Source organism: Suncus etruscus, chromosome 6 (assembly GCF_024139225.1).
Source record: "Suncus etruscus isolate mSunEtr1 chromosome 6, mSunEtr1.pri.cur, whole genome shotgun sequence".
NCBI classification, from domain to species: Eukaryota; Metazoa; Chordata; class Mammalia; order Eulipotyphla; family Soricidae; genus Suncus; species Suncus etruscus.
In genome coordinates this window covers 132,912,642-133,054,958 of record NC_064853.1, presented here as the reverse complement: position 1 = coordinate 133,054,958, position 142,317 = coordinate 132,912,642, and the positions used below count along the sequence as shown (strand labels likewise).

The 142,317-nt window shown below is 48.0% G+C and overlaps 3 protein-coding genes and 2 non-coding genes across 5 annotated transcripts; 3 read left to right on the top strand and 2 right to left on the bottom strand.

Annotated features, from left to right (window-relative positions):
- Positions 1–43: 43 nt before the first annotated feature.
- Positions 44–148, top strand: LOC126013164 (U6 spliceosomal RNA). Its single transcript, XR_007497492.1, has one exon. It is a non-coding gene; the product is annotated as a U6 spliceosomal RNA (small nuclear RNA).
- Positions 149–25,252: 25,104 nt separating this feature from the next.
- Positions 25,253–40,884, top strand: UBTD2 (ubiquitin domain containing 2). Its single transcript, XM_049775662.1, has 3 exons — positions 25,253–25,282; positions 27,127–27,418; positions 40,306–40,884. Exons 1-3 carry the CDS (start codon positions 25,253–25,255, stop codon positions 40,701–40,703), a joined length of 720 nt encoding a protein of 239 aa, XP_049631619.1. The 3' UTR covers positions 40,704–40,884.
- A 10,990-nt stretch (positions 40,885–51,874) lies between these two features.
- EFCAB9 (EF-hand calcium binding domain 9) lies at positions 51,875–57,300 on the bottom strand. Its single transcript, XM_049775660.1, has 4 exons — positions 57,165–57,300; positions 55,486–55,634; positions 54,410–54,586; positions 51,875–52,036 (listed from the first exon to the last, which is right to left on the bottom strand). Exons 1-4 carry the CDS (start codon positions 57,298–57,300, stop codon positions 51,875–51,877), a joined length of 624 nt encoding a protein of 207 aa, XP_049631617.1.
- A 9,963-nt stretch (positions 57,301–67,263) lies between these two features.
- STK10 (serine/threonine kinase 10) lies at positions 67,264–138,383 on the top strand. Its single transcript, XM_049776113.1, has 19 exons — positions 67,264–67,419; positions 92,701–92,865; positions 109,457–109,505; positions 112,368–112,517; positions 122,478–122,550; positions 123,769–123,963; positions 124,404–124,485; positions 126,528–126,671; positions 127,205–127,666; positions 129,222–129,352; positions 131,239–131,362; positions 131,796–131,975; positions 132,266–132,358; positions 133,597–133,726; positions 133,817–133,941; positions 134,646–134,831; positions 134,917–135,042; positions 137,237–137,350; positions 138,189–138,383. The coding sequence occupies exons 1-19, from the start codon at positions 67,264–67,266 to the stop codon at positions 138,321–138,323; spliced, it is 2,820 nt and encodes a 939-aa protein (XP_049632070.1). The 3' UTR covers positions 138,324–138,383.
- LOC126012276 (U6 spliceosomal RNA) lies at positions 88,165–88,271 on the bottom strand. Its single transcript, XR_007496796.1, has one exon. It is a non-coding gene; the product is annotated as a U6 spliceosomal RNA (small nuclear RNA).
- Positions 138,384–142,317: the final 3,934 nt, after the last annotated feature.

The following is a 142,317-nucleotide window of genomic DNA, read 5'->3' as shown; positions in this document are numbered from 1 at the left end:
TTGGCCCCGTAATCTGGTGAGAATGTTTAAGATTTACTCTCAGGTGCTCGCTTCGGCAGCACATATACTAAAACTGAACGATACAGAGAGATTAGCATGGCCCCTGTGCAAGGATGACACGCAAATTCATGAAGTGTTCCATATTTTAAAAAAATTTACTCTCAGAAACTTGAAAGTGTATATTACTGCGTTTTTGCTCTAGTTACCTTACTGTACATTATGTCCTCAGAGATTACTTGTCTTGTTGAAAATTTGTCCCCTTTGATCTACATCCCCTTCTATTAAAGAACATTTCTCATGGTTATTTTGTAGACTACTTATCTTGAGTGTAACTTGGGTAAGATGTGGGACAGAGACTTCAATTCTCTGGAAATTCATCAAGCTTAGTAACAATTGTGTGAAACACAGCTCTGACTTTCAGTGACATCGGAGGAGGAAAGTAATACTCCCCTAATGCAAACTATTCCCTTTTAGAGTAAGAACGTAGTTGAATAGGATCATAAACTATTGAAATCATCTCAGAGTCAGTGCCTTTGAATTCTGGCTCAAGATCTGAGTACATGGCTTTGAGTTTAACTAAGTTATTGACTTTCTGGCTGCTTTATTTATTTATTTGTGGTTTTTTTTTGTTTTGTTTTTTTTGTTTTGTTTTGTTTTGGTGGGGAGGTCGGCACCTTCAACAATATTCCAGGGTTATTACTGGCTCTGTACTCAGATCATTCCTGGCAGGATCTGGGACCATATGGACTGCTGGGGATTGAACCAGGGTCAGCAGAGAGCAAGGCAAATGTCCTCCTACCTGCTATGCTAGCTCTCCACCCTGTATTTTATTTTTCTCACTTATGAAATCATAGGTGACGTCAGTAAGGGTTTGAGAGATAGTACAGCAGATAAGGCTCTTGCCTTGCATGCAGTCAACCTGGGTTTGATGCCCATTGTGATTCCTGAGTGATAGCAGAGCCAGGTGTAATCCTTGAGCATTGCATTGTATGTTCAAAAGAAAATGAGGTCAGGGGTCGGCAAGGTGGCGCTAGAGGTAAGGTGTCTGCCTTGCAAGTGCTTGCCAAGGAAAGATCGGGACCGAGGTTAGATCCCCCGGTGTCCCATATGGTCCCCCCAAGCCAGGGGCAATTTCTGAGCGCTTAGCCAGGAGTAACCCCTGAGCATCAAATGGGTGTGGCCCGAAAAACCAAAAAGAAAATGAGGTCAATAGACAAATTTTTTTGTTAATTTGTATTTTGATTTTGTTTTGTTTTGTTTTGGTTTTGAGTCACACCCGGCAGTGCTCAGGAGTTACTCCTGTTTCTATGCTCACAAATCGCTCCTGGCAGGCTCGAGGGACCATATGGGATGCCAGGATTTGAACCACTGACCTTCTGCATGGAAGGCAGACGCCTTACCTCCATGCTATCTCTCCCTGTATTTTGATTTTTATGGGATTTTTTTGCCTGATGCATTGTGTAGCAGACTTACCATATTTTCCGGCGTATAAGACGACTTTTGAAACAAAAAAAAAAGTCAACCGAAAATCGGGGGTCGTCTTATACGCCGAGTATATCCCGAAAAATGTTTCAATATGCCGCTAATTGAAAATTGTCTGAATATTGCCACAAAACGAATTTTCCAACTCGATCATGCACCAATCACTGCCAGGCTGCTCGGAAGCCTCTCTGACTCAGCCAATCCAAGCAGGCTTTTGACGCATGCAAATTAGACACTGTTCTGCACCAATCACTGCAAGGCTGCTCAGACCCTGGACCCGAATCCACACTGTCAAAAGCCTGCTTAGATGGCCAGAGTCAAGAGAGGAAGTCTATGACAGTATAACCTTTGGACCTTTGCTTGTTGTGATTGGCTCACTGTGGGACATACAGTTGGCGGCACAGGAACGTTCTGTCTGATACAGGGAATATAGGCCTAAACCTGTGTTTTAACTGCAAAATTAGGGGGTCGTCTTAAACGCCGGAAAATATGGTAATTCAGGCTTTGTGTGTGGAAATTGTACCTGCTGGTCCTGCAAGGACCATGTGCTGCCTGGGATGGAACTTCAGCTTTTGGTAAATTTTTCTTTTTTGGGGGATATTTGGGTCACATCCACTGGCACGCAGGGGTTTCTCCTGGCTCTGTGCTCAGAAATCGCTCCTGGCAGGCTCCAAGGACCATATAGGATGCTGGGGATTGAACTCAGGTTCGTCACAGGTCAGTTTGTAAGGCAAACGCCCTACCACTGTGCTATCACTCCAGCCCCCATCTTTAGGTAAAGTTTTTCACTGGACACTGACATTATCTCTGGCATTTGGTTTCTTTCTAGTCTGACTATACAATAAACAGTCCTAGTCCACGATGTGTTCTACTACTGAGCTACATTCTTAGCCCAGGAGTATTTTTTTTTTAAAGTATTTGCTTTTGGGTTTTGGGCTACACCTTGTGCTGCACGAGGACTGGGTCACTTCTTTGTGATAGTTGGGGACCCTGCAGTGCCACGGTGAATCACAGTCTTTGCAGTCCAGCCTATTATTATGTTATCTCTTAGGACAGAACAATAGTACAGTGGGTAGGGTACTTGCTTGCCTTGCATAGTGCCAGCCAGATGTGATCCTTGACACCCCTGAACCCTGAACATGCTGGATGTTTAACAACCCCCCCCACCCCAAGTAGCTATCCCTCTGGCCCCAGGAGTTAATAAGTATATTGTTTGGTTTTGGTTTGGGGCCGCACCCAGCTATGCACAGGACCTGTTTCTGGTTCTATGCTCAGATACCACTTCTGGCGGTGCTTGTAGGACTCTGTGGGCTCCTGGGTGTTAAACCTGGGTCAGCTGCATGTAAGGCAGATACCTAAACCTCTGTGCTATTCAGCAGGAATTACTCTTTTTTTTTTTTTTTTTTTGGTTTTTGGGCCACACCCTGTGAGGCTCAGGGGTAACTCCTGGCTATGCGCTCAGAAGTTGCTCCTGGCTTCTTGGGGGACCATATGGGACGCCGGGGGATCGAACCGCGGTCCGTCCTAGGTTAGCGCAGGCAAGGCAGGCACCTTACCTGCAGCGCCACCGCCCAGCCCAGGAATTACTCTCTTAAGCTGACTCACCAATACTGTCAGCTCTGCTCAAATACTGACAGTATGTCATGTGGTACTGTGACATGTTTTCACTAAGCACTGTTCAGTGACTTATAATTTTTGTTGCTATTTTCCCCCCTTTCCTTCTTGTACTGCTCTTGTCTCTGCATCAATAAGGGTTGCCTACCTGATTATGGGGTGCTCAGACTTTAAATGTAAAGCTCAGGTTCCAAGCTCTAGCTGCAGTATTTAACTCACGTTTTGGTTGCACACATCCATCGTAGGTCTGCATACACTTAAAATTACCCACCCCATGATGGCAACAGAGATCCCAAATAGCAGAGTCACTGGGACCAAACTTTGGAATGGAGGACAGGGTCAGGGACAGAATTTACTCAGGGTTTCACCCACTTTACGCTCTTCCAAGCCCCCCACTGCCATGCTGTCCAGGGTTCCCATGCAGTGACTTATTGATGCTAAGAGAAGATCCTAAGCACAAACATATGACTGAGTTTGCTGTGAACTTTCCTAGAGTCCTATGGGTCAGTGTATTATTGTCTTAGCATGCTCATTGGTACAGTGTGCATGCACAAGATAAGTACTTGCCTACGCAGACAAATGGCCCCCTGCAGAGCAAAAGCTGGAGAAACAAATGCTACTTGAATTCAGCTGGGAAACTTCAAGACCAAGTGGGAAAGACAAACTGTTAAAACTAGTGGAGGTTAGGGCTAGAGTTATAGTGCAGCCAGTTTGGTGTTACAGCTGACCAGGTTCAATCCCCAGCACCCGATATGGTCCCCTGAGCCTGCAAGTGAGGAGTGATCCATGAGAGGCAGGGTTAATTTGAGCACCTGCTCAAAACGAAACAAAACTGGAGGCTGAGTGAAGTGAGTGGTTATCGTCTCTTGCAGGGTCTGATCATGGATATTTATTTGTCATTCCCACCCAAATTGACTTGTTTGCAGAAATTAAAAGGTTGAGAAGAGGGGCCGAGAGATAGCATGGAGGTAGGGCGTTTGCCTTGCATGCAGAAGGATGGTGGTTCGAATCCCGGTGTCCCAAATGGTTCCTCGAGCCTGCCAGGAACGATTTCTGAGCATAGAGCTGGGAATAACCCCTGAGCGCTGCCTGGCGTGATTCCCCCCCCCCCCCCCCCCCCCCAAAAAAAAAAAAAAAAGGTTGGGAAGAAGCCTTTCCATGACCTTTCTCTTCCAGATCAGCTTTTGGCCTGTGACACACAAAATTTGTTTCATTATTTAAGTTACGAATTTCACCCCACACACAGCCCATTATTAGTTGCTGGAAAGGCAGCTCAACACTTAGGACTGCTGCTTCTCCTGAGCTGACAAGACTTCACTTTCTTCTTTTTCTGGTAGCATAAATTGTTCTGGCTTTTTGCCTGCATTTGGGACAAACTTGTTTTATTTTTAACTATTAGAGGTTCTAACAGGTAGTGTTTCCAGTAGGAAAGAGGGGTTGATGGATTAAACAAGTTTTGTGTTTTGTGTTTGACTGAGTTGGAAAGGAGGTGATGTGGAGAATGGATCTCATAAGGGATAAGGCCTTGGAGAGACAGTTACAGGAAGGCTTGTGTTTGAAGAATAGAGCAGAGGGAGAGGAAATGTGAAAGGAATGTCAGAGGAAGGTAGTTAGGCCTATTGAACAATGCTTTAGCTTTTTCCTAGGATGGGACCTTTGCCTAATTCTCATGCACTTGTCATTTGCAGGGTGGTATTTTTCATAATGGCTCTTAAAAATAGCATTTCCTGATGTTTAATTTTTTTCTGGCCACACCCATTTGATGCTCAGGGGTTACTCCTGGCAAAGTGCTCAGAAATTGCCCCTGGCTTGGGGGGACTATATGGGACACCGGGGGATCGAACCGTGGTGCTTCCTTGGCTAGCGCTTGCAAGGCAGACACCTTACCTCTAGCGCCACTTCACTGGCCTCTCCTGATGTTTAATTTTTTTTTTTTTTTTTTTTTTTGTGGTTTTTGGGTCACACCCGGCAGTGCTCAGGGATTATTCCTGGCTCCAGGCTCAGAAATTGCTCCTGGCAGGCACGGGGGACCATATGGGACGCCGGGATTCGAACCGATGACCTCCTGCATGAAAGGCAAACAAACGTCTTACCTCCATGCTATCTCTCCGGCCCCTGATGTTTAATTTTTTTATTGCTTTCTAGAAGTGTTTATTTAGTTCCCAATTTTTCCCATAATACTATATATTCTGTGGAATTATCTTGTCTTGTGTGGCTTCTTTATATTTTTTTTTGTTTTCGTTTTTTTTTGGGGGGGACCACACCCCATGATGCTCAGGGGTTACTCCTGGCTATGTGCTCATAAATCGCTCCTGGCTCAGGTGACCCAGGTCTGTCCTGGGTCAGCCGCATGCAAGGCAAATGCCCTACCTCTTTGCTATCGCTTCAGCCCCTCTTCTTTCTATTCTAGGTACAGTAAGTCCTTAATAATTCTTCACTATTATGGAATAATAATTCTATACATTGTTGGAAACTGTCCCTTTCAATAAAATCATTGTTACAAGACCAATTTTAGCACTGACCAATTACTATAAATGAATTAAATTTCTATTACATGAACACCCCAAACTTCTGATAAAGAAGCCATAATTTGTTTATCTTCCAGTCTACCTATTCCAGTTCAGAATCTCCAGAGAAAGAACAAAAAAGAAAAAAAAATCTCCAGAGGCTGACAGGCACCTCTCCTAGAACTTGGGGCACAGAGAGCAGGACACCCTCAACCCCACTTTTGCTCCATTGAGGCATTTGAGATACTCCCATGATCTCTCATCTGGGGCCTGGGGAAAGAATGCAGAGTCCCTGGAGACAGTCCACATTGTCATTGGGAACACATAGCATTCCTTGCAGGAGGCAGACATGTTTTCTCATCTTCGGCATTAGTAACCAAATGCCATTACCTAAGCACTGGCCGTATCCTAGTATAGTTACTGATGCCGGCTCATTGAACAGTTACTGATTGTAGACTAAATAAGTGGAATAGTTGTGACTACTTTATCATTTAGAGAATAAAATGATGACTCTTAATGGTCTCATTTTGTTTTGGGGGAAATTATTTGATTACTAGTTTCTCAATTGGACAAAAGCACATTATCTTTAGACTTCCCTCATTACCACTAGCATAGGTATTTATCCATTTAATGAAAGGAGACCAGATTTAATTTGTTGGTTAAAGTCTCCCTATTTACTTCCTGTCATCTTCACTAAACCCAGTGGTGATTTGAATTGCTTTACGTGTGAACCAAGGTTAGTTCACTGGCCCAGTGGAATTGTTAGGTGGCTCTTAAGTTCATTCTGTACTTGTATGAAAAAAATTAAAAAATTAACATCTATAGAGTATTAGAAGGGAAAATGAGGACATTCTTTATGAATTCTAAGGATTTGTGGGACTGAGTAGCTAAGTGGGGAAGCACATTCAGAGCTTGTGTATGGCCTGGAGTTTAGTCTCTGCCACCATGTGGCCCTAACAATGCTGGGTATGCTCTGATGCTCTCTAAACACTGCCAGTTGTAGCCTCTATTATTATTATTATTATTATTATTATTATTATTATTATTATTTAGGTTTTGAACTATACTCAATAGTGCTCAAGGGCTACCCCTGATTGCACTCAGGAGTCACTCTTGGTGGGGTTGGAGACCATATGGGATACTGGGAATTGAACCCAGGTTGGCTGAGTGCAAGCAAGTGTCCTGCCCCCTGTACTACTATTTATCTGTCCCTGTAGCCTCTATATTAAAACAAAAAAACAAACTTAGAACTGAGGGTTTTGTTTTCGAGACAGACAAATTTTCTTTTTTTTTGAGGGGGGGGAGGCACATCTTTTTGATGCTCAGGGGTTACTCCTGGCTGTGCGCTCAGAAATCGCTCCTGTCTTGGGAGGACCATATAGGACTCTGGGGGATTGAACCTTGGTCCTTCCTAGGCTAGCGCTTGCAAGGTAGATGCCTTACCTCTAGCGCCACTGCTCCGGCCCCTGAGGCAGACATTTTAAGGAGTTTTGAGAAAGGCAAAGTTTTGGAGTGAGTTTCAGGATGAGATGAATCTTTGTTTGTTTTTCACCACACCCAGCTGTTTCAGAGGTTACTACTGGATCTGTGCTTAGGAATTACTGTCAGGCTTGGGGAACCATATGGGATATTGGGGATCAAACCCAGGTCAGCCAGCCGCATGCATGCCAGTCATATGCCCTCCTCACTGTGCTGTCACTCAACTCTGGAATTGATATTTTTGTTTGGCTTTGGTTTTGGTTTTTGGGTCACACCCAATAGTGCTCAGGGGTTACTCCTGGCTCTGCGCTCAGAAGTTGCTCCTGGCAGGCACGGAGAACCATATAGGATATCGGGATTCGAACCACTGTCTGTTCGAATAAGCTGTCTGCAAGGCAAATGGCTTATTGCTGGCTATCTCTCCAGCCCCTGGAATTGATCTTTTTTTTTTTTTTTTTTTTTTTTTTTGGTTTTTGGGCCACACCCGTTTGACGCTCAGGGGTTACTCCTGGCTATGCGCTCAGAAATCGCCCCTGGCTTGGGGGGACCATATGGGACGCCGGGGGATCGAACCGCGGTCCTTCCTTGGCTAGCGCTTGCAAGGCAGTCACCTTACCTCCAGCGCCACCTACCCGGCCCCGGAATTGATCTTTTAAGTCCTTCACTTAAGATGAATTTCAGGACCCGGAGAGATAGCACAGCGGCGTTTGCCTTGCAAGCAGCCGATCCAGGACCAAAGGTGGTTGGTTCGAATCCCGGTGTCCCATATGGTCCCCCGTGCTTGCCAGGAGCTATTTCTGAGCAGACAGCCAGGAGTAACCCCTGAGCACCGCCGGGTGTGACCCAAAAACCAAAAAAAAAAAAAGAAAAAAAAAGATGAATCTCAGGGGTCGAAGCAATAACACAATGGTAGGGCATTTGCCTTGCACATGGCTGACCCAGGATGGACCTGGGTTCGATGCCCAGGGTCCCATATGGTCCCTGAGCCAGGAGTGATTTCTGAGCGCATAGCCAGGAGTAGCCCCAGATTCACTGGGTGTGACCCAAAAACCAAAAAAAAAAATAAAGAAGATGAATTTCACTTTGAACTGTCCATATTGTTTATTGTTTTTCTGAGGGGTCATGCTGGAGATTTGAACCAGGGTTGCGACTGCCAGAGTATGTGCAAGGCACTACTCTCTTACCTCCTGTTCTTTGAAATGACATTCCTGACTATAAAAATCCATAAAACATTGGTTTTGTTGTTGTTGTTGTTGTTTGTTTTTTGGGCCACACCCGGCGGTGCTCAGGGGTTACTCCTGGCTGTCTGCTCAGAAATAGCTCCTGGCAGGCACGGGGGACCATATGGGACACCGGGATTCGAACCAACCACCTTAGGTCCTGGATCGGCTGCTTGCTAGGCAAACGCTGCTGTGCTCTCTCTGGGCCCAAAATATTGTTTTGAAAGAAAATTCCATATTTGTGTAAATATAACTTTGTAACTAGCACAACTTATGAGATGCTTAGTAATGTAATGTATTCCTACATTCTGCCCTATTTTTTTGCTTCTTAAGATCTCCCTACCTATACAGGCAGGAGTGGGGGAGGGGGGACATTGGTGGTGGGAATTTTGCACTGGTGAAGGGGAGTATTCTGTTTATAACTGAAACCCAACTACAAACATGTTTGTAACCATGGTGCTTAAATAAAAATTTATATTCAAAAAAAAAAAAAAGAAAGATCTCCCTACCTGACTGCTGTTTGCACAATAAACAGAAGTTGAGTAAACTTGTCATACTTGAACTCAGCATGGCCCTGTGCCTTGTAAGCATCGGGTATATATACTAAATATTTGTTGCAAGGCACTAGGGAGTAGCTCAGTGGTGTACAGGTAAGGCATGGTTTGTGCCTTCATTTGATCCCCGGTGGTGCCACTGTGTCCTGGTGCAGGCACTTTTGTGGCCCCTTAGCAAGCACTGCAAGCCAACTATGTGAGTGCAACAACAGAGAAGGGAATGGTGGGAAATACTTGGTTGAAGTGAGTAGCTGTCACTTTCAGCCTTTAAGAAAAATATGTCAAAAAAAAAAACAAAACTAAAAAAGGGGCCGGAGAGATAGCATGGAGGTAAGGCTTTTGCCTTGCATGCAGAAGGTCATCAGTTCGAATTCCGGTATCCCATATGGTCCCCCGTGCCTACCAGGAGTGATTTCTGAGCATGGAGTCAGAAGTAACCCCTAAGCACTGCTGGGTGTGACCCAAAAACCACAAAAAAAAATGTGAAGACCGTGATTGTGTTATGCTGTGTGTGCAGCTTTAGGGTTTTTTGTTGTTTTTTTGTTTGTTTGTTTGGTTAGTTGGTTTTTGGGTCACACCCAGCAGCGCTCAGGGGTTCCTCCTGGCTCTGCACTCAGAAATCACCCCTGGCAGGCACGGGGGAACATATGGGATGCCAGGATTCAAACCACCGTCCTTCTGCATGCAAGACAAATGCCTTACCTTCATGCTATCTGTTTTATAGGTGTTTATAGGAAGGTGTTTATAAGAAGCCCTTTGACTTTAAGAAAGGCTGGTGTTGGGACCCAAGAGATAGCATGGAAGTAGGGTGTTTGCCTTGTATGCAGAAGGACGGTGGTTCAAATCCCTGCATCCCATATGGTCCCCCGAGCCTGCCAGGAGCCTTTTCTGAGCGTAGAACCAGGAATAACCCAATAACCCTGAGTGCTGCTGGATGTGAACCAAAAACCAAAAAGAAAAAAAGAAAAGCTGGTGTGTCAGTAGCACCATTTATAAGAGAAAAAATTGAGGCACATAGCAGTTTCTGTTTGAATAAGGAATTAAGAGTAGCCCAGGGGCTGGGAAGGTGGTGCTAGAGGTAAGGTGTCTGCCTTGCAAGCGCTAGTGTAGGACGGACTGTGGTTCAATCCCCCGGTGTCCCATATGGTCCCCCCAAGCCAGGGGCGATTTCTGAGTGCATAGCCAGGAGTAACCCCTGAGCATCAAACGGGTGTGGCCCAAAAACCAAAAAAAAAAGAGTAGCCCAAAATAAGCTATTTTCATACGTCCTGCCCCCCCCTTCAGTACTCTTTCCCTAGATGATGAGAATTTGGTGGAGTATTAGAAAATCTGTCTTAAATCATGAAGTGGTAGTAAGTTGCTGAGATACAAGTTAGAAGATTGTACATGAAGATTATTAGATATCAGGAATGAGTACATTGTTATTTATAGTGTGTATGCGCCTTCAAAACTACCTGCTTTTGGGGCCGGAGAGATAGCAATGGAGGTAAGGCGTTTGCCTTTCATGCAGAAGGTCATCAGTTCGAATCCGACTTCCCATATGGTCCCCCGTGCCTGCCAGGAGCAATTTCTGAGCATGGAGCCAGGAGTTTCCTCTGAGCACACCCGGGTGTGATCCAAAAAGACATACACACACACAAAAGGCAAAACAAAAACTACCTGCTTTTATACTTGATAGAGCAGAGGATATGTATACATATGTGTATATTATGTACATATACACATATGTATATATGTACATGTATATCTATATGTATATATTTTTTTAAATTTGGGATTACAATTTAACAGGCAGTGCTCAGGGCTTACTCCCGGCTTTACTCAGTGGTCACCCCTGGTGATTACTTGGTGACTCCATGGAATATTGAGGATTAAACCCAGATTGATATGTGCACAGCAAGCGCCCTACCCAATGTACTATCTCTCTAGTCCACTATCTTTCTCCAAGTCTTATTCAGAAATAAGATATAGGGGCCCGAGTGGTGACGCAAGCGTTATAAGGCATCTGCCTTGTCCGTGCTAGCCTACGAAGGACTGAGGTTCGATCCCCCGGCGTCCCATATGGTCCTGCAAGCTAGGAGCGATTTCTGAGTGCATAGCCAGGAGTAACCCCTGAGTGTCACCGGGTGTGACCCAAAAACAAAAAATAAAAGGAACTTGAGAATAATAAAATAATAATACATCTTTCTGGAGTAAACATTGAAAAAGATACATAAACTGTGACACGAGCTCTGGCAATAGAGAGAACTGCTTATTAGTTACTGAATGAAATATAATTCTACTTGATGCATTGGGCTGATATTTTGCATTGGCTTGATCATTGGGTAGAAAACAAGCTGTCATGCGTGCACATGTTTTGAGAATCAGCACGCTCTGCAGTGTTCGTGACTTACTTTGGGCTCTGTGCTAAGGAATCATTCCTGAAGGTGCTTGGGGGACGATAAGGGTGCTAGGAATTGAACCCAGGTGGGCCATTTGGGTAAGATGCTCCTTTAATTTATTTGAAAATAAAGTAGTGTTATTGAGGGAGGGTATTTATTCTAAGGGGGATGTGGGATTCCCTAGAGAGAAGGAAGAAAGGTAAAAAAGATAAAGGTAATCTGGGACTGGAGAGCTATACAACAGGTAGGGTGCTTACTTTGCTTATGGCCAGCCCAGGTTCGATCTCAAACATTCCACAAGTGATCTCTGAACACAAAGCCAGGAGTAAACCCCAAGCACTACTGCATGTGACCCCACTACCTCTACCCCTCAAAAAAAAAGTTAAGGATTAACAGTTTGTGTCAGAATGTGTCAAAACATATATATATATATATATATATATATATATATATATATATATATATATATATATATATATATATTTTGCTGGAGGTCCTCCAAACACTGAGCTGGGAGTAGCTACTGAGCACTATCAAGTATGCCCCCCCAAACCAAAAAACAAGCAGTTACCATAGTGATGTGTGAGGTGCACATCCCAGGACTTAATCCAAGGAAATGCAGTGTAACTTAGCACAGGGAATCTCTTGCTATGATTGGGCAATTTTCCCAATGCTTTTATGTGGGTAGTTTGCAATAATAGAGTTATTTCTTACTGTCATTGACAGTACTTTCGTCTGAGCAGTTAAATAAGCCAGAAGTAAAGCATCAGCTTTTGTCATATGCTAGCCATAGGTACCACTTATAAAGATCAAGTGGCCTCTAAAATGCTGCTTTTTGTCAGAATCTCATCCCACAGCAGTACTGTTTAGTAGTTATTTTATGCTTCCATTGTTCAGGTCTAATGATCGCTTTTTTTTTTTTATAATGTGGTAGAGAGAACAGAGAATATATATGATATTGAACCTCCAGTTTTGCTCTATAGATTTTTTTAGGGGACAAAAATCTCCAATAAGTCAAATAGCATTATGTTCTACAGTTCTGTTGACTCTCCTCATTGATTCTCTTCTGCTTCCTTTTCCTTTGCAGTCCCCGTGGTGGGTACTCTCAGTGGTTGTGGTGCTTGCTTGCTGGATGATATTCCTAACTGATGTCCTTGCATGTCTTTTACTTTTGATGCTTGCTCGGAGTTGCACCCTTTAGTTGTCATGTATGTATGCACCCAACAGTACTCTGGAAAATGCACATGGGTGGGTGCTCTGCTAGGTAGCCTAGACAAAGGAACCACAGAGACCATGCTCAGAATGCAGGCAGCACCAGGATTAAATTCATAGTCTCCCTGTTGGTGCTTTTGCTGCTGAACCATCTGTGCTTTCCCTCATTGATTATTGCTGGTTCTTAAAAGCAAGAGGACTTTGATTGCACTTAGAAACCCATTTTGTTTTTGTCTCGTCATCAATTTTACATTCTTATATTGCACACAGTTGAAGTCATCCTGAACAATTTATTCCCAGTAACTCTTTTTTTTTTTTTTTGGTTTTTGGGCCACACCCGGTAACGCTCAGGGGTTACTCCTGGCTATGTGCTCAGAAGTTGCTCCTGGCTTGGGGGACCATATGGGACACCGGGGGATCGAACCGCAGTCTGTCCAAGGCTAGCGCAGGCAAGGCAGGCACCTTACCTTTAGCGCCACCGCCCGGGCCCTCCCAGTAACTCTTAAAGCCATTATACTGTGTAGTTTTTTAGCAGCTAAGAATATGAACCTTTGAGTATGTCATTCTTTGATTCCCAGTTGTGCCATTTAGCAATCCCAACATCTTTGGAGATTTTTAGGGTAGGAGTTTGGGTCATGGTTGGCCCAGAGGTTGCTCCTGACTCACGCTGCTCAGGGATTACTCCTAGATCTGCACTCAGGAATCACCCCTGCTGGTGGTTGGAGGACCATGTGGGATGTAGGTACTGAACCCAGGTCAGCTGTGTGCAAGGCAGGCACACTACTCTCTGTACTATCTCTCCAGCCCAGTTTTTGTTTTTTGTTTTGGGGCCATATCCCATAATACTCAGCAGTTACTTTTTTTGTTTGTTTGTTTTTGGGCCACATCCGGCAGTGCTCAGGGGTTATTCCTGGCTGTCTGCTCAGAAATAGCTCCTGGCAGGCACGGGGGACCATATGGGACTCGGGGATTCGAACCAACCACCTTAGGTCCTGGATCAGCTGCTTGCAAGGCAAACGTCATTGTGCTATCTCTCTGGCCAGCAGTTACTTACTCTTAATTCTCAGGAATTACTACTGGTGGTGCTCTGAGACCAAATGGATGTAAGGCAAATGCCCTGCCTGCTCTTCTATCACTCTGTCCCTGTCTTTGAAGAATTTTTTTTTGGGGGGGATTAGGAGTGCCATATCTGACGATAGAGGGGCTTACTCCCAGCTCTGTACTGGGGTTACTCCTGGCGAGGGTTCTCAAGTGGTAATTTTTTTATTTCATCATTTCTTTAGTATAGTTAATTGACTTATTTTGTGTGTGTGGGTTTTTTGGGCCACATCCGGTGATGCTCAGGGGTTACTCCTGGCAATGCACTCAGAAATCACTCCGGGCTTGGTGCACCATTTGGGTCGAACTGCAGTCTGTCCTAGGTTAGCGCTTACAAGGCAGACGCCTTACCGCTAGCGCCACCACTCCAACCCCTTAATTGACATTTTGATGTCATAAAGTATTCATTTCCCCCTTTAGTTTACTTACATAAATGGTATGGTTTGGCTTTCTTTTTATTCCATGAGGTATATAAGTTGTTACTAGGGTTTATTTTGATGCACAAATACCAGATTGGCCAGACAGTTCCTCAAGCTGCCTTCTATGTTCTCCTGACGTGCCCTCATTATTTATTGAACACATCTTTGTTTTCTGGCATAACAACTTGTTTTAGGCTCCATCTTATTTTGCAAATCAGAGTCTTGGGGTTAGCCAGGGATCCCTGATTCCTCTTAGTGGAAATGGTATTTAGGAGCCAAGGTATAGATTCTTGGTATAATTAAGTGCTCATGGGGTGTCACTGCACCTAGATCTACTTAGTAGAAAGAGCTAGGTGTGTGTGTGTGTGTGTGTGTGTGTGTGAAAATACACAGACATCGATGACTGAGTGATACAGAAACATGTAACATACTTATATTTTTGTATGTTAATAATGATGCATTTATACTAATATCCCAGTTCCAGTCTAGTAGGACAGGGCCCAAGCTGTCTTTGTTGTTGCTATGCTAGGGGTGTGGGGGAGTAGGGGGCTGTGAGTGAGTAGTGCTGCAAATTGAACTCAAACTCTATCACTTGAGCTACCAGTGAACTCCCAGGCCATAGGTTTCACTCTTTCTAGGTTTCCTTATTTGGACTTATCCTTTTGTTTTGTTTTGTTTTGGGGCCACACTTGGTGGTACTTAAGGATCACTCCTGGTGATTTAATGGGACCATATGGGGTGCCTTGAACCGAATCCTGGTTAACTATGGGCAAGGCAGGAGCCCTACCCACTGTATCCACTATATACCCACTATGATTATTTTTGAGGGCGTCAAAGATTTGAGCCGTAATTGGTAGTACCCCAGGGATTGAACCAGAGTAGGCCCAAGTGCCTTTATCCCTGTACTATCTCTCTAGCATATCTTTTTTCTTTTTGGATTTTGGGCCACACCCAGTGACACTCAGGGCTATGCGCTCAGATTACTCCTGGCTTGGGGGACCATATGGGATGCTGGAGGATGGAACCATGGTCCGTCCTAGGTCAGATGCATGCAAAGCAAACGCCTTACCGCTGCACCACTGCTCCAGCCCCATAATTTTTCTTTCTTGCCTTTTTTTTTTCTTCTGGTTTACACAAATGACTTTAAATATATTGCTGAAAAGTGTTCAAAGTTCACCCAGCAGCATTCAGGGATTACTCAGAAATTGCTCCTGAAAAGCACAGGTGTGTGTGGGGGGGACCATATGGGATGCTGGGATATGAACCACTGTTCCATCCTGGATGGCTGCCTTTTTTGTTGTTGTTATTTTGTTTTGTTTTGGGGCCACACCCAATGATGCTCAGGGTTTATCTTGGCTAGGGGCCCATATGGGATGCTGTCCTAGGTTCAGGCAAGTAAGGCAAATGCCCTACAGCTGTACTATCGAGGAACATTTCCTTTTTTGGTTTGGTTTGGTTTGGTTTTGGTTTGGTTTGGTTTTTGGGTCACACCCTGCAGCGCTCAGGTTACTCCTGGCTCTTTGCTTAGAAATTACTATCAGTCCTTCTGCATGCAAGACAAACGCTTTACCTCCACGCTGTCTCTCTGGCTCCCAGGAACATTCCCTTTTAATATGTTATGTTAATCACTTGAAACAGTTTAGTTTATTGTTTTTTGTTTATTTTTATTTCCCCACCTACTTTGCTGGTTTTTGCTTTTTTTTTTTTTTGTTTTTGTTTTTTTGTTTTTTGGGCCACACCCGGCAGTGCTCAGGGGTTACTCCTGGCTGTCTGCTCAGAAATAGCTCCTGGCAGGCACGGGGGACCATATGGGACACCGGGATTCGAACCAACCACCTTTGGTCCTGGATCGGCTGCTTGCAAGGCAAACGCCGCAGTGCTATCTCTCCGGGCCCTGGTTTTTGCTTTTGTTTTGTAATTTGAGTACATGTAATTTGAGAAATGTTACCAAAGTTCTGAAAGTTAGAACTTGGCAGTAAGTTCTTTTAGAGTAATGTTACCTTTACCCACTTCTTCCTATCGCCCATCCTCTCATTGTTTCCATTCTGCCCAACCTTCCTCTAAGCAGTAATATTATTGACTTTTGCTTTTTATATTACTTTTTTTGTGCAGATGAGCTGATTTATGTTTGTCATCCTGTCTCTCCATCTGTCAGTTTGTTTTCATTATTAGCTTTCTTTCTCTTCTTTTTTCTCCCAAATGAAGAACTTTTACTTAAAAGAAAAGAAGGGGGCCGAAGTGATAGCACAGTGGTAGGGTATCTGTCTTGCAAGTGTTCTATCCCAGTCAGACCCCAGTTCGATTCCCAGCATCCCATATGGTCCCCTGAGCCTGCCAGGAGCGATTTCTGAGCACAGAGCCAGGAGTAACCTTTGAGTGCCACGGGGTGTGACCCAAAAACCAAAAAAAGAAAGAAGGAGGAGAAAAAGGGGGAAAGGGCAGAAAGTTGCCCATGCTTTGCATGCAGGAGGCTCAGGTTTGATCTTGAGCATCACATCCAGAGCATACCACCAGGAATAATCCTTGAGCACCAAACTAGGAGACAGCTCTGAGCACTGCTGGTGTGGCTCAGAAACCTAAATAAACAAAAAAATTTTATTTATTGAGGCTGGGTTTTTTTTTTTTTTTTTTTTTTGGCTTTTGGGCCACACTCAGTAATGCTCAGGGGTTACTCCTGGCTATGCGCTCAGAAGTCACTCCTGGCTTGGGGGACCATATGGGAGCCCGGGGGATTGAACCACAGTCGATTAGCGCTGGCAAGGCAGACACCTTACCTCTAGCGCCCACCACGCCGGCCCTGAGGCTGGTTTTATTCTTTGATTATTTACATATGGTTTTCTTGAATTCTTTGAACGTTTTTTGTTTTGTTTTTGTTTTTTTTTTGTTTCCGGTAACACCGGACAACATTCAGGGGCCACTCCTGGCTCTATGTTCAGAAATCACTCCTGGCAGGCTTGGGGGACCATTTGGGATGCCGGGATTCAAACCACAGTCCTTCTGCATCTAAGGCAACCTTCTTACGACTGTGCTATTAAGTCATTGGTTATCATTTTATTTTTTAGTACAACCCCCTCCGGTTATCACTTTATTTCTATCCCATCTCTTGGACACCCTCATGTCAGTTCCCTATCTTGGTTTCTTTCAACCAAATAATAATATTGTCTAATTATATTGGCTGACCTTTTTGGAATGTTGATTCTCTTACTGAAGGCCTAAATTTACCTCCACGGCTCTATTTTGGGGAGGGGGAATTGGGCCACACCTGGCAGTGCTCAAGGGTTACTCCTGGCTCTGCTCAGAAATCGCTCCTGGCAGGCTCAGGAGACCATATGGGATGTCAGGGATCAAACCCAGGTCAGCCACTTGCAAGGCAAATACCCTGCCCACTGTGCTATTGCTCCTGTCCCAACATGTCTTTTTTTTTTCTTTAAGACAGTTGTAGTTTTTGTTTGTTTGTTTCGGTTTGTTTTGGGATTTTGGGCCACACCCAGCGCTACTCAGGGTTTACTCCTATCCCTGCGCTCAGAAGTCACTCCTGGCAGGCTCTCGAGACCATATAGGATGCCGGGCATCAACCTGGGTTGGCTGCATGCAAGGTAAATGCCCTACCCGCTGTGGTATCACTCCAGCCCCTGTAGTTGCTTTTACTTTACTTTTTGTTTATTTTTTGGACCACATTCATCGGTGCTCCAGGTTTATTTATTTCTGGCTTTGCTCTCAGAACTTAAACTTGGCAGGCTCGGAGGGCCATATGGGATGTCAGGGATTGAACCCAGGTTGGCTGCATGCAAGGCAAACACCCTACCTGTTGCAAGTCAGACCCTGAAGAGGTTGACTGATGGAGGAATGGAGGATGAGCTCTTTCCCCTCCAGCTCGGAGCACGAGTCTGCCACCCTGTTCAGCCGACGGTTCTGAGGTGAAACGGCGGGTAAACAGCTCGCAGATAATCCCGGTGTCCCATATGGTCCCCCATGCCTGCCAGGAGTAACCCCTGAGTGCCGCCGGTGTGGCCCAAAAAAAAAAAACAAAAACAAAAACCAAAAAAACAGCTCACAGATAGTCAAGCTTGTGGAAATATTAGCTTTATTCGGTGGACAAGACTGAAGTCCAAAGACTCAGCCTCAGTTCCAGCCAAAAGCCTCTCACCTTCCACAGACCCTTGTTTTTATCCTCCAGAATCAGGTACCACCCAATGGTGGGATCAGATACCACCCAATGGTGGAAGCAGAATCGGGTACCACCCTAGGGTGGGGGCAGAATGCCAGGTCACACCCTAGGGTAGGGCACAATCAGATCAGGGTAGGGTCAGTAACATAATAATCCCCTAACATATTTACATACACAACATCTATCGCTTCAGCCTGTAGTTGCTTTTAGATAAAGAAAATATATCCAAGGGGCCGGGAAGGTGGTGCTAGAGGTAAGGTGTCTGCCTTGCAAGCGCTAGCCAAGGAAGGACCACGTTTCGACCCCCCGTTGTCCTATATGGTCCCCCCCAAGCCAGGAGCGATTTCTGAGTGCATAGCCAGGAGTAACCCCTGAGCGTCAAACGGGTGTGGCCCAAAAACCAAAAAAGAAAAATATGCAAAACACTCTATAGGTAGGTGCATATGTGTATACATATGTAATTGTTCTAAATTGACTTAAAAATGGAATATTTTATGAATGTCCTTTCAGGCTAGTACAGTCTGTTACAGAAAAGTTCTGTAGGATCTGCTCTCAACTTTAGGAATGGCAGAAAATTTCCCCCTTTTTGGTGGGGGCATACCCAGCAGTGCTCAGGCATCATTCCTGGCTTTGCACTCAGGAATCATACATTAGTTGCTGGTATCAACCGAGGTTGGCTCTGTGCATGGCAAGAATAACAAGTACCTGCTGTACTGTCACTCCTTATTGTGTTTATTTTCATGATCTTAGACTTGAATGCTGCTTTCCTTTTTTTTCTTTTTTTTTTTTTTTTTTTTTTTTTTTGGTTTTTGGGCCACACCCTGTGACGCTCAGGGGTTACTCCTGGCTATGCGCTCAGAAGTTGCTCCTGGCTTCTTGGGGGACCATATGGGACGCCGGGGGATCGAACCTCGGTCCGTCCTAGGCTAGCGCAGGCAAGGCAGGCACCTTACCTCCAGCGCCACCCAGAATGCTGCTTTCCAAAGTCTGTCTCTGAAGCAACTTTTAGTCCTTTCATGGTGATCCCTTGGATTGTTGTGCTAGGAAAGTGATGCTTCTGGTTTGCAGCCTGTGAAAACCATTATTGCTTGAATCATCATGCTCTTCACCTCAACTCCTGCAGTGTGGCTTGCCTTTGCTTTCTTAGCAGAGTTCTTATAGTAGATCAGGGAGGGCAAAACAACTATTAACGGGGCCGGGCGGTGGCGCTAAAGGTAAGGTGCCTGCCTTGCCTGCGCTAGCCTTGGATGGTTCGATCCCCCGGTGTCCCATATGGTCCCCCAAGCCAGGAGCAACTTCTGAGCACATAGCCAGGAGTAACCCCTGAGCATTACCGGGTGTGGCCCAAAAACCAAAAAAAAAAAAAAAAAACAACTATTAACTTTTGATGAGGATTATTGTCTGTCAATAAAGTGTTGAAATTAATTGTGTCAAATACATATACATCCAATTATTGATTTATTATTATTGGTTTTGGTTTTGGGGCCACACCGGTGACGCTCAGGGGTTCTGGCTCTGCGCTCAGAAATCGCTCCTGGCTTGGGAGACCATATGGGACGCTGGGGGATCAAACTGTGGTCCGTCCTAGGCTAGCGTAGGCAAGGCAGATGCCTTATTGCTTGCGCCACCGCTCCCCTCTATTGTTGATTTAAAAGTTTTAAGATTGGGGCCGGGCGGTGGCGCTGGAGGTAAGGTGCCTGCCTTACCTGCGCTAGCCTAGGAGACGGACCGCGGTTCGATCCCCCGGCGTCCCATATGGTCCCCCAAGCCAGGAGCGACTTCTGAGCGCATGGCCAGGAGTAACCCCTGAGCGTTACCGGGTGTGGCCCAAAAACCAAAAAAAAAAAAAAAGTTTTAAGATTATATCGCTATTTCTAAATGGGATACAAAAGTTTCCTAGTTTTCTGTATGACACTGAGTGGGATAGTATTTAAAGAATGAAGAAAGATAAGGAGTAGGGGCCCGAGTGATAACACAGCAGGTAAGGCACTTTTTTGCCTTGCACGCAACCTACCCAGGTTCAATCCTCGGCATCCCATATGTACCCCTGAGTCTGGCAAGCGTGATTTCTTTTTTGTTTTTGTTTTCTGTTTGTTTGTTTTTGGGTCACACCCAGCAGTGCTCAGGGGTTACTCCTCACTCTACGCTCAGAAATTGCTCCTGGCAAGCTTGGGGGACCATACGAGATGCTGGGATTCGAACCACTGTCCTTCTGCGTGCAAGGCAAACACCCTACCTCCATGCTATCTCTCTGGCCCAGGAATGATTTCTGAGCACAGAAGCAGGAGTAATCCCTAAGTGCCACTGGGTGTGGCCCAAAAAAACCCAAAAAAATAAATAAATGAAGAAGAAAGATAAGGAGTAGATGGATGTGATTCATTTGAGAAGGTGGTGAGTTTTAGGTAAACATTTAAAGTCAATAAATATGAACTAGTAAAAGAAAACTTATTTTCTGAAAGGACACGTTGCTTTCAAAATACAATATAGGGGCCAGAGAGATAGCACAGCGGTAAGGCGTTTGCCTTAGATGCAGAAGGACAGTTGTTCGAACCCCGGCATCCCATAAGGTCCCCTGAGCCTGCTGGGGAGAGATTTCTGAACGTAGAGCCAGGATTAACCCCTGAGCGCTGTTGGGTATGACCTAAAAAACAAAAAAAGAAAAATAAATAAATAAAAATACAATCTTGGGGCCGGAGAGAGCACACAGCGGCGCTTGCCTTGCAAGCAGCTGATCCAGGACCTAAGGTGGTTGGTTCGAATCCCGGTGTCCCATATGGTCCCCCGTGCCTGCCAGGAGCTATTTCTGAGCAGACAGCCAGGAGTAACCTCTGAGCACTGCTGGGTGTGGCCCAAAAACAAAACAAAATTACAATCTAAAAATTTTAATAGATTTATTGTTTTTCTTTACATATTAAGCCATGAATCAAAATTAAATATGATTGGTTGCCAAGATCCAGACAGAAAATTTTTGTTTTGTTTTAGGATCATAGTGGCAACACTCAATGGCTCTGTGCTCAGGGATCACTCCTGACTCTAATCTCAGGGCACCATTTTTTGGGCAAGTTAAGGCTCAAGCCCTGTATTATCTTTCTGGCCTTATAAACAGATATAGGGAATCAGAAATGTTTTCTGTCTTAAAGGCATTGTTAAAGCATAGTACCTAGTTTCAGACTTTGTGAAGGAACCCTAATCCTTGGTATCAGGAGTCAGAGATGTATGTGTGAAACAGCTAAAGCAGAAAACTTTAGAGCATAAAATTTGATTTGATTAATATATTTATATCTCATTTTCCTCTTCAATTAAAAATGGTTGTCTTAATAATACTGTCTGCTACACTGATTTCTCTATTCAGGTATTTAAAAAAAAATCTTTTTTTGGTTTTTTTGGGCCACACCCGTTTGATGCTCAGGGGTTACTCCTGGCTAAGCGCTCAGAAATTGCCCCTGGCTTGGGGAACCATATAGGACGCCGGGAAATTGAACCACAGTCCTTCCTTGGCTAGTGCTTGCAAGGCAAGCACCTTACCTATAGCGCCACTTCGCCGGCCCCAATATTTTCAAAAATTTAAACTTGTATCATTTCCCAAAAGTAAAACACAAGAGATTCAGAGAGCAAATTCTTAGAAAATAGGCTGTTAATTGCATAGAAAGTTGTACAACATTCAAATTACTGTTCTTTTTACTATTAAGAAGGTACTTTGTGCTAAATTTGTAGAGCAAGAAGAGTCTGTTAAAAAGTTATAAAAAGAAAAAGACAGCTTATGTAGTTTTTCAAAAATGTTTAAAGATTTCTTTTTCAGGGCCTGGAGCGATAGCACAGCAGGTAGGGCATTTATTTGCCTTGTACTTTGCATTTGGCTGACCTGGATTCTATCCTTGGCATCCCATATAGTCCCCTAAGCCTGCCAGGAGTAATTAATTTCTGGGTGCAGAGCTAGGAGTATCCCCTGAGTGCCAATGGGTGTGGCCCAAACCCCCCCAAAAAAAGTTTTATATAGTAGTCATACATTTAGTTCTTGCCCTTTTTTAGTATTTATTGGTGGTTTACTAATACAGTACTCGAGGCCGCAGAGATATCATGGAGGTAGGGTGTTTGCCTTGCATGCAGAAGAATGGTGGTTTGAATCCCGGTATCCCATATGGTCCCCCGAGCCTACCAGGAGCGATTTCTGAGCATAGAGCCAGGAGGAATCCCTGTGCACTGCCGGGTGTGACCCAAACACCAAATAACAATAATAATAATAACAACAACAACAACAACAACAACAACAAAAGTAATTGTATTATCAGTGCTTTGCAACTGCATCATCTCCCAGCATGTTCTTGCCTTTTTTTTTTTTTTTTTTTTTTGGTTTTTAGGCCACACCTGTTTGACGCTCAGGGGTTACTCCTGGCTATGCGCTCAGAAATCGCCCCTGGCTTGGGGGGACCATATGGGATGCCAGGGGATGGAACCGCGGTCCGTCCTACGCTAGCGCTTGCAAGGCAGACACCTTACCTTGAGCGCCACCTTCCCAGTCCCATGTTCTTGCTTTTATGAGAGGTCAGACTGGGCTCTTTTCTGGTTTTGTTTAATTAATAGAGACAATAGAACATAGGAGTAATAGGACATTAAGACATAGGAGTACACCGCAGTTAGTTCAGTTAAAGTTTAATGCTCATAATCTTGGATGTGTAAAGTTAGCTAGTGATGCTTGAGAGACAACTGTGCAGTTCTGGGGATCAAGTTTGGGTCTCCAGCCAACAAAACATTTGCTTTAGCCCTTTGAGCCATATCTTTGACCGTCAGAAAAAAAAATTTTTTTTTTTGTTTTTGGTTTTTGGGCCACACCCGGCATTGCTCAGGGGTCACTCCTGGCTGTCTGCTCAGAAATAGCTCCTAGCAGGCACAGGGGACCATATGGGACACTGGGATTTGAACCAACCACCTTTGGTCCTGGATCGGCTGCTTGCAAGGCAAACACCGCTGTGCTGTCTCTCCGGGCCCTCAGAAAATATTTTTTAAAAAATGTATATTTGAGGGGCCAGAGTGATAGCACAGCAATAGAGCATGCATGCAGTTGATGGGACAGACCTGGGTTTAAACCCCAGCACTCTTTATGGTCCCCCAAGCCTGCCAGGAGCGATTTTTGAGCTCAGCCAGGAATGCCTGTGTGTGACCCAAAAACCAAAAAAAATAAAAGTATATTTAATAGGCAGACATTCTTCATGCTGTATTTGAACACTATGGTGGGGACATAGAAAAAAAGCAAACTTTACATTACATTTATTTTTGTCTTACTTGTATTAAGTATTGCTTTGGAACTTTTGACAGCTTGTGGATTTAAAATGCATTTGGAACAGTTATCCTTAGGCAGCATAATACATCAGCTGTTGTCTTTCCTTTTTTTTACGGGACTTTGTTCTTAAGCCCACTTTACTGGGTGTGGGGTGTGTGAATAAAACCCCCTCACATCTGCAAGGAAAGCACTTTCACTTCTGTCACCATCTTTTCTACCTTATCATGAAATTATTTTCCTGTTGGCTTTCTTTGAGTTCTAGTCTCTTTTTAGTTTCCTCTCAATTTCTTTGCTCTGAGTACTAAGATTGGTGGTGGCAAGGCTGGATTTGCCTTTGTCTCTGATCTACAGGTGTTAGGGCATACCAAGTTATCATTTTTGGGGGAGTGATAGAACTGGGCTACTCCTGACTGTGCCTGGGGACACCTGGCTCTGTTTTTCACTAGGGTGGGTTGCTCTTGGTGGCACTCAGGATGATGCAGTTTCTGGAGAGTGAATGAAAGGTGGCAGGAGACAAGATGAGCGAGTGCCTTAATTATCCCTTGTGTTCTTTCTCCAGCCTTTAGATGGTCCAAGTATAGATAGGGCTAGACAGTTCTTAGAACTATCACATATACCACAAACTCAGTTGATCAACTCTCTGGTAGATTTTTCCTTCCTGTGTTCTGCCTTCCCTGTTCTGTAGACCACGAACTGCTACTGACTCATGAAAGGTTAATGCAACAGAAAATAATTTTATTTTACCTTGTTCGTGGAATCAGTAGGGGATAGATTGATTGTGATTATCTCACTTACTGTTAACACCGTTTGGAGACTAATGCTCTATCTGCTTTTATCTGTTTTATATGATGGTGCTGGAGAAACATCATCAATATAGAATGTTTCTCACAGTGGAATTAAATCTGATGTGCCCATATATAGCCTTGGATGGCACTTAGATATTTGTAAACAAAATAAGGAAACTGGGTCTATTTCCAGCACTGCTACTAGTCAGCTTTCCCTACTCTGTTCTCTGCATCCTTTCTGAGCCTAACTGGTTTGCATTTTGCAAAAGCTGGAATGTTCTGACTCAGGGATACTGAGTGCTTTAAGAGAAGAGCAGCTGAGAGCACTGAGGGGTGTCATCCTAACTTCTGACAGTGAGAGGGCCAGCTCTGTTGTGTGGTGCCCACAACAATAGGCAGTCTGCAGAGTGTGTACTGAGTGTGGGCCCTGGACCGGGGAAGGCGTGGCCCCCTTCTGCAGCCTGTGTCATTGTGTGTCTATTGGTTGTGTCACTGGGAATGTGGCCTTGTGGGTGGTGGGGACAGTGCCCAGGCAGGCAGGGCCAGAGACTGTCGTTGTTTCCATCCTGGGTAACCCACATTTCACTTGGCCCTGGATCAGTGATGAAGTGGTTGATTTTAAGAATTTTGAACTCTGATGGGCCCGGAGAGATAGCACAGCGGTGTTTGCCTTGCAAGCAGCCCATCCAGGACCAAAGGTAGTTGGTTCGAATCCCGGTGTCCCATATGGTCCCCCGTGCCTGCCAGGAGCTATTTCTGAGCAGACAGCCAGGAGTAACTCCTGAGCACAGCCGGGTGTGACCCAAAAACCAAAAACCAAAAAAAAAAAAAAAAAAGAATTTTGAACTCTGTTAAGAGTAATTTTTTCAAGTTAGTATTCTTTCTGCAATTAAATATAGAACATGGAATTTTGACGTACCCCCTCTTCTTCCCACCCACTCTCATTTATTTCTCTCCCACTTGCTCAACACTCCATCAGCTTTCTTTCTGCCTGCTCTTCCATCTGTCAGACAGTATCTAACCTGTGACACTGTATAAGGTAAGAGGAGTGTTGCATGTCAGTGAGCTCGGCAGTCAGGTGTCAGGTAAGTGTCTGGGTGCAAAGATGACACCAGACATGTTCTTGACCTACTCTAACATCCATCCGTGCTGCTGCTCCTTGGGGCAAGAAAGAGGTGGGTTCTTGCCTTCATCTCCCGGGTTGAAATTAGAGCGGGGATATTTGTGCCTCGTGGTTGTTATTCCCTGGCTAGTGTCAAGAACCCTTTGTCCAATCCTGATTCCCTAGAGAAGCACTGATCCCAACTCTTTATAGACCTGTCCACGTTTCTAGAAGGAAAGCCAGAGTTCCCTTAAGGCAGGCCAGAGAAGGTTCTTGAGGAGAAAGCATTTTATCCACTTCTCCCGTGGTCTGGCTGGTAGCCTCTGGGCACTGTGCCTGCTACTAGCTTCTATGTCCAATGGTTGCTATCGGAGTTACCTTAGTTTCTCATCTCTTATGACCTCCTTTTATTTTATTTTATTATATTTATTGGGGGGGTTGGGGTCACACCTGGCAGCGCTCAGTAGTTACTCCTGGCTCTTTGCTCAGAAATTGCCCCTGGCAGGCTCAGAGGACCATATGGGATGCCGGGATTCGAACCACCGACCTTCTGCATGCAAGGCAAATGCCTTACCTCCATGCTATCTCTCCAGCCCCTAATTTAATTTTATTTATTTATTTTTTGGCGGTGCTCAGGGATTACTCTTGGCTCTGTGCTCAGAAACCACTTCTGACAGGCATGGGGGACCATATGGGATGCCAGGATTCGAACCACCATTTGTCCTGGATTGGCTGCATGCAAGACAAAGCCTTACCTCTGTTCTATCTCTCTTATTTTTATTTATTTATTTATTTATTTATTTATTTATTTTGGTTTTTGGGCCACACCTGACGGTGCTCAGGGGTTACTCCTGGCTGTCTGCTCAGAAATAGCTCCTGGCAGGCACGGGGGACCATATGAAACACCGGGATTCGAATCCACCACCTTAGGTCCTGGATCAGCTGCTTGCAAGGCAAACACCGCTGTGCTATCTCTCCGGGCCCCTAATTTTATTTTTTAAAGATACTGCTATTAGGGCCGGGCGGTGGCGCTGGAGGTAAGGTGCCTGCCTTGCCTGCGCTAGCCTAGGACGGACCGCGGTTCGATCCCCCGGCGTCCCATATGGTCCCCCAAGCCAGGAGCAACTTCTGAGCACATAGCCAGGAGTAACCCGGAGTGTCACCGGGTGTGGCCCAAAAACCAAAAAAAAAAAAAAAAAAAAAGATACTGCTATTAAAGTTATTGGTGGGACACTTAGTATTCTTTTAGATTACACCTTAGTTTTTTCACATTTCCTGGCTTTCCTGCTGCTGCTGTGATGCCTGGCCAGATACAGAGGGCACATAGGATCCCAATGTTCCACACTAGTCTCTACTGAAGTTCAGCTAGGGGCCAGAGAGAGAGCACAGCAGCAGGGCGTTTGCCTTGCATGCAGCCGATTCAGGAAGGACAGTGGTTTGAATCCCGGCATCCCATATGGTTCCCCAAGCCTGCGAGGGGTGATTTCTGAGCACAGAGCCAGGAGTAGCCCCTGAGCATCGCTGGGTGTGACCCAAAAACCAAAAAAAGAAAAAAAAAGGTGGCAAGTGGCATTATTTCTGAGTGAGCGTCATTCTTGGCAGGAGGTCAAACCTATGTCCTCATGCTGTAATGTCTGGGTGATTTTCTTTTATTTTTATTCTTTCGAGGAAGTAAAAATGGTAAAGAGCAATAATGTATCAGAGGAAATTTTGTATGGAGCCATTGAGAGTTCTCCATTTGCTCTTCTAGTTCTAAGGGTGGGCGGAGGGATTTCAGAATGGTATGCTACTTCCTATTCTTAACTGCAAGAGCCAATGACCAGATAGCTTTTAATCTTTTCTAAGTGTAGGTTTGATGCCAGTCTTTTATTTTTCTTCTCAGTTGCTTTAGGTCGTAACCAGCCTTTGAAAAAGGAGAAACCAAAATGGAAAAGTGATTATCCGATGACAGATGGCCAGCTGCGCAGCAAGAGGGACGAATTCTGGGATACGGCTCCGGCCTTTGAAGGTCGCAAGGAGATTTGGGATGCATTGAAGGCGGCAGCACACGCTTTTGAGAGCAACGATCATGAACTGGCCCAAGCAATCATTGACGGTGCGAACATCACATTACCACACGGTAGGTCTGTGCAGCCAGAGGAGAGCGGAGGGCACAGTTTATTGGAACCACCGTGAGCCAAGGAATAGCATTCTACATTCTTCTTTCAGTTGAAGAGAGACTTGGTGCATTGAGTTTAAAAAAAATTTTGGGGGGGTCAGAGAGATAGCATGGAGGTAAGGCATTTGCCTCACATACAGAAAGACGGTGGTTCGAACCCCGGCATCCCATATGGTCCCCCAAGCCTGCCAGGAGCGATTTCTGAGCGTAGAGCCAGGAGGAACCCCTGAGTTCTGCCAGGTGTGACCCAAAAACCCAAAAAAATAAAATAAAATTTTAAATCTTATAAACCTTGATAACCTCCATTTCCTGGTTTCCATATACTGAATTCTTTGGTAAAATATCCCAGTCTTTCCTACTTCACTGGTTAAACAGCATATTACAGTGTTTCAGCTTCAGAAAATACAGACTCAGATACATCTTTAGTCATTATACTTTCTCATCAAGCTATTTTTGGTAGAAGGGGCAACCTTAGACTTAGAAGTGTTCCTGAGGGGCCAGAACAATAGCACAATGGAAAGGGTGTTTGTCTTGCATGCAGCCAACCCAGGACCAATTCGGGTTTGATCCCCAGCATCCCATAAGGTCCCCTGAGCCTGCCAGGTGCAATTTCTGAGCGCAGAGTCAGGAGTAACCCCTGAGCACCACCGTGTGTGGCCCAAAAACCAAAAAGAAAAAAAAAAGTGTTTTTAAGGACACGTCTATGGGACCAAAGCAATAGTATAGTGGGGAACTAGCTTGTCTTGCATGCAATCAACCTAACCTGGGTTCTATTCCTAGCACTCCATAAGGTTCCCTGAGCCTTGTCTGGCGTGATCCCTGACACAGATCCAGGAGTAAGTTCTGAGCGCAGCTACCTACCCCCCAACAAACAATACAAACAGAAAGGAACAGTTTTGTTTTGGGGTTATAGCCAATGGTACTCAGGGGCTACTTACCCAGAGATCACTCCTGGCAGTGATCAGAGATAATTTCTGACAGTATTTGGGGTCCATGCATTGCCAAGCAACTAAACACGCACATTTCACATGCAAAATTTGCACTCTGGCCCTTTGAAACATTTGGAAAGTCTTGTGTGATAGTCTTAAGAACCATAAGAAGGGCCCAGAGAGATAGCACAGCGGTGTTTGCCTTGCAAGCAGCCGATCCAGGACCGAAGGTGGTTGGTTCGAATCCCGGTGTCCCATATGGTCCCCTGTGCCTGCCAGGAGCTATTTCTGAGCAGACAGCCAGGAGTAACACCTGAGCACCGCCAGGTGTGACGAACCATAAGAAACTTCTTTGCTTAGGAGTGTGAGTCTGAGGACCTCTGTGAGCTTTGTTATATGCTTAGCACTTGCACCTATACTGTCAGGATATTTTGAGCTTTAGGGTGTTGATATTATTATATTCTTTATTCTTTGAGTTAGTTATGTTGCTACTGATTTATTGGCAGTGTCAGAGCTTGAACCCAGGTTTATGCACACACTTCTTTTATTTGTTTGTTTGTTTGTTTGGTTTGTTTTTTTTGGCCACACCTGATGATGCTCAGATCGCCCTGGCTTGGGGAACCACATGGGATGCTGGGGTCTATCCTAGGTTAGCCGTGTGCAAGGCAAACACCCTACAGCTGTGCCACTGCTCTGGCCCTTATGCACACATTTTATTTTTTATGCACACACTTCTATAGAGCCACATCCCATTGACTATTGTAAGCTATATTTCATTCAAGATTTTCAAGGTATTATTTTTCTATGTTGCTTCTTTGAACCCATATGTATCATCTGGAGTCCTCTGCATGGATTTTGTTTTAGTCTCTTATGTTTTCATGTCTTCATTGCTTTGTTTTTTTTCCCTCAATATCTTCTTTTTCTAATTTTTAGAGTACTGTGCTTTTGCTATGTGCTTTATGTTTTTGGTTCTTTTTCAATTATATGATACTTAATTTAGGGCTGGAGAGATAGTACAGCAGGTAGGGCACTTACCTTGCATGTAGCTTACAGGGGTTTGATTCCCAGCACCATATGTGGTTCCCCCTTATACTGCCAAAATAATCCCTGAGCACAGTCAGGAGTAAATACTGAGTACAGTTTTAGGTGTGGCCCAAAACTCTATCCCCAGTTTTTCTGGGGGGGGGGGCGCAGTTGGGCCATACTCAGAAGCACTCAAGAATTACTCCTCCCTCTGTGCTCAGAAATCGCTCCTGGCAGACTCGGGGGACCATATGGGATGCTGGGGATTGAACCTGGGTCCATCCTGGGTTGGCCACATGCAAAGAAACACCCTACTGCTGTGCTATCTCTCTGGCCCCATCTATCGCCAGTTTTTAAAAGATTTAGTATTTATTTCAGTTTTCCAAATTACTGTGATTTTTAAAAAAAAAAAATTCTGGACGGGAACAATAGCACAGTGGGTAAGGTGTTTGCCTTAAAATCTAGAGTCTTAGAACTTTGACTTTCTTTTTGTACTTTAGTAGCTAGCTACCTATGGGAAGTATTTCATTGTTTTCTGATTGTGTGGGCTCTTTTACTAGGTCCTGAATGTAAAGTAATTCTGTTTCATGTAAAACAGACCCATGCATGTCCCAGTTGATATGAGCTCAGATCATGACTCTAGTTCCTCATTTTTTGTTTTTTGTTTTGGTTTTGGTTTGTTTGGTTTGGTTTTTGAATCACACCCGGCAACCTCAGGGGTTCCTCCTGGCTCTACACTCAGAAATCACTCCTGGCAGGCTCGGGGGACCATATGGGATGCCGGGATTCAAACCACCATCCTTCTGCAGGCGAGGCAAATACCTTACCTCCATGCTATGTCTCCGGTCCCTAATTCCTCATTTCTGTTCATCTGTCTGAACTGCCAAGTAAAATTAAGTTACTAGCAGCCTCACCAACAGATAGGGAGAATTTAGTCTTGGAAGAATAAGAATATTGGATGAGTCTTCTTTTCTTTTCTACATTCAAGGAATGTTTCTGCTCAGTTATGAAAGACTCAAACTGATGCCTGAGCTTATTTCTCTCAAAGTTCTGTAACAGGACCTGGAGAAATGTAAAGAGATGTTCTTTGGAAGTTGGGTTGAGGTTTCGTTATCCCAAAGTTCCCAAAAGAGAGTCCAGGGAGTCCAGGAGAAGATGGTATGTTGATAATTCTCAGCAATAAGCATTCCACACAGATAACTGAGGAAATAGCAGGCAAGAAAATTTACACTGCAAGCTGTTCACCCACAAGCCAGTGGCTCCAACAAATGGACCACAAGCCCAGCTCAGCTCTTCTGCCTTCAATTTATTGAAATCCAAATTCAAGCCCCTCCCCCAGGGGAGGGGAAAATATCAACAGAAACTGATTGAGATACAAAAACAAATGAGAAACAAATGGGGATTATTTCAAAAGGCCTCAGTTTACTTAATAGAGAGATAGCATAACAGCCTTGCTTGTAGCTAGCCAGAGTTCTCTTCCCAGAACCACATTTGACCTCATCATCAGAGTCACTGTCTCTGCTGAGGATAGAGCCAGACATAGTCCCCTGAGCACCGCCAGTGTCACCAAGAACAAAGCAAAGCAAACCAAAAATTCTGTAATAACTTTCTGGATACTAACAGTATTGCCACTCTCACTCTTGATTAAATTTCCTAGTTCCTATCTGAGACTTATTTTTGGATATAGTTTTCAGTTACATTCTGTTGTTGTTGGAACATTTAATTTATTTCTTTTTTTTGTTTGTTTAGTGAAGCAAAGTAGTTTTTATTGAAATAAATTTAGATAAATGTGAGGATAGAGTTCAATCCACATTCAAGAGAAAACAAATGCTTCTACAGAGTGGAGACCAGCCCATACCCTTCATTTATTTATTTATTTATTTATTTATTTATTTATTTATTGGTTTTTGGGTCACACCCAGCAACACTCAGGGGTTACTCCTGGCTCTATGCTCAGAAATCACTCATGGCAGGCTCGGGGGACCATATGGGTTGCTGGGATTTGAACCATCATCCTTCTGCATGCAAGGCAAACATCCTACCTCTGGCCCCATACCCTTAATTTATTCATTAACTAGTTACAGACATATTACTAAACTTTTTCCAGCATTACTGAATTTTTTCCACCATTCTGATGTAAGTCCATATTTGAAACTTTACTATAAACACATTTTGTTATTTCCCAAACTTCCCAAAATGCTTCATATTTTCAGCTTAAATTATTTTATAAGAATTTCTGGGCCGGAGAGAGAGCACAATGGATAGGGTGTTTGCTTTGCATGTGACCAACCCAGGTTCAGTCTCTTATATCCCATATGGTCTCCTGAGCCTGTCAGGAGTGATTTCTGAGCACAGAGCCAGAGTAATTCCTGAGTGCCCCTGGGTGTGGCTCAAAAACAAACAAACAAACAAAATAATTGGCTACTTTTTAAAAATATTTAGCTATTATTGTACTCATGGTTTTATATCAATTTTGCCTTACTTTCTCTTACTCTGCCTCTACTAATTTTTGTGTTTTTTTCTAATTATCACTAAATAACTTTGGGAAAATCTCATCTGTAAGCATTGATAAATCTGTAGTACATTATTTTCCAAAGGCTATAGGAAGAGTTAAAAGGGATGCTGGTGTTTAACTGTTTTCTATAAAGTGCATAAGTATAATCAGTGTGAGTTCCATGTCTAATAGTTTAGGATCCTTCACACTGCAAAATCCTTTAAAATACTATATTTCTCGGGGCCGGTGAGGTGGCGCTAGAGGTAAGGTGTCTGCCTTGCAAGCGCTAGCCAAGGAAGGACCGCGGTTCGATCCCCCAGCGTCCCATATGGTCCCCCCAAGCCAGGGGCAGTTTCTGAGCGCTTAGCCAGGAGTAACCCCTGAGCATCAAACGGATGTGGCCGAACCCCCCCCCCCCCAAATACTATATTTTCTCAAGTCAGGAAGATGTCTCAGTGTGCCGGCAGGAGCACCAGGTTTGGTCCCTTCCACCACATTGTCCTCATAGCACAGCACAGATTTGCTGCCCATTCTAGTCTTCATCCCCAGCAGTACTGGGTATGGCCACAAAATTCAAAAAATAAATCTCTGCACACATGTTTCTATTGTTACTAACAGGTTCTCTAAGACACCATCAAACAGGAAATAGACTTGGATTGCCTTGTTCTTATTTCTCTTTTTTTGGGGGTGGTTACACCTGGTGGTGCTCAGGGATTACTTCTGGCTCTGCGCTGCACTTCAGTTGCTCTACACCTGGCAGGTTTGGGAAACCATGCAGTGGTCCTCAAACTATGGCCTGCGGGCAATATATTGTATTTGTATCTGTTTTGTTTCTTCATAGCAAAATAAGATATATGCAGTGTGCATAAGAATTCGTTCATAAGTTTTGTTTTTACTATAGTCAGACCCTCCAGTGGTTCTGAGGGACAGTGAACTGGCCCCCTGTTTAAAAAGTTTGAGGACCCCTGCATGGGATGCCAGGAATCAAACCCAAGTCAGCCATGTGCAGGCAAAACACCCTAGCCATTGTGCTGTCGCCCAGCCCCCTTGTTCTATTTCTCTTAAGTGTGTTTGACGCTCGGTAAGAAGCAGATCATGAATTCCAGTTCCATTAGACTTGCCTCATAGAATCTGTCAGGAGATCAGAAAAATAGAAGATCAAGGTTCATGCTTTACATATGACTGATTTGATTTGATTTGATTTGATTCCTGGCACCATATGATTCCAGGTAAACTTCAGCACTTTTAGGACCTGAATAATGCTGTTCAATAAAGAGATACAGTATACAATAAAGATACAATAAAGAGATACGGTATCTATGAGTGATAGATAGTTATGAGAGATAAAAATTTCACCTGACTATTAAATATAGGAACAAAACAGGATCTTAATGTAGGATCTGATGACTAATCATAAACTAAATGTTAGGTATTTCTTTCTGCTCTTGATTCTCAAGGAAAAAGGTTATTTAGAGTTATGGAATGTAAATTTATCCACTCCTCTGCTGCTGTCACCTTTTTACTCAGAGAAATAAGGCCTAGAAATAGCTGAGGTGGGAAGTTATTCCTGAGTCAGTATACTTTTCTGAATATCTCTTTTCTTTGCCATTCTGGGAGAAAGGACTAGAAGGACAGTGGTTTCTGGAATAGCCTCATGAATAAAACTGGGTCCACTTTCAGTATCCAAAGACCTCTGTCTCTCTCTCTCTCTCTCTCTCTCTCACTCTTTTTTTTTTTTTTTTTTTTTTTTTTTTGCTTTCTGGGCACTGTGATGCTCAGGGGTTACTCCTGGCTATGCACTCAGAAATCACTCCTGGCTCTGGGGACCATATGGGACACCAGGGGATCGAACCAAGGCCCATTCTGGATCGGCTGCTTGCAAGGCAAATGTCCTATCGCTGTGCTATTGCTCCAGCCCCATCTCCTCTGTCCCTTTTAAAGAGCTGGAAAGATGGGGTCAGAGAGATAGTATGGCAGATAATGTGCTTGCCTTACATGCAGGCAACCTGATTTTGGTCCTTGGCACTGCATAGGGTTCCCTGAGGACCACCAGAAAAGTGATCCCCGAGAGAAGCCTGACTAGGCCTCAGCATGTTCAGGTGTGGCCTAAACCTCTCAGTTAAAATAAAGAGCTGGAGTGAAAAATCAGTGTCTAGAGCAGGAATTCAGTCTAATTCTTATAGTAGCTTTGTGAGGTAACTACTATGATCCATGAAGACTAATTGTTTTTTTTTTTTTTTTTTTTTTGGTTTTTGGGCCACACCCGGTAACGCTCAGGGGTTACTCCTGGCTATGTGCTCAGAAGTTGCTCCTGGCTTGGGGGACCATATGGGACACCGGGGGATCCAACCGCGGTCCGTCCAAGGTTAGCGCAGGCAAGGCAGGCACCTTACCTTTAGCGCCACCGCCCGGCCCAAGACTAATTGTACCCAAAGTGTAGGATCTAAAATCAAATTCAGGGGCCCGGAGAGATAGCACAGTGGCGTTTGCCTTGCAAGCAGCCGATCCAGGACCAAAGGTGGTTGGTTCGAATCCCGGTGTTTCATATGGTCCCCCGTGCCCTCAGGAGCTATTTCTGAGTAGACAGCCAGGAGTAACCCCTGAGCGCCGCCGGGTGTGGCCCAAAAACCTAAATAAATAAATAAATAAATAAATAAATAAATAAATAAAATTCAGGTGTTGCTGACTCCAGAGCCCCAGCTCAGCTATGTTCACGTCTTCTGCTACCTCATTAATCTCAGTTCTGAGCCACTGTGTATTGCTTTACTCTCTTCCAAGTTTTCGCTCATTTTCACTGTGACCATTTTGCTTAGGTGTTTAGGCCTTCCTTTGTCATAGGAAATCCTATTTGTGGTGAAATAGATATCAGCCTCTGGATCAGTTAGGAAAGAACAAAGACATCTTTTTACAATTTGGAAGAGACCCTCATGTGGTATGGGTCTGCCCGTTTTGTATCATTACTCATTCACTTAGTTTTTTTTTTTGTTTTTTTTTTTTGGTTTTTGGGCCACACCCGGTAACGCTCAGGGGTTACTCCTGGCTATGTGCTCAGAAGTTGCTCCTGGCTTGGGGGACCATATGGGACACCGGGGGATCGAACCGCGGTCCGTCCAAGGCTAGCGCAGGCAAGGCAGGCACCTTACCTTTAGCGCCACCGCCCGGCCCCTTTTTTTTTTTTTTTTTTTTTTTTGGGCCACACCCGGCGGTGCTCAGGGGTTACTCCTGGCTGTCTGCTCAGAAATAGCTCCTGGCAGGCACGGGGGACCATGTGGGACACCGGGATTCAAACCGACCACCTTTGGTCCTGGATCGGCTGCTTGCAAGGCAAACGCCGCTGTGCTATCTCTCCGGGCCTCATTCACTTAGTTTTGAGAGGGCAACTTTCCTGTTATAGTTAGTGTGTGTGAAGTATTAAATTATGGGGAGACAGTCTAGGGATTAGGACAAATTTGGTGGTGGGGGGGACTTGCACCACATTCTGCAGCACTCAGGGTTACTCCTGGTTCTACACTCAGAAATTACTCTTGGGATGGGGCCAGAGTGATAGTACAGTGGTAAAGCGTTTGCCTTGCACACGGCCAACACAGGACAGACCCTGGTTCAATTCCCGGCATCCCATTCCTGAGCCTACCAGGAGCGATTTCTGAGTGCAGAGCCCCTAAGTACCACCAGGTGTGACCCCCCCCCCCCAAACAAAACAACAAAATTACTCTTAGGAGGCTCAGGGGACCATATGGGATGCTGGGGATTGAACTCAGATCAGTTGTGTGCAAGGTAATTTACTTTGGAACAACACTGTGCTGTTGTTCCAGCCCAATAGGATGCATGTTTGGCCCCCAGCTCGAGATAGTGCCTGAGCATCTCCAGGTACAAGCTCGGAGGCCACTAAGCAATTCTGAGGAGACTTGTGTAATCCTGGCATGCAGGACTCAAGTAGCACTGCTCCCGCAGATCAATGCTTTGAAGGTTGTATTAAAGTATTCTGCTTTTCGTTTGTTTGTTTTTGTCATACCTGGCAGTGCTCAGGGATTGAATCTGGTGATACTTGAACCCAGGGATTGAACCAGGTTGGACATGCTAGACACAGGGCAAGTACCCTACTTGCTGTACCATCTCTTCTGCCCTGGGGTATTTGAAATAGCACTCGTTTTATTTTATTTTGGGATTACATCCAGCAGTGTTCATGGACCGCTCTTGCTTTACACTCAGGATTCTCTCCCAGTAGTAACTGGGGAAAAACATGGTGCCAGGGATCCAATCTGGGCTTTCTGTACGCAACCTGTTGAGCTCTTTCTCTAGTCTTTAAATAGCACTGATAAGTATACAACTGAATCATCATTTTGGCATGTGTATCTCCGAAGGGCTCCCCACTCTCAGGATCCTATTTTTACTTTTCCAGAACTTGTCCTTGTATGCATTGATTTCTTTTTATTGTATTTATATTCTGTATTGTCATACCGATTGTGTTCAGGACTTATTCTGGCTATACACTCAAGAATCACTCCTGGTGGGGTTCAGGGGATAATGTGAGGTTCTGGGGATTGGACTCACGTCATCTATGTTCAAGGCAGCACCTTAGACACTGTATCTTTGCTCTGATTGTTTTTTAACTTTTTTTTTTGTTTGTTTGTTTTTGGGGGGGGTCACACCCGGTGGTGCTCAGGGGTTACTCCTGGCTGTCTGCTCAGAAATAGCTCCTGGCAGGCACAGGGGACCATATGGGACACCGGGATTCGAACCAACCACCTTTGGTCCTGGATCGGCTGCTTGCAAGGCAAACGCCGCTGTGCTATCTCTCCGGGCCCTGATTTTTAACTTTTACAAATGTATTTATGTAGCCATGTAAGCGTCAATGGTAAAAATACTTCAAAATGGAGCTGTAGTTCTATGGGCAGAAGCCAAGAGGTAGAACACCAAGAGGCTTTGGTATACCTGCAAGACATCTCTCTTGCATCTGGAAGGCTTTTCGTTCGTTCGTTTGTGTGTTTTGTTTTTGGGTCACACCCAGCAGTGCTCAGGAGTTACTCCTGGCTCTGTGCTCAGAAATCACTCCTGGCAGGCTCAGGGGACCATATGGGACGCCGGGATTCGAACCACCGACCTTCAGCATGCAAGGCAAACATCTCTCTGGCCCCTATAAAGCTATTTTTTTTACCCCGCCCCTGTAAAGCTATTTTTATTATGAGTTGTATCTTTATGGGTTTTTTTTTATCTTTATGGTTTTCTTGTAAGCTGTTTTGAAGCCTAAACTTAAGACTGATAGTCTCATTCATTCCATTGCAGTAGTCAATTTATCAGGCTGTGTGTTGCCAGTTGATTGTTCCCTTTCATATGTGATAAAATCATCTTTGGGGCCAGAGATAGAGAGAGCTCAATGGGCTGATCCCCAGATTCAGTACCTACCAGAGCCAGGAATAGCCCCCAAAGAGTTCTGGGTCTTGGCCAGCAGAACCCCCAGCACCTGGAACAGTACTTAGTGGATTTATTTTTGTTGTTGTTGTTTTATCTTATGAGTGGGGGGGTGATAATCCACAGCATGAAGTCCTCAGAGCCCATTCCTGGTTCTGTGCTTATAAGGGATCCCTGGCAGTGCTCAGGGGATCATATGTTGTACTAGGGATCAAATTGGGATGCCAGGGTCGGAGAGATAGCATGGAGGTAAGGCATTTGCCTTTCATGCAGAAGGTCATTGGTTCAAATCCCGGAGTCCCATGTGGTCCCCCGTGCCTGCCAGGGGCTATTTCTGAGCAGATAGCCAGGAGTAACCCCTGAGCACCACCAGGTGTGGCCCAAAAACCAAAAAAAAAAAAAAAAAAAAAAAAGGCAAATTGGGATGTCACCTGTATGTGAGAGAAGTTCCTTATCTTCTGTTCCCCCTGGATCTTTTGACCCTCTCCTGGAGTTTTGTTTGATCATTTTTGTACCAAAGCTGGCAGTGCTCACGTCCTCTTGGCTCTGTGTTCAGGATCACTCCAGACAGTGCAAGTGTTTAGGAGACCATATGCAGTGCCAGGCATCAAACCTCCGAGGCTGCTGTACAAGGCAAGTGTATTACCTCTATTCTATCGCTCTGGCCCTGCATTGAATAGATTTAGTTTAAGGTATACAATATGATGACATGTTTAGATATTATACTGTGATTTTTCTGGTAGAGGTCTTAAGCTACATTATAATCATATAATAGTTATTCTTCAATTGTATGATATTGTTGTCTATATTCATAGTACTATGCATTAGACTTAGTCCCTGCAGTTTTATATTCTTGCTATTTTGCACGGAATGGTGGTTTGGCCTGCATAGCTTAGTGACTGCTTTGATCTCATTTGGCATACTTTGTATTTTTCACTTGTTGATAATGGTCACGAACTCAGTTATTGACAACCATTTCTGAGGGTCCCATTCTTCCTGCTCATTATTCGCCTGTGTAGTATGAGTGTTTGGGATATGAAAGAAGTTTATTGTCTAAATTCAAATTGAGAATCTGCTAACATTACTCTTTTATTTAGAAGCCAAGGACACAAATGAATCTCCATGCAATAAAACATTTATTAAGTAGACTTTCAAGCTCCCCAAGGGAAGTCCTTATAGTGCTGTGTATGCTTTATAAAGAACTTGGCCACTGCCTCTTTTCTAAACCATCCTGCTCTTCTCTCTCTCCTGAGCTACGTGGTAATAAACATTGCATTCCTCCTTTTTAATCTGTAACAGCTCCTTTTCTCTGTAATAGATCAATGAGGGTTAACTTAAACATCTCAGTCATTTATTTCTGTAATCTTCAGATTAATGAGATTCATATTTGAGCCATGAGCCAGAAGTTGTTGTAAGATTGTCATCTCTAGTTTGGACTCTCAAGTCTCAAGACTTAAGTTTAGAAAGCCTATAGTTAAGAAAACAGCTCTAGGGGCCCAGAGAGATAGCACAGCACGTTTGGCGTTTGCCTTGCAACCAAAGAAAAAAACAGCTCTAGGGGCCGTAAAGGCATGGTGGTTCAAATCCCAGCATCCCATTCGGTCCCCCAAGCTTACCAGGGGTGATTTCTGAGCATAGAGCCAGAAGTAACCCCTGAGCGCTGTCAGGTGTGACCCAAAAACCAAAGGGGGGGGGGGGAGAGAGAACAGCTCTAGAACACTTCAGGTGAATTGGGCACGTGTGGGGGTTTTTTTGTTTTGTTTTTTTTTGGGTCACACTGGCAGCGTTCAGGGGTTACTCCTGCTCAGAAATCCCTCCTGTCAGGCTCAGGGAACAATATGGGCGATCTCTCCGGAGCCTTGTTTTATCTTTTGTTTTAAGATACTGATTTATGGGGCCGGAGAGATAGCATGGAGGTAAGGCATTTGCCTTTCATGCAGGAGGTCATTGGTTCAATCCTGTTGTCTCATATGGTCCCCCGTGCCTTCCAGGAGCAATTTCTGAGCCTGGAGCCAGGAATAACCCCTGAGCACTGCCGGTTGTGACCCAAAAACCACACACACACACACACACACACAAAAAGATACTGATTTATTTCTTGAGAAGGATTCAATGCAGTTTAATCTTCCCTTTAATTTGCAGTCAGCATTAATTTAGTACTGGTGAATATCAGTGTTGTGTGCTTTATTTCCCCCTTGTCCTTTTGTTTTTGGGGACATACCCAGCAGTGCTCAGGGGTTACTTGTGCTCTGCACTCAGGAAATACTGCTGGGGATAGGCAGACTAGCAGGGAAACTGGAGATTGAACACAGATTGGCTACATGCAAGGTGTACTGCTGTACTATCACTCCCTTTTGTCTTTTTGTTGTTGTTTCTTGACCACATCCAGCGGTGCTCAGGAGTTACTTCTGACTCTGCTCTCAGATATCATTCCTAGCAGGATCGAGGAACCTTATGAGATGCTAGGATCAAACCTGGTTTGGCCGCGTGCAAGGGAAATACCCTACCTGCTATGCTATTGCTCTGGCTCCTTTCTTTTGTTTTTTTTAATGAAAGTGTGCTAGAATGACATAAAAGAGGTAAGGAAAATTTAAAAAAAAAAAAAAAAAAAGAGCTAAGGAAAATGGGGCTGGAGAGGTAGAGCAGATGGAGATGGTGGTTTGAATCCCGGCATCCCATATGGTCCCCCGTTCCTGCCAGGAGTGACTTCTGAGCACAGAGCCAGGAGTAACCTCTGAGTGCCACCGGGTGTGGACTCCCCCCCCAAAAAAAAAGAAGAGGTAAGGAAAAAGAAGTAGAATCCAAGATAATGCAAAGTTAGATTACCATTTTTGGTGTTGGGACTTGATCAGCTCACAGTTGTTGGCTTTGTTTTATATTTTCTTTCTGCAGCAGCAGCAAGCTAGTAGGAGGAGCTTGAGCATTTTGCATGTGTCACCAAACATGCACCCAATTCAACGAACTGACGCCCTTCTCCCCTTCTCTTGGTGCAGGTGCATTGACAGAGTGCTACGATGAGCTAGGAAACAGGTACCAGCTTCCAGTATATTGCTTGGCCCCACCAATCAACATGATAGAAGAAAAGAGCGACCTAGAGACTCTGGACATCCCGGAGCCACCCCCCAATTCCGGATATGAATGTCAGCTCCGTTTGCGCCTGTCCACAGGCAAAGACCTCAAACTCGTGGTGCGCAGCACAGACACCGTCTACCACATGAAGCGGCGGCTACATGTTGCAGAAGGAGTGGAGCCGAGCAGCCAGCGCTGGTTCTTTTCTGGCAGGCCTCTGACTGACAAAATGAAGTTGGAGGAGCTCAAGATCCCAAAAGACTATGTGGTACAGGTTATAATCAGCCAGCCTTTGCAAAACCCAACACCAGTGGAGAACTGAACTGGCCTGTTGGCTGGTCCCTGGGTCCCTCCCCTTCCTTTTGATTGTTGTCATTGTTTCCTACTCTATGGCGTGAAATTTACTTTCACTGCTCTGAATTCCCTATGAATGGATTTAGTTCTGAGGAATTACCAGTGAAAAATTCCATCTGTGATGGAGACCAACAAAAATAACCAATAAAACACAAAGAGCCTGCCTTTGAGACTCATGTAGTTACAATTTCTAATTTGAAAGGCAGTTTAAAAATAGACAACCATTTATTTTAGAACACCCAACAACTATAAAATGGCTGTGTTTAAATGATTTGGACTGTAAATAGAATGTTGCCTTTTATGAAGAACAGCACCAAGCACCTTTTTTTTTTTTTTTTTTGTGGTTTTTGGGTCACACCCAGCAGTGCTCAGGGGTTTTTCCTGGGTCCGTGCTCAGAAATTGCTCCTTGCAGGCACGGGGGACCATATGGGACTCGGGGATTTGAACCGATGACCTGCATCTCTCCGGCCCACCAAGCATCTTTTGAAACAGAATTGAAAAATCAGATTTTCAGAAATTATCAGTAACAATGATAAAACTCAACCCTTTAAATAGAAAATAAAGGGGCCAGAGGTACAGCGCAGGGTGCATACACTACTTGCCTTGCATACGGCCAACTTGGTTTGATCCCTGACATTGTATACCCTGAGTGCTGCCAGGGGTCACTCTTGGGCAGAGACAGAAAGAAATAGCCCCTGAGCATCACTGGGATTGGCTCCAGATCCCCCACTTCCCAAATTGGAAAAGAGCAGTAATAGAGATTCATTTCTCTCCTGGTTTTAATTCTTTGCTCAGTGAATATTTAGCCATGAACGAGTAGAGACTGACAAATCGTGCTTCAGTATTGCTTCCGTCCCCATATGTCGAGCTCTTTATGTACATTCAAACAGTTTTGGTGCCTTCCAGTGATTGGTGTTGGGCACACATCCAGAACACTAGGCAATAATTTCGTCAGTGTAGCCAGATGTGATTTTCAGCTGATTCTTAGTTGAGAAGTCTTGTCCTCTTGCTGCATAGGTTCTTTGAAATGTCTATATAACCAAGCTGTCTTAAGGTCAAGACTTAGAAGAGTCCCTGCTGTAGAAGACCTTCATTGATCTACCTACTCTGCTTGGAACTTTTCATAGCAATCTGGGCCAGAGAATGACAGGAACCAAGGATAAGTGTTCCTGCTCAAAAGTGATGATCCCTGACCCCACAATTTGAGGGGAGGGTATAAGAAAGCCTATTCTGTCTGTGCCTGGAAGAATTGTGCCTATTTTTGGTTCTTTTAGAAAAAAATTGCAGCTCATAATCTACTAGTGTGAAAAGTTTACGGAGTTCACTTAAACATCAGCAGTGAAACCAAATGATACAACATTGCTTTATATTTTAGTATTCTCTAGTTCACTGTTACCTCTAATCTCGGTGGCTGATAATTTTCCTTTTCTCCTTCCCAGCAAAAAGGCAAATTGAAATGTATCGGAAGGGCCAGATAGAGGGCAAGACACTTGCTCATATGCAGCTGACCCAGGTTTGATCTCCGAGGTTTGGTTCTCCCCCCCCCCCCAGGAGTGGTTCCTGAGAGCAGAGCCAGGAATAATCTCTGAGCACTGCCCGTGTGACCCAAACACTAAAATAACAAAATTATCCGTAAGTTAGAAAACTGAAAAAATCCATTGCAATAACCGAAGTCTTTTGTAGAAAGACTGGACCAGATCTACTGAGGTTATATTCAAGTTGGAACTTTTAGAAAGTTGGTTCCATGGTTGGAGGAGGGTGGGCACAGTGGCTTGGTGGTACTAGAGCTTGTGCCTCCAATGCTTGAGCGCAGAGTTCATTCCCTGGCACACCACACACACGGTTCTATAAGGACAGCCACATGATACGGAAGAGGAGAGGCAAGAAGACTCATCAGCTGTTCTCAGTTGGGAAATAAACCTCCATACCTATTTGGACACGAAATGCCATTATTTTCACAGCAAAATGGAAGTGCTAACTAGCCAATGTAATGTTTAAAATTATATTACATTTCCTATAGCCTGATTAGATAGATCTATAATTGTAACTTATCAATGTTTCTTCTGAGAGCTTTAACTACTCCCTTTTTTTAATGCAATCGTTTTTTAAAGATTGTGGCTACGTTTAATTTTGGTTTGCTGGTAACAGCTGCATTCAATGGAAAGGCATAATTTTGCATTTCAAGGTGGATATATGTTTGTATTTCATTAGAAGAGCCCTCCCATCAGGAAGTTTCTTTGTTCATTTGTATGCTGCAATTCAATTGCAGCATCTCTCAGATTGTCAGCCAAGGAGACAGTGTTCAAACCTATTTTTTTTAATCTATGTTTCAAAAGAGATCTTTTTTGTTGAGGATCTGAGCTCTCTTAAGAGATTATTTTATTTTAAAGGAACATGTACTTTGAATAATAATTTTCTAGGCATGTTTAACTAACCTAGGTTGTGAGAAAAACCATGGTGCTGTTAATTGTAAATATATTGATATAAGATTGGACCAATACTTGATGTATACAATTTTAGTATGTAGGGGTTTTGTGCTTTTTTTAAAAAAAAAAGTTTGATTTTTCTCTTTGTCTTTTCCTTTATTCTGGGTTTTTAATTGTTATTTGACACAAGGGTGGTCTCCCTTCTAATAAAACCTCTAAAAAGGTTTTCCTCCTTTTTAGAACATTAGTCAATGAATAACAAGTTTATTAGCACTGCTCTTGGTCTCCAAACCATACACAGCCATCGACAGATATATGTTTTATTTGGTGGTGCTTTTAAGAATCCTGCCATAGGGCCCAGAGAGATAGCATGGAGGTAAGGCATTTGCCTTGCATGCAGAAGGTTGGTGGTTTGAATCCTGGCATCCCATATGGTCCCCTGAGCCTGCCAGGAGTGATTTCTGAGCATGGAACCAGGAGTAACCCCTGAGCATGGCCAGGTGTGACCCAAAAACAAAACAAAACAAAACACCAATCCTGCCATAAGGTTAGGGCCATAGTAAGGAGGGCACTTGCCTTACATGTTGTCAACAGGTTTGATCCCTAGCATATATGGTCCTTTAAACACTGCCAGGAGTGATCCTAAGGTAGAGCCATGAGCAAGCCCTGAGCACAGCAGGTATAGCCCAAAATTAAACAAAACAAGAATCCTACTATAAGCCAAACTTTTTCAGAAGTACTGAGCTGATTTCGTACCTATTTTGGATCAAAGTAGCTGGGTTTTTTTTTGTTCGTTTTGTTTGTTTGTTTGTTTTTGGGTCACACCCAGTAGCACTCAGGGGTTACTCCTGGCTCTACGCTCAGAAATCGCTCCTGGCAGGCACGGGGGACCATATGGGACACCGGGATTCGAACCAACCACCTTTGGTCCTGGATTGGCTGCTTGCAAGGCAAATGCCGCTGTGCTATCTCTCCAGGCCCTGTTCAAATTTTTTTTAAAAAAAAAGATGAGGGGGGCCGGGCGGTGGCGCTAAAGGTAAGGTGCCTGCCTTGCCTGCGCTAGCCTTGGACGTACCACGGTTCGATCCCCCGGTGTCCCATATGGTCCCCCAAGACAGGAGCAACTTCTGAGCACATAGCCAGGAGTAACCCCTGAGCGTTACCGGGTGTGGCCCAAAAAAAAAAGATGAGGGAGGGCCCGGAGAGATAGCACAGCGGCGTTTGCCTTGCAAGCAGCCGATCCAGGACCAAAGGTGGTTGGTTCGAATCCCAGTGTCCCATATGGTCCCCCGTGCCTGCCAGGAGCTATTTCTGAGCAGACAGCCAGGAGTAACCCCTGAGCACCGCCAGGTGTGACCCAAAAACCAAAACCAAAAAAAAAAAAAAAGATGAGGGAGGGAGCCAGAGTGGTGGCACAAGCAGTAAGGCGCCTGCCTTGCCCTTGCTAGCCTAGAACAGACCTTGGTTCGATTCCTCAGCATCCATATCATATGGTTCCCCTAGCCAGGGGTGATTTCTTTTTTTTTTTTTTTTGGTTTTTGGGCCACACCCGGTAACGCTCAGGGGTTACTCCTGGCTATGTGCTCAGAAGTCGCTCCTGGCTTGGGGGACCATATGGGACACCGGGGGATCGAACCGCGGTCCGTCCAAGGCTAGCGCAGGCAAGGCAGGCACCTTACCTTTAGCGCCACCGCCCGGCCCCACCAGGGGTGATTTCTAAGCACATAGCCAGGAGTGACCCCAAAATCAAAACAAACAAAAGATGAGGGAGGGGCTGGAGCCATAGCACAGTTGGTAGGGTGTTTGCCTTGCACTTGGCCAACCCGGGTTCAATATCAGCCATCCCATATGGTCCTCTGAGACTGCCAGGAGTAATTTCTGAGTGCAGAGCTAGGAGTAACCCCTTAGCGCCACCGGATGTAGCAAAAAAAAAAAAAATTAAAGTGTTTGTCTTGCATATACTAACCTGGGTTTTCATCCCCAGCATCCCCTCAAACTCTGCTGGGAATGATTCCTGAGAGCAGATTCCAGGGTAATTCCTGAGCACTGCTGGGTATGCACAGCCCCCAAAATAGGTCTAGTTGTTTCATGATAGCTTTTTGAGCAGTATTGATGATGTCTGAGGATGAGAGCAAAACAATAGTACCTAGGGCCAGAGAGTCAAGGCATTTTTCTTGCACACAGCTCACCCCAGCTCAATCCCTGTATCACATTGTTCTTCTGAGTACTGCGAGGTGCCACTTGAGTAGAGACAGAAATAACCCAGGAACACCAAAACCCAAAACCCAAAACAGCAACAAAACACTATAGTACCTGGCCATTCTTCAGCATCAGTCATTGAATTTGATTCTTTGATTCGTGAATCAATCTAAGTAAAATATTTGAATAATCTTTATTAAAAGTTTTAAATTTTGTTTATTGATTAAATGATTGGTTGTTGGGCCACACCCAGTGGCTTTCAGGGGTCACTCCTGGCTCTGCTCTCAGAAATAGCCCCTGTCAGGCTGGGGGACCACATGGGATGCCGAGAATCAAACAGGGTCTTTCCCAGGTTGGCCACATGCAAGACAAATGCCCTACCGCTGTGCTATCTCTCCGGCCCAATTTTTTTTGTTTTGTTTTTTTTTGTTTGTTTGTTTTTGGGCCACACCCGACGGTGCTCAGGGGTTACTCCTGGCTGTTTGCTCAGAAATAGCTCCTGGCAGGCACGGGGGACCATATGGGACACTGGGATTCTAACCAACCAACTTACGCCCTGGATCGGCAATGCAAGGCAAACACCGCTGTGCTATCTCTCCGGGCCCCCAATGTTTTGATTTTAAAATTTAAATCTGGGCCCGGAGAGATAGCACAGCAGCGTTTGCCTTGCAAGCAGCCGATCCAGACCAAAGGTGGTTGGTTCGAATCCCGGTGTCCCATATGGTCCCCCGTGCCTGCCAGGAGCTATATCTGAGCAGACAGCCAGGAGTAACCCCTGAGCACCGCCGGGTGTGGCCCAAAAACCAAAAAAAAAAAAAAAATTAAATCTGATTTTAAAATATCGCCAAAATTTGGGGCTGAAGCGATAGCACAGTGGGTAGAGCATTTGTCTTGCACATAGCCAACCTGGGTTCGATCCCCAGCATCATATAATGGTCTCGAGCCTGCCAGTAGTGCCGCTGGGTGTAGCCCAAAACCAAAAATGTAGCAAAAAAAAAAAAAAAAAAGACAAAAATACCTATTGTATCTATTTTTTAAAATTTTATACGGGGCCGGGCGGTGGCGCTGGAGGTAAGGTGCCTGCCTTACCTGCGCTAGCCTAGGAGACGGACCGCGGTTCGATCCCCCGGCGTCCCATATGGTCCCCCAAGCCAGGAGCGACTTCTGAGCGCATAGCCAGGAGTAACCCCTGAGCGTTACCGGGTGTGGCCCAAAAACCAAAAAAAAAAAAAAAAGATATGCTTTAGGGCCCGGAGAGATAGCACAGCGGCGTTTGCCTTGCAAGCAGCCGATCCAGGACCAAAGGTGGTTGGTTCGAATCCCGGTGTCCCATATGGTCCCCCGTGCCTGCCAGGAGCTATTTCTGAGCAGAGAGCCTGGAGTAACCCCTGAGCACCGCCGGGTGTGGCCCAAAAACCAAAAAAAAAAAAAAAAAAAAAAAAAAAAAAAAAATTTTATGATGACCGAAGTGAATTATGAATCTTCCACTGTAATATATAAGGTATGTGGTACCTATTTTTTATTTAACCATTGTGGCTTAAAAAGTTACTCATGGGGCGGAGAGATAGCATGGAGGTAGGGCGTTTGCCTTTCATGCAGAAGGTCATTAATTCGAATCCCGGCATCCCAGCCAGGAGCAATTTCTGAGCGTGGAGCCAGGAGTAAACCCTGAGCGCTGCCAGGTGTGATCCAAAAAACAAACAAAAAAATAAAAAGTTACTCATGATTGGGTTTTAGTCATATAGTCATATAGTGTTTTAGGACCAATTCTACCACCAGTGTCAACCTCCCTCCACTAACATTCTTAGAGTTCATCCCATGTTGCCACCACCCAGCCCAGGCTGCCATCGTAACGGGCACCTTTTTAATTTTTAAGTGTGGCTGTTAAAAGTTTGGGTTTCTGGGGCCGGAGAGATAGCACAGCAGTGTTTGCCTTGCAAGCAGCCAATCCAGGACCAAAGGTGGTTGGTTCGAATCCTGGTGTCCCATATGGTCCCACCCACCCCCACCCCACCCCCCCACCCCCCTGTGCCTGCCAGGAGCTATTTCTGAGCAGACAGCCAGGAGTAACCCCTGAGCACTGTCGGGTGTGGCCCAAAAACCCCCCCCAAAAAAAAAGTTAGTGCTAGGGCATTTGCCTTGCACACAGCCGACCCAGGACAGACCTGGATTTGATCCCTGGCATCCCATATGGTTCCCTGAGCCTGCCAAGAGCGATTTCTGAGCATAGAGCCAGGGTGCTTTCTGAGCATAGAACCCTGGGTGCTTCCAGGTGTGACCCAAAAAACAAAAAACAAACAAACAAAAGTTTGGGTCTCATGGTTTCATTGTTATTTACTCTGGCTTGGATATTTAATTCTGACCTTTCCTAACATCACCAATGCACCTAAGACCCCTCAGCCCTTGACCTCCATCATTTCATATGTGTCTTTTTCCTCTTCCACTCAATTCCTTTCCTTCTCACTATATTTTGGGGCTGTGCCTATTTACTTTGAGTGCCAGGAAGCAAGCACAGGCCCTTATTTACTATAGCAAATGCTTTGAGACCTTTGCTGTCCCTCTAGGCTACCACCCCATTACTATATATATTTGTACTTCTTTACTGTCAGGGAAGGAAAAGCCCTTTATTGTAGAGATTTCCCCCTCAGAACTGAGAGAAGCCTTTCTAAGATTCCATTATACTAGTTTCTCCTCTGAGAACCAGGCTTCAGCCCTAAGACTGGCAACAAAGGCTACCTCAAAGCAGGCTTAGTGGTGAGCCTCATTTTTCTTCTAGAAAGTTCTAGGCTCTCAGCACAGACCCATTACAGTAGTGCCCTTGTGTGCCAGGGGTAGTTCTGTTTGGGAAATGACTGCAAACTTGACCAAATCAGGGACCAGACTAACTTAGTGGGAGGCTGTGAATCTTTCTGGTCATCATGGTTCCCTGGTCTCATATTGTTGGAGATCAGAGGTCATGTATCTTGGCTTCCTTTTAAAATAATTTTATTTGTGGTGGTCCTAGTATGTGTAGGAAGTGCGTTACGGTTGCTAAAGAGATTGTGCATGCTCAAAGTTATAAAAATCCTGTTTCGGAGCCGGCAAGGTGGCACTAGAGGTAAGGTGTCTGCCTTGCAAGCACTAGCCAAGGAAGGACCACAGCAGTTCGATCCCCCGGCATCCCATATGATCCCCCCAAGCCAGGGGCAATTATTTCTGAGTGCTTAACCAGGAGTAACCCCTGAGCATCAAACGGGTGTGGCTCGAAAAACCAAAAAAAAAAAATCCTGTTTCATCAAGTATGTATCGTGATTTATAGGATTTCTCTATGACCAGTTTGACTTGAGAGTGACAGTCTCAGACTGGAGAGCTAGATGAGTTCTCTCTAGCATGCTTTGTTTGCAGTTAGACTAGGCTCAGTCCTCGCCACTGCAGTCACCTGAGCACAACCTGGTTACCAAGTTAGGACTAGTTCCTGAGCAGCAGCAGCAGCAATATGAACAGTAACAATGATAAGGGCAACTACTATTGTTCAGACTATCTTAGGTAAGCAGCATTCTTTTTGGTTGCACATTCACAATGTAGTTTTGATCATTATTAAGTAATGTGGAATTAATTGGGTCTATTGCACCAAGTGTCCTTAAGATCCTTTGTTGGGGCCGGAGAGATAGCATGGAGGTAAGGCGTTTGCCTTTCATGCAGAAGGACGGTGGTTCGAATCCTGGCATTCCATATGGTCCCCCGTGCCTGCCAGGGGCAATTTCTGAGCGTAGAGCCAGGAGTAATCCTAGCGCTGCCGGATGTGACCCCCCCCCCAAAAAAAAAAAAAAAGAAAGAAAAGAAAAGAAGAAATCCTTTGTTAGTGGAAATATAACACAGCATTTGTCTTGGGATCCAATTCGTTTCCTGGCATGCCATATGGTCACCCAGCCTGCCAGGGACAATTTCTGAGTGCAGAGACCGGAGTGGCCCCTGCGCATTGCCAGGTGTGGCCCAAAGACCAATCAATCAATCGATAAAGTTTAGGGGCCAGAGCAATGGTGCAGCTATAGGGCATTAGCCTTGCACACTTCTGCCCTAGGACGGACCGCGGTTTAATCCCTCCCCCTCGTCTCATATGGTCCTCCAAGCCAGGAGCAATTTCTGAGCTCAGAGCCAGGAGTAACTCCTGAGCGTCACCAGCTGTGGCCCAAAATCCAAAAAAAGAAAAGTTGAAAAGAAAAAAACCTTGGATAGAGTATATATAAGGTATATTTCTCTCATGATCAAGCCTGTCATTAGAAACTTGTGGTGAGGCACACATGTGCTGCCTGAGTACGTGGTGTCCAAGCACAGAACGCTTCCATCTCCCCCATTGAGTTGTGAACTTTCCTACTTCCATGCTGGGTTGTGTACCTGGGCCCTCTCTCCCTTTGGAGAAGCCTGTGCGCTCACTTGAGCATGCTACTCATTAGTATCTCTCTTATCCTTCCCCACTTCCTCAGTACCTCCAAATAAAATGCTATTAGTTCAGAGAAACAAAAACAAAACCCAACAATGATAACAAAAGAAATTTGTGGTGAGGGGCCGAAGCGATAGCACAGCAGGTAGGGCATTGCCTTGCACGCAGCCAACCCAGGTCTAGTCCCTGTACCCCTGAGCCTGCCAGGAGTAATTTTTGTTTGCTTTTGTTTTTGTTTGTTTCTGTTTGGGTCACACCTGGCAGCACTCAGGGGTTCCTCCTGGCTCTGAGCTCAGAAATCGCTCCTGGCAGGCTCAGGGGACCATATGGGATGCCGGGATTCGAACCACCGTCCTTCTGCATGAAAGGCAAACCCCCTACCTCCATGCTATCTCTCCGGCCCCGCCAGGAGTAATTTCTGAGTGTAGGACTAACTTCTGAGTGCTGCCAGGTGTGGGACACCCCAACATCAAACCCCCCCAAACAAAATTTGGTGAAAGATCTGATTAAGCAGAAAGGGGTTTCCAAGTCTGAAATGCTCACTGAAAACTTCAAATCTGATACAAGTGAAGATAAGTTGTATCTCTTGCTTGAATATGCAAAGGTCAATATGTTTAAATGACCTTGCATTTGAATTCTAGTCCTCATACTGTGTATCATTGTGTACGAACTGTAAGTATGTCTTGGATACAGTTTTTCATCTCCCCAGCTTTTCATTTTTCTGTAAATTAGGAAACCCCAATTCACAAGGTTATAATAAAATCATGGCTATAAATTGCCTGACTAATCCATAGGAAGTACTTAATAAGTGGCAGATGTCATCAGATCATGGGGCTGGAGAAGTAGCACAGGGGATAGGGTGCTTGACTTGTCTGTGGCTTACTGCCAGGGGTCATTCCTGAGCACAGAGCCAGGCGTAAGCTCCTGAGTGCTGCTGGGCATGGCCCATGACAAAATTGTATTCTATAGTCAGAGTTCACAGTTCCTAATGATGAAAATATTCTTATGTTATATTAGGCATTACTTATAGCCCAAATGAAAATAATGTTATAGCATGTATTACTTATTTTGCCTTAGTTGATTGGTATGTTTAAGCATCTAACTCATCTGAGAACAATCAAACTTCCAGGGAATATAGAGCCTCAATATTTCTAAATGTCTGTCTCCCTTATAGCTGTCTTGCTACAATGTGGTTTTATCCTGTTGATAGGGAGAATAGAAAGGGACCTGAGGGGCAATAGCCATAGCACAGCGGGAGGGCATTTGCCTTGCATGCATCTTACCTAGGTTCGATCCTTGGCATCCCATATGATCCCTCAAGCTTCCCAGGTGTGAATTCTGAGCAAGGAGCCAGGAATAACCTAACCTCTGAGCACCGCCAGGTGTGGCCCAAAAACCAGAAGAAAATAAAGGATGAGGGGCTGGAGCCCATTACAAGGGTAAAGTGCTATTTGAACCAGAGGACTGCACATGGAGCACCACCAGGAGTGAGCTCTGACACCACCCCTGCGGTCCAAATCCCCATCACTTCCTCTCCCCACCAATAAAACAGGAATAAAGTAGTATCACATTTTACAGTATTGGGAGTCCCGTGATAGGCTAGAGTTTTTAAATTGATAGAGAAGGGACCAGAGAGATAGTACAATGGTAAGGTATTTATTTGCCTTGCATGTGGCTTACTCAGGACAGACCTAGGTTTGATTCCTGGCATCCCATATGGTCCCCTGAGCCTGTCGGCGATTTCTGAGCACAGAGCCAGGAGTAACCCCTGAGCATCACCGGGTGTGGCCCAAAAACCAAAATAAAATAAAGTGATGAAAAAGATCTATGGGGCCCGGAGAGATAGCACAGCGGCATTTGCCTTGCAAGTAGCCGATAAAGGACCAAAGGTGGTTGGTTTGAATCCCGGTGTCCCATATGGTCCCCCATGCCTGCCAGGAGCTATTTCTGGCAGACAGCCAGTAGTAACCCCTGAGCACCGCCGGGTGTGGCCCAAAAACCAAAAAAAAAAAAAAAAAAAAAAAAAAAGATCTGTGGAAAGTGCTTCACTGAGACACTTTGATTTTATTTTTACATGGTAACAGTTGAAATGATTATGTTGTAGTTGGTGAATGTAATTCAAGAAGATTTGTGTTAGTATGTGATCGGTCCCTTTTGAGCTTTATATTTTTCTTTTTCTTCTCCCCTTTCTGCTTCTTCTGGTATTTATCCATGAAGAATATAGTAAACAACTTAAATTCCTTGTAATTAAGACGCTTTCATTGGTGGAATGGAGAGAGGGAGAGAAAAAAAGGATTTTTTTACTTTGTCTTATTACTATAAGAATAGAGATACATTTTCTTTTTAAAAGTTTGAAAAATGGGGCCAGAGAGATAGCATGGAGGTGAGGCATCTGCTTTGCATGCAGAAGGATGGTGGTTCGAATCTCAGCATCCCATATGGTCCCCTGAGCCTGCCAGGAGCGATTTCTGAGCTCAGAGCCAAGAGGAATCCCTAAGCACTGCCGGGTATGACCCCCCCCCCAAAAAAAAAGTTTGAAAAATTGGGGACCGGAGAGGTGGCACAAAGGGTAGGGCATTTGCCGTGCACGCAGCTAACCTAGGATGGACTTTGGTTCGATCCCCCGATGTCCCATATGGTCCCCCACGTCAGGAGCGATTTCTGAGCGCATAGCCAAGAGTAACCCCTCAGTGTCACTGGGTGTGGCCCCCCAAAACAAAACAAAATGTTTGAAAAATGGAAGAGAGATAGGAAAGTGTCATGGCCACTTTATGATGGATGGTGGTGGTTCAATTCCCGGAATCCTATATGTTCCCTGAACCTGCCAGAGGCATTTATTTTCTGAGCGAAGAATGAGGAGTAACCACTGAGTTTGAAAAGTGGCATCCAGGAGATATCATAGGGGTCAGTGTGGATGGGCCCCTGGTTCACTCCCCAGTACTACATGCCATCATATGGCCTATTGAGCAACACCAAGTATGGTCCTGGTGATACCTAGCATCACATCGCTGGGCTTTAGCCTTGAATTATCCAGCCTGTTTGTTTTGTTTTGTTTTGTTTTGTTTTGTTTTGTTTTGTTTTGTTTTTGGTAGGCTCAGGGGACCATATGGGATGCTAGGAATTGAACCCATGTCTGTCCTGGGTGGCTGTGCTATCTCTTTGGCCCCTGGCTTGGTATTTTTGGACTTGGCTGCCCAGCCAGTCTTCTGCTTCAGACATAAAATTGTAAAAGATGAAGAAGGCTTAATTTTTTATTTATTTTTTGTTTGTTTTGTTTTTTGGGCCACACCTGGCGGTGCTCAGGGGTTACTCCTGGCTATCTGCTCAGAAATAGCTCCTGGCAGGCACGGGGACCATATGGGATGCCGGGATTCCAACCAAACACCTTAGGTCCTGGATCGTATTCTTGCAAGGCAAACACCGCTGTGCTATCTCTCCAGCCCCAATGTTTGGTTTCTTAATGCGCTCTGAAGTTTTATCACTCAGAGGCTCCTTTTAAAATATCTTTTGTGTGTGTGTGTGGTTTTTGGGTCACACCTGGCAGTGCTCAGGGGTTATTCTTGGCTCCAGGCTCAGAAATTGCTCCTGGCAGGCACGGGGGATCATATGGGACTCCGGGATTCCAACCGATGACCTCCTGCATGAAAGGCAAACGCCTTATCTCCATGCTATCTCTCTGGCCCCCAATTAAAATATCTTTAAGTGGAGAAAAATTCACGTTCTTCACTCTTGTGGCTTTCTCTCAAAAATTTGCTTGTAGTTCCTGTGAGAGAATTTATTTTTATTTATTTATTTATTTAAGAATTTATTTCTTTTGGGCTGGAGTGATAGCACAACGGTAAGGGCCTTGTACGCAGCCGACCCAGGACAAACGGTGGTTACAATCCTGGCATCCCATATGGCCCCCTGAGCCTACCAGGAGCAATTTTTGATCACAGAGCCAGGGAGTAACCCCTGAGCACCACTGGGTGTGACCCAAAAACCCAAAAAAGGGGGGGGGGGCGGAGAGATAGCATGGAGGTAGGGCATTTGCCTTGCATGCAGAAGGACAGTGGTTCGAATCCTGGTATCCCATATGGTCCTCTGAGCCTGCCAGGAGCGATTTCTGAGCGTAGAGCCAGGAGTAACCCCTGAGCGCTGCCGGGTGTGACCCAAAAACAAAAAAAAAAAAATTTTTTTTTTCTTTGTCTTGAATGTATGGATCCAAATCTATAAACCCTTACCCAAGACCAATACCTACCATACTGGTTTTTTTTTTTTTTTCAAGTCTAAACTGCTGTCATTTTGTGTCCCAGTCCTAAAAGTTTGCACTTCTTTTTGTTTGAGGTGGGGTTGGGGTCACACCCAGTGCCGCTCAGGGCTTACTCCTGGCTCTATGCTAAGAAATCACTCTGGCAGGCTCAGGGGACCATCTGGGATGCTGGGATTCGAACCACAGTCCGTCCTGGATCAGCTGCATGCAAGGCAAATGCCCTACCGCTGTGCTAACTCTTCGGCCCCATATTGGCACATTTTTATTCAGTCCTCTCTCATTTCAGAGATCATATAAATCTATTCCTTCTTACCTGGTACCAGCTGCACCGTGAGTGTGAGCAAGGGCCCCCCTCTTCCTCGCTTGTTTTACTTACACGATCACCTGTGATGTCAAAATCGTGGTAAATCTCGCCGAATTCCTGCTTCTCAATATTGAAGAGAAAGTTGTATGCTTGGAAAATACTAGCACCAATTCTCAGCTCGCCATCCAGGTCCAGTAGATCGAACACAGGTCGGGAATGGCGGAAGATAAATTGCTCTTCCAAATTGTTCTGTTTTGAAATGAACACATTAGACAAGGACCTGTGTAGGCTCCACTTTTTAAATCAAAGCAGGCCAGGGGTGAGGGCTGGAGCTATGCGCTTTGCAGACTCAACTCCAGAAGCTAGAATGCAACATGGCGCTCATGGTAAATGATAAGACATAAGGAATAAAAAAAAAAATAGAAAAAAATAGAAGCAGCTCTGGGCCGGAGAGATAGCACAGCAGCCAGCAGCGTTTGCCTTGCAAGCAGCCGACCCAGGACCTAAGGTGGTTGGTTCGAATCCCAGCATCCCATATGGTCCCCCGTGCCTACCAGGAGCTATTTCTGAGCAGATAGCCAGGAGTAACCCTGAGCACTGCAGGGTGTGGCCCAAAAACCACACACACACACAAAAAATAGAAGCAGCTCCAATGGAAGGCAGGTTTGGAACCCCATGAAAAGCTTTCTCTGCTATTCATCCCTTCCAGGAAGTCCCTTAGGGAAAGGATGGTTGATGGAGTAAGGCCTAAGAAACAGGGAAGAAGGGGCTGGAGTGATAGCACAGCGGTAGTGCGTTTGCCTTGCACATGGCCGACCTGGGACAGACCCGGGTTCAATTCCCGGCATTTTATATGGTTCCCCCAAGCCTGCCAGGAATGATTCTGAGTGCGGAGCCCTGAGCACTGTCGGGTGTGCCCCCAACACACACACACACACACACACACACACACACACACAACAGGAAAGTAAGGACATGCCGGGTATGAAATGGACTGTTGGAGGAGAGCGACTGGGACTGGGCAGGAGTCACACATTTCCCTGTGATAAGCAAATCACTTCCACTGTGGTCCTTCCTGTTTGGAGTGAAAGTTAGAAAACCTCAAATGCAACAGGCACATTTGCCTCCACCCCAGGGGCTCGACTCACATGCTGGGCGAGCAGGATGCAAACTAGTATGTAGAACTGGTCAAAGCCAATCTCGCCATCAGCATTCCAGTCCAGCAAGTCAAAAACACGCATGATCTGGCTCCCTTTCAGGTTAGTCACATGTTTGAGGAAGTGATAGAAGAGCACATCTGTTGAGGTGAGGAACATGTTGATGAAGTATGTCAAGGGGGCACAGAATGCTCCATCCCAGGAGTCAGGTTGATGTTTGGGAGCCTGGAAACTGGTTGACCTGGGAATAGTGGTGACTTGTTTTGGAGTTCCAGCAGAAGTTTGCAGCAGATATTGGACCCATCACCGGAATCAATGTTAGAATCAGAGGGTGCTGGTTCTTCTTCCCTACTGTGCCCCTCCCCATCCATCCTCAGCTCTGTGGGTGGTGTTATCCCTTAAAGAATGGTCTGCTATGGAATCTAGATGCTATTTAGTAAATTTGCCACAAGCCCACTGGCATCTCCACAGCCAGAAGCCCCCGCCACTCAAGGCATAAGGCTCTGCTTTAAACTCAGGTCACGCTCTCTGGTCCCTAGGTGGCTGCAAAACTAAAGCACAACTTGACCCCGGGGGTATTGCATCATCAAGGAGGGATTCAGTTACCAGGGAGATGAGCCTCCTCTCAGCACATTCCGGGGAGACTAGAATGTGGACTTTGAAATTAGACAGCTCTGGGCTTAGGCCCAATTTCCTATCTAGCTAAACTGAGCTGTTTCAACCTCTGATGATGGAGTGTGTGTAAATCTAGACTGAATGGGAAGAGCTGAGCATGGAATCAGGAAAAAATGAAGGGTGGGCCTTCCAAGATGGAAGGAATGCTAATAAATCTTGGTTTTTTGTTTGAGGTAACATCCTGTGGTAGATATTCAGAGGCAAGTATTTACCTGAGTTTTGCTCAGGAATGGCCCTGGTGGTGCCAGGGTTTCGAACCTGGGATGATGACATGCAAGGCAAGCGCCGTACCCCCAGCCCCGTACTCTTTCTCTCTAGACCACTCAAGTCACAAGGAATAGATGGCTAGATTACTAAAGAACCAGTCCTTAAAGAAACAAAGAATGAGCAGGAGTACAGCTCTGTGCTTAGGGATCACACTCCTATGGGGTGTCAGGGATCAAACACAGTTGTTGTGTACAAAGCAAGTGTGTTACATGCTATGCTATCTTTCCAGCTTCCATAATGAACATTTATGTCCTTATGATGTATCCTGACCTCAGGCTGAGCATTTTTCAGATATTAATTATCCTTACCCCTAGTTATGAGAGGAGCCCCTTATTTCTAATAAGGAGGAGCCCCATTTATTGATAAGGAAAATGAGATCTAAAGAACATAATGTCAGCAGCTTCTCCAGGGACAAGGAGTTGACCAGGTTTAAGCTCAGAGATATGGGCCTACGGTAAAAAATGGTTTCAGGGGACAGAGACATAGTGACATGTGTTAAGGCAGTTGTCTTGCATAGAGCTGGACTCTATTCAAACCGTCACACCACAGATGATCCCTTGAGCCCTGCCAGGAGTGCCTCTAGAGAGCAGAGCAGGAGTAAGGTCTGAGCATCACCAGGTGGGACTCACCACCCACTAATCCCATCAAAACGAAAGGTTTTTGGCTTTTCAGGTGTTCCCGCACATTTCGAACACACCCTTTTGGAGACCCTGCCCACTACAGCTGACCATTTAGGGTGTTCTTCTGATGCACATCAAGAATGTGGAAATACTCCATCAAAGCCTTCACATTTTTCAGGGATAATAAACAGTAGAGTTTGTCCAGATAGAGGAACCACAGAAATGATCCTTCTCGCAGCTTCATGGTGGTTCTCTCCACACCCGGGTGGACGTGGACCACAATTAGCAGAGTCCAGAATGTAGCCTCGGAACTAGAATACTGGACAGAGAGGAACCCAAGGGCTGGTGGTTAGGGAACAGAAGCATCCTTGGAAACAGTTCTGCAAAGGACATGGCCACCTCCTATTTCTCCAACCTTGTTTTCTGTTTTGTTTTGTTTTGGGGCCACACCCGGTGGTGCTCAGGGGTTACTCCTGGGTATCTGCTCAGAAATAACTCCTGGTAGGCACGGGGGACCATATGGGATGCAGGGATTCGAACCAACCACCTTAGGTCCTGGATAAGCTGCTTGCAAGGCAAACACCGCTGTGCTATCTCTCCGGCCCCTGTTTTCTTTTTTCTTTCTTTTTTTTTTTTTTTTTTTTTTGATCATAGTGGCTTACATATTGTTGACAATGATATTTTAGGTACATATTTACATAAAATCAGGGGGGATTCCCATCACCAAATTGTCCTCCCTACACCTCCGTTTTTGTCCTACCACCCATATCCTCTTCCCTCACCCCCAGGGTAGCTAGGATATGTGGTCTCCTCTGTATCTAGCCTACTGCATAGTAGTCTTGCACCTGTTTGGTCCTGGTGTCTCCCTTGTTTCCCCCTCTAATTGGGGGGGCAGGACTAGCTAGTTCAAGTTACGTGGTTTTGTTTGAAGGAGAGAAAAGTAATAAACTGGGGTAAAAGTCTAATACGCTGAAAATAGGCGGAATTCTTCCAGAGGCTCTCAACATCGGTTTGAGAAATGAAGGAGAGAAAAAAGGTGAAACATTCCACCAGTACAAAAAGAAGTGTCAAATATCCCGTGAGGACTCCAACAATAAACACAAGCACCAAAAAAAAAAAAAAAAAAAAGAAAAAAGAAAAAAAACCCACAAAAACAAACACAAAACAAAACAAAAGAAGCAAACAAACAAACAAAAAAATGCCATGGTCTTGATATAGGAAACATGGCATAGCATACAAAGGAAGAACAGAAAGGAAGAGAAAGAATAAGTATAACTGGGGACAACTTCAATTATCACACCCAAACAGAGAAATTGACCAAAAATAGATAGGTAAATAAAAATAATAATAATAAATGAAAATAAAATAATATATATATATAAAAAATAATGTTTTGTGCTTTTTGTTTTTTTCCCTCCTGCCCAGGCACAGTAAATATTGGGGTCATTCGAAAAGGAATTCACTTGGCCTAAGAGATATGGGGTTTCTCCGCCCTTGGAGTGTATTGTCATGGGATCAACTATAGACTCTGTTCAGGATCATTTACTCTCCCGGTGGTGCTTTTGTGGTGTTTGTAAGACCTCTGCTCTGTCCTGGGTGATACTATCAGGCCTCTGTGTCTAGGCCCCTGTTTTCTATATTGTTTGAAATCTCTTGTTAGCTGGACAATGCCTCTTTCATGAAGCCAATGTGAGTTGGAATCACAGATGGCTTAGACATGACCACGAGGATGGACAATTTAGGAGCCCTTGACAATCAGAGGGTTCTCCAGAGGATTTGACAGCCCCCCACTTAGTCTTTGGAATGAGAACTATGCACAAGAAGGTATGAAAAAGAACTGTGAGAAACAGTCCAAAAAAAAAAGAAAAAAACAAATGAAGGAAGTGGAAAGGAATTTGGGAAGGCCCACACATGAGTCATGGCCAAGAAAACAAAGGAGTGAACTGAATGAGGAGCCAAGATCTTTTTTATTCTTTTATAGTGTAAATTTTCTTTTCTGGGGGACACACCCAATGGCGTTCAGGGTTACTACTGGCTTTGTGTTCAGGTTCACTCCTGGTATACTCCGGAGACCATAATGGATGCCAGTGATTGAACCCAGGTTGGCCACGTTCAAGGCAAATGCCCTACCCACTGTGCTATAGCTCCAGTCCCTTTATAGTGAAAATTTTCTAACCCACCCCAGCATGGAGAGATTAGTCTCATAAAGAGAGGTATAATTTCCACCTTGCATCAGGTAGTACTCTCCAGAGAGAAAATGAACTTCCTCATTCCCTTAAACCGAAACCCCATCCAGAGCGGAGCCCAGTTCTCCCAGGTCTGGGAGAGTTCAGAAAACAAGCCAACTCAGAAAGACAGTGAACCCAGCAACATCAACAGCAATAAAGGACTCTAAGACACGAGAAATCCAGAGTAGGATTTGATTTTATATGGGTATTGAAGCACACCTAGTGATTCTTGGGGGCTACTCCTGCTGCGGAGTTTGTAGGTTGTGCTCCAGCAGAGCTTGGAACCTATTGGTGCTGGGGATCAGACTTGGCTTCAAAGTATGCATGTGGTCCTCTGTGCCATCACCCTCACCCAGCAATAAAGTATTCTATGTTTATTGCGGTGGGGGAGAGCTTGGCCACACATGACAAGTGCTAAGGGTCATTCCTAATTGTGTTTAGGAAATATTTGTGGTGCTTAGGTTAGAAGAGGGATCAACACACATAAGGCAATTTCCTTAAGCTCCATACTATCCCTCCAGTTCCTGCAATAAAGCCTTTTATTTTGTTTTGTTTTGTTTGATTTTGAGCATAGCTGACTGTGCTTAGGGCTTACTCCTGTTTCTATGCTCAGGAAATCACTCTTAGGAGGTGGTCCCATGGATCAATCTGGGATAGGATGCATAAAAGGCAAGCGCCTTAACACCTGTACTCCCCAGTTCCAATAAAATACTTAAAATTAAAATACATACATTGAGGGCTTCTTTTCTTATTTGTTTGTTTGTTTTGGTTTTTGGGTCACACCCAGTGGCGCTTAGGAGTTAGTTACTCCTGGCTCTGTGCTTAGAAGTCGCTCCTGGCAGGCTCAAGGGACCATAGGTGATGCCAGGATTCGAACTAAAGAACCATCCTGTGTTGGCCGCATGCATGCAAGGCAAACGCCTTATCGCTGTGCTTTCGCTCCAGCCCCCATACATTGAGGTTTTTATATTTTTAGACGTATGGTGAATTTTCACTCACCAATAATCACTGGATTATTTTGAAGTCCAATGCAGATTTAACTTCTCTTCTGAAAATATTGGATTTTGTATTTCAGAAAGTGATTTCTATTGGGGGGTGTTGAGAGGGATTTGAGTCACATGTGACTGTGCTTAGGGATCTCTTCTGGTGGTGCTCGAGGACCATATACTGTGCCAGGAATCTAACAATTTAGAAATTGAACCTGGGTTGGCTGACAAACACTTTAACTCTTTATATCTCTGACCGTCAGAAAGTGACTTTTTAGGGGCTGAACTGATATGATAGCACAGTCATAGGGTATTTGCCTAGCATAGAGCCAGATTCAATTCCAGATATCCCATATCCCCTGAGTCTGCCAGGACCAAATTCTGAGCACAAAGCCAGAAGTAACTGCTGAGCACCACCGAGTGGGGCCCAAAAAACCCCCCACAAAAGTGACTAAAGAACTGCCTGGGCTCTGAGAGAGATGACTCAATGGGCCACATCACATGCTTTACATGTGATAGCTCCAGTTCTGTTCCTGGCACCACATGTCCCTCGAGCATGACTGAGTGTGGCCCCAAAACTCATAAATGAACCATACAGCCGGGTTGGGGCTATAACAGCAATAGAGCATATGACGTGCCTATGGGATTCCAGGGATTGAATCTCAGTTGGCTGCAATGCAAGGCAGGCACCAACCACTGCTATATCTCCATTTTCAGACTGATAAATGAAAGTTGGTTTCACCTTAATATTTTCTTTTTTTGTTTGTTTTGTTTGTTTTTTGGTCACAACCGGCAGCGCTCAGGGGTCACTCCTGGCTCTATGCTCAGAAATCGCCTCTGGTAGGCACGGGGGACCATATGGGATGCCGGGATTCGAACCACTGTCCTACTTGAAAGGCTACCTCCATGCTATCTCTCCAGTCCCTCACCTTAACATTTTCAATTGTGTTTGCCTCTCCCTTTTTTTTGGGGGGGGGGCACACACGATGAAACTCGGGGATTACTCCTGGCTATGATCTCAGAAATCACTCCTGGCTCGGGGGACCATGTGGGATGCCGCGGATCAAACCCAGGTTCATTCTGGGTCAGCCGCATGCAAGCAAACACCCTACCGCTGTTCTATCACTCCGGCCCCTGCGTTTGCCTCTCTCTTGAAGATCCACCTGTCCTATGAAACTTCGAGGTCAGGCATTGACCTCGCTAGATCTGAAGGACCTTGATAGCCTCATCTTCCAAAGAGTCTGGGGGGGGCCCCCCAAAGAGATAGCATGGAGGTAAGGCGTTTGCCTTGCATGCAGAAGATTGATGGGTCAAACCCTGGCATCCCATATGGTCCCCCGAGTCTGCCAGGAGCAATTTCTGAGCATAGAGCCAGGAGTGACCCCTGATCACTGCCTGGTATGACCCAAAAACCAAAAACCAAAAAAAAAAAAAAAAAAAAAAAAAAAGGTCTAACCTCACAACATGCTTGCAGAGTGTATAGATTCTTGTTTTGTTGTTGTTGTTGTTGTTAGGGTTACTCTTGGCTCCATACTCAGAAATCGCGCCTAGCTGGCTCTGAGGACCATATGGGATGCCGGGATTCGAACCACCATCCTTCTGCATGAAAGACAAACGCCCTACCTCCATGCTATCTCTCTGGCCCCGAGGGTAGACCATTTCTTATTTTATTTTATTTTATTTTATTTTTTAGCTTTTGGGTCACATCCAGCAGTGCTCATGAGTTACTCCTTGGCTCTATGCTCATAAATAGCCCCTGGCAGGCACAGGGGACCATATGGGATGTCAGAATTCGAACCACCATCCTTCTGCATGAAAGGCAAACGCCTTACCTCCATGCTATCTCTCCAGCCCCCGAGGGTAGACCATTTCATGGATGATCTCAGCAGGAGCTTTGAGAGACCTTGGGACAGTTTATCAACACTGACTGCTTCACTTGCACTTGATGTTTATTTTCCTCAAACCTCCTGAGTTTAAACAACTGCTGGCTTCTGGCTTTGGTTCTGCAGCTCCTAGGGCTACAGAAGCATCAAGAGAGCTGGGACCTTTCTCTGGAAAGTGCTTTGTCTTCTGGGGGAATGCCTTAGCTGTTTGACCACTCAGACTCCCTCTCTATAATAACAAGGTAGGTTCATCTCTTTGGTTTTTTGTTTATTTTTTTTGTCACACCCAGTGGCGCTCAGGGATTACTCCTGGCTCTGTACTCAGAAATCACTCCTGGCAGGCTCAGGCAACCATATAGAATCCGGGATTCGATCCACTGTCTGTCCTGCATCTACTGCATGCAAGTCAAACGCCCTACCACTGTGCTATCTCTCAGGTCCAATGGTTCACCTCTTTGTATGTTTACAGAAGCAGTTTAGTTTCCTTTGTGATCTTTTACGCAAGAGGCCTAACTTTCAGTCTTTCTCAGCTCATTTGTAACTTTTGGTTTAAAGCAGCGCTTCTTTTTTTTTCTAAATGTAAGACATTTCTTTTTTTTTAAATTATCTTTATTTAGGGGCCCGGGGAGATAGCACAGCGGCGTTTGCCTTGCAAGCAGCCGATCCAGGACCAAAGGTGGTTGGTTCGAATCCCGGTGTCCCATATGGTCCCCCGTGCCTACCAGGAGCTATTTCTGAGCAGCCAGCCAGGAGTAACCCCTGAGCACCACAGAGTGTGGCCCAAAAACCCAAAATAAAAAAATTATCTTTATTTAAACACTGTGATTACAAACATGATTATAGTTGTATGATTACAGTCATGTAAAGAACACCCCCCTTCACCAGTGCAACATTCCTACCACCAATTTCCCAGCTCTCCCTCCTCCCCACCCCCCCACACCTGTACTCGATACAGGCTTTCTACTTCCCTCATTCATTCACATTGTTATGATAATTTTCAGTGTAGTCATCTCTCCAACTGCACTCATCACTCTATGTGATGAGCTTCATGTCATGAGCTGCACCTACCAGCCCTCATCTCTCTTGTCTCTGGAGATACTGTTAAAAATGTCTTTCATTTTTCTTAAAGCCCATAGATGAGTGAAACTATTCTGCGTCTTTCTTTCTCCCTCTGACTTACTTCACTCAGCATAATATATTCCATGTACATCCATGTATAGGAAAATTTCATGACTTCATCTCTCCTGACGGCTGCATAGTATTCCATTGTGTATAAGTACCACAGTTTCTTCAGCCACGCATCTGTTGAAGGGCATCTTGGTTGTTTCCAGAGTCTGGCTATTGTAAATAGTGCTGCAATGAATATAGGTGTGAGGAAGGGATTTTTGAATTGTATTTTTGTGTTCCTAGGGTATATCCCTAGGAGTGGTATAGCTGGATCATATGGAAGCTCAATTTCCAGTTTGTGAAGGAATCTCCATATTGCTTTCCATAAAGGTTGTACTAGATGGCATTCCCACAAGCAGTGAAAAAGAGTTCCTTTCTCTCCACATCCCCGCCAGCACAAAGCAGTGCTTCTTAATTATTTTCTGTCATGCCCCCCTAGGAAGAAGAAAACATTTTTCGTGCCCCCCCCCCGCGCTGCTATAAATGGTATTTTTATTTAAAAAAACTTTAGGGCCGGAGAGATAGCACAGTGGTAAAGCGATTGCCTTAGATGCAGAAGGATGATGGTTCGAATCCCGGCATTCCATATGGTCCCCTGTGCCTTCTAGGAGCGATTTCTGAGCATGGAGCCAGGAGTAACCCCTGAGTGCTGCTGGGTGTGACCCAAAAACCAAAACCAAACCAAATCAAACCAAACCAAAAAAAAAAACCCCAAAAATAAAACAGAAAAAAAACTTTAACCTGCAAAACAAAAATACATAAAATAATTTGAGCTGATTTTTTTTGTTTGTTTTTGTTTTTGGGCCACACCCGGCGGTGCTCAGGGGTTACTCCTGGCTGTCTGCTCAGAAATAGCTCCTGGCAGGCTCGGGGGACCATATGAGACACCGGGATTCGAACCAACCACCTTTGGTCCTGGATCGGCTGCTTGCAAGGCAAACGCCACTGTGCTATCTCTCCAGGCCCTGATTTTTTTAATCAGAGGTGATGTTTGGATTAATGGCTACAATGAGCACGTTTTGCAATGCATAGCTTTTCGAAGCAGGATTTGAAGCAGGATACAGTAACACTCAGCTCCAGAGACATACAGAGACATAAACAGTGGGCTTAGCTTGTTATGACAGTGTTTGCCGAGGTCAAACACGCTCCCATTTTTAAAGTGAGAGGCAGGGGTCCAGAGTGTGGCAAGCAATAAGGCATGCACTAGCTAGCCTAGGACAGACCATGGTTCGATTCCCCCCTCCCCCCCACCCCCCGGCATCCCATATGGTCCCCCAAGCCAGGAGCAATTTCTGAGGTCATGGCCAGGAGGAACCCCTGCGCTTCACTAGGTGTGGCCCAAAAACAAACAAAAGTGAGAGGCAGGACTCTTCTTTACTAGTGAATGTTCAGACTCCATTGTGGGTCGACTGGCTTGACTTCACAATTGTGCCTCCAGGAAGAGAGAGGCTGGAGGGTGGGGAACCCCAGCAATGTTTTTGAAGCATTCAAACAACACACATTTAATCAATTTCCTGCACTTCTCTTGGGTGCAGGGGCAGCCCAAAGTAATTAGAGCAGGTCCCCAGGTTAAGGTTAAGGTGCTTAGCATGCAGCTGTGACTGCAGCTCTGGTCAAACCTTGGTATCACATTGGTTTCTTAAGAACCTCCTCAAAAAAAAAAAAAAAAAAAAAAAAAAAGGTAAAAGGGGCTGGAGAGATAGCATGGAGGCAGAGCGTTTGCCTTGCATGTAGAAGGTTGGTGGTTCGAATCCCATAGGGTCCCCTGAGCCTGCCAGGAGCCATTTCTGAGCAGAGAGCCGGGAGTAACCCCTGAGCGCTGCCGGGTGTGACCTCCCCCCAAAAAAACCCTCCTATGACCCTTGAGCATAGACGGAGCCATCTGAGCTCCGTTAGGGTGTGGCTTCATTCAAAAAGTAATACAACAAAACAAAATCAAAAACAGGCTGGAGCAGTAGCACAGCAGTTAAGGTGTTTGCCTTGCAAGCGGCAGTCCCATGTTCAATCCCCGGCATCCCACATGGTCCCCCAAGCCAGCCAGGAGTAATTTCTGAGTGCAGAGCCAGGAATAACCACTGAGCACTGCTGGTATGGTGAAAAACAACAATAACAAATAAAAAAAGTAAATCATTCAGTGAGTGACTGAATACATGATTGTTTAGTGCCAGAAGCATTTAGGTTGGAGATTAGAGCGTTTTGGTAGCGTTTTGTGCCATGCAAAAGTGTCTTAAATGTTCATGTGTGCAAAACCCTCTGTCTTGACCATACCAGATGTGCTTCATCCCTTTCAACAACATGCAATGTTGACGTATAAACTGGAGCTCTGCTCTCTGACAACTCCTTTCCTTTCTTGCATTCTCTGGCAGCTACCAGTTTACTCTCCATGTCTATGAGGTAGGCTTGCTTAGATTGCATGTGTGATTTCATACTGTGGGGTGTGTGTGTGTGTGTGTGTGTGTGTGTGTGTGTGTGTGTGTAAGAGAGCGTGTGTGGTGTTGGGAAAGAAACAATCCCTCTAAAATACAAACTGCCAGAGGCCAGACAGTGCAGAGATGAAAGCACCTTAAGGGCCTTGCTTGCATCCTGCCAACCCCAGGACAAATAAATCCCTATGGCCACGTAGGCTCAGTCCCCTGAGCACCGCTTGGCAGCAAGCAGGGCCCTCCCCAGCCCAGTGCACTTGGAACTCTCCTGAGATAATAAAGTGGCCCGGTCTGCATCACGCCTGCAGGAAACCGGGAAGCGAGAGGGAGAGTCACACCAGGGACGACCATAGGGATCAGAGTTCAGTTTCAGTTGTGTCGAGCCCATGAAGCCGGACGTTTCGAATAAAGGTCTTTATTTAATAAGCACCGACCCCTGAGGATCTATCTGTCTGCCCAGAAGAAAGGCCAGGGCGGCAGCAGAAGCCCTCGCAAGGCCGAGGCTGCAGTGACAGGGCCCTGCCACCGGGGCGCGGCATTGGGCGCGGATCCACCGATGGGACGGGACGGGCTGCACTTCTCGGTTGGCAGAAGGGCCCTGGGAGCCTCCAGGCACTCGTCAAAACCCACTTTTTGTTCTGTTCTGTTCTGTTTTTGGGCCACACCGGCAGCGCTCAGGGTCCCTCCTGGCTCTGCATTCAGAAATCGCTCCTGGCAGGCCTGGGGAAAGCACATGGATTCCGGGGTTCGAAGCACGGACCTTCTGCATGCCAGGCGAACGCCTTCCCCCCATGCTACCTCTCCGGCCCCACAGCATCATTTTTAAGCCCTGGAGCGTCTGTAGGCTTGGTCCCAAAGCTGAGGCCTTCCTCTCAATCCTAGAAGAAAGGTGAAAGCCTGGCTCTGCGCTCAGACATCGCCCCTGGCAGGGAGCTCCTCGGGGAGCCTCTGGGACGCCAGGTGGGATTCGAACCACCGTCCTTCTGCGTGCGAGGCGAACGCCCACCCTCCGTGCCGTCTCTCCGGCCGCTCCGAACCCCACTCCGCGCTGTTCCGCGCGCCCAGCCCGATCCGGGAGTGTCCGGGAAGGAGCAGGGGCCGCGGATGGCGCGAGAGCCCCAGGCGGACTCACCTGTTCGGAGCGCCCCGCGGCGGACTGCAAGTCCCAGAATGCCACGCGGCGAGGGCGGGGCCGCTCCAGCCTCAGCCAATGGGAGGGCTCGCGGGCTGGCGGGGCGGGGCCGGCCTCAGCCAATGGAAGGGCGCCCGGGATGGCGGGGCGGGGCCGGACCGCCTCAGCCAGTGGGAGGGCGCCCGGGCTGGCGGGGCGGGGCCGGGGGGCGGCCTCAGCCAATGGGAGTGCGCCCGGGCGGGCGGGGCGGGGCCGGGGGCCGGGCGCGGCCGGCGCGGTTCCGGGTGCTCCCGCCGCGGCAGCCCGGGGCGCACTCGAGCGACCGGGCTCCGACGAGCTCGGCTGGCGGGAGCGGCGGGCGGCGGCGGCCGGGCGGGCGCCCCTCGGCATGGCGTTCGCCAACTTCCGCCGCATGCTGCGGCTGTCGCACTTCGAGAAGCGCAAGTCCCGCGACTACGAGCACGTCCGCCGCGACGTGGACCCCGACGCGGTGTGGGCGATCGTGGGCGAGCTGGGCGACGGCGCCTTCGGCAAGGTGTACAAGGTGAGGCGGGCTGCGCCGCGATCGGGCGCCACCGACCCTCGGGCGCCCCGGGCTGCCGCTGCCCGGCCGGGGCGCTGTGTCCGCGGGGACGCCCGACCCCTGGGCCGGGAGCTGCGCGAAGCGAGCCGGAGCCCGCCTGGAGGACGCGGCCAGAGCCCAGTGCTGAGTGCTGAGTGCTGAGTGCTGGGTGCTGGGTGCTGGGCGAGGCGGGAGCCCCGAGAAAGGGCCCAAGCTGGAAGGCATCGCGAACCCCGAGCCAGCCAGCCACCCGGAGCCCTCTCGCTCCCGGCTGCTGCCTCCTGAACAGGCGGCTCCAGCAAAGCTCTCTCGAGACGATCCCGACCTAGGAGCACTCGAGGGGCGTCTCCCCAAACTGACTCCCCGTCCCCAGGTCCGGGGGGCCCTTGAGGCGCTTGGGCTGCTTCTCCCGCCGGGAGCCTCCGGACGGGAACTTGATCTTTGAGCACCCAGCTACCCAAGCGTGGTTCCTGGAGTTCCTCCCCTCCCCTCCGCTCCCCTCCCCTCCAGTGACATCTTTTGTGGGCTCAGAATTTCATGCCCTGCCCCGACCGACCCACCGAGGGGAGGGAGGCATTTCTTTCGTTTCGGGTCCACACCATTCAACAGCCTGGCTGTTATCAGGGGCCACTTCTGGCCACATTCAGAAGACAGGGGGTGTGGGGGATTGAACCCGAGTCCTCTGCGCGATGCCCAAGGCATACTCACTCACTTACTGCACTATCTGATCAGAAACTGCATTTTTAAAACATTTTCAGAAACTGCACTTGAACAAAATTTTATTTTTTTGAATTTTTAGGCCACACCCGGTGACGCTCAGGGGTTACTCCTGGCTAGGCGCTCAGAAATCACTCCTGGCTTGGGGGAACATATGGGACATATGGAACGCCAGAGGACAGAACCGTTGTCTGTCCTAGGCTAGCACGCACAAGGCAGATGCCTTATACCCTGTGCCTCTTACACCTCTCCGGCTCCTCCTTAATCTTTGTTTAATGGATTGAAGTTTTATGATGTGCAATATTGTTGATGACAGTTACCCGTGTATATAATTCTAACACCACACCCATCACCAATGTCACCCTCCCTACCTCCAGTGCTCCCAATACCTCCTCCCTACACCCACTCAAATGCCTTAGCTCAGTTGCCCAGTTGACAGACCACATTTTAAAATGATCTGAGTCCTTGCTAAACCTACCAGGAATGGAGAAACTTCTCTGGAGCAACTGGCTTTTTGTGTGCTTGTTTAGGAGCCACACTTGGTGGTGTCTGGACTTACTCCTAGATCAGTGCTCATGGGCCGCTCCTAGTGGTGCTTCGGGGGGACCAGAGTGATAGCGCAGCGCAAGTGCTTTTGCCTTGCTTGTGGCTGATCCAGGACGGAGCTCGGTTCGATCCCTGGCATCCCAGGAGTGGTTTCTGAGTGCATAGCCAGGAGTAACCTCTGAGCATCACCGGGTGTGGCCCAAAATCCCCTCTCCCCCCAGAAAAGAAAAAATGGTGCCCCCAGCTAACATCATGTACGAAGGTAAAATCCAAATGGATTAAAGACCTCGATATCCGGGCTGGAGAGATAGCATGGAGGTAAGGCGTTTGCCTTTCATGCAAGAGGTCATCGGTTCGAATCCCAGCGTCCCATATGGTCCCCCGTGCCTGCCAGGAGCAATTTCTGAGCATGGAGCCAGGAGTAACCCCTGAGCACTGCCGGGAGTGACCCAAAAAAAAAAAAAAAAAAAACCACAAAAAAAAAAAAAAAAGACCTCGATATCCGACCCCAAACCATAAGATATATAGAACAACACATAGGCAAAACTCTCCAGGACATTGAGACTTCAGGCATCTTCAAGGAGGAAACTGCACTCTCCAAGCAAGTGAAAACAGAGATTAACAGATAGGAATATATTAAGTTGAGAAGCTTCTGCACCTCAAAGGAAATAGTGCCCAGGATACAAGAGCCACCCACTGAGTGGGAGAATCTATTCACCCAATACCCATCAGACAAAGGGCTAATCTCCAAAATATACAAGGCACTGACAGAAATTTACAAGAAAAAAACATCTAATCCCATCAAAAAATGGGGAGAAGAAATGAACAGACACTTTGACAAAGAAGAAATACAAATGGCCAAAAGACACATGAAGAAATGCTCCACATCACTAATCATCAGAGAGATGCAAATCAAAACAACAATGAGATACCACCTCACACCACAGAGAATGGCACACATCACAAAGAATGAGAACCAACAGTGCTGGCAGGGATGTGGAGAGAAAGGAACCCTTATCCACTGCTGGTGGGAATGCCGTCTAGTTCAACCTTTATGGAAAGCAATATGGAGATTCCTCCAAAAACTGGAAATCGAGCTCCCATACGATCCAGCTATACCACTCCTAGGAATATACCCTAAGAACACAAAAATACAATACAAAAATCCCTTCCTTACACCTATATTCATTGCAGCACTATTTACCATAGCAAGACTCTGGAAACAACCAAGATGCCCTTCAACAGACGAATGGCTAAAGAAACTGTGGTACATATACACAATGGAATATTATGCAGCTGTCAGGAGGGATGAAGTCATGAAATTTTCCTATACATGGATGTACACAGAATCTATTATGCTGAGTGAAATAAGTCAGAGAGAGAGAGAAAAACGCAGAATGGTCTCACTCATCTATGGGTTTTAAGAAAAATGAAAGACATTCTTGCAATAATAAATTTCAGACACAAAAGAGAAAAGAGCTGGAAGTTCCAGCTCACCTCAGGAAGCTCACCACAAAGAGTGATGAGTTTAGGTAGAGAAATAACTACATTTTGAACTGTCCTAATATTGAGAATGTATGAGGGAAATGTAGAGCCTGTTTAGGGTACAGGCGGGGGTTGGGTGGGGAGGAGGGAGATTTGGGACTTGGGTGATGGGAATGTTGCACTGGTGATGGGTGGTGTTCCTTTTATGACTGAAACCCAAACACAATCATGTATGTAATCAAGGTGTTTAAATAAAAAAAAAAAAAAGAAAAAAAAGAAAAAATGGTGCCAGGAATCACAGCAGGGCCCTCAGCATGCAAAGCACAAGCTTAGCTTGCTGATCCCTCTCCCTTTCTAGAGGCAGTTTGGAGGCTGCTGGCCCAGGCCCTATCCTCTGACCCAACATTTGGGCAAGGGCCCTGTGGTTGGAGTTATGGGCCTGGTCACAGCTCACAGCTGGCTCTGGGCCCCCCTGGGATATTTCTTTTTCTGTTAAAGGTTCTGCATGCAGAAGATGCTGCAACATCTTGCTTGGCATCTTTGCACTTCTGGCAAGCTCTTTTTTTTTTTTTTTTTTTGGTTTTGGGGCCACATTCGGTGGTACTTGGTACAAGGTACAGGTATGCCTGACTGAGTTCAGGGATCACTCTTGGTGAGCTTAGGGGACCATAGGGGGCATCAGGGATTGAACCTTGATGATCTGTGTGCAAGCCAAGCACCTTACTGGCTGTATTCTCTCTCCATGGCAAGAGTCTGCCTTGTGGCACTTAAGAGGTTTCTTAGCCTTCATGTGACCCCTCCCTGGACACGCTGCTTGTATCCTCCAATTTGTCCATGGTGTGTGCTCGTAGCTCTGGGGTAGTTTTCTGTTAGAGACTGGTTCCCTCTCCTGCCAAACTTTACCCTGTGCATCCTGGCTTCTTAGAACTCATTTTCTTTCCAACTTACATGCAGAGCTTTGTCATCTGGAGAGTTCCCCTTGTTAGTTTCAGTTGTCATTGTTGCTGTGAGGAGGCCCAACTTCCTTTGCTACCCTGGTTTCACACCAAGTTGCTCATTGGATTATAAATCGCAACAGGGAAACACATTTCTTAATTTTTTCTAAGGGTTGGAGATAGTATAGCCGGTTGCACTTGGCTGTGGGTTTGACGCCCAGCATTTCATATAGTCCCCTGAGCCTGCTGGAAATGATTCCTTGAGTACAGAGCCAGGTATATCCCCCAAACAAATAAACAAACAAAAGACCCCCCCCCAAGATCAGAATGATCAGAAAGGTGGTATGAATATTGAGGAGCATTTGGCCTCTGTAGATTTTTTTTTTGAAATTTTCTGCCATATGCATCACTGTTTGTGAGCTATTCCTGGCTGTGTGTGCATTAGACTACGCAGCACCAGGGATAGATCCCAGACGTACAGCATGGAAAGCATTGAGCCAGCTCTTTGGTGCTACTTCTTAGTTGGGCATGGCCCACCTGAGGTTTTCCCTGTCACACTCAGCCTGAGAGATCCCCATTTGTGGGTGTAGCGGAGAGAACTCTGCCCACAGTTTTCCTACTGGGTCTTCCCATTCTCCCCCAAAGCTAGCAGTCTGTGGGGTGTGGTCAACCCTGGATTGATCCCCAGTACCTCCTATGGGCCTCTGAGCTCAGCAGGAATAACCCCTGAGTGCAGAGCTGAATACCACTGGGTATTCAAAACCAAAAACCAAAAAACAAAAAACCTAGCAGTCTACCTGGAGGAGTGCTGGGTGAATTGTGTGTCAAGCTTGTGCTTGGCTCCTCTCACTGCAGGGACCTGCAATGGGGCGGCACAAGACAATGGTCTTGGCACCAAGTGAGCTTGCAGGCTTATGGTTTCAGTCCTCATCTTAAAAAAGTGTCTACTCTTGATTCTGAAGACAGAGGTGGCAGGGGAGGAAGTGTGTGGGTTTGCCATGTTGAGTGGGGCTCTCACGCAGTGGGTTGAAGAGGCAGTCACGTGCTCTCTTGGCCTGGAAAGATGCGGAAATGAAGAGGTGGGGTGGCAGGCCCCGGCGCCCTTTTTCTGTTTCTCAAAAATGGCTTCACTTTTAACCCTTCTTATGACAGTTTATGATTTTATTTTAAAAATATTTTGTGTTGCCCGGAGAGATAGCACAGCGGTGTTTGCCTTGCAAGCAGCCGATCCAGGACCAAAGGTGGTTGGTTCGAATCCCGGTGTCCCATAGGGTCCCCCGTGCCTGCCAGGAGCTATTTCTGAGCAGACAGCCAGGAGTAGCCCCTGAGCACCGCCGGGTGTGGCCCAAAAACCAAAAAAAAAAAAAAAAAAGAAATCTCTCTAGCCCCAGTTTTTGATTTTATAATTTTGGAAATATAGAAAAGTTTGAAGTGGAGAGGCTGCTCCATGGATTGAGCCACAGGCTTCAAATGTGGGAGGCCTGGGTAGCATTTGTATTTATTATTTATTTATTTATTTATTTTTTAGCTGTAGGCCACTACTAGGTGTGGTTCAAAACACAGGAGGATAAAAGTGAACACTCCATGAGAGAATATCAGCTGGGAGGAGGCATTTGCCTTGCACATGGCTGACCTGGGTTCAATTCCTGGCATCCCATATGGTCCCCTAAGACTTAGGGACCAGGACAGGGATTTAAGACCTTGCCTCAACAAAAGTTGACTCTATTTCAATCCACAGCACCATGGATTCCCGCCAAGCACCTTTGAGTGATCCCTGAGTACTGCTGTGTTTTTCTGAATGGCTCAAAGGGCTGGAGCACAAGCAAGGGATGCACTAGGCCCCCAAGGTTGATTCCAGCACCACATGGTCCCCCATACACACCCTCACCACAAGTATAGCCTTGGTATATACTCTAGTATTGCTAGGTCACTTCACTGATCAAGCCCTCTTAGTTAAGGTCTCTCAAGGTGTGCAGGAAGTTGGCCTGAGCATGGTTGAGGAGGCCCCTCTCCATACAAAGGGAATACTGGGCCATACCAAAAGTTATCTATGAGTATTAGAATTGTGTAGATATAGGTTCCCCAACATCTGGAATTGTCATAAATAATTTTTCAGCTGACTGTCTTCCTTGCAAGAACAAGGCCGAGGGGCCGGAGCCGTGGCGCAAGCGGTAAGGTGTCTGCCTTGCCAGTGCTAGCCTAGGACTGACCGTGGTTCAATCCCCTGGTATCCCATATGGCCCCCAAGCCAGGAGCGATTTCTGAGTGCATGGCCAGTAGTAACCCCTGAGTGTCACTGGGTGTGGCTGAAAAATATCCAAAAAAAAAAAAGAACAAGGTAGAGAGTTAGATTCCTCAGTCTACCCCACATGTCAGTGTGACCCTCAGGCTCTGTTGCCTGGGAGACCTGAGGCCTTTACAAAGTTTTCCATCCAGTAGAGGTACAGCCAAGTGGAGTCAGCCCATCAAGGCATCGCCATAGCAATACAAAACAGGGGCCAGAGTGATAGTACAGTAGGCAGGGCATTTGCCTTGCACATGGCTGACCCAGGTTCTATTCCCAGCATCCCATTTGGTCCCCTGAGTTGCTAGGAGTGATTCCTGAGTGAGAGCCAGAAAGAAGCCCTGAGCACCTTTGGTCTCCCGAGTGTCACTGAGTGTGGTCCAAAAACAAACAAACAAACAAACAAACAAACAAACAACCAAAAAGAGGAAAAACAAAACCCCAGTTGGCCGCATGCAAGGCAGATGTCTTCTCTGTACTATCTCTTGCCCCTTTGGCTTGTTTTGTTGTTTTCGTTTTTTTTTTGTTTTGTTTTTTTTTTGTTTTTTGTTTTTTGGTTCACACTCGTTTGATGTTCAGGGGTTACTCCTGGCTAAGAGCTCAGAAATTGCCTTTGGCTTGGGGGAACCATATGGGACGTCAGGGGATCGAACTGCGGTCCTTCCTTGGCTAGCGCTTGCAAGGCAGACACCTTACCTCTAGCGCCATCTCACCGGCCCCTGTTTTGTTGTTTTCAATGAACAAGTTTAAATTGGTTAGCTGCTTCTGTGTCTTAGGCACCTCTTCTGCATTTTTTTATTTTTGTTTTTGGGCCACATCCAGGGGTACTCAGGCTAACTCTTAGCTCTGAGTTTAGGGATTACTCCTGGCCTGCTAGTGGGGTTTGGAGGACCTTATGGGTACCAGGAAGTAGACCCAGGTCAACCTTGTGCCCGCAAGTATTTCATGCTGTGGTATGGCTCCAGCCCCTAGGGCACATGCTCTGTGTGCATAGGGACCTGTATTAGAGCACTGCAACCTGGTGCTTTCTTCCCAGTCTGCCTGCTGAGGCCCTGGAGGTCCCCTACATCCTATGAATGTGGCTTTGGGTGTTCCATATCTGCAGCGCTGCATCCTAAGGCCTGTGCAAGAAAACTCCTGGGCTGGTTTGCTGGGCATTGTCAGGAGTGGTTCTAGGCCCCCTGAGCACTACCTGAGAGGTCCCTTCTCAAACACAAAAATAGAGTTTATGAGAAAAATGGGACTAAGGCCCAACCCTCAAACACCACTTGGAGTTTATAATTGGTTGTGTGTGCATTTTTTGTGTGTGTATGTGTGTGTGTCTGTCTGTCTGTCTCTCTGTCTGTCTGTCTTTCTCACTAAGATAAGAACCTGTGAAGCCAGTAGCTGGTTTGGCACAAGCTTCCTGGATGAGAAATAGGAAGTTGTTACTAGGGAGAAGGTTAGAGGTCTGGAGCGTAGGTCTCCTGAGCACCTCTGGGTGTGGTTCCAAAACCAACCAAACAGCCAACAGAAACCCAAAACCAGCACCAGAACAGCAACTGAAGACACCTCAGCACTCCACTCTGGGCTGGATGGGGTCCATGTGAGGGATGAGACTGTTGAACAATAGATGAGAGGGGGAACACCTCTTCAGGTGGACTCACAGCTGAGCTCAGAGGTCACTGGGAGTCCCTGTGGGTCCTGTAGTTGTAGCTTTCCCCTCTTCAGCTTACTTGTGGCTCTGTGCTCAGAGTTCATTTCTGATGGTGTTCAAAGTGCAGGAGATCAAACTTGGATTGGCTACGTGCAAGGCAAGTACTTTAGCCCCTAGACTATGTCTGGGCCCTAAAGTTTCTGGGGACGACTGCACTGGAACCAACATGAGGAAGCCATTTTGTTTACATTGTTCCCTGATGTATCAGTGGCATTCCAAAAATGAATAGTTTCTTGTTTTAGACCACAAATTTTAGGTCACACCTGGTGTTGCTTAGGGCCTGGTGCTACTGACTCCTCAGAAGACATGCAAGGCAAGCACCTCAGCCCCTGTACTTTTTCTCTGATCCCATTTAGTTTATAAGGGTATTACCTTTTTGTTTTTGTTTTTGTTTTGGGGCCTCATGCATTGGTGCTCTGGACTTACTCCTGATTGTACAGCCAGGAATATTCCTGATGGGTTCATGGGACCATATGGGATACAGAAGATTGAACCTAGATTGACTGCATGGAAGGCAAATGCCATTTGTTTCCTTTTTTGTGGAGGTGGGTGTGTGCTCAGGGGGTTACTCCTAAGCTCTGCACTCAGGATTCACTGCTGCACTATATGGGATACCAGGGATTGAATCCAGATTGACCGAGTGCAAGGCCAATGCTTTCTCCACTCTGCTGTCTCTCTGGCCCCTGGAGGGCAGGGGTTTGTAGCTGGGATCATTCCTTCTGTTTTGGTGCTTGGCTCAGTAATATGGGGCTTTTAGTTTTTGGAGCACCCTGATGCACTCAGGCAGCACTCCTGACAGTTCTTGGGGGATCCTTATGTGGTATCTGTGATTGAATCTGCTCGGGCCCATTATGCTGATTTTTGCTTTTGTTTTTAAGTTACAGCCAGCTGTGCTTAGGGGCTACTCCTGGCTCTGCACTCAGGAATCACTCATGGTGGGCTTTCAGGGTTATATAGGATGCCAGGGATTGAACCCAGATGGGGCATGCAAGGCAAATGCCCTACCAGGTGTACTATCGATCCAGCCCCTGTGCTGATTTTTATTCTAGTGTTTCTTTTTTGTTTTGGGGCCACACCTTGTAGCACTCAGGGGTTACTTCTGGCTCTACAATAAGAAATCAGTCCTGTCAGACTCGGATGACCATATAGGATGTGGGATCGAACTCATGTCAGCTGCGTGCAGGGCAAATGCCCTGCTGTGCTATTGCTCTGGTCCCAGCTCTGCTAAACTTTATTTATTTATTTATTTTTGGTTTTTGGGTCATACCCGGCCGTGCTCAGGGGTTACTCCTGGCTCTGTGCTCAGAAGTTGCCTGTGGCAGGCTCGGGGACCATATGGGATGTTGGGATTCAAACCACCGTGCTTCTGCACGTGAGGCAAATGCCCTACCTCCATGCTATCTCTCCAGCCCCTAAACTTTATTTTTTTATTAATTAATTTATTGGCTTTTAGACTACACCCAGCAGTGCTCAGGAGTCACTCCTGGCTCTGTGCTTAGAAATCACCCTTGGCAGGCTTGGAACCATAAGGGGTGCCAGGAATCAAACCCAGGTCAGCTGCATGCAAGGCAAAGGCCCGATGGCTGTGCTATTGCTCCGACCCCTGTGCTGAACTGCCTGAGGCAGTCAGGAAACTCTAAAGGTGGATGCCCTTTATTTGTAGAGTGGCCCCCGGGATGCAGCACCTCACCACTGAGTGTTCTTGCCTGTCCCTGGCCATCTAGTTGGCTTAGAGCGTCCTTGTGGTGGCCATCAGCTACTTCTGCGGCTGATAGCATTCACCCTGCCCACCAGTCAGTCATTCTGCCAAGCTCTGGATGTTCACACTGTGTCACACCCCCCCCTACTCACAGCATCTGTCTGTTAGAGTTTTCTGAGAAGATGGGAGAGGGGCTGTGGGAGTGAGGCTCAAGGAGAAGCCTGTGGGTTCCCCCAGGAGCGGCCACTTGCTTTCCTCAGGGACCAGCTCCCTGAGCAGCAGCAGATGTAGTCTCCATTAAAACCAGACTGGTCGCTGTGCTTCTTGCTTTCCAAGAGGGCCAGTCCTGAGTTTTCTGTTCCTGCCCACTCATCCCATGGAAGGCCACCTAACCTGCACCTTGGGGTGCCGCCTCCTGGCCTTCTCCCCTCTGCTTTTCTCCTGCCAGAGAATGTGAAAGCCTACATTTCCTCTTCCTCTGGGGGCTGCCTAGGCCTCCCTCAGCCTCCTTCCTCCCCCTCTCCCCCCACCCCTCCGGAAGGAGAGCTGCCCCAGGGAGTGACCTTGTTTCCGCTCAGCCAGTATTTTTAAACTGAGCCTGCTGGACTGTGAGCCAGTTCCTGGTGTGGCCAGAGTCTGCTGTAGGAGTTGTGTGGAGTTGTGGTGGAATGCTCAGTGGTGGCTTAGCACTCATCACCCTGAGACTTCTGATGACCTCCAAAGCATACCAGGGGGTTTCCTGGTGCATGCTCAGAGCATCCCAGCTCCTTCTTCCTTTCTTGTCCTGCTGTCTGGGTTTTCCCAGGAGGTAATACTAGCTGTAGAGGGATTCCCCAGGGCTGTTCCTATGCGATGTCCTAAATAGCCTTGAATGCTACTCCAGGAGGGTGGTAGGGCAGGCTTCATGGCCTCAAGAAGGAAGGAATTGAGAGTGCAGTAGAATCTGAATTTCAATCCCAAACAAAGCATCTCCAGGTTCCCACTCTGGGCTCTTGTCTGTGTGAGGGTTAGGCCTGTAGTTAGGGGAGGTGATGCATGGCCCCAGCTCAGCTCAGGAAGAAAGGCAGATTCAGGGAGGGAGGATGTTCTCTGTTTTAATGCCCATAGTCCTGGCCAACTCCCGTGTTTGTGTGGGGACCAAGCAGACACGCCAGAACATGGGCCTACATGCCTTGATGTGGGTGACATCTGGTGTGGGTCATTTTTGGCTGTGGTGGGACTATTCACATGTTGCATTTTGTAAGCTGAACCCTCCTGAGACAGCCAAAAATATCTTGAGTATTGGCACCTGGCTCCTAAAAGCCATTTGCCCATGTCGTGGTGGTCCATGGACATTCACCTTTGTGTGTCTGGGAAATCTCTCGACCACTTGGAACAGAAACAGGGTTAGAATCCCAGAAGGGGACCAGCTAGCACTGGCAGATGTGGGAGTGCTGGTGTGTCTGTGAGCTCACTGGAGCTCACTGGATGGCAGGGCAGAGGCAGGGTGCTGATTGTAAAGGGACAGAGGGAGCCTGGGCTAGCTTAGAGACTGAGAGTGAACCAGCTTGACTGCAGATACTGCAGAAGCAGGAGTGTAGAACCAGGAGAATCCACATGGCCTTCTGGACATGTGCCTTTTCCCTACATCAGAACAAAATCAGATTGGATTCACCCTGGGCCTCTTGGCTATCTCTCCTGAGAATCATGCAGCCAACCTGGGTTCAATAGGTTTTCAAGCCCTGCCAGGAATGATCCTTGAGTACAGAGCCAGTAGTTAGCCCTGAGGACTGTCAGGTGTGTGCCTCAATACAAACACACACAAACTCAAAAAAGGCAAAGGGCTGGAGCTCAGGCTTTATATCCAGGAGCAAACCCTGGCTTCCCTGGCATTCCCTGTTGGGAATGACCCCAGTGAGCTTAGTTAGGCTCACTCCTAGTCCTGCACTCAGGAGCCACTCCCCGAGGTCTTGAGGGACCATGGATTGCATGGATTGAACCCAGGTCAGCCGCATGCAAGACAAGTGCCCTACACACGGTGCATCACTTGGCCCAAGAAAAGAATTTTTATAGTATGTATTACTTAACAGGGTGGATCCAAAACTGTGTTAGCTTAGCAAGTAATGGGCATAGAATGGAAGAGATGTTAATAATGTCAGCCAGCTAAGCTCTTGACTCCAGTGTGTATTTTGCATTCACTGATCTCTCTGGGTCTGAACACACAAGGCCCGAGGCTGTTGTCTCAGGCGCAGTGGGTCTAAAAGAAGTTTCTTTCTGTTAAACTTTGGACCAATATTTGGGAGTTGCCCTGTAGCCTGGGGACTATCCCAGTACTCCTGCATGCAAAAAGCCTCGGACTCTCTCTGGACTGAGCTCGTGGCTCATGCAGAGGTGGGTGGTGGTGAGAAGATACTGGGCCTATTGGGAGGAGTGCCTAGGGTCAGTGGAGTGCACCCCTGGGTGGCCCCTGGCCCCTAGGGTGGCCTCGCACAGAGAGGAAGTGGCAGAGGAAAGGGCGGGCCCAGCAGGAGGAGACTGGATCCTCTTCCCTCTTGTGCCCACACCCCGCTCACTTTCTTCCCTTTTCTCTTTGCTTTCCCTTTTGCCACCATTCTGTCTTTGCCCACCCTCTCCAGAGACCAACTTCTAAGCTCAGTAATGGGCTGCTCCGGAACCTGTGTCCAAACTCTGAGACTAGAGGACTTGTCATCTGCTGAAGGGCAAAAGGATTCCCTTCCTGCCACCTTCCAATCTTTTTTTTAGGGGAGCCCTGCACCCCTCTCCTCCTCCAGAGGGACTGTAGGCAGCATAGATCTCCCTGCCTCCAAGACCTCTGCACTTGCTGGTTAGCCTCCTCCTCCCACTCTCCTTAGAGTCCTACTGGTTCCTGTTTCCCACTTCCTCTTGTACCTTCATTTTTTATTTTCCTTCAGATTTTTTTTTCCCCTTGGGTCACACTCGGTGGTGCTTAGATTACTACTCCTGGCTATGTGCTCCTGGCTTGGGGAACCATATGGGATACCGGGGATAGAACCCAGGTCTGTCCTTGGTCAGGCGCGTGCAAGGCAAACACCCTACCCCAGCACTATTGCACTGGCCCCTTTCCTTCAGAATTTTGGGCAACAACTGACTGTGCTTGGAGTTTACTCTTGGCTCTGCTCAGGGATTACTCCTAGCAGGGCTCAGGGGACCTTAACAGTACCAAAGGCAAACACCTTGAGTACTGTCCTATCTCTCCAGCCCGTGGTGTCCCCTCCTTAGAGTGCTGCCCAGTATCCTGCTTTATTCCTATTTATTCCCTGCAGAGCTTCTGGCAGGAGTGGGGGCCTCTGTGTGTGCCCAGGGATGAAATAGGTGACCCACCGGCCCATCTGGTGGAGTGTGAGCATGAATGGAGGAATGAGGTGGTGTGAAGCAGTGAGCTTCTCCTGGCCTCCCCTCCCTCTTCAGTCACTTGAGCTCTCCAAGATGGGGGTGCTCTTTTGATAGAGACATTTAAGGAGCCCTGGCCTTCTTGGAGGGCTTGATGTGCCTAGTTGTCATTTTGGGAATGGAGATAACAGATAACCCTTTCTACTTCCTGTATGAGACTGCTGGAGGCATGTGGATAGATTCTTGAATATCAGCCTAAAGCCGCCTGCCCTCTGTCCTGTTAGGAAAATGACATTTCAGCCAGGAGCAGAGGAATGAATAGGTGCGGCTGTTTGTGTCTGTGAGTGTAAGGTTCAAGCCCTGGTGCTGACACGTGCATGACTGAGACCTAGCTGCATGTTTCTGTAGGCGTAAGGTCATAGGTTTGAGTTCCAGTGCTGACACATGCATACTGGGGCATTGCTGTGTGTGCTTGTAGGTATAATCACAGGTTTGAGCCCCAGTGCTGATAGATGAGCCTGGTTGCTCTGCTGTGTGGGTTACCGCCAACATTGCAGGCTGTGGGGTGTGTGTGTGTGTGTGTCCATCTTAAAGGCATGCTACCACCAGCCAGTACTGCTGAGGAATAGATGTGTGCCCTGCCCCTAGTGAAAATGTTGACCAGGTGTGTAACCCATGGAGATCAACACAGCTAGGTGTGCTTGCAGCCCCCAGTCACTGTGAAAGGCAGGGAAATGGAGGAATGGTGTGATTCAAACTGGAGAGAACCTCAGGGGTTGAACCAGTGTTCATATGCCTGATGGCCCCATTCAGTGGCTCGTACCACATGGGCCCTGAGTCCAGAGTGAGGTGTGAGACCCCTTCTCTGTCCCTCAGCCTGGCCCAAAAGAAAGATAATGCGACTTAGTGAAAATGAAGATGACCAAGGGCCAGGCCCTGAAACCAGTCAGTCCCAGGAAGCAGCCAGAGGGAGAGGAGAGCCCAGCTTCCTGGCTCTCTTTCCTGGAAAGCTTGGTGTTACCTTCAGAGTGTCCCCCCAGGGCAATGCCGCTGTTAGCACTGGAATGCCTCCTCCTTGAGACTTGAGATTCTAAGTTCCTTCCTTCCTTCCTTCCTTCCTTCCTTCCTTCCTTCCTTCCTTCCTTCCTTCCTTCCTTCCTTCCTTCCTTCCTTCCTTCCTTCCTTCCTTCCTCCCTCCCTCCCTCCCTCCCTCCCTCCCTCCCTCCCTCCCTCCCTCCCTCCCTCCCTTCCTCCCTTCCTTCTTTCCTTCTCCTTTTGTTTTTTTGGGTCACACCCGGCAGCTCTACGTTCAGAAATCTCTCCTGGCAGGCTCGGGGAACCATATGGGTTGCTGGGATTTGAACCACTGTCCTGCTGCATGCAACGCTAACACCCTACCTCCATGCTATCTCTCTGGCCCCCAGGAACAATTACTGAGCGCAGAGCCAGGAGTAACCACTGAGCACCACTGGGTGTGACACCCCCAAAACAAACAAACAAACAAACTCTACCTGCTGTTGTATTTAACTAGCTTCCCTTGCATCTTTCTAAATAATTTTTTTGTTTTTGGGCCACACCAAGTGACGCTTAGGGGTTACTCCTGGCTATACACTCAGAAATTGCACCTGGCTTGGGGGAGCATATGGGACACTGGGAATCGAACCGCAGTCCATCCTAGGCTAGTGTGTGCAAGGCAGACACATTATGGCCGGCGCCACTGCTCCGGCCTCCTTTCTAAATAAATTTTATTCAATAAAAATCTACCTTGCTGGGGCCGGAGAGATAGCGTTTGCTTTTCATGCAGAAGGTCATTGGTTCGAATTCCGGCATCCTATATAGTCCCCCGAGCCTGCCAGGAGCAATTTCTGAGCATAGAGCCAGGAGTAACCCCTGAGCGCAGCCGGGTATGACCCAAAAACAAACAAAAAACAAACAAACAAAAATCTACCTTGCTGGGAGAAGAAAAAAATAAAATCTACCTTGCTAGGGCCAGAGCCATAGCACAGTAGGTAGGTCATTTGCCTTGTATGCAGCCCACCTGGGTTTGATCTCTGGCATCCGATATGGTCCTCCAAGCCTGTCTGGGGTTAATTTCTGAGTGCTGAGTTGGAAGTAACCCTTGAGTTTGTGGCTCCCAAACGAACAAACAAACAAACAATCTAAACAAATTAAGAAACCATCTTACTTTACTAAAAATTTTTTTTGATTATATTTTTAATATTTGGCTACACCCTCTGGTGCTCTGGGCTGACTCCTGGCTCTGCACCTGAATTCTCAGGCTGGATTTGGGGGACCATAAGTGGTATCAAGGATTGAACCCATGTTAGTTCCAACCTCAAGGAACAACTGATTTTGTTAGCTGTAAGCCATCACTGGTAGTGCTTTGGGACCAGCGTTATCCCTGGCACTGCTTGCAGGGACAGTGTGCAGATTTTTCTGTTCTGTGCTTGGGTACCAACACTTGGGCCACATCTAGGCAATCCTGGTATCTATCTGTTGCCTGATTGAAGAGACCCCAGATCTTAATTTGTTTTATTTTATATTTGGGGTTGTGACCACACTTAAAGATGATCTCGATGGGACTGGAGAGAGCATGGAAGTAAGGATTTTCCTTGCATGCAGAAGGATGGTGGTTCAAATCCCGGCATCCCATATGGTCCCCCTGAGCCTGCCAGGAGCGATTTCTGAGCATAGAGCCAGGAGGAACCCCTGAGTGCTGCCAGGTGTGACCCAAAAAAAAAAAAAAAAAGAGATGATCTGATGGCTGCTTCTTGCTTTGCTTGGGGTTGCTCCTGGTGATGTTTGGAGGACCATGCAAGCACTGGGATTGGAGCTTGGGGCTCCTATGTGCATAAAATGCTCTCAGCCCCTTCCCGACCTCTGAACTGGTTGTTCAGATTCCTCTTTACTGAGCGGGGCCACAAGAGACTTCTTTGCCCTGTCTTCTTGTGAGCCAGCATCCCCTGGGAGCTGCCCTGAGCTCAGCTTCTTCCATCTAACTCTGGTAAGAACTCGGAATGTGGCTTCTGTATGTGAGGCCTTTATAGGGCTGAGGGAGACCTGGTTTCCATCCCAGGCACTGCAGCGTCCTCTGAACACCACTAGGAGTGAGTCCCAAACACTCTCCCTGTAATAGATGTAAACCTTTATGGAACATACATAGTCCTCCCCATAGTGCCTGACATGGACTTGCCCTGGTCTGAGCACCTTTCACATGAGAGCTCATGGACATACACTCAGGGTCCCAGGCAGGCGTTTTCATGCGTTGGCTGGTGGAAAGTGAGGGGCAGAGAGTGCCAGAGCTGAGGTGGCCAGCAAATCTGGATCCATGAGCTTGCGTCCTGCACAGGAGAAAACTCCTGGTGCTAAGGGCATGCTGGTGGGGTTTTATCTTTGCACTGTGCAAGTTTGCAGACTTTCTTTTGCTGTTGTTGTTGAGAGGGATGGGCCACGCCTGCCAGTGCTAGGGCTTCTTCTGGCTCTGTGCCTGGGAATTCCCATGGGGCCACGGATGGGAGCCAGAGACACATGCCTATGAGGCCCAATGCTTTAGGACGACTAAGTTAGCACAGAGAGCAGGGAAGGTGAAACACATGGGACCCCCTCACTTCCTGGACTTCCTGGCCTGGCACAGCAGGGTGGATGAGGACACTTCCCCAGGATGGGAACGGGCACAACGATCAGGCATGTGAGCCTGAGCATGAATTCGGAAGCCTCTTCTCTCCTGCCCTGAGGCACAGGAGAGTCCAGTCCCTGAAGGGGGCGGTGGGACCCACATCATCTTCACTCCTCTCAGGGACGTATGGTTGGATTCCCCTGGACCCACATGACCTCCTCCTCTCAGGCATCTGCGTGTCAGGTTCCCTGGCTTCTGTGGAGCTGAAATCCGAAGGCTCCCACATCCTCAGCCAAGTTGGACAGGTTGCCCTGGTTTTCGGCCAAGGTCCTGACATGGTGTCTTTGGGGCCAGATCTCTTGGCCTTAGTGTTTTATTGGCTGGCTTAGGAGGATTTGGGGCTCAGCATTCACCCCTGGGCAGGGCAGGACGGCTAGCCAGGTTCTCCCTCCCCCTCAGCATTTGTGCTCTGGAATCTCTGCATCCCCATGTCACTGGCTTGGCAGCTTGGCTGACTTGTTTATTTGCAGAGCTGGGCCTTGTCCTCATGATTATCGATCAGGAAGTGGTTTCTCTGTACTCGCCAGGCCTTGTTAACTGTGTCCTGACTGACTGTAGGTCAGCTAGATACTCACACTGTTTCAGCCATGGGGCACCTCTGATTCCACCTGTGTGGAAGAGTTCATGGGTTCCTCTTATTTTGATTTTTTTTAAATTATTATTTTATTTAAACACCACTGGAGCCAGAGCAATAGCACAGCAGGAAGGGCATTTACCTTGCACGCGGCTGACCAGGGTTCTATCCCCAGCATCCATATGATCTCCTGAGCACCACCAGAAATGATCCCTGAGTGCCACAAGGTGTGACCTCCCACCAAAAAATGATCATGGTTTACAAAGTTGCTAATAATAATTGTTTCTGGCATCTGACTGTCTAACACCCATTCTACCTCCAGCATGCCATTACTTCTGTCACCATTGTCAGTTTTCCCAACTCTCCTCCAAGCCTGCCCCATTGACAGGTTATGAGCCTTAATTTTTCTTGTTTCAATGAAATGGTAATGAAATTATTTATTTTTATTTTTATTTTTATTTTTTGGTTTTTGGGCTACACCTGGCAGTGCTCATGGGTGACTCCTGGCTGTCTGCTCAGAAATAGCTCCTGGCAGGCACGGGGGACCATGTGGGACATCGGGATTCGAACCAACCACCTTTGGTCCTGGATCGGCTGCTTGCAAGGCAAACGCCGCTGTGCTATCTCTCAGGGCCCGGTAATGAAATTATTAAAAAAAACTTCACTAAAGAAACTTTGTGAAAGTTGTCATATCTTCTTTTTTTGTTTGTTTCTTAGTTTTTTTGTTTTTGGGCCACACCTGGCGGTGCTCAGGGGTGACTCCTGGCTGTCTGCTCAGAAATAGCTCCTGGCAGGCACGGGGGACCATATGGGACACCGGGATTTGAACCAACCACCTTTGGTCCTGGATCAGCTGCTTGCAAGGCAAATGCCGCTGTGCTATCTCTCTGGGCCTGCAAGTTGTCATATCTTCTAGTGGGGTTATTAAGTCATTGTCTGAAAGTTTACTGAGTTATTTGCTGCTAGTTGAGCATTCAGTTTTACTGGTTTTGTTTGTTGAGCTTCGGTGGTTTCTATGATAATTTTACATCTAATTTGGTGCATTCCTACTTGGATGTAAGTATTGAAAAATCTGGAGATATTGTATATGTAGCTGCATTCTCCAGAAGTTCCAAGATCTGTGGCGTTGATCTGATGAGCTTACATGACTGTTACTTTGGTTTGTGGATGTGGCTGCCAGGGCTTCCAGAAGTACAGAGAAGCAGGGTGTGGTGGGATGAGGTGGCTGCCCTTGACTCAGATGTCCCCAGAGATCTCAGCCCCCAAATCAGCATACTTAGAGTTTTTGATGGTTAGCTGTTTCTGCATAGAGGTCAGTAGTAAGTGGTGAAGCCGGGCTATTGGCATGGTAGCAATTGTGAGTGGGTGTTCAGATGCTGAGGCTTTAGTAGGTAGGGGGACTTGCCTGTTCTTTTTTGAGGCATCCTAGAGCTATCAGCTATCAGATCTGGGTATCCATGAGTTCTCAGGGCTTGTATTGTCTTTCTTTTGAAAATGAGTCTGTGGGACTGGCCAATGAACTGACGTGGTCCATCCATCCATCAACCTGCCCACCCATTTATCCATTGATCCATCCATTCACTTATCTCATCCATCAACCCACCCATCCACCCATTATTTCTTCCATCTTTCCACCTATCTATCCATCTATCTACTCATCTATCATCCATCCACCTACCCATTCATTCATTCTTTATCTATTCACCTATCTATCCATCCATCCACCCATCTATCCACCCACCCATCCATCCATTCATCCACTCACTCATCTATTCACCCATCCACTACTCACTCACCCATTTATCCATTCATTCATCCATCCATTCATCCACCCATCTATTTATCCACTCACCCATCCATCTATCTACCCATCCACTACCCACTCACTCATTTATCCATTCATTCATCCATCCAACCATCTATCCATTCACCGGTCCATCATGCATCCATTCAACCTTCCATTCATCCAAGTGTCCATCCATTTGTCTGCTTTACTACTGATTTACTCACCCATCTATGGTATATTTATTCCATGGACCTGCCTATTCCTCTACCCATCCACATATTCACTTCCCTATTTTTCTCTCCTTCTCCCCTATACAATCCTCCTATATACTCATCTTTCCATATAGCATCCCTTCCATACATCCGCTCACTTCCCACTTAGCTTCCTACATGTTTATGCTCCCACTTCTCTATTTATCTATCTACACATTAATACCTATCCATTTACCACTTCTCTGCTCACCTAAACATTCATTTAGTCATCCATTTGCTCATCCACTATACATCCACTGTCCTACCCAACAATCCCCACCTTCCTGTCCATACACCCACACATTCATTTACTCATTCATATATCCTCTATCCTCCTGCCCATCATACACTCACACATCCATTCAAACCACACACCTACACAGTCACCTGTCTATGTACCACTCCATCTTCTCATTCAGCCCCACTCCTTTACTCCCGTCCTTTTACTCACCTTACACCATAACCTCTACACCCGTAACCATTGCTCATCATGGCACATGTTGTTCCATGCCTTGTCATTACTCTGGAAAGTTGTTCTGGTTGTCGTCAAAACAAAACTTTTGTCCTGGACTTAAATTCTCAGTCCTAGGATGATAAGCCTCAGAGGTATTTTACACAGCCCTTACACCTGTATGAGCTGCTGTCTTTGCAAGATGGTATCTGCTTGCTTCTCTTTTTTTGCTTTGTTTTTGTTTTTGTTTTTGTGTCATACCCAGTAGTGCTCAGGACTTACTCCTGTCTCTGTGCTCAGATCTCTCCTGGTGGGCTTCAGGAATTGAACCTGGGTCTCCTGCATGTAAGGCAAGTGCCCTATTGGATGTTCTATCTCTCTAGTCCCCAGTGTCGGTTTATTCCTCCTTAGCAATGGCACAGCCCCTTTTAGCATCAGTACCGTGCAGTTTTCTTATTTTTGTTCACTTAAACAGTGTAAAATTGGGGCCTGGAGAGAGATTTCAGGGCGATTAAGCACTCGCCAACCTATTCACATTCTAACCATTACCCAAACCAGAAAAGAACCAAACTGTCTTGGAAGTTTTTTATTGGTTGGTTTTGGAGCCATTACTAGCCCCACCTTCCCGGCCCCAAGGTGTGACTTTTTTTGGATACAAAGTGACAGAGTTCAAAAGGGAATTTAGAATTTCTCAGGGGCCAGAGAGATAGCACAGTGGTAGGGCATTTGCCTTGCATGCAGCCAATCCAAGATGGACGGTGGTTCGAATCCTGGTATTCCATATGGTTCCCAAGCCTGCCAGGAGTGATTTCTGAGTACAGAGCCAGGAGTAACCCCTAAGCGCCACTGGGTGTAACCCAACCCCTCCCCAACAAAGTATTTCTCTCTCTCTCTCTCTTTTTTCTTTTGTTTTTTTTTTGGGCCATACCCGGCAGTGTTCAGGGGTTACTCCTGAGCTCAGAAATTGCTCCTAGCAGGCAGGCTCAGGGGACCATATGGGAAGAACCCAAGTTGGCTGTGTGCAAAGCAAATGTCCTACTTGCTATGCTATCACTCTGGCCTCCTGTCACTGGATTTTTTTTTTTTTTTTTTTTTTTTTTGGTTTTGGGGTCACACCCAGCAGTACTCAGGTGTTACTCTTGGCTCCATGCTCAGAAATCGCTCCTGGCAGGCTCAGGGGACCATATGGGATGCCAGGATTCGAACCACCATCCTTTTGCATGCAAGGCAAATGCCTTACTGCTGTGCTATTTCTCTGCTCCCCCCTTTTATTTCTTAAAATATGGAACGCTTCACAAATTTGCATGTCATCCTTGCGCAGGGGCCATGCTAATCTTCCCTGTATTGCTCCAATTTTTGGTATATATGTTGCCTAAGGAGCACTGTCACTGGAATTTTTTTTTTTTTTTTTTTTTTGGTTTTTGGGTCACACCCGGCACTGCTCAGGGGTTACTCCTGGCTCTGTGCTCAGAAATCGCTCCTGGCAGGCTCGGGGGACCATATGGGATGCCGGGATTCCAACCGATGACCTTCTGCATGAAAGGCAAACTCCTTACCCTCCATGCTATCTCTCCGGCCCCCGTCACTGGAATTTTTAAAGGAAAATCGGCTTTCAGGAATGGCTGGCTGTAGGTGCCCACAGCCCCTTAGCTAGCTACCATCATCCTTCATGGGTGGGTCTTGGCCATCCTTAGGGATCCCTCTAGGGAGCTCTGAAGGCTTTACAAGGCCGTCTGGTTTTTCAGTCTGGTTACAGCATATGATTGGAGCCAAGAGCCCATATAGACAGGCCTAGGACTGGGCCTGGGAGGTGCTCTCTGTTTAGGCCCCTGCTCTAGAGAGGGAGGCGGTGAAGGAAGCCACAGTGGTGAGCCTCAGGGCCCTGGCAGTTGGTCCCCAGCCTAGTTGCCTCTCTTTAGGGTTCACCATGGTCCTGGAGGGAGTTGTGTGGCAGGGAATTGGGGACAGGCTGGTTTGCACTCCCGGGGTCTGGATCTGGCACCAGCCATGCCACTGCCCTGGAATTCAACCCCCATCAAGTTGCTGAGGTCTGGCCTGGCAGGTTTGGAATCCTAGGGTGCTGGGGGCTGGTGAAGTCTTTGGTGGAGCCTCTGCCTTTCCCTGGAGGAGGGGAGCAGGAGACTAGGGGAGAGTTTGCTGCCAGGTAGCATGAGCAGAGCTGGGGATGTGGCTTCCAGGAACGCCCCCTGCCCTGGGGAGGCTGGTGCCCCCCACTTCTTCTTCCCAGCTAGACCTTGCCTCAAGCAGCACAAGGGGACAGATTGTTTCCTCTGAGCTTCTGAGCACCAGAGCACAAGTGGCCACTGTGTGTTTGCTCCTGAGGGTGTGGGCCGAGGCGTTGGTCCCCACAAGCCAGCCAGGAGGACAGTCCGGGGGCGGGGTGGGGGGGGCACAGGCCTGTCCCAGCTGTCTGGGAAGACATACGTCAGCAGTCATAGACAGCCTCTATTCTCGCTCCTGTTCCCAGGCCAGTCTAATCCGGGCCCACCCATAGCTCCCCAGGACCTGCTATGTCCGCACCTACTGGAGACCCCACTCAGAACTTACCTGTGACTTTCTACTCACCTCCTGTGCAGGCGGGGAACTTCTGCACCTCTCAAGGCTGAAACATCACCCCTGGGCCCAGAGTCATGTAACTGGAATTCCCCTTCCCGCTCTATTAGTTCCTGTGTGACTCCCTCTCTATAAGGGGACTTCTACCTTTGCTTTCTCATACACCAGGGAGCTGCTTTTAAAATTATTTTGGTGTCTTGGGGCCAGAGTGGTGGCACAAGTGGTAAGGCGTCTGTCTTTCCCGTCCTACCCTAGGATGGACTGCAGTTTGATTCCCCCGGTGTCCCATATGGTTCCCCAAGCCAGGAGCGATTTCTGAACGCAGAGCCAGAAGTAACCTCTGAGCACCACCAGGTGTGACCCAAAAACAAAAAAAAATTTTTTTTTGGTGTCAGAGTGATAGCACAGCAGGTAGGTTGTTTGCCTTGCATGCTGTCAACCCAGGTTTGATCTCTAGCATTCCATATGGTCCTCCAGGCCTGCCAGGAGTGATTTTATTTTTTGGCGGGGCCACACCTGCAACACTCAGGAGTTACTCCTGGCCCTGCACTCAACATCTCTCCTGGCAGGCTCAGGGACCTTATGGGATGCTGGGGATTGAACTCAGGTCAGTCTGGGGTCAGCAGCATGTAAGGCAAACATCCTACCACTGTGCTATATCACTCTAGCCTGAGGAGTGATTTCTGAGCTAGAGCCAGAAGTAACCCCTGAGTGCTGCTAGGTGTGGCCCAGAACCAAAACAAATTTTTTTTTTTTTGTAAAGCCAGAAGTGATAGTACAGTACATAGAGCTCATGCCTTGCACACGGCCATCTGGGGTTTGATACCTGGCACCCTATATGATCCCCTCAGCCAATCAGGAGCAGTTCCTGAGCACAGAGCAAGGAGCAAGCCTTGAACACCACCAGGTGTGGATCCATAGCAAAACCCAAAAAAATTTTTTTTGGTTTTTAGACAACACTCAGTAGTGCTCAGGGGACTGAATGTGGGCGCCTGCATATAAAACAAACACCCTATCTGGTCCTAGGCATCCATTTTTTTGAGGGAGAGTGTTATTTGGATCACTCCAGTGTTCAGGGCACATTCCCAGTGGGCTTAGAGGAGCCTGAGGATTGAACCTTGTGGGGATTAAATCTGGGCTAGTCATATGCAAAGCATATGTATTATCACTCTGGGCCCTGTATTTTTCATTTTTTTGTTTGTTTTTGTTTTTGTTTTTGTTTTTGTGTCACACCCAGCAGCTCTCAGGAGTTACTCCTGGCTCTGCTCTCAGAAATCACTCCTGGCAAGCTTGAGGGACCATATGGGATGCTGGGATTCGAACCACTGTCCTTCTGCATGCTAGGCAAACACGCTACCTCCATGCTATCTCTCTGGTCCCACATTTTTTTTTTTTTAGTTTTTGGGTCACACCCGGCGTTGCTCAGGGGTTACTCCTGGCTGTCTGCTCAGAAATAGCTCCTGGCAGGCACGGAGGACCATATGTGACAAAGGGATTCGAACCAACCACCTTTGGTCCTGGATTGGCTGCTTACAAGGCAAACACCTCTGTGCTATCTCTCCGGGCCCACATTTTTTGTTTTTGATTTTTGTTTTTTGAGCCACACCTGGCAGTGCTCAGGGATTACTTCTGGCTCTGCTCTCAGGAGTCATTCCTGGTGTTGCTCAGCCATATTAGATGCTAGGGCTTGAACCCAGGTCGGTACATGCAAGGAAGATGCCCAACCCTTTGTGCTAGCATTCTGGTCCTGAAGGCTCCTGGTTTTTTTTTTTTAATCCCTTGGATCTACTAGGCTGTTATAGGGAACCTGGGGGCCACTCTTAGCTGTACCCAGTGATGCTGGGGGATGGGCTCCATATTTGCAGGGACTGAACTTGGGGCCTTGATCTAGCCACTTTGAGCCTTCTTGCCTTGACACCTCTAAGTGATGCTCTTTTGTGTGTGTGTGTGTGTGTGTGTGTGTGTGTGTGTTTTGGGTCACACCCGGCAGTGCTCAGGGGTTATTCCTGGCTCCAGGCTCAGAAATTGCTCCTGGCAGGCACGGGGGACCATATGGGATGCGGGGATTCGAACCAATGACCTCCTGCATGAAAGGCAAATGCCTTACCTCCATGCTATCTCTCCGCTCAGATGCTCTTAATGGCAGTTTCATGGGAGGGTTTCCTTGGGGGCATGGTGGGTGAGCTGAATGAACTGGGTTTGTCAGTGAAGGTGGATGGAGCCCACCAGCCTCCTCCACCTGTGGATGTTTCTTTTTTTTCTTTTTTTGATTTTTGTTTGTTGGGTCACACCCGGCAGCGCTTGGGGGGGGGGGGTTACTCCTGGCTCCACGCTCAGAAATCACTCTTGGCAGGCTCAGGGGACCATATGGGATGCCGGGATTTGAATCATCGTCATTCTGCATATAAGGCAAACGCCTTACCGCTGTGCTATCTCTCCGGCCCCTGGATGTTTCTTTAAGTTCATCCTGAAGAATGTATTCCAGAGAAATATACTCCCCTCCCCCAGACCTCAGTCCCTTGAAGGTGGGAATCAGCTTCTTTGCAGTTTCGGGATTGGAGGGGCAGTGGGTGGCTGGACTCTGCAGGATAAAGTCAGGAAAGGGGAATTCTGTGGCAGGTGGGCTATGATTCCACACCCCCATCCCACTCTCAGCACATGCGCTTGGCGATGCTCAGCTTGTTCTGGTTCTGCAACTCAGGGATCACGCCTGGTGATGCTCTGGGGACCCTATTGGGCGCTGGGTATCAAACCTGGATCAGCCTCTGTAGAGACAAATTTCCTGCCCATTGTACTCTCTCTCCAGCCTTGCGCATGTTCCCACACCAGCATTTGTTGAGCCAAGCCACGTCATTCTTGTCTTTCTCTCCCTGGCCTGGAACTATCATCAGGAAGTTTCTGCTAGTTCCCAGGGAATGCTGCTTCTGGGTCTGTTGCTTCCTCCCCTGCTGGAAGGAGCCGACTGCTCAGGGCCAGGGTCATGGGTGAGGTCTCGACTCTTGTCCCTTCATCCCCCAATTATGCAAACCGGATTTCCTCCTCACACCAGCTTCCAAGGCTCAGCTTCCTGTCCCACATACCTGCACAACGTCTAGATTATTTTTACTTTGGGGTCACAGCCCTTTGTGCACAGGGCTCGTGCCTGGCAGTGCTCAGGCACTTTCTGTGGTGCCGAGGGGCCTTAATCTGCCCTGCACTGTCTCTAGTCTTTATCTACATCTTGACCTTTGTCTTCCAGGCCAAAAACAAGGAGACAGGTGCCCTGGCTGCCGCCAAGGTCATTGAGACCAAGAGTGAGGAGGAGCTGGAGGACTACATGGTGGAGATTGATATCCTGGCTACCTGCGAGCACCCCTACATCGTCAAGCTGCTGGGGGCCTACTACTACGACAGCAAGCTATGGGTAAGGTGTCCGTGTGGCCACGCTTTTCTTCAGGGTCTGCTTTGAGACCCCAGGCCCATCTCCATTCTGCAGCATGTTTCCCTCTGGTGAAGGGTGCAGGGAGAGGGATCTCTGGTTCTCCTACTTGGCCTTGGAATCTCATGTGGCTGCTTCTGGGTTAGAGACACCTAGATAAGATTTTAACTGCCCTGTGCCTCAGTTTCTCCTTCTGTAAGATGGGATCAGGTCTGGCCCATAGAGTTTGGCCCACATGTCTAATGGGGTAGATGCCTATTAACTGCTTTCTGGTTTGTGGGGGCGATGCAGTGAATGGATCCTTCAAAGGCTCTGCTAAAGAGGTCTCCCCTCCTTTTTCTGTCCACAACTTTGCATTTTGGCTCTTTTTTTTTTTTTTTTTTTTTTTGGTTTTTGGGTCACACCCAGCAGTGCTCAGGGGTTTTTCCTGGATCTGTGCTCAGAAATTGCTCCTGGCAGGCTCGGGGACCATATGGGGTGCCGGGATTCGAACCGATGACCTTCTTCATGAAAGGTAAGCACCTTACCTCCATGCTATCTCTCCGGCCCCGCATTTTGGCTCTTAATATTTGTTTTGAAGCCACACCTGCTGTACTCAGGTCATAGTGAGTTTCAGGATTACTCCTGGCAGGGTTTGGGAGATCTGTGGGGTCTTGCCCACTGTATTATCTCTCTAGCCCCACAACTTACGTTTTGAAGCTCTCTCTGCAGCTTTGGAAGCCCCACTCCAGCCTAGCATCAACCCTCAAGTTTTCAGGGGGTACCCTTCACCCAATTTTTCTGGGATGATCCTGCTTGCAGCAGGGTCTCTCCTGCCGCTGTCCTTAGTCACCAAGTCCCAGTGGAGGGAACGAACAACTGACAGAATGTGTATTTTTATACCCCTCCTACCCCTTACACTGTCTTGTTAAAGAACCCTCACGACCTCAAACTCAGCACAACTTTCAGGACAGAGCATTGCAGCAAGAGCCTCCCCTCTCGGCTGTTTGTTTTAATTAGGTGGTCTGGTTGGGGTTTTGAGGCTGGGCAGGGCTGGGATTCCAGGTTTACTATAGCCAAGGATCCCCCCTGCACTCATATCCTGCTGCGGGGAGAAGGGGAGTCTATGTGCTTTAGAGCCGCTCTGGAGAGTTTCCTGTGCATGGCATGTTCTTAACAAATCAGGACATTGGTGGGAGTGCGGAGTCGGCACATAGCAGGGCATAGGTTTTCTCTCCCTTGGCGGCAGTTGTGGCTGAAGTGGTGGAGTAGTTGTTCCTGGGGTGCTTGGATTTGGATCCCTAGCACTGCAGAACCGCCAGAAGTGACCCCAAGCCCTGAGCTGGGAGTATTCCCTGAGTAGTACTGGATCTGGCCTGTCACCTTTCCCTAAACAAACTGTAATGACATAAAAATGGAAACGTTTTCACTGATAATTATGGCAAATAGATGCTAGTTGGCTCTCTGTAGATTGACAGGCCTGATTGGGGTGGAGGATAAGAGGAGTTCAGTTACACCCAGCAGTATTCAGGGCTGATTCCTGGCTCTGTGCTCATGGATCACTCTTGGCAGTTCTTTGTGGCGACCTCTGCGTGGGTCAGCTACATGTAAGGCAAGTACCTTCCTTGGTTTTTGTTTGTTTATTTATTTTGCATTTAGGAATCACTCCTGGTGGCACTCAGGGAGACTATGGGATGCTGGGGATTGAACTCAGACTGACCATGTGCAAGGCAAGTTCCCACTCTACTGTACTATTGCGCTGGCCCTGTCTAGTTTTTTTATTTTTATTTTAATACACATATGCTACAGCATACCTGAAGGTTTAAAGGAGAAACCAGAACTTGCACCATGTGGCCTCTTGCTACTTTGTCTTTTCCTTTGCAATCCATGATGAACATCTCTGCAAGCCTGTGGGAAACACCTGCAACATTATTTTTTATTCATGTATCAGATTCCTTCTTTGGGCTCTGCAATTAGCTATTGTTGAGTCTGGCTGCTTCCTTTTTTTTTCTCCTCCCCTGTCATAAACAGCTTTGTGATAGCCATTTTTAAAATTGTGAAATGGCTTACCAATGCAGTCTGAAAACCCCTTGAGTTGAATTTTTAGGATTTCTGAATGTTGGCTGCCAAGCTGGCTTCACAGAGGCGCCTTTGATTCAGACAAAGGATGGGGGAGTCATCTTTGAATCAGGCCTGGCCCTACTCCCACCCATCCATCCAAGGATCTGCTGGTGCACCCTCCTACCTTCCAAGCTCTGGAGGAAACATACCCCTGAAGTCATTCAAGTTCCTTTCTTTCCCAGGCACCATGTTTCACTAAAGGGTTGTTAGCACTGCATCATTGTCACATCCTGTTTTTAAGTGATATGGTACACTTAAAAAAAATTCTTTACATGATGGTCACCACCCCAGTAAAGAAATAATTGCTCTTTATATTTCAGAATTCTCTGAGAGTGACTGGAGAGATAGTATAGCAGGGCTATCCAAGACAAGGGCAGGGCTCTTGTCTTGCGCACAGTTAACCTGGGTTTAAGTTCTGGCATCCCAGATGGTCCCCTGAGCACCACCAGGAGTAAATCCCTGAGCAGAATCAGGAGTGAGTTCTAAGCATCACATATGTAGCCCCAAAACAAACCAACAAAAACCAAATAAATAAACCAAAAAAAATAAACCCACAAAACCCCCCAAAATACATAAATACAAAAAAAAACAACAACAAACAAACCCAAAAATCATACCTAAACAATTTGGTGCAGAGCTTTTGGACAAGTGACATATCCTTTGTGAGCTCCAGACTCACAAACTCTGCCTGGGGGGCTCTCTGGTGTCTGTCCTGGAGACTGACTGTTCTAGGCAGGAGATGGGTAGGCTCAATAATGGGTCCAGGACTCTACCCTCTACCCTCTCTCTTAAGTGTTCCTGGTCTTCCTGCATTTTGCTCACTGGTTCTGCTGTCTTTGGGGGTCTGCCTCTGGCCTCAGAAAGGTGAGCATTGCCTGCTATTTCGAGGCCCATCCACCTCCATTTTGTTAATGAATTGTGAGAACTGCAAATTGACCACTTAATATCTTAGATTGGGGCAGTGAGAGCCCCGCCCCCGCAAGTGGGTGTGTGTGACCCCTCAGGTCAGGAGTGGACAAAGGCCCTCAGGCCCAGCCTATTGGACACTTTTTGTTGGGTGTGTGACATTTGTGGAAATTTGCTGGGGCGTTTTGTCAAAGGAAGGCAAGTGAAATTCCAGCTTTCCAGTTTTCTAGAATGTTCTAGAGATGTGATGGCATAGGCTACTTTGGGGGGGTGGGGCAAGAGTATACTCCATTTAGGCTCAGATCTCACCACTCCCTAACGCCTCTGCATATGGGCATGTCCCACTGCATCCAGCAGAAGTGAGGGGCCATGGTTCTCACTCACATCTCTGTCAATGGTGAGAAAAGGTGAGATGACTGAGGTGCGTTTTCCAGGATGCAGCTGCCTTTGTTCCCATGGTACCTGTTGAACCTGGTGGGCCCCAGAGCTAGTCTTCTGGCCTTAGGTATCCAAGGGAGAGGCTGCTGAGAGCATGTGACCTCTCAGAACATGGCACTAAGACATGTGTGTGGCCTGGTGTGGAGTGTGTGTGTATATGTATATGTTTGCGAGAGGGACACAGAGATTGTGAGAGTGTGAGCATGTGTGAATGCAAGAGTATGTATATGTGAATGTGAGTGTGAGTATTTGTGTCAAAGAGTGAGAATATGGGGCTGGAATTTGCTTAAGAGTGTGAGGATATGGGGTCATAGCGGTTAAGGTACTTGTTTTGCACAAGATTTGCTTTGACTCAGTTTCGAGCCCTGGCATTTTATATGGTCCCCTGAGCCTGCCTGTAGTTATCTTTGAACACAGAGCCAGGAGTGTGGCTCAAAAACAAAAAACAACCCCCTCAAATCCCCCCCCCCAAACAACAAAACAAATAGACTGAGAATGTGTGCAAGAAAGAGGAGAGAGAGAGAGAGAGAGAGAGAGAGAGAGAGAGAGAGAGAGAGAGAGAGAGAGATTAAGTGATTACATAAGGGTGCAGTCAGGACAGTGACAGCCACGGTGCCTCAGCTTAGACCCCAACATCACTCAGGCAGATTGTATGTCTGCAGGAGCCATAGTACAGTGGAAGGGCACTTGCCTTGATTGTGGCTGATACAGATTTGTTTTGTTTTGGTTTTAGGCCACACACCTGTTCAGGGTTTACTCCTGGCTCTGCACTCAGGAATTAGTCCTGGAGGTGCTTGGAGGATCCTATGGAATGTTAAGAATCAAATCCAGGTCTGTAAACACTGTTCTATCTCTCTAGCTATCTGACCCAGATTTGATCTCTGGCACTGTGTAGGGCCACCTAGATCCTGTCAAGAGTGATCCTTAAGCATAGAGACAGGAGTAACCCTTGAGCACCACCAGATGTGGTCCAAAAACAAATGAAATGAATAAAAGGCAGAGTGGATACCTGAGAGATAGTATAGCAGGTAGGGCATTTGTCTTGCATGTGGCTGACCTAGATTTGATCCCTGACACTGCAGAGAGTCCCCTGGACCCTGCCAGGAAGTATTGATGAGCACAGAGCCAGGAGTAAGCCTGAGCACTGCTAAGCATAGCCTCAAAACATTCCTTGATCAAAAAACAAAACGAAACTAAGCCAGAATCAGTCTGGGAATCTGCTCCACTGAGGGCAAGGATGTAGACTTTCAGAGATAAACATTAGGACTACTTAAAATGAAAAGCTTCTGCACTTCAAAGGAAACAGTGACTAGGATACAAAAGCCACCCACAGAATGGTAGAAACTATTCACCCAATACTCATCTGATAAGTGGCTAATATCTGATATACAAGGTACTGACAACTTAAGAAAAACATCCAACCCCGGGGCCGGGCGGTGGCGCTAGAGGTAAGTAGCCTGCCTTGCCTGCGCTAGCCTAGGACGGACCGCGGTTCGATCCCCCGGCGTCCCATATGGTCCCCCAAGCCAGGAGCGACTTCCGAGCACATAGCCAGGAGTAACCCCTGAGCGTCACCGGGTGTGGCCCAAAAACCAAAAAAAAAAAAAAAAAAAAAAATCCAACCCCATCAAAAAGGGGAAGAAGAAATAAGCAGACATTTTCTTTTTTTTAAATTTTTAAAATTATCTTTATTTATAAACACCGTGATTACAAATATGATTGTAGTTGTATGATAACAGTCATGTAAAGAAAACCCCCCTTCACCAGTGCAAGATTCCCACCACCAATTTCCCAGATCTCCCTCCTCCCCACTCCACCCATACCAGTATTCAAGACAGGCTTTCTATTTCCCTCACTCATTCACATTGTTATGATAGTTTTCAGTGTAGTTATTTCTCTAATTGCACTCATCACTCTATGTGGTGAGCTTCATGTCATGAGCTGCACCTACATGGGAAGATGGGGGGGGGGAAATAAGGATTGGGACTGAGGCAGTTAAAGATTAGAAATGAGCTTTGTAAGGGCAGTATCAAGGTCACAATACAAGATGGATATTATGCATATATAAACTATATGCATACAATACTATCAATAGGAGACCAAGGAGAAAAAAATTTCCAGTGACTGTCCCAACATAAATCAGTGCTAGAACGATCCACCCTCCTCCCAAAGCACATTCTCATTACTGTAGGGAGAGGTAGGGGGAAAGTCTGATGACCCCTATAGAGCCCACCTATAGGAAGGTGGACTCCAGGAAAGGCCTGGAGTCCAGGGGAAAAAGAGAGGGATGGATGGGGGCCTGCCAAGCATCCCAGCACTCCCCAGGCTAGGAAGAAGGCCTCCGGCATGGGGACTCCCAAACCCCATACCTGGCAAGAGCTGGCCTTCAAAATCAAAGGGGAAACCGGAAGCCAGATATCTGCCCGCCCTCCTCCCCATGAACCTGCCCCCTGGAGTACGGAAGGAGGAGGGAAGCCTGAGGACCCCTAAGAGTCCACCTGAACCCACTTCTGGCCATCTGAGCTGGCACCTAGGGAAGGCCTGGAGTCAGGGGAAAAAGACAAGGACGGCTGGGGGCCTGCCAAGCCTCCCAGCACTCCCCAGGCTAGGGAGAGGGCCTCTGGCATGGGGCCTCCCCAAACCCCATACCTGGCAAGAGCTGGTCTCCAGCATCCAAGAGGAAACCGGAAGCCAGATATCAAGCAGGCATTTTCTAAAAGAAGAAATACAAATGGCCAAAAGGCACATGAAAAAATGCTCCACATCACTAATCATTAGGGAGATGTAAATCAAAACAACTATGAGGTATCATCTCATACCACAGAGACTGGCACACATCACAAAGAACAAGAACAATCAGTGCTGGCAGGGAGTGGGGAGAAAGGAACTCTTATTCACTGCTGGTAGGAATACCATCTAGTCCAGCCTTTATGGAAAACAATACGGATATTTCTAAAAAAAAACTGGAAATTGAGCCCCCTTCTGATCCAGCAATACCACTCCTAGGGATTATATCCGCAGAACACAAAAACACAATAGAAAAATGCCCTCTGTATCCCTATATTTATTTATTTATTTATTTATTTATTTATTTATTTATTTATTTATTTATTTATTTATTTATTTATTTATTTATTTAGGTTTTTGGGCCACCCCTGGCAGTGCTCAGGGGTTACTCCTGGCTGTCTGCTCAGAAATAGCTCCTGGCAGGCACGGGGGACCATATGGGACACCGGGATTCGAACCAACCATCTTGTTCCTGGATTGGCTGCTTGCAAGGCAAACACCGCTGTGCTATCTCTCCGGGCCCTGTACCCCTACATTTATTGCAGCCTATTTACAATAGCTAGAATATGGAAACAACTCAGGTGCCCAACAATAGATGAGTGGCTAAAGAAACTATGGACATCTACACAATGGAATACTATGCAGCTGTTAGCTAAAATGAAGTCATGAAATGTGCCATGCATGGATGGACATGAAGACTATTATGCTGAGTGAAATGAACCAGAGGGAGAGGGATAGACTGAATAGTCTCACTCATCTGTGGAATATAAGAAAAATAAAAGACAGTAGGGTAATAGTATCAGGAGACAATAGAGATGAAGGCCTGAAGGGCCAGCCCATGATGTGAAGCTTGTCACAAAGAGTGAGTGCTGTTAGGGCACTAATTGCAATGACTACCATGAGAATGATAGAGAGGCATAATGCCTGACTTAGACACAGGCAGAGTTTTGGAGTGGGGAAAAATGGGGGACATTGGTGGTGGGAAAATTGCACTGGTGAAGGGTTGTGTACATTTTATGACTGAAACCCAATTATGAACATTTCTGTAACCATGGTGCTTAAATAAAGAAACCATTTTTAAAAAAGCATTCAAGCTTTTATACATTGGGACCTGAGTTTGAGGTCTCTCCTACCTAGCCTCACCAGCTGTAGCCAGTTTATCCTTGGTACATCAACCCTCATATTGAACTACCTGGCCTAGTGGCCAGTATTGCCAGAAGGGGCCCCTGGGTGGGAAGCCCTACCTTAAGAAAGGCAGAAGGAGGGGCCGGAGAGATAGCATGGAGGTAAGACGTTTGCCTCTCATGCAGAAGGACAGTGGTTCGAATCCCGGCATCCCATGTGGTCCCCTGTGCCTGCCAGGGGCGATTTCTGAGCATAGACCCAGGAGTAACGCCTGAGTGCTGCCGGGTGTGACCCAAAAACCAAAAAAAAAAAAAAAAAAAAAAAAGAGAGATCCTTCTGGGAATCTAGGACTGGCAGTGTTGACATGGACTCTGAGTTGGTGCCAGGCTTGGGACAGCTTGTCCTGGCAGCTGGCTGACTGGCCAGCCAACCAGAGCCACGTGTGTGGAGGTCAAGGTCTATCTAGGCAGATAAGCCAAGCAGTCTGTGGTACCCAAGGCCGGCTTGATCCTTTAAAATTGGCTTCAGCCTGTAAATAACCAGACATGAGGCTGGCCAGGGAGGCTTAGACCCCAACAGAACCACAGTGCCTCCCCACTGCCAGTTCGTGATCAGTCCTGACTCCAATTAACTTTGTGACTTCTGGAGAGGGGCAGTGGGGAAGTGGAAATGGGGTCTGTGCCCCTTGGCCTGCTGCCCCTTACTTTATTTTTGTTTTGGGGTGGTGCTCAGGGCTTCCTCCTAGAGCTGTACTTAGTAATTACTTCTGGCAGTGCTTGAAGGACCGTACGGGATGCCAGGAATTGAACCTGGGTCCGTTACATACTACTATACTATTGGTCCAGCCCCCTGCAGCTCCCTTCCTGGCTCTCTCTGAGTTTCAGGAGTCCCCAGGACCATGTTGTTACTGAGGGACCCATTAGGTAGCACCCAGGTTCCCTGAACACATACATCCCCCTCCCCACCTCACCCCTAGCCCCCTCTAGTGGTGTGCCATGCACAGTGCATTTGATTGGACCTTTGACTCCTGGGAGCAGGCAGGGTGGCCATTCACTCGCTGATTCATTTATTCATCTCTGCACATGTTGGCAGCACAGTGGCTACGTGCCAGCTGTATGTTCGGGGAAAGTGGACAGGCAGAAGAAGCAGGCAATAGAATAACACTTGTGTGCGTGCGTGCGCATGTGCTTGCTTCCTCTGGGGGTTCAGGGGACATGATGGCTCAGTAGTCCAGGGCACAGGCTTGGCATATGCTGTGGCCTGAGTTTGAACTCCTGGACCCTTTGACATTCAACTCCACTGTCACCATCTGTGGCCCTGGGGTCTTCCCAGCACCACTCAACCTAAGCAGTTCATCCTCCCTCCACTCCAACACAGGACTGCTGACCCTAATGGCCGAGTATCTTTAGGACTGACCCCTGGAGCACCGCTGGGAGCCCCCATAATATTCGGTTGTGCAGCATATACCACATCCATAAGGTTGTGACTGCTTGTTTTTGCTGTAAGGCACGGGTGCAGCCCACAAGCATGTGTTTCCCCATGTGTGATGCCACACCTGTGGCATTTCCACACCTGTGATGCCAATGGTCCAAGGCTGTGCCCAGCTTCTAAGGGGGCAAGGCCTTTGTGTTCTCAAGGTAGAGGAGTAGGTGTCTGGTGGCAGTCTGCACCTTGGCTCTCGGGACTTTCTTCGAGAGCTGGAGTCCTCTGGGAAGAGGGCAGAGAGGCAAGGACACCAGGGGCTGATCCTGCCCATCTCTCCTCTATGAGGGTCAGGCCCAACATGTTGTTTGAGAACTATTTCAGCAGACACACATTGTGAAGGGTTTTAGTTGCAGTATCTGGGATGGGTAAACAGTAGGAAACCTCTCTTGCAAGTATGAGGTCAGGAAGACTATGGATTCAGTACCTTGCATCACCCCACATGCCTGAGTGCAATACAGGTAGGTAGGTACCTATAATCAAGTGTGGCATGCTGTTCCCCCACTGTAGAACATATTCTCTCTCTCTCTCTCTCTCTCTCTCTCTCTCTCTCTCTCTCTCTCTCTCTCTCTCTCTGTGTCTCTCTTCTACTTTCCTCCCCTTTTAGGGACCACTCCTTCCAAAGTTTAGGGAACCCTGTGGGGTGCCTAGGATCAAACCCCGGACACCTACAGGCAAAGCAAGTGCCTTGACCACTTGAATACTTCAAACTGTACAATCCTGGGGGTTGTGACTCTCAGAAAGGAGCATAATTTATTGTGTTTGCAACCCTGTTCCCTTCCCCAAGAGCAATAATTTTGATCACCTACCTGAGCACTTTGGGGTATTGAACTGGTGGCTCTGAGACCACTAGGCCTCAGCTCTGGGTATTCATTTCTGTCTGTACCCCATTCTTTAGGGAGCTGTCCCCAGGTGCCTGATTATGGCTTTTGGCAGGATGAGAGAAGGGAAGATCAGTGAATGGAGACATAGAAGCCAGGAGGAAAACAACCAGCTTGGAAGTTGAAGGTGTGGATGCGGATGTGTGCCTGAACTCCCAAGGCTGCTGGCTGCCCCTCCTGGGCCTGAATGTCTGTTTCCTGACCTCAGCTTCCGGTCACTTTCCGAAGCCAGTGTGTCAGTGACGGGAGGCCCGGGGAAGGGACATATAGTTGGCCTCTACCCCAGAGCTGGTCTTGTCCCCGGGAGATGTGATCACCTTGGTTCTCACTGCCTGGGGGGGGGGGGGTGTCTTGTGTGGTTTGTGCCAGTTTGGCAGGGGCTGGCAGGGGGGAGGATGGGGAACCGCAGGCTCACACGGGGACCTGAAGCTGCCACTATGGCTTGGCCAGCTGGCCCCTGATGAAGCCGGGCATCCTTCAGCTTTCCCATTGATTTTTGTTTAGTTTGGGGGCCACACCTAGCAGGCCCCTGGACTTACTCCTGACTCTGTGTCCAGAAATCCCTGGTGGCATGCTTGGGGGATTTGGATCCTGGTCTACAGAGTGCCTGGCGTACACCTTAATCCTCGATCTGTCACTTCATGTCCAGGGTTTTTCTATTTTACTGCTGTTTAGACACAGTTGATGTTTAGTATAAACTGCTTTTGTGAGTTGAGATGTGTTGTTATTCTCTCAGAACAGTAAGTTTCTGAAGCGATTCAGCAAAGTCAGGTAGCAGTTTTGCCCAAAAGGAGACTTCTAGCTGAGATTCTGCTTCTTCTTCTTCTTCCTATTTTTTTTTTTTTTGGCCACACCTGGTGGTGCTCAAGGCTTACTCCTAGCTCTGCACTCAGGGATCTCTCTTGAGATCTGTTGGGACCCTGTGGGGCACCAGAGATCAAACCTGGGTCAGCCATGTGCAAGAGGGAGAGATCCTGCTGGCTGCATGGCATTTGCAGATGTTTTTCAGGACTCTGCATACCATTCTTCATAGTAGCTGCCCCGTTTACCTTGGCACCACTTGATTTCGCACTGCCCCACGCCCCACCACATCCTGAATCAGAGGGAGAGTTGGTTCCATCCCTCACCAAGGGAGTCCCCGCCCTGAGGATTGTGGCCAAGGGGCCATCGGGAAGGAAAGGGGAGGAGAGGCCCCTTTCAGAACATGCTCTTTTCAGAACAGCCTTTGAGTCTCCCCGGTTTTGTCTGGGTAGATCGTGACCTCCCAAAGTTTGTGTTCCCTAAGGTCACCCCTAGGTTTTAGATGCCTTTTCCTTGCATGTGACTTTAGTTCACACATGCCAGGGTTGTGGTGAATTCTTTGCTCTGGTTCTCTGCAAAGGCAGTGGGGGTGGGCTGCAGGGTGCAGGAACAGGCCCGATTCAATGGCCACATTGTCAACCCAAGGTCAGGGACTCCGCCTACGGGTTGGGCTGCCCAGACTCTGGAGACCGTTTCTTGTGTTTATTTAGTGGCTGCTGTCATGTCTCTGTTCCTGTGCCACCAGGCCTGTGATGTTCTTTGTGTAAGGAGAGAGGGGTCCTCTCAACAGTTGGGGGGTCTTTTCTCTCCATATCCCAAGGGGAGATGAGCCTGGGTTGCACAGTGTTGTAGGTTCTTTCACTTTCAAGGCTTTGGGCAAGACCTTTACCCACTGAGCTTCTATTTTACAAATACGAAACAGAAGTAGTTGCTCACAGTATAGAATAAAGCAATGTTGGGGTCGGCGAGGTGGCGCTAGAGGTAAAGTGTCTGCCTTGCAAGCGCTAGCCAAGGAAGGACCACGGTTCGATCCCCCAGTGTCCCATATGGTTACCCCAAGCCAGGGGCAATTTCTGAGCGCTTAGCCAAGAGTAACCCCTGAGCATCAAATGGGTGTGGCCCAAAAACAAATAAACAAAAAAAAAGAATAAAGCAATGTTGGGACTGGAGGGAGATCTTGGGGGTCAGGGACACAAATTGTCTATGTGTGAGGACCCAAGTTCTGTGCTCTGCACCACCTGGTCTCTGGCCTCAGTAAGCCTCACATCCTTGGGGCAAGCACTGAACTGTTAAACACATTTGGTTTGGGGTTTCTTTTTGTTTTGGGGCTATACCCATTGGTGCTCAGGACTTACTCTTGGCTTTGTGTTTGGGACTATATGTGGTGCTGGCACTCCAACCTGGACCTGCATGCAAAGCTTGTGTCAGAGCTTCACTAAGCTTGCTGTCTCTTTATCTCTGTCTCTCTCTGGCCCCATATTCTTTGTTTATCTTTGATTTTGGGTTTTGGGCCACACACAACGGTGCTCAGGGGTTACTCCTGGCTCTGCACTCAGAAATTACTCCTGCCAGGCTTGGGGGAATCAAACCCAGGTATGCAAGGCAAACAACCCACCTACTGTGCTATTATCACTCTGACTTATATTCTTTTGCTTTTTGGGTCACACCTGGTGATGCTCAAGGGTTATTCCTGGCTCTGGTTCAGAAATTGCTCCTGGCTCAAGGGACCATATGGGACACTGGGGATTGAACCGAAGTCTGTCCTGGGTCAGCCACGTGCAAGGCAAATGCCCTACTGCTGTGCTATCCCTCTGGCCCTCTTTTTTTTTTTTTTTGAGCCATATCTGCTCGGGACCAGGTAGTTCTGGGGCCTCCTGTGTGGAAAACCCATGCTCAGCCTTCTGAGCCATCTCTTTCCCCCTGCTTGATCTCTCCTCAGTCTTATTAATTTCTCATGTTTTCTACTTTTTTTTTTTGGTTTTTCCGGCCACACCTGTTTGATGCTCAGGGGTTACTCCTGGCTATGCGCTCAGAAATTGCCCCTGGCTTGGGGGGACCATATGGGACGCTGGGGGATCAAACCCCGGTCCTTCCTTGGCTAGTGCTTACAAGGCAGACACCTTACCTCTAGCGCCACCTCGCCGACCCCAAAACGTTTTCTACTTTTTGTTGCTGTTGTTGAGATGTAGGGTCCTTAGAGGTGCATGAATCGGGATCCTATACCTGGTCAGAGGATGAATGGATAAATGAGTGACTGGATGAATGAATTAGGTGTGTGAATCAGTATCATGTACCTGACTAGTATGTGGGAGAATGAATAAATGATAGACTGAATGAATGAAAGATCCTCAGAAGTGAGTTGGGATCATGTACCTGGTTAGTCTATGTATGGATGAATGAGTGAGTGGATGATTAAAGGTCCTCAGAGGTGTGTGTATATCTCAGGATTGTGTACTTGGTCAATCTGTGGATCAATGCAGCAGTGAGTGAATGAATGCATTAGTGAGAGTTGTCAGAGGTGTGTGTTATAGACTTGTATACCTGATCAGTCTGTTTGTGAATGAATGAATGAGTGAGGGTTGTCAGAGGTATATGTTCAGGATTATGGACACTTGGTCAATCAGTGAGCGAATGAATGAATAAGTGAATGGTCATATGCGTGTGCATCAAGATCAAGTCCTTGTCAATCTGAATGGATGAATGAATAAGTGAATGAATGAAGGGCTATCAGGTGTAGATATCAGGAACTAGGACCTAGTGAAACTGTATGGATGGATGAATGAGTGACTGAATGAAGGTCATCAGTTGTGGGTATCAGGATCAAGTACCCAGCCCCACCCTTAGGCCAGGAGCTGACAGCTGCTTCACCTAAACCCAGGGGAAAAGAGGTAAACAGAAGCTTTCAGTTTCCTCTGGCACCCAGCCAGAGAGGCATCGACTGCAGGCTGTCCCGACTCCAGGCTGTTCAGAGCACCTCCCTGTGTTTGCAGGTCTCCAAGGAAACCAGGAGCTCCTCAGATCTCCACAAAAGGAGGCCAGGGGTGTGGACATTCTGGGACAAACCAGAACTTCTCTTAAAGTATATGACACATTGTGCCAGCCCTTTTGAGCAGGCTTGTCCCTTACAATATGTGACACCTCGATCCAGCTGCTGCCATCAGCGGTGGGCCGGAGACAAGGGCCCAGCTCTGCCTACTGCCCCGGACATGGTCAGGAGTGGCGGTTCCTCCCCCAGCAGTGAGGCAGCCTGGGCTTCATACTCTCCTGCATCTTGTACAGGGCGGAGGCCCCGGAAGGAGCCTGAATCTCTGCTTTGGGCTTCTCATCTGTAATGGCGGTGCTCACCTACCTCTCCACCCACCTCCTGGCCTATAGGTCACCGCAGAGCTATGCTTGTGGGTTCCGGGCTTGTCTGGCTGCAGCATGATCCAGGGAGTCCTTGTAGGTGGCTACAAACATTTGTACTCTGGTTCCTTTTGTTCCTAAGTTCTGGAGTCACATCTATGCCAGTGCTATGGGGTCAAACCCAGCTTGGTGTGGTGCTGGGGATGAAAAGCAGCTGTCTGCGTGCAGCGCCCTTACATTCTCTCTCTGCTAGAGGCAGAAGCTGGAGTGCCTGAGTCTGGGGTAGGGGCTATTTCCACGCTGTTCTTGGAACAGATGTGCAGGTTTATGGAGACCATGCTCTGGTAGGCCTCGGCACATGGCATCAGGTTTCCAGCACCTGGTTCCTGCTGACAGAGTCCCTCATTTTACTATTCTTGGGGGTCACCCAGCTTCCCCAGCTGCTATCCCATCTCATCACCCCTGGCCTCTGGCAACACTGTTTTCTAGTTTTCTCCATAGATTTACCTTTTCTGGTATTTCATGTATGGAACATGGAATGTACTTGTTTTTGGGAGACAGGGAACTCCTTGCAGTGCTCAAGCAACCCCCACACACGGGGGTCTCAAGGTGAGGGTCCAGTGATGTGATGTGCTGCTTTGTTGGGGATCCTCAAGCCACTCTCTGGTAGTGTTTGAGGCCTCCAGGGCCACCTTTGGCAGTGCTTACGGAAACACGGGGTTCCAGGAATGGAACTCAAGTTGGACCTGCACCCCTAATTGTACTGTCTGTACTGACTCCCACTCCTCATTCCCCTTTTTTGTTGTTGCTACTGCAAGTACTACAGGGTGTCACACACACTTGGCCATGGTACTAGTGACCCCAAACAGGGGAGCCTCCGGTTTGTTAGTTTGTTTGTTTTGGATCTTACCTGATTGGGAACTTGTGATTTTGGGAATAAAATCTAGCCTCTTGGTTTGAAGAGTACAAAAGGTAAGACCTTTTATCTTGCATGTGGATGATCTAGGTTCAATTCCCAGCACTCCATAGAATCCCCCAGACCACCAGAAATGATCTCTGAGCACAGAGCCAGGAGTAAGCTCTGAGCATTGCTGGGTGTAGGCATAAAATAAAAAACAGAAGAGATGGGGCCGAGAAATAGCATGGAGGTAAGGTATTTGCCTTTCATGCAGAAGGTCATTGGTTCCAATCCCACATCCCATATGGTCCCCCGTGCCTTCCAGGAGCAATTTCTGAGCGTAGAGCCAGGAGTAACCCCTGAGCACTGTTGGGTGTGACCCAAAAACAAACAAACAAAAAAACCCCAAAAACAAAACAGAAAAGGGACCGGAGTGATAGTGCAGTGGTTGGGCTTTTGCCTTGCACACAACTGCCCAGGATGGACCTGGATTCAATGCGTCCCATATGGTCCCCCAAGCCAGGAATGATGTCTGAGCATATAGCCAGGAGCAACCCCTGAGTGTCACCGGGTGTGGCCCAAAAACAAAACAAAAAAAGAAGAAGAAGGAGGAGGAGGAGAAAAAAAAGACACAGCTGCTGCTCAGGCCTCTGAGCTCTCTCTGGGCCCCCTAAATGAGAGCACTTATCGGATGTGACCAGGATGTGTGTGGCACTGCCAGAGCCCAAACCAGTGGTACCTGTGCGTATGCCTGGCACCTCTCATATGTAGACCTACCCAGGCTCATAGCCCTGCAACAGCTATCAGACTGATTTATCCTGTCCCCACAGAATTGGACCCAGTGAGGTGCAGGCCCAGCTTGCCACCCATGCAGGCCTCCTTGGGGGTATTCTCAAATCTCTGCCACTGCTGAGTCTCTGATGCAAACTGTGGTGTAGATTTAAGGGATTTATTGCAGTAAAGGGATGTAATAAGTAGCCAGAGAAAAAGAACAGTGGGTAGAGCACTGACTGCATACAGTTGACCCAGCAATACATTTGGTTCTGTCAGCCCCCAGGAGTGATCCCTGAGTCCTGCCAGGTATTATGGCCCTCCCCCAAAAAGATGAGATTAGAAGGACACATAATAAGAAATTGACTCTATTTGACTTTTTTTCCCCCACGGGGATCAGTGGGAGAAATTTGGGTCATATCTGACTTTGTACTCTGTCAGTGCTTGGGGACCAGGGGCATTGGGTATCAAACCAAGGCCTCCCAAATGCATTGTTTGTTGTAAGCCATATCTGTTTGCATTACACTGTTTGCTGTAAGCCATATCCCTTGTTACTGCTCTTTTTAATTTTGTTTTGTTTTGTTTTGGGGTCACACCCAGCAGTGCTCAGGGTTTACTCCTGGCTCTATGCTTAGAAATTGTTCCTGGCAGGCTCGGGGGACCATATGGGATGCTGAGATTTGAACCGCTATCCTTCTGCATGCAAGGCAAATGCCTTACCTCTATGCTATCTCTCCGGCCCCTTCTTTTAATTTTTATTTGGGGGCTGCATCTGGCGGTGCTCAGGTGCTATTCCTGGCATAGTTGGAAGCTCACTCCTGGATGGAGCCCAGTCTCTCGCTATAGCCCCTTGAGCCAACCCCTGTCCCTTTTGGAGCCATTTTCAAGTGTCCAGCTCATCACAGCTCTTCTTGGCACAGCTGGGCGGACACATTCCTCTTCCCCACCTAAGCTTCCCCTTGTAAATGTTCATGTTTTCGGGAACAGGGCTTGAGGCATTGTATCCCCTGCTCATGGGGGTCTTTATTTTGTGTCTTTGCAGATCATGATCGAGTTCTGTGCTGGGGGAGCTGTGGATGCTATCATGCTGGGTGAGTCTCCCTTGGACACTGGTTGGTGCTGGGAGGGCCTTGGAAGCTCCTCCTGGCACCTCCCTAGTAATGCTCCTCCAGGTGTGTGGCAAGGCCCCGGGTGGCATGGCACAGCCCTCACCAACTATTTCCAAAAAGACATGTTTCTCTGAACTAGCCACTAACCATTTGGAACCTTCTTAGCCCTCTGGTAGCTGGGAGATCTTTGTCTGGCCCAGCGGATCTTTTAGCAGGTGGAAGAGTAAGAGTCCAAAAGGAAGGTCCTTTGAACAGTAGGGGTCCCCATCCATGTTGTAAGAATCCCCTGGGTCTGTGGTCAGGTCTTGCTGTCCTGAGTCAGCTTGAGCAGTAGCAACAAAAAAACAGAAATGCCAGTGGTTGTCCTCCTCTCACCGTGGGGACCCCTCCTGATAGTGCTGGTGGTCATGCGTTTTTGTGCGAAGGCGGGCCTTGAACACGGAAGCCAGATGATCCACCACTTGTGCCACATCCCTGGTCCCTTGGCTTTTAGGAGAAGCAGAAAAATCCTACAGTGTGCATAAAACTGTCAGAGACCCTTGAGAATTGATGCATTTGTGAAGGAAAATCACCAAGTCAGAGCTGTCTCCTGCTCCCCACCCCCATATACACACCTGTTTTGGAGCCACAGCCAGCAGTGCTCAGAGACTATTCCTGGTTCTGTTTTCAGGAGTGACTCCTGGCAGTGCTTGGGAAACCATATGTGGTATTGGGGATTCAAACTTTAATTTCTGTACTATCTCTCCAGCCCAAGCTGAAATATATTCAAATAGATCACAGAGTGCAGCAGCAAAGCAAACATAAAACAACAAAAAACTAACCACTGGATTGATATATAAAAAGGTCATCAGAATATTGCAATCCAAACCACCCTTGTTTCTCTGCCCGAAGTTTGAGGGGCGTGGGGGTGGCCACTGTGGGAAACTGGATGGAGAGTTCTGGAAAAATTAGAAGCAGATCTGCCGGATGGGCAGAAATCTACTCCTGGCCGTTGCTCAGAAGAAAACAGAACACTTTTTTTTTTGTCATGAAGAATATCTGCAGCCTGATTAGGAGGAGGAGGAAGAAAAGGAGGACAGCTTAAGAGAGAATAAGCAGAAAGCCCTTGAGAGAGAACAAACAGAAAGTTCTTGAGAGAAAGAACAAGCATAGTAAGAAAAGTGCTTGCCTTGCATGCAGCCAGAGTGACCCGAGCACTGCTGGGCATGGCTGTAATACTTCCCATCCCCTTCCTAAATGTGGAGCTGAGGCACTATGCTGGGTCAGGAATAAAGTAGTTCTTGTGCCCTGTGTCCTGGGCTGTTGCCTTCCCAGGCAGATGTGAATGATCACATCACACCGAGATGTGGAATTTGGAGCCACTGGGGGGGGGGGGGAGTGCAGGCAGAAATGAGTGGGGTGGGTTTGCCTAGATTAATTAAAGATACAGACTTCTTTTTTTTTTTTTTTTTTTTTTTTTTGGTTTTTGGGCCACACCCTGTGACGCTCAGGGGTTACTCCTGGCTATGCGCTCAGAAGTTGCTCCTGGCTTCTTGGGGGACCATATGGGACGCCGGGGGATCGAACCGCGGTCCGTCCTAGGCTAGCGCAGGCAAGGCAGGCACCTTACCTCCAGCGCCACCGCCCGGCCTCAAAGATACAGACTTCTAATTAACAGCTTAGTTTTGGGTCGGGTGGGGGGTGGGAAGAGGAACCAGGAGGCACACTGTGCAAGAGTACCAACCCCTGAGCACCAATAGGCGTTTATGAAAATTAAGAGAGGCCGGAGAGATAGCACAGCGGTAAGGCGTTTGCCTCGCATGCAGAAGGACGGTGGTTCGAATCCCGGCATCCCATATGGTCCCCCGAGCCTGCCAGGGGCAATTTCTGAGTGTAGAGCCAGAAGTAGCCCCTGAGCGCTGCTGGATGTGACACACACCAAAAAAAAAAAACAAAAAAACAAAAACAAAATTAAGAGAGAAGTCCTGGGGCATGACTAAATCTGTTTTGTATGTTTGAAGGTTGCCAAGAAAGTAGATTTGCAAAGTTCTTATCTCCAGGGGGAAAATATTGCAACTATGCATGCTGGTAGAGGTAACTCAGAGCTACGTGGGTTTGTTTACAGTAGGAACAGATAGCACCTCTATGTCTTAGCCCCCCACAAGCCCGTGGGATGTTCGATTCAGGTATAATTGCAAAAAGGAAAAGAAATAAGCAGAAAGGACTTTAAAATGGCTCAGCATCATCTCAGGATCCTCAGCCCTGGCTTCCACACCTCACTGCAGAGAAGTTCCTGATTATCCTGAGCCCTGCCCACAGCAATTACCATTCTTCCATGAGCACCCTGAAACCTTGGCAGGGAACGAGGGGTATGTGGTGGAGGAGCCTGAGGGACAGCAGTGCCCAGGGTAGAGCCAGGAGGCCTGGGCTAGGAGCCTGCCAGGGTGAGCCTGAATCACAACACACTCACCAGTGGCCCTGGGGACTGAGGGTCTTGGGAGCACCTGGAGAGAAGACAGGATCCCCATCCCCATTGGCAGTGAGGACTTCGCTATTCCTCGCCTTTGTGCTGGCCTTGGCTCCCACCTCCAAAGGCTCCTGCCTGCCCCCGTCTCAGCTCTTGCTCTCATTGCTCCACTCTCCCGGGGAGACTCTGGTCCTCTCTGTCCTCTGACCACTCACTGGCCACTCCCTTATGACCCTCACCACTCACTCCCCAAGCCCCACTGATCTCCCACTCCCTGACTCCTCTGTGAATTGGGGTCTCCTGGGTTCACAATGAGCCAGAGGGAGGCTGGAGTGAGGGATAAAGCACAGGGTGTAGGGCCATGGGGGCTGACCCCTCTGTTGTCTGTCTGTCTGTAGAGCTGGACCGTGGCCTGACGGAGCCCCAAATCCAGGTGATGTGCCGTCAGATGTTGGAGGCTCTCGCCTTCCTGCACAGCAAGAAGGTCATCCACCGTGACCTCAAGGCCGGCAATGTGCTCATGACCCTGGAGGGAGACATCAGGCTGGGTAAGGGTTGCGGGGCCTATGGGGCTTTGAAGGGAGGGCTATAGGGGCCCAAGGGTGCAGAGGGTGGCCGCTTGTGAGCTCGCAGGGCCCAGACATCTGGCTGAGTTGAGCCTCTGGCCACGTTTGTGGGTGCCTCTCTCTGATTGGCACCAGTGGACAAAGCCTTTGGTATACAGATTATCCCTCCATGCCTAGAGTGACCCTCACCATAGGCCAGCTGTGCTGTGGGGTCTGTTCACAGGGACTGTCAGGACATCAGGCCCCAGTGTCTGGACAGTAGATAGACTGGATGGATTTTTGGGGTCATCACCAGTGCTTGGTTCTTGGAAGATCAGTGCCATTTCCAGGGGTGTATTTGTTGGGGGGGCTTCTGCAGTGTGGGTGATGGGTTGAGTCCAGGATTCTTTGTGGAATAGTATTTTATTTGTTTTGGGGCCACACCCATCAGTGTACAGGGATTACTTCTGGCTCTATACTAAGGAATTACTCCTAGGGAGACTGAAGGGATCATGAGGATTGAATGTAGGACAGCACATCAAGGCAAGTCCCTTACTGGATCTTCACTCCTCTGGCTCCAAGATTTTTTGTTTTCAACTCATGTATGATATGTCTTGGTCTTTGTCTACCTCCTGTCTATCCCATTGCACTCACCCCTGGCCCTGACCCCCAGATTCTTCTACACCTTTTGCACTAAGTACTGAATCTAGAACCCATTTCTCTCAGTCACACTCTTGACTGGCTCGAGTAATAGATGCTGTGCTGGTCAAATTCCCACATGACAGTAGGTTAGAAGGAGATAAAGAAACAGAGCTGGGAGCTGGAGCAAACAACTCCTTGCTGTACTCTGAAAGGGTCCCTGCTTCAGCCCTTTTTTTTTTTTTTTTTTTTTTTTTTGGTTTTTGGGCCACACCCTGTGCCGCTCAGGGGTTACTCCTGGCTATGTGCTCAGAAGTTGCTCCTGGCTTCTTGGGGGACCATATGGGACACCGGGGGATCGAACCGCGGTCCGTCCTAGGCTAGCGCAGGCAAGGCAGGCACCTTACCTCCAGCGCCACCGCCCGGCCCATGCTTCAGCCCTTTTAACCTTATTTTTATGTGATGTGTGCCAGAGGTTGGACCCAGCCCCTCACATGTACACATGTGCCCTACTGCTGCTTCCCCTGCCTCACATTATTTCAGTGACACCCCAGAGAAGGGAGAGTCCCCTCCCCAGGAGAAGGGTCTGAGGTGTAACCCAGTTGCTGGGAGGCACTGAGATTTCCGAGTTGGAGGCTGGAAGTCTTGGATTCTCTTGTCTTATTCTACTCCTGTCCCCCATTTCAGAATCCCTCTGAGCCCCCTCAGCCTGACTGGGCTGCTCCCCAGACTCCCTCTTGACTCTCAACACTTTCGTTGTCTGTTTTGGAGACACATCTAGCTTTGTTCAGGACTTACTCCTGGCTCTGCACTCAGGGATTGAACCCAGGTTGTCCATGTGTAAGGTAAAAGTCTTACCTGTTGTACTATCACTGTGGCTCAGCTTAGTGATATTTTCAGCTTACAATGGGTTTATGATGATAAGATTTGTACCTGATATCTTCTCGATTCACTGTTTCTACATGCATGTCTAATACCTTTCACATGGCTATTTTCTGCTTATAAATTATTATTGTTGTTATACTAAGTTTTGGGGTCACACCCAGCAGTGCTCAGGGCTTATTCCTGGCTCGCTCTGTGCTCAGGATTCATTCATGCTGTGATGCCTGGAGATGCTATGGGGTGCCAGGATGATTAGCTGTGCCTTACCTGTATTATCTTGACAGTCCTTGCTTATGAATTCTCTGTCCCTGGATGCTTCAGGGATGACCAGGAGGCTTGTGCCAGGAGAGGAATTAGTGAGTCATAGCTCTGTCATAGTGCAGAGCCTTCTTCAGCTGCTGAGGATTAAGTGGTGGAGATGTGCAAGTACTTGTGAAAATGTCTGGTACATACTGTGAAGGGGTGGGGGAAGCAAATTGCAAAATAGTATGTTTCCTCCAATGCATAAAGACGATATGATTTTAGTTTACATAGTTAATTATTTTTTCACTTAAGTAAATACATCTGGAGCTCTCAGCAGGAAACTCCTAAGTGTTTATCTTTGCCAGGAGGTCTGGAGATGTAAATCTGTAATGCTGGGATCCATAACAAGCAGCGTTGACATGGCAGTCAGAAAAAAAAAGTCCATGAGATATAGTTACAGCCCTGGAGATAGCAGGGAGGGAACTTGCCTTACATGCGGCCAACCTGGATTTAATCCCTTGCAACACATATGGTCCCCCTGAGCACTGCCAGGAGTGATTTCTGAGGGCAGAGCCAGGAGTAAGCCCTGAGCACTGTTGAGCATGTCTCTCCCCAAAAAACCCAAAGGCACAGCTTGGACTAATTTGCTGTCTTTGTTCTGCAGAGAAAGATCAGTGGATAGTGAGAACAAGTGGGGAGGTGGATGATGGGGAGGAGGTTTGCAAGAATAAGACCTGGGTTTTATCCTTGGCACCGGAAAAAAGCACTGGTTCCTGATGTCATTCTCCTTAGAGAGGGGACCGTCAGCCAGTTATTTTCTAAACCATGGTTTCCCCAACCAGAAGCTGATCTGATGAGACCCGAAGTGAGGCGTGTGGGAGGGGCTTGGTCTGTGCGAGGCATCCATGTATGGATATCTCAGAAAACTTTTACATTAAATAAACACTTTTATTTGGTGGTGGTTTTTGGGCCACATCATGAGATGCTCAGGGCTCACTCCTTGCTCTGCACTCAGCTTATCCTTGGGAGGGCTCAAGGGACCTTATTCAGTATTGGGGATTGAATTAGGTTTGCTGAGTGCATGGCAAGTGCCCTACCCATGCTATTCTATCTCAGCCCCTTTTTACAAACAACAACAACAACAATAATATCATTATTATTATTGATTTTTTTGTTTGTTTGTTTTTGGCTTTTGGGCCACACCCAGTGACGCTCAGGGGTTACTACTGGCTATGTGCTCAGAAATCGCTCCTGACTTGGGGGACCAGGGGATCAAACCCATGGTCCATCCTAGGTTAGCACGTGCAAGGCAAATACCCTACCACTTATGCCACTGTTCTGGCCCAATTATTATTATTATTATTATTATTATTATTATTATTATTATTATTATTGTTATTTCATTGGTTTTGTTTTGTCTTTGTTTTTTTGGTCACACCAGTTGACGCTCAAGGGTTATTACTCCCAGCTATACGCTCAGAAATCGCTCCTGGCTTGGGGGACCGTATGAGTTGCCAGGGATCAAACTGAGGTCTGTCCTGGCTTAGCCACGTGCAAGGCAAACACCTTACTGCTGTGCTCTTGTGCCGGTGCCTTCATTGGTTTTTTTTTGGGTAGGGAAGTAAACCAGAAAGTGCTTGGGAATCACTCCTGAGGACCAGACGGGATGGGGGGGGAGGTCAAACTGTGTGCAAAGTAAGCACCCTGCCCACTGTACTATCCTCTGACTCTGAAATAAACCTTTTTTTGTTGTTGTTCACACCCGGCAGTGCTCAGGGGTTACTCCTGACTCCACACCCAGAAATTGCTCCTGGCCAGAAATTGCTCCTGGCAGGCTTGGGAGACCATATGGGATGCCGGGATTCGAACCACCATTCTTCTGCATACAAGGCAAACGCCTTACCTCCTTTATTCAGGGGTGAGCATGGGTTGTACTTGCTGATCATGCGGGAGGCCTGAGTTCAAGGCTTTTCAAGCACCCCTGGATGTGGCCCAGTCTCTCCTCCCAAAATACAAGCAAAACCAAAACACTCATTTTGTTTTTAAGTTGTATAGACTATATAAACTATATGGACTCTGTAGTCTTTGCAGTTTTTGTATTTGGAGGAGGGGCCAGGAAACACCTGGTGGTGCTTAGTTTCCAGCCTGCTCTTTTTTTTTTTACTAGTAATATCAATATATCTCCCCATTTCCTTAAATACTCCAGCATTTGGTTTCTCTTGCCTGCACCCACATCCACGCTTTAGCCCATGAAAGCCCCAATGTTGGAGGTTGGGGCAGTGAGGTGTGTGCGGGGGAGGGGAGTGTGTTCGACTGTCCCCCAGTGGTGTGAGGTGTGGGACTGGGACAGTTCAGGGTTCTGATAATGGTTCTGGCACTGCTTGTCATTCAGGCTGCCCTGATTTGCCCCCTCCCCCACAATGAGAGGTTCTTTCACCACATCCTGGGCTTCCTTCCCCGCCCTGGCTTTTACATAAACAGAAACCCACAAACCCAGAAAACTTGGCCTTGTGCATTTTTGCAAAACCCTAAGTTTGATAAAAGTGGGTGCACTTTTTATTAAGAACATTTGGGGGGCAGGGGCCTGAGAAATAGTACAGTGGGTAGTACTTGACTTGTATGTGGCTACCCGGGTTCCAGTCTTAGTACCCTATATGGTTCCCCCAACAACTGCTAAAAGTGATTCCTGAGCATTGCTAACCTTGGGCCCCAAACCAAAAAACAAAATGCTGGGCCAGAGAGATATCACAGCGGTAGGGCGTTTGCCTTGCACACAGGTGACCCAGGACGGATTTGGGTTTGATTCCCTGCATTCCATAAGGTCCCCTGAGCCTGCTAGGAGCTATTTCCAAAGCCAGGATTAACCTTTGAGCGCTGCTGGAAGTGGCCCCAAAACAAAATAAAACAGCAATCATTAAAAAAAAAATACAAGGGGCCAGAAAGATTGCCTTGCATGAAGAAGGATGGTGGTTCGAATCCCGGCATTCCATATGGTCCCCCGAGTCTGCCAGGAGCGATTTCTGAGCGTGGAGCCAGGAGTAACCTGTGAGCGAAAAAAACAAAACAAAACATCTTTTTGGGGTCACACCTGGTGGCACTTGGGGTTACTCCTAGCTCTATGCTCAGAAATCGTTCCTGGTAGGCTTGGGGGACCATGTGGGATGCCGGGATTCGAACCACTGTCCATCCTGGGTCACTGAGTGCAAGGCAAATGCCCCACTGCTGTTCTATTGCTCTGGCCTCCCAAACAAGCCTTTTTAATTAAAAATTTTTAATTGACTCACCACGAGATACGGAGTTAAAAAGTCATTGATGGGGGCTGGAGAGATGGCGCTAGAGTAAGGCGTCTGCCTTGCAAGCGCTAGCCAAGGAAGGACTGTGGTTCAATCCCCCGGCATCCCATATGGTCCCCCCAAGCCAGAGGCAATTTCTGAGCGCTTAGCCAGGAGTAACTCCTGAGCATCAAACGGGTGTGACCCAAAAAACCAAAAAAATAAAAAATAAAAAATAATAATAATAATAATAAAAAAGTCATTGATGGTTGGTTGAGTTTCAGTTATAAAATATTCTCAACACCCATCCTTTCACTAGTGCACATTTACCATCACTAATTTTCCAGTTTCCCTCTCTCCCCCCTGCCTGCCTCTATGCAGATCTCTGTCTCTGTCTCTGTTTCTCTCTGTCTCTCTCTCCTACCCTCTCTCTCCCACTTCCACCTTTCCCTCTCTCTTCCTCCCTCTCCCTCATCTCCCCCCTCAGTTTCTTCTCTTCCCCTGGCTCTACTTTCTCCCTCTTCCTTTCCCTCCCTCCCCACTTTACCACCTTTCATCACCCAGTTCTTGTGCAGAGCGATCATTTCTGACTATTGTTGAGGAAAGACATTTGGGAGCCTCTCAAGCAGTCAAAGACCTGGAGGTTACTTCCAGAAGTGCTCAGCTCAGCTGTCCCAGTGTTTAGGGGCAAAGCAGGCTTTGGTACAGGGCCAGGGACTGGGCATCAGCCCTTTGCTTACCTTCCTGTTCATTGCTTGATGTTGTTTTTATTTATTTTTGTCTTGGGGGCACACTCAACAGTATTTCTGGCTCTGTGCTCAGGTTCCTCTCCAGGTGAGGCTCTGGGAGCCTTATGGAGTACCTGGAATTAAACCTGGGTTGGCATGTACAACCAACTGCTTTACCCTCTATGCTTCTCTCTCTGGCTCTCATTGGTTTATTCTTTATGAATTAGGTTGAGGACCACACCCACCAGTGTTCAGGGGCTACTCTTATCCTGCTGGAAGGACTCTGAGGAGCTGGGGACTAAGCCCAGGTCTCCTGAGTTACACAGCGAGCTGTGTATACGCTTGCTCTATCACTCTGTTGAGCTATCTCTCTGGTGCTTTTTTTGGGGGGTAGAGTGGGCCATACCCGGTGGTGCTCAGGACTTATTCCTGACTTCGTTTTCAGGGATCACTTCGGTGGTCTTGGGGGATCAATCCTGGGTCATCTGTGTGTAAAGCAGAATCCCTGCCCACTGTGCTATATCCCTCCAGCCTTGACCCATATTTCTTTTTTGGAATTCCCATTCCTGATGATTCTCAAGGACTTCTTTCATCTCAGTTTTTGGGGGTCACTCCTAGCAATGCTGGGGGGAGGCTGTGCTGCTCATGATGGAACTGAGGCCTCTGGCCAGTAAAACATGCCTGCTGAGCCACCTTCTCAGACACAGGCCTAGATCCTGTAAGCTGGGGGTGCCATGTGGACAGGGCAAGGCGGGGCTTTCTTGAGCAATTGCTCATTGCTCTCCACCCACCCCTGTCCTACTCCTCTCTGATTCTGATTGTGCAGGGTGCTTTTTTCAGCAGCAGGCATCCCACAATGGGGGCTCCCTGTAAATAACACTATCCAGGGTGCAGATAGGCCTGGGGATCCCTTGCTCATAGCCTGATTTGGAAAGCTAGATGTCTAGGGTGCAAGGAGGGCCCCAGTGGGAAGGGGAGATGGCCGCTTCCCCACTCCCGCAGATGGCTGAGGCTCCCTGGCTTCAGGGAAGCTCTGGGAACTCCAGGCAACACTGTTTCTGTGAAAGGCAGTGGTTTGCGCCCTCTGTCCCTTTTCTTGAAGGCTACTACTGTTCCCCAGACTTTATCCTGTAGTGACATCCCTGATACTCACAGATGCCCCTGCACTGTTCCACAGGAAGGAGTCCAGCAAAAACTCCCCCCCCCCCTTTCTTTTTGTTTATTGGGTCACTCTCGGCAGAGCTCAGGGGTTACTTCTGGCTCTGCATTCAAGGATCACTCCTGGTGGGACTTTGGGAACTCTTTGGAGTGCCAGGAATGGAAGCTTGGTCAGCTATGTGCAAAGCAAGTGCTTACCTGCTGATCTAGCTCTCCACACCCCACTTTTTTACTGGGCCTCTCAAGCAGTCGGCAGGAAGTATGAGTGCCCCACCAGTGATTCTCAGCCAATTAGGCTGGAGTTTACTACAGGAACCCCAGGATTTGTTGCTAATTGGGACCAGCCAGAGACCCCAAGTGGTGTTTGGGAAAGACCCAACCAGTATCTGTTAGTCCTGTGTACAGAGCTCTGTGACTCTGGAGAGTTATCTTCATACAATTAATTACATAATTTTTCACTTTGATACTGAATAGTTGGGGCTGGAGAGATAGCACAGCAGTAGAGCGTTTGTCTTGCAGTAGCCGACCCAGGACCAACGGTGGTTCGATTCCTGGCATCCCATCCCTGAGCCTGCCAAGGGCAAGTTTTGAGCGCAGAGCCAGGAGTAATCTCTGAGTGTCTCTGGGTGTGACCCCAAAACAAACAATACTGAATAGTTTATATAAGATTTGTAAGCAAGGGGCTGGAGAGGTGGCGCTAGAGGTAAGGCGTCTGCTTCGCAAGCGCTAGCCTAGAACAGACTGTGGTTCGATTTTCCAGCGTCCCATATGGTCCCCCCAAGCCAGGGGCAATTTCTGAGCACAGAGCCAGGAGTAACTCCTGAGTGTCAAATGGGTGCCCCCCTCCCCCCAAAAAAGATTTATAAGCAAGGGACCAGAGCGACAGCACAGTGGTAAGGCATTTGCCTTGCATGCAGCCAACACAGGACAGACAGTGGTTCAAATCCCACCATCCCACATGGTCCCTCGTGCCTGCCAGGAGTGATTTCTGAGCACAGAGCCAGAAGTAACCCCTGAGCGCTGCCGGGTGTGACCCAAAAACCAAAAACCAAAAAAAAAAAAAAAAAAAAAAAAAGATTTATAAACAAAGTAAAATTGCAACAGAATAATTTATTGTTTTTGTTTTTTGGGCCATACCCACTGATGCTCAGGGATTATCCCTGGCTATGTGCTCAGAAATTGCCCCTGGCTTGGGGGGACCATATGAGACGCCGGGGATCGAACCGAGGACCCTCCTAGGCTAGCGCTTGCAAGGCGCCTTACCTCTAGCGCCACTGCTCCGGCCCCAGAATAATTTAATTTAGAAGTTTGAAATAATAAAGTCATTTCATTGTCTTGGCTGGTGCAAATAATACTGTAATGAACAGAGGGATAAGATAATACCCTTTGCGGGCCCGGAGAGATAGCACAGCGGCATTTGCCTTGCAAGCAGCCGATCCAGGACCAAAAGTGGTCGGTTCGAATCCCGGTGTCCCATATGGTCCCCCGTGCCTGCCAGGAGCTATTTCTGAGCAGACAGCCAGGAGCACCGCCGGGTGTGGCCCAAAAACCAAAAAAAAAAAAAAAAAAAGTTATTTCCTTTATTGCTGTCTCCTGGCTCCAGAACTAATGTTCTGCTCACAGAATATCCCACCATGGGTTGCAGAGGTTTTTCATTAATATCCTCCACTGGTGCTCATGCTTCTTTTCACCTGTCAACTTTTTATTTTGTTGTTCTAATTGGTCTTAGAGAGTGCTCAGGGTAAGTTATTTCTGGTTCTGTTTAGGAATTACTCCTGGTGAGCTCAGGGATTGAACCTGAGTTGGCTGTGTGCAAGCAAGTGCCCTATCCGCTATACTGTCTCCCTGACTCCTTTACCTTTTCTTTTCTTTTCTTTTTTTCCCCTTTGGTTTTTGGGTCACACCCAGCAGCGCTCAGGGATTACTCCTGGCTCTACACTCAGAAATCGCTCCTGGCAGGCTCGGGGGACCATATGGGATGTCGGGATTCGAACCACCGGCCTTCTGCATGCAAGGCAAACGCCCTACCTCCATGCTATCTCTCTGACTCTACCTTTTCTTTTTTCTTCCCCCCCCTAAATACCCTAGATTTATTTTTTGGGTGGTAGGGGTTAGGCCACACTCAGTGGCACTCAGGGGTTACTCCTGGCTCTCAGAAATCACTCCTAGTAGGCTCAGGGGGCCAGATCAGCCATGTGCAAAGCAAACGCACTGCCGCTGGTGCTATCGCTCTGGCCCATGAATTCCCTAGGTTGACCTTAAATATGTGTATAAGTGCATCCACGTGTTCGTTTTGGGGCCTCACCTGATGGTGCTCAGGGACTCTTTCTGTGATCAGGATTGACCTCGGTGGGGCTTGGGGGACCATATGTGGTGCTGAGGATTTGAACCTGGGTCAGCCTCATGCCAGACTAGTGTGTCAACCCCTATACTACCTTTTTGGCTCCTCCAGTCCTTTTTGGAAAAGCTTGGGTATATGCTGTATGTGAGAATTCTGCATGCATGTGTGTGTTTGTGTGTGAGTGCGGTGATGGTGGTGTCAAGGTTCAGACCCAGAACTTTCACATGCAAAGTATTGTTTTCTACCTCTGAGCCCCTTGTATAGATGACTGCCCCGCTTTTGTGGGGGTGTGTGGCATCCCTGGCAGTACTGTGGGTTGTAAGCATCACCATTCACCTTTTATTCTGCACAGTTGTGGTAGTTCGGTAGCTCTGGAATCATTGGATCCAAAGAATAGCATACCTGGGGCTGCGAGGAAGGTGACTGGGCTGACTGCCACCAGCAAAGGGACCCAGGTCCCAGCAAAGCATCATCTGGTCCCATGCACACCTTGGGCTGTCTCCCTTGGTTAAAAGATGTGCATGCAGAAGGAAGCTCAGCTTGCTTCTCCTTGAGAGACCCTTGGATTGCTGTTGCTCCTGGGCAGATAGGGTGGGTCTCCTGCCTTCACTGGCTTTCTCGAAAGCAGCTTGATTGGAAGCCCTTATCCCTGTGGGCAGGGTTGGGCCAGGAAGCAGCTTCTGAGACTTTTTTCTTGCAGCTGACTTCGGTGTGTCTGCCAAGAATCTGAAAACGCTGCAGAAGCGAGATTCCTTCATTGGGACACCCTACTGGTGAGCTGGGTGGGTGGGGTAGCTGGAGCTTCTATGTTGGGGTGATTTTCCTGGCCAGGAGGAAGAGGAGGAGGAGGAGGAGGAGGAGGAAGGGATCCACCTTGTGAGCTGCTTTCCTGATGCCCTGATGATGACTAAGTAGCGAGGCCTCATTGTGCCTCAGCAATTGCTGTGAGGATCCAGTGGGGCCTGCACAAAGTAGGAGAGGCCCCCTGCCAAGAAAAAATCCTCAAGGCATCAGTGTTTTAGATCCACACCCAGTGATGCTTAAGGCATCAGTCCCGGCAGTGGCAGTGCTTGTAGATCATGTGCTGGGGGCCAGACCCAGGTCTGTGTTCCAGATCGCCAAGTCATCTCCCCTGGCCCAAAGATTCCATTATTCTCTTTTACTTTTGACTTTGGGACCACACCCATATTGATGGGAGTCTGCCCCTCTTTTTTTTTTTTTTTTTTTGGTTTTTGGGCCACACCCAGTAACGCTCAGGGGTTACTCCTGGCTATGTGCTCAGAAGTTGCTCCTGGCTTGGGGAACCATATGGGACACCAGGGGATCGAACCGCGGTCCGTCCAAGGTTAGCGCAGGCAAGGCAGGCACCTTACCTTTAGCGCCACCGCCCGGCCCCGAGTCTGCCCCTCTTGACAAGGCTCTTGGGAGTGAGGTGACGGGCTACCCTGTAGGACTGGGAAGCTTGGACTGATCTCTGCTCTACTGTGGAGTTCCGTGGACTTTTTTGCTTGGCTATGGCTCTTTTTTCTAGAACTATTGCTTCTTTGTTTCGACCCTTATCACTTTTCTCCACTTACTGTGCATCTAGCCTTCCCCTCTCCCTGGGCCCCTTTTTGGCTTTGTACTCACACTTGCTCTCTCTGTCCTTTCATTCCTTGCTCTCCTTCTCGGCTTCCCTTTCTCCTTTCTCTCTCTTTAATATTCTTATCTGCAAACTGCCCCAGCCCCATTCCTTCCCCTGCGGCCCCCTCCCTCCCCACCCATGCCCCTCGCCAGGACGCTGGGTGTTGGAGTGCTGCTGCTCTCTGGCGCCGGCTTTGGGAACTGCAGCGGGAGCCGGCGGTGGAGCCCCTCTGAAGGCGCCTGAGCGAGGAGCCAGCCGGTCAGTGGCAATGACCAGTGGCAGAGGTGCCAGGCTCCTGCAGTGGCTGCACGCGCGCGCCTGGACAGAGGCCAGGCTCTCAGCTCCCTGCTGTCCCCCATCGGCTCAGGATGGCACCGGAGGTGGTGATGTGCGAGACCATGAAGGACACACCGTACGACTACAAGGCGGACATTTGGTCCCTGGGCATCACGCTCATCGAGATGGCCCAGATTGAGCCCCCGCACCACGAACTCAACCCCATGCGGGTGCTGCTCAAGATCGCTAAGTCGGACCCCCCCACACTGCTGACGCCGTCCAAGTGGTAGGTGAAGAGTCACCGTCTCTTCACCCTTAGATAGGTTGAGGCTTGATCCCCAAAAAGCTCCCAGAATGGGGTAGGTAGGGGAGCTGGCGGGTGGCCAGCAAGGGACAGAGTGGGGGACGGTATAGTATCAACCACAGCATTGGGGAGAGAGAGGTCAGGGTCCTGGATCTCCAGGCCTTTTTGGGCTTATGGGGCCCGCACCGTTGGCACTCAGCTCGAGAAGCTGATCTGCTGGAGTCCATGTTCAGGAGACTCCCCCAAGCCTTGCTGTGTTTACCTGAGTGGCCCTGGCAAGTTATCCTGGCTCCTCAGAATTCCCAAGTCTCTCACACCAGTGGTTGTTCCTCTGCCCCTTGCAGCACCCCTAACCTCCATGGGGACTATACAGCTGCAGGGACCAAGGACACATGAGATTATGCATATTTCTCCTCTGCCAGGTCCCCAGAGTTCCGGGACTTCCTGAAGTTGGCGCTGGACAAGAACCCCGAGAGGCGGCCAAGTGCTACACAGCTGCTGGAGGTGAGGATGCCCCACCCCACTTCTGGCTTTGGGGGCAGGGTCACACCTCATCTCGTCTAGATATCCTGAAAGGGACCCCGAGACAGAGTTCTAAGATGTGTGCAGAGGTCTATGATAAGAATCATTAACACAGTTTAGGGACCAGGGAGGGGCCGGGGCTGTAGCCGGAGTCCTCAGTGTTCATGGTCTGCTTCAGGAGTCCCTTGCCCTATGACTGGCCCCAAGAAAAGGAGGGTCAGACTTGGGGCATTTGCCTCACATGGAGCAGCCCTGGGTTCGCCCCCCAAAAAAACATACAAGGGCTCAGAGGATAGTTGGGGTATTGGGGACCATGGGCATGAATGAGTTTGGAGCCTTTATAGATGCCCTCCTGGGCTCCGGTGGGGATACCTCCATTCTAGAGTCCAGACTAGCCATGGGTGAGGGGTACCCCTGAGAGTTTGTAAGGGGGAGACAGACACTCACCTGACATAGTTCACCGTGCTCCCTCTGGCTGTGGGGAATGAGGGTCCAGGCCAATATTCCAGTCGATCCAAGCCAATGAAGGGATCATGGATGATGATTTTCTTGGGGGATCTTTGAGATAGTGGAGGTGTCTGTGAGTTCCTTCCACTAGGCCACTGTCCTAAAAGCTGTTTGCCCCACCCCTGTCTACCACCCTGCTGCTTGCTTCCTGGCCAGCTGGGCCCAAGTGAGTGACAGTTGTCACCAAGACACCAGTGCAGTTGAGATGGAGGGCTGAGGGGACCTGTCAGCTCTGTCCATCACCTCTCCCTACCTCTCTCTACCTCTGCTTCCTGACCTTTCTCTACCTCTGTCCCCTGACCCCTCTCCACCTCTTACTTTTCTCACCTATGCCCCTGATCTCTCTCCACTTGCCCCCCTGAGCTCTCTCTACCTTTGCCCCCTGACCTCTCCACCTCTGACCACTTCACCTCTCTCCACCCTGCCCCTCCACTCATCTCACTAAAAACACTGTGCGCACCAATGCTGGATTATACTCTGAAAGGAATGAGTCATGTGTGCTTAACCAGTCTGGAAAGGGGGTTTGTGCTGGGGTTGGGGGTTCCATTGGTTGGGAACTTAGAGGCACACTGGAGAACCAACTCCGCTGGTAGAGTGGAGGAGTGGTGGGGGTGGGGTGTATCACCCCTTGCTGTCACCCAGGCCCTGGGGGCCCGTTGCTTCCTGCCCTGGATGGCCATCGGTTTTCAGGCCATTCCATCGGGAGGACAGCTGTTCCCATCGTGCTGCAGACCTGTGCCTTAGAGGGATTCAGGAATTTCCGGGGTTGTGAAATCCTGGCCCCTGTCCCGCCACCCCCATCTTAGCTGAATGGGCAGTGCTGCTAAGACTGATTGGGGTGAGAACAAGGGAAGAGCTGCTGGCCCTGCTTGGTGGGGGTCTGTAGTTACTGTTGGGGAGATGATGGTGCTGGTCATGGGGGGAGGGTGATGAAGGCATAGGTGATAGTGGGGGTGATGATGATGATGAAGATGGTATAGACGATGGGTAGGGTGGTGATAGTAGTGATCACAGTGAACATGGTGAGAAGATCCCGGGATGGTGGTGCGGTGACAGCAGACACGAAATAGGTCTCCTGCTTTGGGCTGACATTGGGGTGTCTTGTCTTTTTTTTTTTTTTTTTTTGGGCCACACCCGGTGACGCTCAGGGGTTACTCCTGGCTATGCGCTCAGACGTCGCTCCTGGCTTGGGGGACCATATGGGACGCCGGGGGATCGAATCTCGGTCCGTCCTAGGCTAGTGCAGGCAAGGCAGGCACCTTACCTCTAGCGCCACCGCCCGGCCCCTGGGTGTCTTGTCTTTTCAATCCCCTCAACACTCTCAGGGTCTAGTGTCTCTGCTGGAGAGAGGATATGATCAGTAGGCTCCGGTTTGGCCCCCATGCCCCCCCCTCCCCGCACCGGACACTGTGCTGCCTCTGCTTGCCCTACACCACGTTCTAGTTATCGCTGGGCTCAGGTGGGCTGTGGTATTCTCTGCCTGGGCTGCACCTGCTGACCACCATCCTCCGCCACAGCACCCCTTTGTCAGCAGTGTGACTGGCAACAAGGCGCTGCGAGAGCTGGTGGCAGAGGCCAAGGCCGAAGTGATGGAGGAGGTCGAAAACGGCCAGGAGGAGGTGGAGGAGGAGGAAGCTGTGGACGCCAGCGATGCTGCCCCTGTGAGTCTGTGAGGGGGAGCACTGGGCTTGTGGGTCTCCCCTTGAAGCACAGAGTGGCACAAGCAGTCGGGCGTTTGCCTTGCAGACGCTAACCTAGGACGCATCCCATATGGTCCTCCAAGCGGGAGCGATTTCTGACTGCATAGCCAGGAGGAACCCTTGAGCATCAGTAGGTGTGGCCCAAAAACAAAAAAGGAAATGCGCTTAACCTTTCTCCACTTTTTTCTTTCTGTGGTGCTGACTATGAACCAAGAGCCTCACACAGGCAAGTCAAGTGCTTGACTTGGCGTAACCATATCCAAGAACCTAAATGTTTCTGCTTTGTTTGCCTTTGTTTGGGCCTCACCTGGCAGTGCTCCTGGGGCTCTTGTTGGGTGGGCTTTAGGCAATGGTGAGGACTGCAGTTTGCAGGAGGAGGTAAACTCGATTTTCCAACCACCCCCCTTGTGCATCCCTGACTTTGCCAGGACCATAGCCCTAGGGAACCTGAGGGATGAATTTTAATCACCTCTCCTCCCAAACCCTCCTTGCAGCCTCCAGGGACTCACACTCGCACTCCTTCGGATACTAGTCAGCTGAGCCTCAAAGATTCGTCTCTAACAGTGGCCCCTGACCACCCTCAGGACGGTGTGAATGGGCTCAGCTCACCCCCAGCGGACAGTGTACTACCAGCCCCCTGCCTGCCAGATGCAGCCCCCAAAGTCGAGAATGGCCCTGTGGTGCCCGCACCCTTGCGGAAGGCCCGGCCTGTGTCAGTGGGGGCCCAGATCCAGAACTCAGAGGAGCAGAAAACCAGTCACAGCCGCCCCAACAGCAGTGCCCTGGAGGGTCTGGCCAGCAGCGGCCTGCAGCTCCCCACCCAGCTCACTCCAGAAGCTTCCAAGAGGGACTCTGTGTGCAGTGGCATCTCTACCTCTGAGAGCATCGAATGCAGAGGCTCCTCTCTTTCTGCCGACCTAGCCCTCAACAGGGAGACAGGGTCCCTGTCCATCAAGGTAACAGCAGGGGGGGGGGTAGTGAAGGGGTGTGTGGAAGGATGGTTTCTCTGGAAGGCATGATGATATGGGGGGGTCAGTTTGCAGTTGTACAGGCTTCAGTCCCATCAAAGCTCTTCCTTGCAGTCCCCTTTCAATGTAAGGTGCTGGGTAAATGGCTCAAAGAAGTAGATTTCAGGGGGCCGGAGAGATAGCATGGAGGTAAGGCATTTGCCTTTCATGCAGGAGGTCATCGGTTCAAATTCCGGCACCCCATATGGTCCCCCGTGCCTGCCAGGAGCAATTTCTGAGCCTGGAGCCAGAAATAACCCCTGAGCACTGCCGGGTGTGACCCAAAAACCACACACACACAAAAAAAAAGAAGTAGATTTCAGGCTTGGTTTGTTAGGCTCCATGTTGGATTTCTGACCCTGGCACACACACTTTCCCTTAAACTGCTGGAGTATCTCCTTCAAGATATGCCCAAGGGTGGTGCTTTTATCACCCTGGTGTGTAAAGGAGCTAGTGGAGGCTGAGCTGGTGGCATAGACCTGAGAGTTTGAGCTGAACCCTAAGAACTGCTCCAGGGGCCGGGCGGTGGCGCTGGAGGTAAGGTGCCTGCCTTGCCTGCGCTAGCCTAGGACGGACCGCGGTTCGATCCCCCGGCGTCCCATATGGTCCCCCAAGTAGCCAGGAGCAACTTCTGAGCGCATAGCTAGGAGTAACCCCTGAGCGTCACAGGGTGTGGCCCAAAAACCAAAAAAAAAAAAAAAAAAAAGAACTGCTCCAGTCACTGCTGGGGAAGGCTGGGCTACCTTTTCATTAGGAGAGGCACTTTCCTTGCCCCTTCCCCAGCCCCCCCCCCCAAGAGGTCCCCAGAGCACCACAGAAGTAATCCCTGGTGTGGTGTAGCCCCTCTCTACCCCCAGCAAAGAGAAAGTTGATAGAACATTCTAAGGTGTCCATGGGGCCTGTAGAGAAAGGACAGTGCTTGTCAAGCATGAGCAGCCCAGGGATAGGCAGAGAGCACCGAGATGCCCGAGTCTGTGTGGCTGAGGCGGGTGAACCGTGGGACTGTTCTGATAAGAGATATCCTCATATACTGGTGGTAGAATTAGGGTCCAGGAGTGGGCAGGGGCCCCTTGGAGCAGAGTTCTGGGACTGTGAGTACATGAGAGTTGGGGTGACTACAGCACCTAGGGTGTCTATGACTCATGGGCTGGGGTCCATGCATGATGCATGGAAAAGCGCATTGTGCAGAGGGGCTCTGTGCAACAAGTGGGAATGGGGGTATTGGAGTGGCCCAGGGGTTGCATTCCTGTCTCTAGGGAGCAGAAGCCCCAAGTGTGGGCAGGGGAAGTTAAGCACAGACCCCCTCAAAAGTACTCCTGTGTGAAAAGGGTACTCAGCTCTCCACAGAGGACACAGATACTGTTTTACCCATTAGATGCAGATACCAGTGACCTTCTGATCTGCCAGGAGCCCTGGGATCTTAGGTTGTGGGTATGGGGGAGAGGAGGGTGTGTGGCAGCAGGCCAGAGGCCGTGGCCCAAGCTCTGCCCACTGTCCCACACAGGACTCCAGGCTGTACAAGAAGACCCTGAAGCGGACACGCAGGTTTGTGGTAGACGGCGTGGAGGTGAGCATCACCACGTCCAAGATCATCAGCGAGGATGAGAAGAAGGACGAGGAGATGCGCTTTCTCAGGCAGGTGCAGGGTGGAGTGTACTTGGGGCTCTTGGTGAAAGAGGTTCTTTCCTAGAAGGGTCTTTCCCTGGGCGGGGGGGGGGGGGCCTGGAAGGAGCCCAGGAGATGGTAGAGTCTTACACATGTGAGGCCTCTGCTCTCCTGCAGGAAATGAGGGGCCAAGCTTCCAGAGGGAAGCTGAATGGGCTGGAGAGGAAGCGTGGGGGTGAAGGTGCTTGCTCTATGTGCGGCTGACCCTGGTTACCCTGAGCACTGCCGGGTGTGGCCACCAAATACAAGGGGAAAACGAAAGGGAAAGTGTTTTGCTTGAGGTCTCTCATAACCCCAATTCATTGCTCTAAACATCCACCCACTCACCCACTCATGATTACCCGTCTTCCCCTTCACCCCACCCACCCACCCACCCATCTACCCATCTGCACTAAGTGGGCATACAGCCCCATTCCTGCCCATTACCCATTTACCCACATGTTCAACTAATAAATCTACCTAGATTGGGGAATGCATGCCCACCCATCCATCTACCTACCCACCCGTCTATCCAAACACCCACCCACCCACCTATACATTCCTCCATCCATCTACCCATCCACCCACCCATCCATGCATCCATCCATCAGTCCATCTACTCACATCAAACTACCAGTCATTCATCCACCCACCCAATCTTCAGCTCATCTACCCACCTACCTACCCACCCTTTCACTCATCCACCCACCCACTCCCATCCATCCACCTAACAGCCTATTTGTTCCATTCGCTTGTCCATTCCTCTGCCTAGCAGGGGTCCTCAAACTTTTTAAACAGGGACCAGTTCACTGTCCCTCAGACCATATGAGCATATGAACGAATTCTTATGCACACTGCATATATCTTATTTTGCAATGAAGAAACAAAACAGATACAAATACAATATGTGGCCCGCGGGCCATAGTTTGAGGACCACTGGTAGAGTATGGAATACTCACCCTCTCATCATACCCTATCTATCCACCTATTTCCCCACCCATCCACTTATTCACCCACCCACTCAGCCATCTTCTCCTAGTGTCTCTCATTTGACTGGGGGTGACTACTAAGCAGGGCCCCAGGACCTCAGGGACCACACCCATTGATACTTGGCCCCAAAGGTTAAATGCTTGTGCCCAGAAATGTTCTCTGGCTAGAACACCTGTTTTCTGTTCTTTTGGTGAGGCCTTGTAGGCCTTATGAAGCCTATCCTTGATCCCTGATTCCCAATTCCAGCCCTATTTCCACAGGATGTAACCCTCACAATAATAAAACTTTTGCCACCACCACCATCCACCACCACAACCACCCACTCCACCCACCCACCACCAACCACCACCCAAAGCAAAAAAAATAAATAATAGGGGAGGGGGGCAGAGAGATGGCTCAGTGGGCTGGAGTGCATGCATGCATAATGGAGGGTTTGAATCCTCATGCTGCCCCCTCCCCAAGCACTGGCGCTCTTGTGTGTGGCCTAACATTGGAAAAACGTGATGGTTTTTCTTTTTTTTTTTTTTTTTTTGGTTTTTGGGCCACACCCGGTAACGCTCAGGGGTTACTCCTGGCTATGCGCTCAGAAGTTGCTCCTGGCTTGGGGGACCATATGGGACACCGGGGGATCGAACCGCGGTCCGTCCAAGGCTAGCGAAGGCAAGGCAGGCACCTTACCTTTAGCGCCACCGCCCGGCCCCAACGTGATGGTTTTTCTGTGTTGGGGTTCCTGTGTGTCCTTGTTCCATCATCTCTTCCCTGAGGACCATTTACCTCTCTGCCTCTTTCTGAGGGATCCTGCATGGAATTGTGTGTTGTTTCCTCCCCACCCCCCGCCGCTGAGCTCAGGGCACCCACAGACTTCCTCTTACCCTCTTACCCCACAGGCGCCAGGAACTTCGAGAACTGCGGCTGCTGCAGAAGGAAGAGCATCGCAATCAGACACAGCTGAGCAACAAACACGAGCTGCAGCTCGAGCAGATGCAGAAGCGCTTTGAGCAAGAGATCAACGTGAGTGCGGGGTGGCAAGGAGCTTACAGGGCGGCTGACGTTCTCGATCCCCTTACAAGAGGAAGGAACCACTGTTGAGTCCCAGGCCACCACCCTGCAAGGTTACAAGGTCCAGGGGCTCCTGTCTGCCCCGAAGAAACCAGCTTAGTGAGGTTAAGTGACTCATGACCGAGGGCTGGAGCCATAGTCCGGGAGGGGCATTTATTTTGCACGTGGCCGACTCAGGTCCCATCCCTGGCACCCTGTAGGGCCCTCCCACTGCACCACCAGGAATAATTCCTGAGTGCAGAGCCAGGAGTAACCCCTGAGCATCATCGGGTGTGGCCTCCACAAAACAACAACAACAACAACAACACCCAAAACCAAGCCAAAGCATGTTGATGCTGGATAATGGTCCAGGCAGAGCGGGACTCTGACCCATTTCTTCTTGCAGGCCAAGAAGAAATTCTTCGATACGGAGCTGGAGAACCTGGAGCGGCAGCAGAAGCAGCAAGTAGAGCGCATGGAGCAGGAGCACGCGGTGCGCAGGCGGGAAGAGGCCAAGCGCATCCGCCTGAAGCAGGAGAGTGACTACACCAGGTTCCAGGAGCAGTTGAAGCTGCGCAAGAAGGAGGTGGGCACCTTTGCCGGGCAGGGCCAGGCACTTTAATGTTTGGCCTGGATCCTGGGTTCCAGATGTTCTCAGGCCTCGGGGAACATGAGAAAGTCAGGGGATATTTGATTTGGGGGTTGGGGGGAAGTTAGAGCCACTTTTGGGAAGTGGAAAATTCTGAGGTTGGGATCAACCCCGTTCAGTCTGAGCTGGCATGTATGCACTGGATGATGGGCTACAAGGCTGTGACTTGGGTGTTCCTGGGGTCCAGCACAGTCCCCTGATGATCCTCTAACCTGCTGCCTCTTCAGGTGAAGAACGAGGTGGAGAAGCTGCCCAGGCAGCAGCGGAAAGAGAAGCTCAAGCAGAAGATAGAGGAACACGAACAGAATAAGCGGCAGCTTGTGAGTCCTAAAGGAGCTAGGGACAGACAGGCCCTGTCTCTGTCTGTCTCAGTCTGTGCTTTGTCAACTCTCCTATGCAGCCCTTCCTGACTGGGCATTGGGCTCAGAACATAATCCAGCTTCTAGGTTTGTTTGCAGAGTGCTCGTCAAATCTTTTTTGTTTGTTGGTGTGTTTTGGATCACACCCAGCAGTGCTCCAGGGTTACTCCTGGCTTTACACTGAGGAATTACTTGAGCTGACTAGAGGACCATATGGGATGTCAGAGATCATCCAGGTCAGCCCCATGCAAAGCAAGCACCCTCCCCATTTGTACTATCCCTCAGGCCTCCCCTGGACACACCCCTTGACCAGATTCATGTAACTTCCAGGAGGTGGGCTTGTCCACATGTCAGGTGGGGAACCTGGTCATCATTGACATGGTCTTTTTAGTTTTTGTTTTGGGGCCACACCAAAACCACACTGAAGCAGCGTTTAGGGGTTACTCTTGGCTCTGCGCTCAGAAATCACTCCTTGCAGGCTCGTGGGACCATATGGAATGCTGGGGATTGAACCAGGGTCCATCCCAGGTCAGCCTTGCCCTCCCGCTGTGTTATCACACCAGGCCATAGACACCTTTTTTTCCTCCCATTCTCATCACTTGACTCTCAACTCTCAGAGCCCATTGCTTCCCTGTAGTGATCCCTCCTCCCCCAGGATCTGTGTGGTGATTGGTTGCCTGGCCTTACTGGGTAGTTGAGGAAACTGAGACTCAGAGGGATATAATGCCTCCACCTGTAGATGACAGCCTCAGCCCTTGGCCTCCGGAGTGTAAACCTGAGGGCTGGTCTCCATGGGGTTTGCATACCTGCTCTCCCATATTTCTTGTGGCACTGGAAAAGTCTCTGCTGCCATTTATCAAAGCATGGTGAGATGGGAGCACAGCTCTGAGTCAGTCGGTGGGAATCCCTGACCCCCACTCTGTGGGGACAATACCCTTGGTGTTGGCTATGTTCTATGCTTTGTGTCCCCAGCATCCTCTCCTGGTTCTTCTCCACCTGTTTGTGGCAGACACTCTCACAGACAGATAGATAAGCAAATGGTGGGCACTTAGTATCTTTATTTTATGTTTCTTCTTTGGCACAGAGAGGCCAAAGAAGAAACCTCTTCTCCTCCTGCCCCGGAGTGTCTAGCCATGGTCACTCCATCTGCAGGGAGAAGTGGGGTTGATATGCTGAGCTCAGGTCTCTGCTCTCCCCAGGACCAGGACTTCCTGGCTAAGCAGAAGGAGGACCTGGAACAGGCGATGAGGAGGGTCACGGCTGACAACAGGCGTGAGATCTGTGACAAGGAGCGCGAGTGCCTCGGCAAGAAGCAGGGACTCCTGCGAGGTGGGTGTCAGCCCACCTCAGGGTGAGACCTGGGTGGGGGCCTTGCTGGCTGCAGATCCCAGCCCCGGGTGCTCTGCCCTCTCTCCTTAGACCGAGAGGCAGCTCTGTGGGAGATGGAGGAGCTGCAGCTTCAGGAGCGGCACCAGCTGTTGAAGCAACAGCTCAAGGACCAGTACTTCTTGCAGAGGCACGAGCTGCTGCGGAAGCACGAGAAGGTAAGGGGCGAGCCTGAGGAGTTGGACCGAGTAGGAATTGACTTCTTAGACTTGGAGGCAAGGGCACAGGTGAATGTGAATGCAGGAAAGGGAGGTCTCTCTGGGGAGTTTTTTTTTTGTTTGTTTATTTTTTTTTGTTTTTTACTTTTTAGGCCACACCAGGGCTTACTCCTGACTTTATGGTCCCCCCACTCCGGTGGTGCTATGGGGACCATATGGGATGCCAGGGATTGAACCCAGTTAGCTGTGTGGAAGGCAAATGCCCTACCTGTTGTATTATCTTTTCAGTTCCCCTGCTGAGTTTTCTTATTTATTTGTTTATTTATTTATTTATTTGGCTTTCGGGTCATACCCAGTGGTGTTAGGGGTTACTCCTGGCTCTGCGCTCAGAAGTCACTCCTGGTAGGCTCGGGGGACCATATGGGATGCTGGACCATATTGGAATCAAACTGGAGGATGTCCGGGGTTGGCCGTATGCAAAGCAAATGCCCTACCGCTGTGGTATCGCTCTGGCTCGCCTGCTGAGTATTCTAATACCAACAAAGCCTTGGGTGAATGAAAAAAACAGTGCTCAGGGATCACTGCTGATGCCAAAATTGAAGCTGAGTTTGCCACTTGCAAGCACCCTACCCACTGTACTGTAGCTCTGGCCCATGGAAATAATTCTAATCTGTAACTGGGGCACCCCCTGACACACACCCCAGGAGCGGGAGCAAATGCAGCGCTACAACCAGCGCATGCTGGAGCAGCTGAAGGGGCGGCAGCAGCAGGAGAAGGCACGGCTGCCCAAGATCCAGCGGAGCGAGGGCAAGACACGCATGGCCATGTACAAGAAGAGCCTGCACATTGCGGGGGCGTCCGCCAGCGAGCAGCGGGACCGAGTGAAACAGGTGCATCCCGCTCCACCCTGGGGCACTGGGCTGGCTGAAGCAGCACCCCATGACCCTTTCTCTCCTCTTCACCCTGTCCGTGCAGTTCTCCCAGCAGGAGGAGAAAAGGCAGAAGTCGGAGCGGCTGCAGCAGCAACAAAAACATGAGAACCAGATGCGGGACATGACAGCGCAGTGTGAGGGTAACATGACGGAGCTGCAGCAACTACAGGTACCCTTTTAGGGCCCCCCCCCCCCCCCCCGTGCACCTCTATGTAGGTATCCCCCAGTCCCCTCAGTGTATCCCTATGTGTAGGTACCTTCCTCAGCCCTACCCCAGTTTGCAGGTGGGGACTGCCTTATCTTGGGGCAGCTGCTGCATGTCTGAGGCATGTTTCGATACCTCCAATTCTGTAACCTAAAAACCAGGCACAGCTGTTACAAGAAAGGAGGATGAAGGACCGAGAGAGAATAGCAGATAAGGTGCTTGTCTTGTATGCCTCCAACCTGGGTTTTTTTTTGTTTGTTTTGTTTTTGTTTTTGGGTCACACCCTGCGGTGCTCAGGGGTCACTCCTGGCTGTCTGCTCAGAAATAGCTCCTGGCAGGCATGGGGGACCATATGGGACACCGGGATTCGAACCAACCACCTTTGATCCTGGATCGGCTGCTTGCAAGGCAAATGCCACTGTGCTATCTCTCTGGGCCCCCAACCTGGGTTTAATGCCTGCTAGGAGTAAATCTTGAGCACTTCAAAAACAAATAAAAAAAAAGTGAATCTCAGCTAAGGTAAATGCAAAGACTCTGTTGGAAGGGCTGGAGATAACTTCAAATGCAACCCTGCAAAGTAAAATGTGCATGTCTGTGGGTGTATACACACACATAGCTTGGGGCCAGAGAGATAGCATGGAGGTAAGGCATTACCTTGCATGGAGAAGGACAGTGGTTCGAATCCCAGCATCCCATATGGTCCCCCATGCCTGCCAGGAGCGATTTCTGAGCAGAGAGCCAGGAATAACCCCTGAGCACTGCTGGGTGTGACCCAAAAATAAAACAAAACAAAACAACAAAAAATATATCTCACTAGTCTAGTCAACGCTTGCAAATTGATTCAAGCAGGTAATCCATGACATACAAATGCTAAAGAGAAAAACTAGCAGAAAAGGCATTTGACTGAAGCCAGTCACCCAGGTGAGAAATGCTCTCAACTAGATAAGAAAGGTGGTCCAGAGCAATAGCACTATGGAAGGGTATTTGCTTTGCATGAGGCCAACCTGGGACGGACCCAGGTTCAATTCCCAGAATCCCATATGGTCCCCTGAGCCTGCCTCAAGTGATTTCTGAGCTTAGAGTCTGGAGTAACCCCTGAGTGCTGCCTATTTAGCCTCAAGACAAAAACAAAACGAAGCACAAAAAAACCCTAGACTAGGGCTCGGAGAGATAGCACAGCGGCCTTGCAAGCAGCTGATCCAGGACCTAAGGTGGTTGGTTCGAATCCCGGTGTCCCATATGGGACACCCCGTGCCTGCCAGGAGCTATTTCTGAGCAGACAGCCAGGAGTAACCCCTGAGCGCTGCCGGATGTGGCCCAAAAACCAAAAAAAAACAAAACAAAACAGGGGCCGGGTGGTGGCGCTAGAGGTAAGGTGTCTGCCTTGCCAGCGCTAGCCTAGGACGGACTACGGTTTGATCCCCCGGCGTTCCATATGGTCCCCCCAAGCCAGGAGCGACTTCTGAGCGCATAGCCAGGAGTAACCCCTGAGCGTCACCGGGTGTGACCCAAAAAACCAAAACAAACAAACAAACAAACAAAAAAAACCAAAACAAAATCCTAGACTAGAAAGGGAAGGGTGCTTCTTCAGCAGTACCAAGATGGGATGGGTTTGCGCCCCTTGTGGCTAAGGGAGACACTGCAGGTATCACTGCTGTCAATGCAGCCAACCGAACTCAGTGCTAAAGCTACTTGTACTCTGCAGTTTAAAATTCAAACCAGGGGGCCGGAGAGATAGCATGCAGGTAAGGCATTTGTCTTGCATGCAGAAGGGTGGTGGTTAAAACCCGGCATCCCATATGGTCCCCCTGCTCCCCATACCTCCAATCATCAAAGATTGATCCATGTTTAGACCCAGACTGGGGGTGCCTCGTTCCCTCCCTTACCCCGGTGCCACTGCAGGGCTGACTCGGACCCTTGCTGACTTGTGCCTGGCCGTGACAGGAGAGGGAGGGCAGGTCTTAGAGTACAGGGCCAGCAGAGAATTCTGAATAAGCAAAAGGCACAGGGGCACGCTTCAACACCAGCAGAACCTAAGGTGGGAACCTGAGGCCACTGGGCCAGTCTATGCATGAAGCTCCACTAGGAATGACTGTTGATCAGAGACTCTCTGGGTTCTTCAGTGCTTTGTTCAGTGACACCCAGAATTGCTTTCCAGAATGAAAAGTGCCACCTGCTGGTGGAACATGAGACCCAGAAGCTGAAGGCTCTGGATGAAAGCCATAACCAGAACCTGCAGGAATGGCGCGATAAGCTCCGGCCACGCAAAAAGGTAGTGTGTGTGTGCGCATGTGCGCTGGTCACAAAGACACTTCGAAGCTCAAGTATTTTCTTTCGTGTGAGGGACCATCCCAAATGGTGCTCATACAAGGAATGACTGGGCTGGATGCAGCCTGACCACTGCTGTCTCCCAGCCTTCCTGCCCCCCCCCCCCCTTCCTGCTGAGTTGTAGGAGCAGTCCAGGGTTGGTCTTGGGGTACCAGCAGCACCTGTGATTGCATTCTTGTGCCTGCTTCCCCTGGGCTTGCTGTGTTCTGCTCCAGTCCTCTGTTTCTTGGGCTGTCTGAAAGACCCTATATATCCTCTCCCCACACTCACAGGCTTTGTGGTTTCAGCATACCTTTTCATTTGTGATTTTTCTTACTTAGCCAAGACTAAGCCCTTTGTATTGCTGGGTTTGACAAAAACAAACAAAACTCATAAAAAAAAAAAACAACAACAAACCGAAACCTCAGCAGAAGATGTAGCAAATACAAAAAGCAAATGGCAGGCAAAATGTGGTAAGAATCTGGGTGCCTGTCATTCTGTGTGAACTGTTGGTGTGCAACAAGATCCTTGTCCTTCACTTTAGCTACAACAAGCAGGAAAGGAAGGGTCTTCCCTCCTCCCTCCCCATCTATTTGGCAACAGTGGCACTGCTCAGCAGAGCCTGTGGGGTGCTGGGGATTTAATCCAAGTTAGTTTTTGTGTCTACAAAAGATCTCTTTGGGGGCTGAAATCATAGTACAGTGAGTAGGGCATTTGCCTTGCATGTGGCCAACCTGGTTTGGTCGTCGTCATCTCAGATGGCCCCCCAAGCACTGGAGCATTCTCCTTTCTGGTCATTCTAGGCTCTGGAAGAAGACCTGAACCAGAAGAAGATGGAGCAGGAGATGTTCTTCAAACTCAACAACGACACAGAATCCACAAGCCCCCAGACATCCACCAAGTTCTTCCCATACAACTCCAGTGATGCATCTTCCTGATACCTACCCTGAATGTGACCAGTGACTACACTTTTATTACCTGTCCTTTGAATTCTGACTATACTTTATTTCTGTCTTGTGATTTCTGGCTACACTTATTTTTCTTGGCCTGTGAATCCCCAGTATACTTCTTCTTCTTCTTCTTCTTTTTTTTTTTGCCACACCCAGCAGTGCTCAGGGGTTATTCCCAGCTCTATACTCAGGAATCACTCCTAGCGGGCTTGGGGGACCATGTGGGATGCCAGGGATTGAACCTGGATTGACCGCATTTAAGGCAAGAGGCTATCACTCTGCCCCCCTGCCTATACTTCTTTTGCCAAAATGCTGGCCTGTGCTAGGGACACTTGCCTCCAGAGACACAGTTCCAGAGTGCCACCAAGTGAGGCCCTAGTTTGCCTCCTCCAGGCTCCCATCCTCTCAGGGTACAGAGCATAGACACCCTGATAAAAGCATGTGCTCAAACAAACTGGCATGGATCTCTTCTTCGGGAAAAAGAGGCTTCCCTTGGGGGTTCTCACCAAATGGAGCCTGACTCGTTCCCCTGATGAAGGACAGGCATTCCAAAATGTACAAAGAAGTGTTGTAAAAATGCTCTTTGCAGCTAGGAAAACTGCAAAAACATTCTACTTAAAGTGGCATACTCCAAAGATGTACTTCTAGCTCCCAGACTACCTACCTAGCAAGAGCTACCTAGCTATCTACCTGTGTCTTCCAGCTAGATTATCAGATGGGAAGGAGTGATCCAAAAATGTGCCTCAAACCTACCAACAACTATTTACCTGTGCACTGAAATTCCATGGAATGAACGCCTGCCTCTCCCAGCTAGATTATCGTTTATTCGAAGATCAGTATAGAGGAATAAGATTCATGTGGCACTCTGGCTGGTGCAGTTTCCCTTATTCTAGATGAAGGTTAAAACTATCCAGTGATCAACCATCATGTTGTAGGACTGGAGAGATAGTACAGTGATAAGGTGCTTGCCTTGCATGCAGCTGACACAGGTTCGATCGCTGGTACCCTCTCTGGCCCCCCAAGCATTACCAGTTGTGGCTCAAAAACAAAATAAACACAAACTATAATGATGTAAGGAAATTGCTATACATGTGATAATAAAGTCCCAAAGATTGTCTTGGATGGGGAGAGCAGACAGAGTATATGAAGGAAACATTTTTCAACCACTATGCCATGGCACACTAGTGTGTCGTGAGATAGTGTCTGGTGTACCTGGAAAAATTCCAATTTCATCAGTAACATGCAGCGTCAGCTCACAAATAGACCAGTCATTAGATTATTTCATAATAAAGTAATTATAAAATAATTTCTTTGTGTTTATTTGATTCCTATTCAAGAGAGTTACTTTATATATAGTCAATTTAGGCACAGAGTTAAATTTTTTTTTTTTTTTTTTTTTTGTGGCTTTGGGTCACACCCGGCAGTGCTCAGGGGTTACTCCTGGCTCCATGCTCAGAAATTGCTCCTGGCAGGCACAGGGGACCATATGGGACGCCGGGATTCGAACTGATGACCTTCTGCATGAAAGGCAAACGCCTTACCTCCATGCTATCTCTCAGGCCCCAAGTTAAATTTTTTTTAACTTTTTTTTTTTTTTTTTTTGGTTTTTGGGTCACACCCGGCAGTGCTCAGGGGTTGCTCCTGGCTCTATGCTCAGAAATCACCCCAGCAGACTTGGGGGAACCATATGGGATGCCAGGATTTGAGCCACCATCCTTCTGCATGAAAGGCAAACGCCTTACCTTCATGCTCTCTCTCCGGCCCCTTTTTTTTTTTTTTAACATTTTCTAATGGTGGTGTGCCTTGTGATTTTTTTTTTTTTCATGAAAAAAGTGTGCCTTTGCACAAAAAAGGTTGAAAACACTGACATAAGATTTGGGGGTGGTTGGCCCTCAGGCCTAGGAGTCAGTGTGCCTGTATGTGTACTCTGAAGACAAGCACATTTTTGGGGCCAGGGAGTTGGCTTACATGTATGCACAACTGTGTTTTTTGTTTTGTTTTGTTTTTTGCCACACCCAGCAGTGCTCAGCGATTACTCCTGGCTCTGTGTTCAGAAATTATTGCTCCTGGGCCGGGCGGTGGCGCTGGAGGTAAGGTGCCTGCCTTACCTGCGCTAGCCTAGGAGACGGACCGTGGTTCGATCCCCCGGCGTCCCATATGGTCCCCCAAGCCAGGAGCGACTTCTGAGCGCATAGCCAGGAGTAACCCCTGAGCGTTACCGGGTGTGGCCCAAAAACCAAAAAAAAAAAAAAAAAAAAAAAAGAAATTATTGCTCCTGGCAGGATTGGAGGGCCATATGGGATACTGGGGATCGAACCTGGGTTGGTCGCATATTAGGTAAATAGCTTACCTGTCGTGATATTGTGCTGACCTGATGTCCCGACTCCCGATGTGTGTTCGTTTTCTATAGATGAGGAAACCTTAGTGGGAGCTGTGGATGGGAGTGTGAATGTTCCACAGGTCTGAGACCTCATCATGTAAGCACTGTGGGGCTTGCTTCTCATGAATCACTGGGATAACACAAGAGGGAGGGTTCCCAGGGAAGAGGGGTGGGAGGAAATGAGGTCTCTCTTTTTATTTTGTTTTTTTTTTGGGGGGGGGCCCACACCTGGTGACACTCAGGGGTTAGTCCTGGTTCTGTGCTCAGAAATTGCTCCTTGCTTGGGGAGCCGTATGGTACGCTGGTCTGTCCTGGGTCAGTCGCATTTAAGACAAACGCCCTGCCACTGTGCTATTGTTTCAGCCCTATGAGGTCTCCCTTAATAATTAGGGGAACCTTTTTGTGGTTTTTGGGCCACACCTGGTGACGCTCAGGTATTAATCCTGGCTATACGCTCAGAAACCGCTCCTGGCTTGGGGGACCATATAGGATGCCGGGGGATCGAACTGCAGTCTGTCCAAGGCTAGCTCTTGCAAGGCAGATGCCTTACTGCTTGCACCACTGCTCTGGCCTCAGGGGAACCTTTTAATCCTTGAGCATAAAGGACACTTAACACTGTCTTCCAAATGCATGTCCCAAGGCACAGACCTGCAGAAGAAAAGGAATCTACTCTGGCTGACATGTCTGGAAGAATCATGAGATTTTTTAAAGGCGTCACGGAATCAGGACAAACTCATAGGCACTTAAACCAGCTTTCAGATAAATGGCTAACAGGCTGAGGAGGTTCCCACAAAGGGATGTCCGTGTGGACTATGGGTATCATAAGGGCAGCCAGTGACCCCAAACACCAGCTCAGCAGTGTTGGTGGAAGGTGCGATTCTGGGCCAGAGGGAGCAGTGTGGATCCAAGGCCCCCACACTAAATGTGTATACTTATACTATGTATAAGTATGTAAATATTGGGAATGTAAGATGTAAAATCACAGGGCTGGAGAGATAGCCTGCATGTGGAAGGACAGTTGTTCGAATCCCGGCATCCCATATGGTCCCCTGAGCCTGCCAGGAGTGATTTCTGAGCCTAGAGCCAGGAGTAACCCCTGAGCACTGCCAGGTGTGACCAAAAAAAACAGGGTATAAAATCACCCCACACGCTGTATCTCCAAGCCCAGGTAAAACAAGTCTAAAGCAGGGTCATGCATGAAATAATCAAGACCAGGCTTACAATGAAATATGTGTAGTCTGGCAGTCTTCTACCTTGTATGGAGAGCTAGCTGCTTGCCAGAACTGCCTTTTTTATTGGATACAAAGACCACCCCTGGGTGGGGCAGTAAGGACAAAGTAAGTACAGATAGCTCAGGCTATCCTGAGCCAGTCCCACCCTGGTTTACATGTAAGACTATCTCTGTTTGAACCTGAAACCAAGTTGTAAATAAATAGATACAAAGGAACCCAGGATGATCTTTGCTTTGGTTAAAATAAAGTGTAACCTGGGCCGAAGAGATAGCACAGAGGCGTTTGCCTTGCAAGCAGCCGATCCAGGACCAAAGGTGGTTGGTTCGAATTCCGGTGTCCCATATGGTCCCCCCGTGCCTGCCAGGAGCTA

Excerpts from the sequence above, each read along its gene's own strand:
- STK10 (XM_049776113.1), top strand. The coding sequence starts at position 67,264 with ATGGCGTTCGCCAACTTCCGCCGCATGCTGCGGCTGTCGCACTTCGAG. Across the intron at positions 131,363-131,795 it reads GCTTTGAGCAAGAGATCAAC|GCCAAGAAGAAATTCTTCGA; the intron begins GTGAGTGCGGGG and ends TTCTTCTTGCAG. Across the intron at positions 132,359-133,596 it reads AACAGAATAAGCGGCAGCTT|GACCAGGACTTCCTGGCTAA; the intron begins GTGAGTCCTAAA and ends TGCTCTCCCCAG.
- EFCAB9 (XM_049775660.1), bottom strand. The coding sequence starts at position 57,300 with ATGAAGCTGCGAGAAGGATCATTTCTGTGGTTCCTCTATCTGGACAAA. Across the intron at positions 55,635-57,164 it reads TCAGAAGAACACCCTAAATG|ATGTGCTCTTCTATCACTTC; the intron begins GTCAGCTGTAGT and ends TCACCTCAACAG. Across the intron at positions 54,587-55,485 it reads GCATCCTGCTCGCCCAGCAT|AACAATTTGGAAGAGCAATT; the intron begins GTGAGTCGAGCC and ends ATTTCAAAACAG.
- UBTD2 (XM_049775662.1), top strand. The coding sequence starts at position 25,253 with ATGTCAGTGAGCTCGGCAGTCAGGTGTCAG. Across the intron at positions 25,283-27,126 it reads GCTCGGCAGTCAGGTGTCAG|CTTTTAATCTTTTCTAAGTG; the intron begins GTAAGTGTCTGG and ends ATGACCAGATAG. Across the intron at positions 27,419-40,305 it reads GAACATCACATTACCACACG|GTGCATTGACAGAGTGCTAC; the intron begins GTAGGTCTGTGC and ends CTCTTGGTGCAG.